We start from the raw sequence: 144179 nt of genomic DNA on the forward strand, positions 1-144179 counted from the left end.
TAAATGAATCAATTCCAGGTTTAAAAATACAAACAAACATTGCGAGAACAAATGCTGACATTGTGTCCATGTGTGTAATCAGCTCAATCAGCTCAATCAGCTTATGTGTTTTGTGCGGCGTGCATTACTTAGATAAAACTGTCATTCCACAACTTAGATATAATCCATAAGCTTTAATAGTCCCATTATCGGGTTCGCTGCAGCAGATATGTCCATAATCAGGATGTGAAATGACTCTAAACCACATCCGACATCTTGCATAAGAAGACTGATGGAGGAAAGAAAGGACGGATGCAGGATGAAGATAAATCCTACTGACTCCATGTCACTCACACTCACTTTTTCCTTTCCGGCGCCTTTGCTGATGCCCACTCAGCACACACCCACACGATATTTTCCACTGCAGCCTTTGGATATGTAGTAATCACAGACCTACAACCGCGCACACACACAATCGCACACATACGTTTGATGTGCCAGCACATGAAAGAAGTCCCACATCAATGGCAGGACTGTGGTAGCAAGTGTGCCATGGAGATAAAAACATGACAACATGTGGCAGCTGGCCACCACTCTTCATGTTACGTCAACTATATGATTCACCGACGTCATGCATGCTATATGCACAAGTAGTCATGTGACATTAGCCGCATTTGTATGGAAATTCATATAAAGCATTGATAATAAATCAATGTGACAGATTGAAAAATGTCCCAAAGGAAGATGATCTGTGACATGATGGCTGGGGTTTGTCTCTGAAATGCAGAAATGTTTATGACATTCCAGTCGGAGTATGGACTTCAGGAGAAATTATTGTTCCGGAAACATCATCATGATGAAACTGATGGATAATGTAGAATAAACATTGCTGTTTGTTTCAATAAGTGAAGTAACAAATGAGAGAAAAACCCGAGGTGTTTTGTTGTTATTTGGTTTTATTATGAGGAATCAATCACAAAGAGGCAAATCCCAGCGGGTCCATTTCCAGTGTTTCTCTTCCAAATATCACCTTTTATCCTCATTAGACCTGTGTTTGTCTACAGAAAAGAAGCCATCATATACAGTATATTTCTTTAATGCCTATCATAATGCAATTACTTTTGACACAAATATTCGATAGAAAGATTCCTCTCAGGTAGAAGGTTGCAGGCGCTGTCTGACCTTATCTGTGCAATATATTACCCTGGTATTCACGCTTTACTTTGAAATAATATAAATGATAGAAGAGCAAAGGGAATCGAGGGAACAAAATGTGCTTCAGAATGCTATCATTTGTGTTAAAGTAAACCTAAGAATGTAAAAAAAAAACTTTGGTGTCAACTCCATTAGAGTTTCGCTGACTTGCAAACTCAGAAAATCTTATCTCAGATGTTAGCCTACATATGAAATGCCATTTATAATGTAAGGCTTTTACATTAAAGTTTGAGCTTCACCCCCGACCTTTCGCTGAGTAGGTTTAGAGCCAGTGACGTGCAGTCAGGGGAAAAACCAAAGAGAAAAACTCAAATGTTGACATTCGTCCACTCGTATATTTATTTCCCCCAAAATCAACAAGTTAGATTTTTTTTTTTTCTTAAAAAAATGCAACATTTTTGCTTTTCCTAATCAAACGAGAAACGCAGTGAGAACATGGTGCATTACCTCGTGATTATGCTATCTCAACTAGGAGTGTGACGATATCTCAATACGGCGTTATTTTTTCGCACGAACGATTATCGATATGCTCGCACTATCAATTTTTTATTTTTTCAAAACCTTTTCTGTTTTTTCACTAAAATGTGCAGGTAGGTCTTCACATAAATGTTGTCACTGTTTGTTGAAGGAACCAATATATTGTTTACTGGAATATTGCACTTTAATGGTGTCACTGGTAAGAAAGACCCTATTTTTTGTTTACAGAAATCACTATTGGAGATATTTATTCATTTACATTGGTATGTTGACACTTATTTACAGAAATATTGCACTAAAATAGTGTCACTGTTCATAGGACACTTTTTCTATTCATTGTCTTTCAGAGATATAAAATAAAAATTTCATTTTTTCACGTAATCTTTTTTTTCTTCTTATGTCGTAGATTATCGCAGATTGATTTCTGACCAATAAATCGATAATTGCAGTGTCGTTATATCGTGAGATAATCCCTATCGTGAGCTTTGTATCGCGTATCGTATCGTGAGGTACCCAGAGGTTCCCACCCCTAATCTCAACCAAACTGCTGCATTTGGAAAAATTAGATTGTGATGCCCTATGTTTAAACGTTATATGCCTTTTATAATTTAATTTTAGATCATCTAATATATATGATGTGTGACTTGAGGTTAGTATCAATGTTTGATCATAAATCCGTATAAAGCAGACTTCAACTATAAATAATATAAATAATTTGTTTATTATTTATTATAAATAATAATAAATAAATAATAATAAATAAAGATACTGTACTGTAATTGTGTAAATAAGCTACAAATATTTGTAAATCTCGTCCAAAAGTCTAATCACTGAAAGTCAGTACCTCACCAGCCATGAGAGCAGCACTTTATCAATTGTGCAGTGACCATACAAAGACATAAAGCACAAGCCCAGAACAAGGCACGAGTCTCAGGATGACTTATGATCTGCACCTTTCTATCAAACAGCAATAAACATCATGAATAATGCACTGTAAATCACCCAATACACTAGATAAACCCCATGGCTCTGACAAATCATCCAGCCAAACGGTCAAAAACTAATGGTGCCATTCAAATCATCAAAGCTAAAAAACTACTTTATATACAAATACAGTCCATATATGTACAGTATATTAAAGTTTTCTACAACATGGTAAATCTACTGTAGAATTCCATTGTAGTTTTCCAGCCTGATTCTATTAACTGTGAACTAAAGGGAGGATAAAATGGTGAATATTCAAGGTCGAGCCCATGTATTTAAATTAGTGCTGGGACTTTGTCAAGTCAATTGCGATTAATTAATAACAGAAAAATAACTCACAATACCAAACACAATTTTGTTGTTTAAGCTTACTTATTAGTCATACGCCAAAATCCATTGAAAGTGAAAATAGTTGGTTCTTGTGTCAAATGTTGTTAGGCGATTAATTGAGATTCATTTTAGAATTTTTTTTTTTTTTTTTTTTAAATCGAAGCTGCAGAAGCTCCAAATATTTTACCAATTTTCTGAATATTTGTGACCTTGTGTTTGTATACCTGTTGGTTATATGGGAGATGTGTAACAATTTATTTATTTCTAACAAACATTTTTTTTAAAAAATGCATGAAAACAAATAAACAAATCAACAAATCTCAACAGAAATCATTATGAAATAAAAAAAAATGTCAATTTAATTTGATTCGTTCTAGGAAGAAGCCTAGGCTTGTCAAGTCCTACCCCCATTCTTCACCAATAACTGCAAAATCCAACGAAATAAACTACATTAAATTAAATTTAGTGAAGAGTGGAGTAATGAGCTCTTTTTTTATTGCTTATGACTCAGAATGAGATTTTTAATAAATTGTATTGTTGATTTCAAATTCTGTTTTTAATGTTTTGTTAAAATGGCACTTGTCATCATGTAAAGCACATTAGATTGCGTTGGGTATAAAATGAGCTATATGCTTGTCTTACCTTGCCATTTCCTTTGCAGCGAGAGGAGGAGATTCAAACTAATGTTTGTTTAATCACAGTGAAGTGAGACAATCAGGAAATTAGGCACACCTGAGTGGAAACAGGCGAGAACAGAGGGACTACTTAATCTCGCTGCATTTACACACTGACAAGACACGGTGGGCTGACGCGACAGGAATTAAAGCTTCACAGACGGAGACAGGGAACACACACACACACGCGATCCCAGATCATGACTTTAAGGCAGAGCACCTTACACACACTCTTCTGCTGTAGCTGTTATTACGATTTCTCATCACACCGTGAAATAGCGAGGGACCCTCTCGGCCGACCGAGGGAATAACCTAAACATTCACTTTGAAGTTGTCACAAGTCAATAGTGTTTATCCCCCAAGGATTTCTTCTGGATGGTGAACGCTCCTGCTCAGGTCTAGGTTGGCCATATTTCCCAAACACCAAAAAGGACGACAATTTTAGGGACTCAAAAATAATAGCAAACTCAACACAAATCTAAGAGAAAAGAGAGTGGAAAGGCACATTGTACAGTGAACACAAAGTATTCTGACCTTTTTAGATTTTTCACTCTGGTATATTGCATTAAATTGCTAGATTCACTTCCATCCATCCATCCATCCATCCATCCATCCAATGTTCTCCCGCTTAGCCGTTTCCGGGTCGCGGGGGCAGCATCCTCAGTAGGGAGGCCAAGACTTCCCTCTCCCCGGCCACTTCCTCCAGCTCTTCCGGGGGGACCCCGAGACGTTCCCAGGCCAGCCGCGAGACATAGTCTCTCCAGCGTGTCCTGGGTCTTCCCCGGGGCCTCCTTCCGGAGGGACGTGCCCTGAACGCCTCACTAGGGAAACTCATTTCGGCCGCTTGTACCCGTGATCTTGTTCTTTCGGTCATGACCCAAAGTTCATGACCATAGGTGAGGTTTGGAACGTAGACCGACCTGTAAATCGAGAGCTTTGCTTTTTGGCTCAGCTCCCTTTTCACAATGACGGACTGGTGCAGACTCTGCATCACTGCAGACGCCGCACCAATCCGCCTGTCGATCTCTCGCTCCATCCTTCCCTCACTAGATTCACTTAAGTTGTTCTTTTAACTCATTAAGTGCCATTCACGTATATGAACGTTATTTGGTTTAGTAATGTGGAGTGACCTGAATTATGTTTTTCGGCTGGAGTTGCTAGGAGACAGTATGACGAAAGTCTCCCGTGAATATCTAACTTGCACCATGATGTAGTGACCAACTGGTGACATGTCGGTGGCAGCAGCGCACCTTTGGATGAGAGATCACCCGTGATGGGCAGAGCTCGGAGGGCGAGGGAAAGAGTTTACGAGACAGAAAATGGTGCCGCGAGAGTTGATGCTGAATTTCTCAGCAGCTGACACTCGACCAGAGCATGTGTGGAACTAAGTGGACTACTGATGGTGAGAGAAAACGATCAAAAAACGGGGCAAGCGGTGACACTCGGCATGTCTGAGAGGAGGAGGAAGTTGCGTGTGGGGAACATGACGGGGGGAGAGACTTGGAAGACAGCCAAAATACAGTAAGAAATCCATACAACTCTGACTAAGATAGGAAAATAATAATAATGTTGTCATCAAAAGCCTGGTCTCAGTGTTGTTTTTGTAGTTTTATAGAAGGAAACTAATGCTGAGGTGTCCCTAAAGCAAAAAAAAAATTGCTTCAAAGTCACTAATAGATTTGTTCAGAAAAAGACGTTTTTTCTCAGCTTTTTGTCACAAACTGGCAATTTGTGTGAAACTTACCTCCATTCAACTGCTGATTACAGAAAAACGAAACAAGCTGGACACAAAATTATTTTTTCTGATGAATCAGAATCAGAAATGTTTTAATGGCCAAGTACAGTTTTTAGGACAGTACAAGGAATTTGTCTTGGTAGTCGGTGCGCGAAACAAAAAAACAAAGAAAACAAAGAACAAAGAAACAAGCCAGTAAAAAAAAAAACAAAGAAACAACCCAGCAACAATAATAATAATGATAAATATAAAGGATGAAAGATAAATAAAGTAGAGAGTCTAATCTTTCAGAATCTGGTGTCAGATTGTCATAGTACAAAATATTCTGTGGGTCTTGGGAAAAATCAGTGAAAATCATCTAAAACGCCTGGCAATATGGGGTTGGTTGCTCTGAAAATAGCTGGCAGTGAATGAGTTAAAGGTGTGTACGCAATGACCCTCGGAGCCTGATTTTTGATTTGGGGCCCCAAAAGAAAAACAAAAATGAAAGTCAATTTCTCATTTATTTGCGAGTCAAATATTACGGCGGTTGGCGGTTCAGAATCATTGGCACATACCAATATACTGTATAAATGGGGCCCATTACCCCGTACGGGCCCATTACCTCCTCAGTTAGTTCTTGTTAGATCGGAATGCAGTTTGGTATGAATACTCTAGAATGAATATGATGAGACGCTCTGAGCCCTTTTTTTTTAAATGGGGCCCGGTGTAAGTGATAGATATCAGTCCTAACAGGATTTTAACTTTAAATTCCCTAGATTTTGTGACCAATTTTTAATTAATAAGGGAAATATGTCAAAATTTGAGAAGAATTGAAGGATTTTGTCAGAATAGACTTTTTTTTTTTAACTGTTTAACCTTATAATGACTGCAATCGTGTAATATAAGCACTGGGAAAACATGCTAACCTCTGCAAATATTGAGTTTCATTTACACAATGATTTATGTTTTCTCTGTCACCTTTACTTTCTCCTGCAGGCTGAATTGGATGCTCTGAAGGGCTGAATTTGGTCCCCGGGCCAGGAGTTTGACACGTGTCCTAAAGAAAGACAAGAAAAAGATGATATTCGTGAAAAAACATCCTTCAGTTGTGTATTTTATTTACTGCTGCAGGGAAAAAAAAAAAAAAAAAAACATCAACAGTAGAGGTGGATAACATCATCCATCACCGCGGGGGCCACAAAAACGTGATCGTCTGATCCCGAGGGCCACATTATCAACATTTATGTTAGCATTTAGATTAAGAATAACCAATCTGAGCATTAATACAGAAAACAAAAAAAAGGATGTTATTCTTTGTTCCTATTCTTTGGTGTGATCCTTTGTGTTTTGAGACATTTTGTGTGTTTTTGAATTAATTTTGTCTATTTTCTTGCCGTTATGTCAAATATTCATTGTCATTATGTGTTTTTGTAATGTTTTTTGTTATTGTTGTCATTTTCTGTATTTTTTTGTAGTTTTTTGTATTTTTCTGTCATTTTGTGTAATTTCATTGGCATTTGAAGTCCTTTTGCATGTGTTGCTGTTTTTGTTGTAAATTTCTGTGTTTAAGAAGTGGTTGTGTCATTTTGTGTGTTTCTGAATTCATTTTGTCTATTTTCTTGTTGATATAAAACATTTTTCGTTGCATTTTTCTGTTTATGATTAATTTTGCGTACTTTTTGGTCATTTTGTGTAATTCTGTTGGCATTTTGTGTGTCTTTGAAGTCCTTTTGTATACTGTATGTTGCTGTTGTTGTAGTCTGTGTGTGTTTAAGTGGTTGTGTGTTTTATGAATCATTTCTCCGCATCGTTTTTAATGTTTTTCTGTTTCGTTGACATTTTGTGCATTTCGCGTATTATGTTGGGCTTCGTGTAACTTCCAACTTCATGAATTACAATTTTGTTTTGGGGGCCAAATAAAATTAGGTCAAGGGCCGCATGTGGCCCACGGGCCGCCAGTTGCCTATGTCCTATCGACAGCCTTGGAACAAAAGCGGGAAAACTCTCTTGTGTTACAATCCCATGTATGACAGCGGTTTTTCAAGTCAAATGATCTCCTACAACAAAATCCTGTGCCTTTTTTTTTTTTTTTTTTTAGGAATAAAAAGCCCCACAGCCTCCTTCGTCTGCAGAGCCAAAAAACTAAGCATTCATCATCACACACACACATTCCAAAACAAGACTCCTCTGCTCTCTACCAAAGCTACAGACGGCTGTACCGACCACAAAGGAACGTGTCTCCAGGCTAAACAGCAGCTGACTGCCACTCTCCTCTATGCACATTATGCAAAGAGAAAGACAAAATGGGCAGAAAAAAAAGAATCATACGGAAGAAATTGTGAAAAAAATTACGATAAGTAAGTAAGATGGTGTATGTGTGTGTGTGTGTGTGTGTGTGTGTGATGCGAGGAAGCGTGTGTGTGTTTGTGTGTTACGTAAACCCCAGGTGGGGCTTGTTGTCCTGGATAGAAGTAATACCAGAGGGGGTGCAGCTCCAGCTTGGTCTCCAAACTTGTCTTTTCATCTCCTCCTCGTCTCTTCCGTCTCTTTTTCCTTCCAAACACACAGCAGAACAGAAACAAAAGAATAGACAGGACAAGGTTATTGAAATGAGGGAGGACGTAGAGATACAAAGAGATGCTGTAGATAGAAACAGGAAGATGGAAATTAAGTACTTCAGATAATAATCTACTTAACGCAGCCTTTATGTCGTAAATGGCTTGTGAGTTCCTATGAAAAGAAAATCACTTAAGCATCAGTTTGATTAGGGTTGATTAACCGCCCAGATATATTAAAGTGATATAGGATGCACTTTTTTTTCCTATTCTGTGAAAATTAAAAATAGATTACATTTTCCGATGATTTAATTGCAGTCTGTTAATGCACTCAACAACAATGGCCACTGGACCTGATTCACAGGTTTTAAAAATACAGAGTAGAATAGGAAATGGACAGCGGGACAGACTATTTAACACAAAGGGATTATAAGATCATTTTCATAAATCCATATTTAGAAATGTGTGTTTAGGTGCACTTTAAATCTGTGTCAACAGTTTCTAAAATACTAACATGTTGTACTTTCCAGCCAATGTGATGTCATTATTACAGAAATGAATCCCCACAAATGTGAAAAAAGCTTTTGAAGCAGTGGCTTTGTTTGGCGACAGCGTCAGAGACAGAAGAGGTAAATACAGAGCTAAGTGAAGAAATGATTTGGATTTGTCTTTATTTTTTTGTCAGCGGAACAAAACTGAGCTTTAAAACCTTAGAGATTATTCAATTCAACTTTATTTGTATAGCGCAATTTACAACAAAGTCATCTCAATGCGCTTATCAAAATATAAAATTCATAATAAGAAAGAAAAAACCCAACAAGATCCACATGAACAAGCATTTAGCGACAGTGGGAAGAAACAACTTCCTTTCAACAGGAATGAATCTCCAGCAGAACCAGGTTCAGAGGTGGCAGCCATCTGCGTCGACTGGTTGGGGTTAGTGGACAGAAGGACCAACAGAACAGGATAGAGAGATAGAACATTAGCCGTGAACCACAGATCAGGAACTGCCATCATCAGCTTCACGACACCTGAAACAGAGCAGAGAGAGAAGGGAGAGGAGAAGGCACTGACTGCAGAAAAACATGATACATTATTATCAAGTCAGCCTGTGTTGGCCTTGGGCCTCACTCCCAGTGGACTAGTCAACACTTATTATGAAGGTGACGAATCTCTTCCAGTTTATTGGTAAGCTAACAGCTACTCCAAGGTCTGTAAATGCGACCGTTCATAGACGAGCCCATGTCCGCTGTAGCGGTTTGGTTATGCTATGATTCAGTCCTGTTTATGCGGACTGTAAATCAGAACAAGCTACATCAGAATTTTAATCTCTTCCCATTTATTGAACCAGTAAATGCAACCGTTTACATGTGAGGCCATACTTATTGTATATTTTACAACAGAAGTTCTCAACATCTGGGTTAGGACCCTAAATCGGGTCACAGACACCCTTTCGGCAGGTTAAAAACAAAAAGCCAAAAAACTGAAACCTATATTTTTCTTATTGTGACTTCTCTCTTCCCACCTCTGAAATCTGGAAATTCATTTTTTTTTTTTTTATTTTATGTTTCTATTCTGTATTATCTCAGCTAAAAAAAAGAAATGCTTCAAATTTCTAATTTATTGTTATTAGGGGTTTAACGATTCGTTTTTACAAAGATTCATTTCGAATTGCGATTCATTGTTGCCGATTCAATTCATGGATGATATTAATTAATTTTAGATTGATTCGATCCAAAACAATTCAGTGACAAACATCAATACAGTAACTTTTTAGCCAGTGTGACTGGGAAATAAATCCCTGGTTACTGGACAATGCAGGTGACATGCAGGTCTATACATTTATTATGAACATAAACAAAACAAGTAAACAACATTTAATGGCAAATGGCAAAAAGGTGGATTGCTTAATTTCACATTCGCTGGCATTTTAGACCGATGTGTGTCATCCGAAAGGCCAACTTGCTGAGCACAGATCAATGTAGTTGGATAGTAGGAATATAAATCGATTCATCAATCTAACGGATTAATCGTTACACCCTTAATTGTTGTTCATGTATAATCGTTTTCCTCAGTTTGCCCCATGTGTACAGGCGATTATTTCACTGTTCTTCACAACTCTTAACTAAGTTTGTATCACACACGTTAGCATCTGAGCACACACACACACACACACACACACCTCACATGCAGGAGGGAGGTGTTTGTGTTCTAAGCCTGGACGTCACATTCATGCAGAAACAGCAGGACAAACTGTACAGTTGCTTTCTGGCTCCAGAATGAGGAAGTGTTTCACTCTAACACACCAACCTGCTGTGGACGGCGCCGCGGCTTTTAGCTTACAACTGACTTCACGCTGTGAGCAACAACAGGAAAACAAATCGAGCACAGATTTGAGGCAACGCTGCCTCCTAGCGGTACAGATAAGCATTTATATTTAGAAAAGATGACGTCAGGCCTGGTTGAATACATATATGGTTCCCGTTTAAATGTAAAAGTTATTATTTTAGATTTGAAACGTGGTTATAATAAATAAATAGATAAATAAATAAATAAATAAATAAATAAATAAATAAATAAATAAATAACCGATAAAGTAAATATTAAATAAAATAAAAAGGAAGCAAGCATTATTTTTATTTTTATTTTTTTTTGTTACTGTTGTTTGAGGAATATTTTATCCTATTTTTTAATTGAAAAGACAAAGAACATGACAGGACAGGATAGTAATTAAGCAGGCAAGTTGTACAGTTTTACAATATTATAGACATGGAAAACAAAACAAAAGAAGAAGAAGAATAATATTAAATAGATAAATAATAGTAAATATGTATTCATTAAAATGCACTTTCACTATCAATATCAATGCTGTTATTTAGCCTTTGGAGTTACCAAAAAAGCTAGCAATCATTCATTATTTAATTCCTCTTTGAGAAATAATTGTTATATACTAATTATTTAAATAATCATTTACATAAGAAAACTGCCATCTTTATTAAGTGGATCCTTTTTTCTATAACTCTTTGTTTATAACTATAGGAAAGAAGTTTCATGTCATTTTTTGCATTCCTTCCTGTTGTTTCCATATTTTGGCTTATCTTCTAAATTTGTCTCCACAAAATGATTTTTCAGTCCAGTAAAAGCTTGTCAAAAATATTTGTGGGGCTCACGGTTTGCTTTTTTGAAAGGTTATAGTTTATAGAAAACCCGGGGGGAAAATAAGTTTTCATAAGTAATGTCATACAGTTGCATACTCTTCACTGTCTCCCTGCAGCAACACACCTACATGTGATGTCATCATGCAGCTCTGCAAAAAAAGGTGTTTTGGAACAGAAAGAATTAAAATAAGAAAAATAGAAAATAAACTGCACAGTTGAGGCCCTTCTGTATTAAGTTTGGACACCCATCATTTAAGTTAAAAGTTTGGATGCTCAGAGCAGCTAATTAGTGCACGCAAGAGTGCTTCCAAAGTCAGATTAAAGATGGATAAATGATTTTCTAATGTCTATTTGCTCTGCAAAGTAAATAGATTGCAGCTTTACCAGCCCTTATAAACAGCTTCACTTCAGCAGTGCAGCAGAGTCATTGTCCAAAGAAAGAAAGATGTTACCTCAGTGCTTTAATGGAAGCTTGTCAGAGGCAGATCGTTTGTACTCACAACCTCCAGAAGGCGTAATTATCAGAGCAGCCAAAGCCATTCTCGTTGGAAACAAACGAGTCTAATTTGGTCATTAGAAAAAGGAACCATTACTCAACTCAATGTCCTGGTTAATTTTGCATTTGTATTACAACTTTAGAAAGGTTGTGGATGTGATCATGACCTTGACCTGTTCTCAGTGGATGGATGGATGGATGGATGGATGGATGGATGGATGGATGGATGGATGGATGGATGGATGGATGGATGGGTGGATGGATGAATGGATGGATGGATGGATGGATGGGTGGGTGGGTGGGTGGGTGGATGGATAGGTGGCTGGATGGATGGATAGATAGAAGGATGGATGGATGGATGGATGGATGGATGGATGGATGGATGGATGGATGGATAGGTGGATGGATGGATGGATGGATGGATGGATGGATGGATGGATGGATGGATAGGTGGATAGGTGGCTGGATGGATGGATAGATAGAAGGATGGATAGGTGGATAGGTGGATGGATGGATGGATGGATGGATGGATGGATGGATGGATGGATGGATGGATGGATGGATGGATGATGGATGATGGATAAATGGATGGATGGATGGATGGATGGATGGATGGATGGATGGATGGATGGATGGATGATGGATGAATGGATTGGTGGATAAATGGATGGATGGATGGATGGATGGATAGGTGGATGGATGAATGAATGGATGGATGGGTGGATAAATGGATGGATGGATGGATGATGGATGAATGGATGAATGGGTGGATAAATGGATGGATGGATAAATGGATGGATGGATGGATGGATGGATATTGTGCATTGTGTATGCTACAGCAGCTGGAAATGACTTGTCCTTTGCTCATTTGTGTAACATACGTGTCAAACTCATGGCCCAGGCGCCAAATCCGGCCCTTTGGAGCATCCAGTTCGGCCCACAGGAGAAAGTAAAAATGACAAAGAAAACATGAATCATTGTGTAAATGAAACTCAACAATATTTGCAGAGGCTCACAGTTTTCCCAGTTCTTATATCACACAATACGTAATTTTTAATGTAAACAGTTGAAAAAACTCAAAATTCTTCAAAAATCCTTCAGTTTTCCTCAAAGTGTGACATAATATTCCCCTAATTAAATAGAAACTTGTTGAAAAAATCTAAGCTATTTTGTAACACGTAGAAGTGCGGACTAGGGCACAATAATGTTTAAATTTGAATACAGCAGCTGGAAATGACTTGTCCTTGTAACACACGTGACTTGTCCTGTAACACACGTGACTTGTCCTGTAACACACGTGTCAAACTCTGAAAACATGAACCATTGTGTAAAGGAAACTCGACAGTATTTGCAGGTGCTCACAGTTTTCCTGGTGCTTATATTGTATGATTGCAGTTATTTTTGATGTTAAACAGTTGAAAAAGCTAAAAATTCTTAAAAAGTCCTTCAATTTTCCTTAAATTATGACATAATATTACCTGTTGGGACTGACATTTATTCCTTAATGCTTGGATATGGTCAGTTTATGACATATTTTGTCATTTATGTACATGTAAAAGTGCAAACTATAGGGCACTTATAAAATCTGTGGCCCATTTGAGTTCCGTATTTGGCCCCTGAACTAGAATGAGTTTGATTAATGTGTAACATGACTCCCAAACCAAACCTCCATGAATAAAGGGTCAATATTTGTCAGTCCTGTAGACAGTCATTAGGAACATGCTAAAGCAATCAATAGGAGAGGAAGTGCCCTTCAGACAAGCTGTGACTTTAAAACATTTATTTACATTCCACAGAAAACCTCACAGAGTCTGCGTACATGCACGTTCACACTTTATTATTCTCATCCCTCTCCCTTTTTTTTTTTGAAAACAAACCAATTTCTAGTGTTTCCCTTTCCGCTGGTGGCGGCTGCCAGGTGGGCCACCGCATCTGTAAGACGTAAATTACATTTTTGCCCTTTGTGGACCCATCTGCTTTGTGTAGAAATAACATTTTCATATTCGTTTCTTCTGGTTGGCATTTTACAGGTCTGAGGTAACGCAGCAATCAGCGCAGGATTAGAAATAAGTCTAGTGCCTGAGGTTGATTCAGGAAAACAGTGGGAAAAGCATAACATAAATATGGAAATGAGATTTATCATCACTACAGTCCACTCGACCTGCTGACCGAAATTGAAGCTGCTTTGTGACATGATCAGCTGGTAATCGGGACAGGCAATATTGACTTATTTGATACCTTTCACAGAAGACACTGAGGCTTAGAAAGCAAAGAAACCAAATTATAAGGCCAGGCCTTGATGGAAATGTGCAAGATGGGAGGAAAAAAAGCTGGTTTAAAGGGAAATTGTCAGATTCATAAATATTTTTCAAATCACAAAGAGTATTGTGTGCTCTCACATTGATTATTGTGCTGCTATTGATGCAGCATCTTGTGTGATAATTGGGTTAAACAAATGAAGAGGCTTTGTCACAACTGGCAGACAGATGGCTCAGCTCCCTTTTTATAGCTGCACAAACAGTAAGTGCCACATGCAAAAAAAAAAAAACCCACCATATTCCAACAAATGTACAGAATGACGGAAAAACGACACCAAAGATACACAAGATGACAACAGAAATACGCAAAATGAATCCAAAAACAGACCGTATGACAAGAAAAATGCACAAAATGATTGTAAAATGAACAAAACAGCAACAAAATGTAAAAGAAAGACTTCAGAAACATAATATGACAGTAAAAAGCTACAAAATTACTCACAAAACACACTAAATGACAACAAAAATTCACAAAATGTCAGAAAATCATACAAAACAACAACAAACACACAGAAAATTAAACAAAATGACGGTAAAAATGCACAAAATAACAGAAAATTATACAAAACAACGATGGAATTATGCTAAATTACTGCATAAACCACACACAAGATGACAAGAAAAGAATCACAAAAATAAATGTAAAAACACAAAACAACAAGATCTCAAAATGAGTTCAAAATGTACAAAATAAACAGACTTCAGTCTTTGTTCTTCAATGTATTAATCTTCACATTGGTGATTATTCTAAATGCTGCCAATGTGATCAAATGTGCCCATTTCTGGGATATACAGTAAATGTAATCATCATCTAATAACTGCAACTGCGGTTTACTGTTCAATTATTAATCCATCCAAACTGGGCACAGCTACTCAGTAACTGCCAACACTCGTACATAAAGTTATGCACCTGATCAAATCTACAGTAGTGTCTCCAAGGTGTTTGATAACTCATGAATCACAATATGAAATATCAAGCGAGGCACTAACAGATATAAGCTAAAGTTCTCGTGTTTCTCATTTAGAATTGGGTTTAAAATCCTTCGTCTGTTGTACGTTGCACTTTTACTCGCTCTTGTAATCTTCCTCAATGTACCTCATTGTACTTTACGATCCCACTGCCTTTGAAAAGCCACTTTAAATGCGAACCCATTGATTTCTTGATGCTTTTCATACATAGTGATAAACTGGCTGAATGCTAAATGTCTACACACTTTGTTCAGGAGCTTTCCAGTGCAGTGGACACATGATACGTCTGAGTCTTCATCCTCCTCTTCATCTCTCTCATCATCTGACAAAGAGCCAAGGGGTAACAGCAACACACTGCGGTCCAGTCCTCACACACGTGTCCCTGTGAATGAAACACACACACACACACACAGACACACACGCACACACACACACACACACACACACACTGAACACTGAGTTGCAAAAGCAAATAAAGTTACATGTGCTTCCAGGAATTCCATAATAGAAAGTAGGGAATGTACCGTTACAACTTTTTCACTTCCGATACAATATTGATATTGCAGCCTTGCATATTGGCCGATACCAATGTCGATCCGATACGATAACAGCACGAATCATACATACTTATATTACTTATTTTGTAGTGTGGAATGTTATAAAAGGCTTGATTATTTATTTTTTTTAAAACAGACCCATTTACCATAAACCAATGGATTACATATAATTAATCTTTTAGAATAAGAATATTCTATATTTGAAAAAAGATGTAAAAATAAAATAAAATAGAAGATATTGGAAAAAATAAATCCAAAAAAAACAATATATATTATATCGGAGATTTTAGATGCAGTCCAATAAAATCCAATATTTGTTTTCTGGCTGATATCGGACCGATATCCGGTATCAATATCGGATCGGGACACCCTAATAGAAAGAATCAGAGACAATGTTGTCAGTGTTTTTGCTCATTTTAAGCTGGCTGATAAATAACTGCTTTAAACTCTGAACCCTTTTTTATTGCTTTAACAATCATTTACTTTGTAAATGTAATTTAGAGAGAGAGAGAGTGTGAAAAATTAACAAATATAGTGTATTCAGAAGCCACAAAATCAGTGTTTTACAACCTTGGGATGGGAACCCTATGTGGGGTCGCCTGGAGTTTTAAATGGGGTCACCTGAAATTTCTAAAAAATGTAAATAGATTCGTGAATTGTTTTAATTGTTATTCTTTTTTTTTTTTTAATTAAGTAAAACAACACACAATGTTAAACAACTGTATTTCTATACTTTCACTTTCTGAAATATAAATCTAGTTCAACTAAAATATATATATATATATATATCTGAGCTCAAGCATGATCAAAAACTAATTCTAGAAAAAAAATCACTAATTTACAAAATGAGATTCCTTAAAATGTGTGCTATCACTCATTCACTCCATCATTATGCTATAGTTGTTTTTTTCTAAGCAAAATGTTGTAGAGTTTTAAATGACATATTAATAAAGAGCAGGTGAAGAAGATTGTCAGTAAAAGGTGTATAACCTCTATCCAGACCTCTTATTTTGAAAAACTCAAAGCCAAACTTTGCATCATATTTGTTAATTACTCATTAAATGTAATGTAGTCCCCTGACTTTCTTTCCCTGTTTTTAATGTATTGATCATGTGACAAGAAGTCGCTATCGGCTAAAGCATTAGGGGGATAATTAATCATCTGGAAGCAAAGAGAAAGAGTACAAATTATGATCAATTATTGATCACCACACATTTTCACCCGTATCTTGTAGCGCTCCCTCATCCCAACTCGTGTTGCCAGAGTGGATCCTGGCAGCAGGGGCGTGCACACACATTCTCCGTTCTGGTGAGCTAAACTCAGGTCTAAAAAACACGGCATCACTGCCCCAAGAATACCTGCAAGCACAAATACATTGTTGTTGGATTTAAAAGTAAACAAATATTGGACATTTTGGGGTTATAACACAAAGAAAACTCAGTAAGAAAACAATTCAAAGTAAAATGTGTTGAAAAGTGAATTGAAATGTAAGATATAGATGGATTTAGAGTAATAATCTTCATCAAAGGATTGTGTCACTAAATGCTTGTTCATGTAGATCTTGTTGGGTTCTAGGGTGGCTTGCCCAAGGACACAATGACAATGACTTGGATAGAGTGGGATTTGAACAGCCGACCCTTTGGTCTCTACCACGGTCACCCCAAAAATGCTTAAGTAGACAACACAGCCAGCTCAGGAGTAGCCTATATACACCAAAAAGCCATTTTTTAAATTGATGTATTCAAGCCTGATGAATGATGATTCATGCAAAAAGGAGAAAGAAAAAAAAAAAACACATTTCTGGCTCGTAAAAGGCCTCTTAATTCTTTCTAAACCACTACATCAGCATGGAAAACTGTGCAGTGCAATGAAAAGTTGCTCTCAGTCCACTGAAGGTGTCAATACAGACTCTATAAGATAAATTACACTCCCTGTGCTTTGATTTAGCACAAAAATATACATTTCAGGGTGAAGTTAGTTTCTTTCTGTGAAACCTAAAGATTAAGATGAGACTTTGAGACTTGAGCTATTCAATATTCAGAATGTTGTGATGAATATGGCTGAATCTCATCTTGTCACTTGTTTTTAATGACTTTTTAATATCTGTTTGAATGGGAGGCGATGGTTGGCATTGCTTCTTTTAATCAGATTGTGCACTTTCTCCTAAAATCCAAAGCATGCATCCAAGTTTAGAGTCTACGCTCCATTTTAGACCAGGGGTCACTAAACTTCATACTGTAGGTACTGTGTAGTCTGAAGTGTTACCAGTTAGAAAAACACTTCTTAAAAACTACGTTTTCATAGTTTCACTTTAATTAGCGGGTCCGATAATAAGGAAGTTAAGCTAGCAGTAACTTCAAAAAAGTAGCAAATGTTGAGGTTTCAACATGAAACACTTCATTTCTCCTTATTTAAGCAATTGTTTCATTTTCACATCATTTTAAAGAAAATCCACCTTGCATTTTTTTAAAAACATGTCATATATATATATATATATACTGTATGTTACATATAACATACCACTGACCATACACCAGATCTGCAATACTTGAAAACATTTGTCACAATGTTTCAGTGAAAATTAACATTTAAATATGGTTAATTTAATACTAAAACTTTATCGGCAGTGTTTAACTATTTATCTTTGTTAGTTTGAATCCTGGAAAGTAAATCAGATTTTAGATGGAGCTCATAGGAGACTAGAGCTCTTGACTGAGGGCCCCTCACATGGTCATCGTGGACTACCTGGGGCCCGCGGGCACCATGTTGGTGACCCTTGTTTTAGACATTTGTCAACATTTGTGTCAAACATCCAACTCATTATGGTCCAGTGGCCACATCTGGTCCTTTATTCTCACGTTGGTTGTGTCATAAAAAAAAAAAAGTTTTTAAATCAGTAACTACACCAACACAGGGGTGGACTGGCCATCTGGCATACCAGGCATCATCCCAGTGGGCCGTCAACCCAAAGTGGGTCAGTCCGGTCTGCTACAATTTTTTTTTTTTTTTTTTTTTCTTACGAACAAGTGGAGGCAGACATGGTAACAGGTGGACAGAAATGGTCCAAAAGTTGCAAAAATGTGGCAAGAAAAGAGTGTAAAGTGACTAAAATGGGGCAAAAGCAGTCATGAGTGTCTAAAAAATGGGCCAATAAAGAAGAACCAGGTGGTATGTAATGTCAAAGGTTGGCTTTAATGGGCAAAATGTGGCAAACGATAGTGAAAAAGGGCAAAAATGTGAAACAAAAAGAGGCAAAATGTACATTTTGGCATTTATTGGGTAAAAATTAGCTTATTTGGATGAAAAGTGGCCAAAAAAAATTAAAGAAAGGACAAAAATTAAAGTGAATTAAAGTGTCAAAAAGAACTGTAAAAAATGGACAAAAAATAAGGAAAAATTGGTATTTATTGGCAAAAGGTATAGTTAAAGTCTGAAAAAAAATTAATAAAAATGGGACAAAGGAAGTTGCAAAATTAAAGGAAAACAAAATAGGTAAAAAGGGGTTAAGGTTTCCCCCTTTTAAGGTTTTATGGGGGAATAATAATACAAATTAAGACAGAACGGTTTCTACGTGGTGTCGCTAACAATGTAGTGGACTGGTCTGGACACAAAATGCCAGGGTTGAAGTTTTGTCCCAGTCCACCCCTGCACCAACAGTAAACATTTTCTCATCCGTGATCATATTACTGAGGTGCAATGCATTTAGATATGTTAAATATGTGAAATTGATTTATGTACATGGTGTTTTAATTCCATATCAGTTTTCCCAACAGTCTTTAATCTGTGGGTCATGGATGCTCTGATGATTGGATGATTCTCTATTAGTCAGGTGTGTTGGATGGATGGATGGATGGATGGATGGATGGATGGATGGATGGATGGATGGATGATTTTCTGTGTTTTATGTGTGAGTTGCCATTGCTAATGGTCTCAGTTGTTGCCGTTACATGTGTTCTGGTCTTGGCAGACATCACCCAGTCCAGAGCTCCAGTCTCCTCCTGTTTGTGTGATGGTGGTGATGGTTGTTGTGGTGATTCCGAGGCCAGGCTGAGTGAGGATCAGGTTTGGAAGTGGAAGCGCTTTGCCAGAACTCCAGCTAACGTCACACTGCGCGGTCGAGTTTCCAACATTAACCTCAGGATTCCGTCTTGGTCTGAAATCAAAATCCATGACAAACATAACATTACAAATTTGTATTTTGACCAAAAAAATGCAGTATATTTCACTTAGAAGATAATAAACAATTAAAACGTACAAGAAAGAACACGTAAGATGGGACACCAAACACTTACTGGTGTGTGACTGTCGCCTTTTCCATGACAGGGAGAAACAAGCATCCAGAGGGGGTGAGGTGAGGATGACGAGCGAGTTATGAGCCACAGCAAGGAGTCAGCAGGAATGAGGAGGAGGTGGGGGGGCGTAGTGACACTTTCCCAGTGAGAGGGTGTGTGCTGGAGCAGATAACCCAGCAGTCAGATGGCCCAGCCAAAAGCTGCGTGGCAGAGATAAGTGTGGGGCTCGTCTTCTGCCTGAGAGCTGGTGCTGCTGTGCAGGATGCAGAAAAGGCCAGATACACATCGACATGACTCACTGGGATAGTAGAATATGAATGCATGTATTTGCCTTTCAAAATAAAGGCACAGAAACTACTTTTCACCCAGATGTAATCAAATATAGAGAAAATATGTAGGATGTAGATGGAATTTGACATTTCTGGGCTCATCATACTAAATATTGGTCCGACACTGAAGAAGAAATATAGGGGAATGGTCAAGAAAAAAAACTTTTTTTACAAAGGTATGGATTTCCTTTTGACTTCAAGTTTGACTTTTAGAGCAATAACTTTAATGCATGTCATGTAAAATGGAATTCGAGTGGATTAATGTTTCAGAAGGTCTTTGAAGTGTCAAATTATTCTGTAAAATCCTGATTTAAAGAGATAATTAGCAGCCAGTGGAAGATTGACTCAGACAGACCAATCAGCTACAACATTATGACTAACTACCCTTTGCTCCTATTACAAAACTAACTTACCTTTATTTTTCCAGGTTTACAACCTGGCATGTCATGACTGCAGACATACATGCAGCATCAAAAAGCTGGGAGTTCATATTTAATCAACACCCTGTTTAAGAAGCTGGTTTCATTTTTTAACCAGCTTAACAGAACTAAGGGTGGAAGACAAAATCGATTCGACGATATATCGCAATATTTCACAGCGTGATTATCTTAACGATCCAAAAAAATGTTGAAATTGATTTTTTTAATCATGTTTTTTAACAAAAAAAACCAAAACATATGCATATCACTATTTGTCAGTGAACCACGTCAGACCATGTTAAACTACGTCACTCACTGCTCAATGCATTTTGGCTGGTTGCATTTATTTTCATAAAACATACTGGGCACTTTTATAGATTTACTTTTTTTTAAAGAATTTAGGAACAGAATCAGAAACTTTTGTAGAAAAAAAAAGTTAAACTTCATTTCAAAAATTTAATTTGACAGTTTGATAAATATACCACTTGTTTTTTATATTGGTCCTTGAATTACAGTTGTTTACCATTTACTTGTTCTCACAATTTTTAAAAAATGAAATTGCATTTTGTACCGTTTAGATGAAATTTGTAATTATTGATTGTCCGATGTATGTCGTATTGTTTAGTATCGGGACATATTGTATAGTGACATGCAAATCGTGAATGGTATTGTATTGTCAGATTCTTGGCAATACACACCCCTAATAAGAGCTACTGTCAGTCAGGTCTACAAGGGTTGATTTTTAGCATGAAACAGCATCTGCTCACAATAACCCCTCCCCCCCCATTCCTATGCAATTCCAATGTTGTTTTTTCTACTCAGCAGATTAACTAATATCCTCGTTTCCCAAAATAACACAGGTGGGCTTAAACAAAAATGATTCAGGGCTAGTGAGAGGCAAATCAGATAAGGAATTAACTCAGTAGTCAAATCCTAAGTGTGTAGGAGTTTGGACCAAATCCACTACTAAATACTGCAGCACACCTTTAAAAGTCTAATGAGTCTAATTTATGATTCTAAAGACAGAGAAAAACAACACGTCGGTTCATTATTTCATATATTTTATTTTCCAACCAAGGACAAAGCTGATAAATGAACCCCGGACGTTTAATTGTAACAACTATTTGAGCTTTTACAAACTTTATGATGCTGTAAAAAAAAAAAAAAAAAAAATTAAATGTTTTCTGTGAAAAGTCAAATATCCACCTGCAGAGATTTATAGAAACATTTCATGTTCTGACAGGTTTCTTTAACGCCAGGTCAAACACTGAAACTGTCATGCTTTTTTATTTTTTTTAGGTGTAACACATGAAAAAAAAACCTGACATCTATATATCGATGTTTTGTCACTTTGAATTAAAAGGACAGATTAATTTAATCCTCCTCAATGTGTTTGCCTGTGTGCGTATGTCAGTGAAAGTTGTTTTAATGAACGAGATACACCAAAGTGTCCCCGATGTTGACAGCTGGGCCGCTGTCGGCCACAGTGACTTTCTTCTGCTCCAGGTTGACGTTGAACACATCTTTGTTGGAGATGGACAGTTTGCCTTGTTCCTCCCTTCCCAGGACAGGCACTCGGCGTGGTCCCAGGATGGGGTCTTCATACCTCATTAGCTTCACTCTGGACAGATCTGATGGAGTGGAGGAAGACAATGTCATTGGTAAGTCAGGAGACGTACAAAGAGTAAAGTGGGGGCGGGGCAGAAGCAGAGAAGAGTGATGAGTCGAACAAAAAGCAGGACAGAATAATCAAACTTTATTAGCAGTGAATAGCAGAGGATTTAAACAATAAGGACAGATATTTTTGGGTTGATAAAATATGCTTTTGCATGCTAAAACCCCTCATTTAAAATTCCTGGCAATGACTCAAAAAATTTGAAGTGTGTATCCAATTATTTCGCCAACCTTTAATGAGTCTGTTGACCTTGGCGAGCCTGCGGACGATGCTGTCCACGCTGTCCCCCTGTCGGACTTCCACCTTTGTAGAAAACAGCCCGTTGCACGGCTGAGGGTTGATAAAAAGGATGGAGACTCCAGGCTGAGGGAAGCACAGACACAAAACACACTTTGTATTAACGCTTTAAACAAGCAAACGCACAGTCACCACAAACTGAACAACTCACTGACATTAGATGTTTGCATTCAGTAAAAAAAAATCAAAACAACTTACCTCTGATCTGAAAACACAGAAAGGTTTCCCCGGACAACAGTCCTCCTTCACTTTGTCGTCAGCCTCAGATGCAAACAAGACTTCGATCTGCTCCAACTGTCAGGACACATGGAAAAATGAGCTGACCTGATCAATAAATCAAAGATCATATGATCGAAACAAAGACATTTTTCGCACTTATAAACCCTTTCCACCAATTTTCGCATATATTGACTCACCATATTTCATGCTCATTTTAGCCATTTTAACCACATTCACAATTTGTCATGCCCATTTTTTTTTGCCAGTTTAAACTATTTCCTACCTTCTAATTAGTTTAATTGTTCCCTCCCAACATTTATTCCACTTTGAACCCCTTTTACCTTCTGTCCATTTTTAGCCACTCTAATTTGCAACTTTTACCAATTTCTGATGTTTTCTAAATTTTTTCCCACCTTTTCCACCCTTTTTGGTCCCTTTCAAACCTTTGAAACAAGGACTTACATCTTTAAGACAACTATATACTACGGCATAAATAATTTACACACTTCAGAGAATATTATTCAGATAAATAAATAAATAAATGTGGTTATCACAGAATCATAGAACAATGGACCACAATTTTGCCGACTTTATGAATGGGCCCAAAAAGCTCTCCCCTTTATTCCCCCTTATAGACATTACTGTTATTGAACGTTTATGTTTGTGTTCAACCACCTTCAGGTACAGTGGGGGTCCCTGGTCTCTAACACCTTTATTTTGGGGGTCGCAGACTGAAAAGGCTGAAAAGTGTTTTTACTCCCTTCTTAACAGGATTTTTGATCTTTGAGGCCTACACTGTGTCTTCATCGTTAGGTATTCTGTAATCTGCAGACCCAAACGCTGAATAAATATCTTTCTAGCCCTTCCAAATGGACTCATCTCTCTCATGAACCTGTGTGCAAGTATAGCTCGTGGACTTGACATTGATTCACTTTTGTTGCAAGAAAGAAAAAACCTGAAAGGATTTCCTGACTAACAGCCCAGCCTTGTACACATTCCTTCTTTGCAGAAAAAAAGAGCACAGCACGAGAACCACGTTGCTTTTGAGCAAAGCCAAATGCTGAAGTTTTGCCTTCCGTGGAAAGTCCCAAAACATCTCGAAACTGTTCGTCGCTCGTCGGTGACGGATGAAGAAAACACTGACAGCTTTGTTCCACAGCAGTGAAAGCTGCGTTTTGCTAGCACAAACATCTCATGATTGAATCCTACCTCCAGGGAATTGGTCAGGTAAACCAGGTTCTCCATGAGAACCGCCCGTTCATCAAACTCCAACTCCAGGTCCAGGACTCGGGATCCATTCATCTCCAGATTTTCCTGACAGATTAAAAGAAGAAGCTTATCTACTATCTTTGATAGAATAACAGGATGTCACTGCATTCATTGTTCTTTTAGGTTTAAACACAATATTATTGGAGCTAAATATATATTGCTCATCATGAGCATGATTCAGTTTCTGCAACACAACAAAAAAATTGCTGGATTGCTGCAACACAACAAAAAAAAAAGCAACTTGAAAAACTTGAGTATATGGCCTAAAAAAGTAGCTGCATTCATTTAATCTGGTATTATTTCAGCATATATGGAGAAATCCAGACCTGGAGCAAAAAAAAACCTCTTCAAGTGCAACAAACAAGGCGGACCAGGCTAGCATGAAAACGTTGTATTTTCTGAATCAATAAACACTTTGAATCCACTGGAATTCCAGTGTAAAGTTAATGTAACACTTGTTCAAAGTGTTCCATCACAAAGACTAATTTGACACAAAAGGCAATAAAATATATATATATATATATATATATATATATATATATGTTGCAATGGCAGTTTTTCAGCTGAAATAAACACTGCACTCAATAAGCCGATCACAAGCAGTTCAGTCTGCAAACACAAAGACAACAGTGTGTCCAGGAGACATGGAGGAGGATGTGGATGGACGTCGACTAATACTGCAGGCGAGCTTCCTACAGGTTTACCTTGATCATGGCTACAAAAGGCATGACTTTCTTCATGTATTTTTTCAGTTCCGGTTGGGCTCCCAGCTCGTTCGCTATCGCTTTGTTGTCAGGAAGAATCCCGTTGTTGCTCTGGAAACACAGCACGCATGAAACACACAGCACAAAGGAGAAATAAAGTAGGAACTAAACTAAATAAAAATAAAGGGCTGGGTTTAGACAGAGTTTACCTTGTAGTGCTTGCCGAGTAGGGATAAGGCGCTGTGCTGCCATGGAGGGTAGCTCTTTGCCACGTAGATGGTGCAGTGGGAAGGCTTAGCCACGGGCTTCGAATCTCCTTTCTGTTTAAACCATGTAGTGTGTTGAAAATATTACCATCATTCAGTTATTGTCCCTTTTGTTCTTTCCCCATCCCTGGATCAGGAAGTATTGAACATTTTCAATCAGCTCAATACCCATTTTGTTTTTTCCAGAGTCCTAAGGAAACCTACCGCATGCCAAACTTAAATAATAAACCAACTTTGCCAGTGTAAAAGTCAAAGAAAGTGTACTTAAAATTCTGAGTCATAATTTTCCTTAGTTTTCAAAGTTTTATTGCCAGGAAACAAAAACCTCAAACATGATGCTTAAAGGTTCAAACTGAAATGATGATCACTAGCTAAACCCAAACTCAACTTTTGGCTGTTAATGCACCATATTTTCAGATTTCTAAGTGAAGTTTTTACTATTCTATTCTTTTGCATAGTTTGTGCTCCCAATCAAAGAAGTTATCAAGTTGTTAGATGCCTGAAGGTGAAAAGGCTCAGAGATCATTCTATTTCAGATTGTTTATTGAGCTGGACTTGGAGGCAAGCGTTGGATTTTTTTGAAGAAATCATTTCAAATTAATGACCCACTTCAAATCAAAAGCAGGAACTCAAGAACAACTGTGAGGTTGGATTGTTTTTACCTTGTTTTTTGGGGGAAGCATGTACGCCTTTAGCCTCAGACGGAGGTCATGGGCGGTCTCCATCAGGTACTGGGAGGATCGAATCAAAATCTCATCAACTGGCCCGGCCTCTGGCCACGACGCCTTCATCAGGGAGCTCGTCTAAGGAAGTCAAGCAAAGGAGAACAAAAAGCCATGAGGAGTTAGTGAAAGAAAGGCAATGTTGTAAAACTATTTATTTGTTTTTTTTTCAGTTTTTGAGGAAAGACTGAATGCAGAGGCTCTGCAATCTAAACCACAGACCAGGGTTGGGGTCAAATCTAATTGTAATCGCGTAATTTATAAATAATTGCAGTTCTTATGCAACTATAATTATAATTATAATTGAATAAATCTGTTGTGGTTTTAATCATAGAGTTTGTAACTTTGTAATTGGCATGAAAATTCTATAAAACGTCAGTGACAAGGCATAAAAATGGAAACATTGAGGGTTTTTTCCCTAAGATAAGGCTATCAAAGACCCTAAAAACTAGTTCAAATATGATAAGCACACATAAACTGGTCAAAAATGTTACAGTTTTATGGCTGAGACATAAGTAGTTACCATTCATTAAAATACATTTCATATCAACTTTACCCACTACCAGGCGGTCGGTTCTCTTTCGATTGTTTTCATATTTGGAAATAAAAATCTAGGGGTACACGGACAGAAAAAAAAGCTCGGAAGCACAGACCAAGAATATTTATTCCAATATTTTCATTGATTAGGAAGCCTTAATAAGGTAACCAAGAGATGAGAAACAAAATAGATGATAGATAATATTTGTAGTGTATTTTACAGCTGATTTAAGACATGGGTTAAACTGACCCGTTATCATAAGAGATGCTAACAGAAAGCTAACACAAGAGGAAGGTTATGTTTTATGGGCTTATTCATTAAAGGCTCAGTAATTGTGATTAATTAATTGAAATTTAGTAATTGAAAACGTAATAGCAATTGACTAATTTTGACCACTATAAACATAATTGAGTTATAATTGAACATGAATTGTAATTGAAAAATTTAATTGAATCCAATCCTGTCACAGACCGAATGTGTGCGAGTCTCTATTTTCACTGAGCTTTTTAACCAGTACTGCTAAACATGTGCTTGCGGGGGGTGGGGGGTGGGGGGGCAATTGTGGGCCTTCAGTTGTTGCTAAGCAACATTTCAAAGACCCATTTCTCACTCAGCAGTGCGCTTTCATATTCATAAAGTTGGGTGTTAAAAATATTTCTGGCCCTCTGTGCTTTTGAAAAGACGCGATGCTGTGGCACTCGTTAGCTGTGGGACAGACGGAGAGTAAGAACAGGCTCCCCGTGGACATGCAAATCAAAACGTGTTTGCAGCTTCCTCACACGGTTCAAAGAGCGGTGGGAGCCGCTCTCTTGTAGGTCTGCATAAAGCTGGAAGGTTTGCCAGGTGCCATCAGGAACATGAAAGAACACAAGGAGTCAAACTGTTCCACTTACACACACGTGTCTGTTTTACATGAAATGCTTCTGGGGAGAGAGAAAGAAAAGAAAAAGAAAAAAGAAAAGAAACCGTACCTTTCCCAGCAGACCCCAGGTGTGTTCACAGAGGTGGGGGCAGATGGGGGCCAGCAACAGAGTTTGTCTCTCAATGAACTTAAACACAAGATCTCGGTGCATGCCTTCGATGGCGAGCTCTCGATACTTATCTTTAGCTGCCTGAATGCACACATCAAAGGGTGATCAGGAATGTATTTGGCTACACAATGAACAGAAGGATAAATTCAACGATAGATGAGGTAGGTAACCATTATTGAGCCATCTGCAAGGCTTGTAACATGAAATATAATAGGCACTGAACAGTAAATGTATCACTTTAAAAACTCAGTGTTTAGTATAAATATAAGGAATTACAGCGAGTCGTCTACCTGGAACTCAAAAAAGCCGCTCTTTAGAGCCTCTTTGTACATCATCCTCTCATAGTGCTGCTCTGTCTTCAGGATGGCTGCGTTCATCTCACTGTATAGACAAGAAAGGTTCAGCCAAATGAGAAACATCTAAGGAAGAAAAATTCAATTCTAAAGCCTTTGATTTACTTTGTCTATTTGTGTATTTTTAATATTGATGAAAATAGTCATTACTAAGTAATAAGTCACCAGGGAGCAATTGATCTTTATCTTTATTGATCACCGTGGTGAAATTTTGTCTCTGCTTGTCCCAGAGATAGAAGTGGGTTCAGCAAACAGAAACATCCAAGGAAAAAAAATGACATTAAATTCTAAATCCTCTCTTTTTCTTTATTTGTGCTTTTTAATCTTAATTAAAACATAATTATTACTGCTGTTATTGCTCAGTAATAAGCCACCAGAGAGCAATGGAGATTGTTTCTCCCGAACAGCTTCATTTACTGCCAAGTAATGAGTGATAATATGTTAAAGCTGCTATCCACAGTTTCTGAGAAACGTCTCGATGTCCCGCCTTGAACCGCTCCACTTCCTCCACCTGCCTCTGCCAATCTACCAGAAGCCACGCCTCTACTTTTCTGCACGCGCATTGTGGAACATAAGGTTGCATCGGGTTGCATTGATATAGATCTATGGGTCACTGTTATTCTTTTGGCGATGGACATTTCTGGGGTAAGCGCGAAAATCATATTTACCTGTTTGCTGTTGTAACGCGCGGCCTTGTTTCCGTGCAGTTTACGCACACGCATTCACTTTGACAGTATCAATGGGAAGCTGAAGCCTATTGGCTGGGTGATCACGGCACTTTTTTACATTTGTATGGGGTCAATAGGACAAAGGTGTGACATACATTAATGTATATGAATGACCACCAGCAGTAAGTAGGCCATAGTAAAAGAGTAGTAAGGTATTTTTTTGCTTTTCAAAAGAATCATACATAAACAGAGATTTCTCAGAAACTCCAGATATCAGCTTTAAAGCATCTTTATTTATCACCGTGGAGAAATTTTGTCTGTGCAGTGGGCTGACACTGGGGATCAACTTTATGGGTTAAGGGTCTTTCTGCCATAGTGTTGGTGGCCATGCTTACTCACTGCTAGATTCAAACACAAAACCTGCCAATGTCTTATTGTGTTGAGGAATAGGGGGAAAAAATATGTTCAACACATTCATTCCTTTAGGTAATTTTCCTGCCGACAATCAGGGACTAGCAGGCATAAAGTTAAAAGGCAGATACAATCTTTTTAAAGTTCATATACATCATGTGGTAGGAGCCTGAATGTAGTAAATCTAGAGACCCTATTTGACATTTTTCCAAGCTGTCAGAATAAAACTCGGCCCCAACGAGCAGCCTTCATTCATCCACCAAACCTGGAAAAGACGCGATCGTTGAACGTGTCGGCAGGTCCAGTTCGCAGGTTGTTCTGGTTGGCAATCATCTCCTTCACCCACTCCACCCAGGTGTAGAGGCGCAGGATGCCAGCGTCAGCCATGGTCTCAACAAAGTTGGCATCTTCCACCGTGTCCCCAGCGTCAGCGAGCGCCAGGCGCATACCTGAGCCAGTAGAGAAGGAGCTGCTTACAGAGCGAGAGCGAAAAAACCTGCAGAATGAAGCCTTCCATGGTCTGTTTCATTTGGATTTTAACTATGCATCATCCTTTTCATCTGCACATTGCTTACAAAATCTGCTCCAAATCTTCAACTTCTACCCAGCAGAGATAACTGAGTCATCATTTTATCTATCGGCTGTCTTTCACAGCTGGCTTACAGAACACATTCTTCTACTAATCAGCAAAAAACACAAAATTTGAGTCATCCAGAAGTTGAAAGTTTAACAAGATGCTGATCTTTCAAACAAAGCCTAACGAATCACTTTTCACACCAGCATTAACAGTTTTGAAGTGATTTCCAGAAACACAATATTTAATCCTGATCCTACAAATGCACAAAAATCACATCTTCACCATTTACACCTTTACTGCTTCTCATTGTGTTTTTGGGAAGAATTTCCTCCAAATATAAACAATCAATCATTGTTCAAAACAACCTCTGGCTAGAGGAATTCGAACAAACAAATGCAAATATTGCTGGAATAATAGTGATCCAAAGGGCACTGTTAAAAAAGAGGCAATATTAACCAGTCCCTCCAGGATTTCACGGGCATTTTTTGTGATTGTTGCAGGCTGAAATGCCTGATTTCACGGGCCATTTTTCCAAAAATTGCGGTAAAAAGTTGCAATTTTTTTCAGCCCTAAAACATACTCACAATTAAGTTAATTATTTCTACCAATTATAAATACATATTGACCAGACAAAAGGTGTAACAGCTTTTAATCAATATGATCATCAGAAGTCAGTAAACAATACTGAACTTAAGGAATCTTAAAGTGCATAACATGAACCAATATGTCAATAAGACATATTTCTTTAGGCGTAACAAAAAAATAAAAATACAAAGCATTAACGAACATACTCTATGTACTGATATTGTGTGATTTCTGTTTGTTCTCTTTGTGCACTGGCTTGCATTCTGTTGACATGGTTTGCAGAAGCAAAATTCTTGTCCATAGACGACTTCCGCTTTTGCTCGATGATAACATTGCATTTTGAACAAAAAATGTCTACCTACACTCTTATGAAGCAACGTCGGGTACTGTTTTGCAGGGTCCTTAGCCAATATTTTTGTAAGCAAATGCAAGGTATTTCTGTCGCACATGACTCCATTGAAAGCTTTCTCCCGGCACCGGATGAAAACAGGATGTGACATAGAAATTTTCTTCTTCATAGGTTCCTTGTAAGCAGCGCAAAGCATAAATATAATATGCGTAGACGTATCGCTCTAGTGGGCGGCAGCAGTCGATGCAGCATCTAAGTATACATGTCTAAGTCCATAGTACATCCTCTGCTACTTCCGTAGCAACTACAAGCGCTAAAATGCCAAAAATAACGATAAGCGGCTGCATATTTATGTTTTTGTCAGCGAAGTTGTGGGAAAGTTTGCTTGATTTTGCGTTAATAGTTGCAACATCGTGAAATCCTGGAGGCACTGCTTAACCACCAAGTATCCCTTAAAGAGAACCCTGTCTTTATCTTGAAATAATAGATGCTCCCAGTACATTCAAATGCAATGACCAGTTCAATGAAGGAACACATTCCAATGTGCTGTGTGCACGCTTTGTGCAACTCTGACTCATCATCAACACACAGCAGAAATATCAAAAAGTAGATTGTTAAACAATCAAGGAGCGTCGATCAGAGACATAGCGAGGGAGACCAATCAAGAGGAAAGTGTCTGTACCATCCGCTGAGAACTTGTCTATGGCTTGGGAGAGCGTGAGGAAGTTTCCTGTTGATTTGGACATCTGGGGAATCAGAACAACAGATGCTAGCAGTCAGAATCTGTCTGAAAGTTTAGTAGCAAACTAAGTACGATGTGACTGTAGAGTTGGACCATCTGTTTGATTGTTTACCAACTTCAAACAAAATGCAAACTGACAAACTTAGGAAGGTATGAGTCTTAAAAAATATGTAAGCTATAAAATCTGCCAGTCACTCAAACAAGCATCTGATGGAAAGGAAAGCAACACTGCACCCCTCGACTAGTAAACTACTAACATGTCTTACAGGTCAGAATCTTTTATCAAAGTCACATCTATAATAATAGTCCATCCTCTAGCTTTGCTTATTCTATGCATGGTTAAGATCTATCTGATGATCAGGTTCAGAAACAGCATGTACAATCTATTCATTTCTCGCCACAACTTGAACTCACCTTCTCAGAGTTGAGGAGTAGATGTCCATTAGCTCGCACTGCTTGTGGCCACTTCCCACTGTGGATGTGGAAAAATGTTCTCAGTGGGATTTTCTTTTCAATTAGAACTACCACTGCAGCCAACACCTGCATGATAGTTCTCAAGCTGCTCTTCAGTGTTTGTGCGTAAACTATTATTGAAAATGTAATATAAAAAAACTCACCTGTCTTTGGGCCACATGGCCACGTGGTTGTACAGGTAGTAAGACAAGTGGTTCGGCACCAGATCTTTGCCAGAAACTCGTACGTCCACAGGGTACCAGTACTCAAACTCCCTCCGCAGCCTCTGCAGATGCTCTCTGGGGATGTCTGTCTTGGGGAACGGGGACATCTTGAAGAAGATAAAGTCCCAAACCTCCCTGGTCATCTGCTCGGGCCTGAGGGAGAAGTAAGCAAAGAATGATGGAAAGGTTGGAGACATGTGGGCTGATTGTGATTACAAAATCACCTGTATATATGTAGGTAATTTTTAAATGGCTCACACTTTCATAAGTAATAATTAGCACTTTAATGTGAGGAAGTGATCGTTCTTCTTTAAAGCAGTGGTTCCCAACCTTTTCAGCCCATGAACCCCAAACTAAAGGGACCAGAGACCTGGGACCCCCACTGTAGCTGAAGGTGGTTGAACATAGAAATGAAAACATTAAAGAACAGTCATGTGGAGACAGGGCCGTCTATAAGGGGGAATAAAGGGGGAGAGCTTTTTGGGGCACACCCATAAAGTCAACAATATTATCGTCAATTGATCTATGAATCTGTGATAACCACATTTATTTATCTGAATAATATCCACTGTTATCCAAGAAGTTTATTTTTATTTGCACCATAGTATATAGTCATCTTAAAAATGTAAATCCTTGTTTCATTCAGAAATAAAATGGTTAAAAGTGACTAGAAAATGGTGAAAAAGGTGGTGAAATGGGGTTTTAAAAACCACAGAAATTGGTTAAAAGTTGCAAATTACAATGAGTAAAAATGGACAAAAAAAATGGTAAAAAGAGTTGAAAGTGTTAACATTGAAACAATGAGTTTAAACTGGCTAACAATGAACTTGACCAATCATGAATGTGGTTAAATTGGCAAAAAATAAGCACAAAATATGGTGAAAAAAGGTTAAAAGTGACAATAGCGGGTCAACATATGCAACATTAGGTGGGAAAAGTGTCGGAAAGGGTTTATAAGTGCCGAAGATGTCTTTAAAGTGGAAAAAATTTGCAGAAAAGGGATTTAAATTTGATAGAGAAGTGGCAGAAATGGGAGTGATGTAGCAAAAATGCATAAAAACGAGCAAAAATATGGCAAGAAAATTTAGAGAAAATAGGTTAAAATATGGCAAGTTTGGTGTAGTGGCAGAAAAACTGTAAAAATAAGCAAAAATGGGCTCAAATTGTTGCTAACACCAAGGTTGAGAACCAGTGCTTTAATATAGTTAGTATAGTTAACTTGTATATTAAGCAGAGGAATGTCACAGTACTGTAGCTATGACAGATTTATCGATCGTTATGCCTGTGCGTGTGTTGCATTTGTACTTGATTGCCAGTGGAGAGGCTCCCTGTCCGTTGAGCACCCCTCCCTGCAGGAGGTGGGCCACAGTGTAGTAAGCCATGTAGATGGTAGAGTCCGATAGCGACTCAATCAGCCACTGCTCGTCCCAAGGCAGCCGCGTTCCTATGGTAACCGAGGGGACACGCCGGCACAAAGACGCGCGCACCAGGAAAGAGAAACAAATGATCAACAAAGACATCTGCTGCTGCCCTGCTGTAACTGGAAGCATCTAGATGAATTTTCCATCTCATGGAGACGGCTACGAACTAACGCCAGGACAAACAATGTGCAGACGGGAGGTTGAACTGTGAAATCACTTGTAAACAAAGCAAGATGTAACTCTTCAGTGTTTTATACATAAATAATGAACTTTTTTGTAAAACACACCAACAGCTTACAATTTCCTAACACTTTTCTTGCCGTTTTAATTTTAATTTTTTTATGTTTTTATCAACAAGCAGTGAAGAAAGTCCAGACTTAACACAAATAATTACTTTGGCTTCTGTCTCTCAGTCCTTTGAAACAGGTTCTTAACTGGTGGGTTGGGACCCTAAGGGTGGGTCAAGGACATTGTTTCAGTAGAGTACAAGATTTTGCAAAGTCAACATTTATCTAAATAAGATTCTATGCTTTTATTTTGAAGAAAATGTATTTTATGCGTCCATTCTTACCAAATCTTCTTACTTCTAACGATAGGAGTCAGGTAGTAAAGCTTTTTATTAATATGTTTTGAACTTCTGGATCAAATTTAATAAAAAAGAAAAAAAAGAGAGATTATGTTTACTGTAATAGAAAATAAATAACAGAATCACTTTATGGGAGAGTTTGATGAGTTTTAAGTTCAAAATCAAAAATTCTGAATTACCACTACTCATCTGGGCCAAAACCAAATGTTTCAATATGTATCAACTATTAATGAAAAGTGATTAATGAACTAAAACGTAGTATAAAATATATTTGTTAGAACTAATGAGTCTAGTTAATGCTCGGCATGTAAATGAATTTAACTTTCAAAGCATGCATCTTATCATAAGTTGTGAAACAAGTGTTTTCTGTAGAAATGTTAACCCAACTTCTATCTAAGTGCAATGCAAAAATCTAATTATTAGAATTCAATTCATCCCCGAAAAAAGGTTAAATTTTCTTCTTTAAAAAAAAAAAAAAAAAAAAATCCATGCAGGTATTTTAAAAGGGACGTCTAATGCTGTTTTAGTTTTATAGCAGGATTTAACTGTAAATGATCAGACTGATCCTTTGTCTCCATCTATTGACTGAAATCCTTAGCTTTTCATTTCATTTGCTATAAATTGTGTTTCTGTAGCGTTATTTGGGCTATCCTTGCTGCTTTGTTGGACACGCCATGATTTCTAATGACATTTTTTGTTTGTTTGTTATTTGTTCTTAATTGGATTTATCTGGTTAAAGGGTTAACAAACAACTCTCATCATCAAAAACAGAATTGAATCCAGGTTTATTATTTATTCATAACATTAGTCTGGAAAGTCATTATGGATCCACACCAAGGACAAATCTTACCGAGCCCGTAGGTACGAGAGCAGGCGTGCTCCTGAAGCCATGCCAACGTAGCTTCAAAGTTTCTTCTGGTCTCATCACAAAATCTGTTAAAAAATAACTTTAACATTGTAGACATTCAAACACACCATACACAGGATATTTAAAAATGGTAATTTGATGAAAAGGAGATCAACAACTTACGTCTCCAAAGACTTGAGGGCCTCGTTGGCCTGTTGCTTCCACTCAGCCTCCCCGTAGTCCAAATACCTGTGAGAGAAATACACACAGACTGTCAAGGAAGCCACTGAAGTAAACACTAAATAGGATTTCACTATCTGAGGTTTTAACGACACACGTGTACGGTGTACATTTTAGGACATCCTCAGGTCTCAGAGTGAGGTATCAGGTATCAGGAAAACCTCTGTTATTTGTCAGACCAAACAAACTCATGACTCAGCAAAACCTCTGTCAGATGCAACGGCCTCAGGCTTCAAAATAAAAGTCATCCGACTCGACAGTCTCACGCCGAAAAACACGACATGACGTTTTATTTTGAAGGAACCAAAAGTACACATGACTATATTAAGTTAAGATAAATCAACAAAATGTTTCATTATTAAATACATAGTTCATTTAAATTATATATCTTAGATTTTTTTCAACTTTCATATCTGAAGCGGGACATATTGATGAAGTCATGTTGCTTTCCAGTTTCTTCAAAATACAATTTTATGCCATGTTTTACAGCATGAGGCGTTTTTATTTGAGGCCGTTTAGTCTGATGACTCTTATTTTGAAGCCTGGGTCATCCTAGGCCGTTTGGTTTGACAAAAGACAGAGTTTTTTCCTGATACCTCACTCTGAGACCTGAGGATGTCCTAAAATGTACACCGTACACGTGTTCAAAATCCGTTTTCACACTCACCACTGGTCACACAGAGCCACCACACACTCATCAGCTGAACGTGACATGACCTGCTTTTCTGGCTCCATGTAGATCATGGCCTCCCCCTGTGTTCAAATAACACAACAAACAATAGAAATGTGCATCAATCAACCTTAGAGGTCAGAGTTATTATTATAATAACACAAATAAAGAGATTTTTATTTTGATATTGGGATATAAATAATCTCACCTTCTCCACCATCATTTTCTGGATTGGCTTCTTCACATCCTGGACCTTCTGTCCTTTGTAACCATCAACCAGCATAATCTGAAACAGGGATTTATTCACACACAAATTTATTTTAAACTAAAACATTACTAAACCGGAAATCAATTTGCAGCTTCTTGAGTGAACTTTCAAGCATAAAATGTCATTACAGCATGGACAGGAAACAAACATAAACCCAGACCTAATTTGTATGCCGTGCATATTTGGCCTGCTTTACTGTTTTTCAGTTATGGATGGAGCAAACTCTCTGCAGGCAGCACGAGGCCAGTAGCCAGTTCATGAATAATTTAGTTTGACTTTAAGGAGCAAATTACTTGATTTGCATCTGTGAGAAAAAATATTGCCCAAGTTGATTCCACAAGAGGCCTATGCAGAGGAGGTGGTAATTTGCTGACCTATGTAATAGAGTTTTACTCATTATGCACTGAGGGAACTCACCCCTTCATAAAAGCCCTTCAGGTAAACCTTCTCTTTGGCTTCGGTCAGTTTTTCCTTGTCGTTTTGGCTCTGGATCTTCAGCTCATCACACACCAGTGGGGCGGAGAGGTTTCCATAGCCAGGGATCTCAATAATAGGGACCTGGCATGCATGCCCACACACACACACAAACAAACAGAAACACAACAATTAATCTTTCAACACACTGAAGTAACGGCACGCTGAGCAAACTGCTTACCGGCTCAAATGGCAACACCATCTTATCCTCAATTCCAAATTTCTCCCGCAGCGCCTAAAGAAAACAGAAAAATCCTGAGTGGTTGGTTAGAAACATACGAGTTGTTTAGAGCACTTGGTACAGATGGAAGTTTTTGTCTTCTTAATCAGCACAACATTTTGAAACAGATTTGGCTTCTTTTATAAGTTGTTTATCTGTTAAAAACTGAAAGTGTTACCAATTTATCACATCCTTGAACTTAAACTTTAGATGACAGTTACTAATTTGTGTCAGAAATGTCTTTGGAGTCATTCATATTAACTTTTTAGATCCAAACACACGTAATATCTCTTTGTGGGTGTTGTCATTGTGGAGATTTCAGCCAACCAGTGTTGTCAAATTAGGGATACACTTCAGAGGCTTCAACCCAGCCCTCAAACTTAGTTCTGCACAGACTTTTATTAGTAAAAATAACAAGGAAAGCATTTAAAAACTCAGTAAAATGTTTTCATTTTTCATTCTGTATGTTTTTTAATAAATGCTGGCATATTGGTTTTTTAAAAATATAATTGAAGTTTGAAATCAAACATTCATGAAAAAACTACCTGCAGATCTGAAACCAACCCACTTACATTAAAAATTTGTGTGTTAAACCCAAGGCTTGTTTCCTGGCCCACAAAACAATCCTAGGGTTGATTTAGCTTGAACTTATAATTTCAGGGAAAATAGGACCAATAGATTGTTGTTACTTATAACCATTTACACATGAAATTGTTCAAATTTAAAATTCCACATTTATTACTTAACAAATGCGTGAATTTCACTTGTTTGGCCAACTTGAAATCGACCTGGTTCGACCTGGTCAACTAAAACAAGTCTGACATCCCTGGTCAATGTAGTGCATTTATGTGACATCCAGTTCCTGGGACGTAGTAAATTGTCTGTTAGGTCACCTGCTTTTTCTTGAGGTCTCTGAGCGCGGCAATATCATCTGGAGCATCAGATGGTACACTGGTTACTATTCCAGTACCTGAGGGAAACACACAAGAAAAATCATGACATAAAACAATCCTTGACAGCCTCACAAATGTTCTGAAAACTGAAATCCATCAGAAATCCTCACACCACTTAATTCATACAGGGAAGAGACGCAAATCAAAAACATTTAGTGACCCAGAAACTCTGATTCAACATGCACAAGAAGACAAAGAGCAGGCTTCGCTGAGCAAAGGCCCAAAAGGATGATAATGATTTAAAGTCAGTTTAAAGCAAATTCAATTCAACCACTTATAACTTCACTGTGAAGCTAGGCTTCACAAACTGTGTTTCAAATCTCTGTGTTCAGGATTTAATAGGAGGGTCAGAAATCATAGCCGTGTTACATAAAGGAGCCCTCATTAGCATAAACCTGACCCTGCTGCCGAAGCACACCAAACTTCTGCAGCCTCCAGCGGGCGCAACTCGGCCCCTAGCCAAAAACAAACCACATATTCAGACTCGGAAGAATAAAACGCATCTGCTGGTGCCACAGGTTCCATGAAATAAGCACTTTTTTTGCACCGCGATTGTGTGTTTCGCCTCTAGCGGGCGCAGTTCTGACTCTACCCGGGAGAGATGCACATTTGCAAAAACCAATGGGAGAAGCACTATCGAGGCTGGAGCCGCCAGCACATTGCGCTCTCCCATAGACACAGTACAAAGAGGCGGTGACCTTCCCGCACATGGACGTGGTTCCAGCGCCTCTAACTGACACGCCCCCAGTTTTTCAGAGCAGAGAGAATTGCTTGTTTTTCCATGATTGCTATTTTTTTCATCTTTCAAATTTGGCTCAGTGGTCAATGACACGTGGTTCTGTGGTGTGAAACTCATAACACAAATGTATTTCTGCTTTACACAAACTTTAAAGTAAAGGAAAAACGAGCTGCAATTAGAATGATTTGATGTATTTGCAATTTTTCTACACCAGGGATAAAATCTCTCCCTCCATCATTTGATGTCAGCAGTGCAACACTTTAGTTTAATACATTAACACAGTACATTCATTTCAAGCAAGATATGAAGCATGAAGTGTCTCTTTAGAGAAACATGAACATTTCAAGCAGGTTGGACTATAATACGTTTAAATAAACAAAACAATAAGCAAAGGAAGCTCAGCGTCTGATTGCTTTGTGGAGAATCTGTACCTTTGTCTTCTTTAATGGTGAGCATGGGAAGGGCATAGATGACTTTATAGGAGGTCAGAGGAGCACTGAGGGCACAGCCGAGGATATCCTAATAGGACACAAAAACCATTCAAAGTTTAACTTCATTTTAGTCCAAAGACAACGAGACCCCAATTAATTAAGAAAGACAATCTAGTTATGTTCCAGGTGACTCGTACCTGTCCCAGTACTTCCATGACCACTGGCACCACTCCGTTCTCCTTTGTGAAGCCCTGGAACGACATGTTTCTGGCAGAGCGGCTGGTGCAGATGAACACATCCCCATTGGTCGTCTCAAAGGCGACGTACTTCATATCTGGCCTCACCCAGCAATTGGTCTGTCCAAACATAGTCTCTGGTCGCAGAGTTGCAGCCACCAGGAAGATGGTTTTACCTTTCATGCCACTGCGGAGAGGGCAGAAAGCATCAGGCCTGTTCTTCTGTATCCAACTGAGACTTGAAGCTATTTATTAGGAGGAAGGGCTGGGCAATACATAACAAAATTCATATTTTGATCTTATTTTTCTCAAAAGGACGATATACGATATAAATCTCGATAATATTAATTCAAACAAAGTCTTACCAGAAAGACAATTCAGGGTTAAATTTGTCTCGTCTATTCACAGCTTCACAATAAGTGCCACTTTAGTCTTTTTCTATAACAAGGGACAGCACGTGTGAGTGAGTTCCGTAGTGTGGCTTGTTTAGGGTAAGGTTTTGATTAGGACGCACTCAGAAATCCATCTCACTGTGCTTTCCATCCAGTTCTAAAAAAGTAGCGATAGCAGTGACTCCTAAAACTAGTATTTTAATACAAAATACGTTAAATATATACATGTATATATATCAATATAGGCGATATTGTAGATTTCTAAATCGCCAAAACAGAAAACTCAATATATCTTGAATCTCGATATATTGCCCAACCCTATTAGGTATTTGAACCAAAGGGCATTTGTATTTTTATTATTTCACCACATTGAGTTTGAGGGTAGAGCGTGACTTACCTGCTGTAAAAAACCTTGGACTTGAATCTTGCTGTATAGGGCTCAACTATCTTCATCTTAATGAGTGTGTACTCCTGAGGACCAACTCCCTTAAGAACAAAAAAACAAATGATTCAAATCTGAAGTTATTGTATAAATGTTGTTGGTGGAAAAACCAGAAGAAAGGATTATAATCTGCAACAATGATAATGGTTATATCTACCTCTCCTGTTTGCCTGTCATGGTCCATGCATGGCTGGCCATCTCTGGGGGAGTAGATGGTGTACCTAAAGGAGAAGCCAACAGAGTGAGTGAAAGGACAAGTGGATAAGAACGACTTTAGTTGATATTATATAAATTAGCTTTAAGTTTTCTCTAATTTAGTCACCAAATGTATATACATTTATTTCACCTTTTGCCAAACTTGATCTTTTTTCTTTCTTTCAAGGTAACAAACTGCCATCTCACAAAGGAATCATAGAAGGGGTTGACGTCTGTGGTGAGGAATGAACGCCTCCAGTCCACCTGGGAAATAATTAACAATCATCATCAGCACGTTCCAATATACTGAAGAACAGTCACCCTACAATAGATCAGCATTTACTAAATGTGAACCAGTAATGTGAGGTTTGAAATAAAGTTGCTCCAATCCAAGCGTTTTCGGCTAATTACAGATTACTGAATACATGATCAATTAAAAAAATAGGCTTTACAGTTTGTCATCGGGAACATTTTTTGTGTTAAAATGTTCTAGACATTATATACCAAATTCTCCACATTTAACGTATTCTTTCAATCAATCAGTCAGAGCATCCCGAATATTGACAGAATCTACTCAAGGTTTGATTAACTATGTGACTAATAGGCCTGTCACGATACTAGAATTTCAAGCTTGATACCTCGAGGGGGAAAAAAAAAAGAAAACATTTAGAAGCATAATTTCCTTTAATAAAGTTGAGAATACAAACTATGAACAGTATACAAAGTATTTTTAAATAAAGTGAAATGTAGTGCATCATTTAACACTTGTAAACAACAAAAAAAAAAATTTAGCAGCGCCTCTAAACAATTAAAACTTAAATAACGTTTTATAAAGACATAGTGCAAAACAATTACTATTTAACATTTTTTCAGAACAATGAGCCAAATTTAAAAACAACTGTTCTGATCATAATAACGGTATTAAAATAGGATTAAAAAAAATGAGCATGCTTAAGTATTCGGCTACAGCCCTGTTTTTTTTGTGCTTCTGGTGACTTGGCTGCATAATTTCTTTGTTGGTGAAAAAGGGCTGATAGGGTAGGCTGAGTCTCAGGTCTAGTAGCTGCTGGTCGACTTTCTCAGCTTCTGGGACTTTAAGAGAAACATAACAATTGAATGAAACAGTCTGTTCATGTTACAGACAGGCAGGACTATTAACGCTTGCAGCCGAGCTCCCACATTAACGTTGGTCGTTTTATTATTAGCCATAGCCACTAGCTTAATACGAGAGGGCTAACGTGGCTATCGGCTAATTGTTAAACGTCTAACGTAAACGCGTGTCGCCGGCTGGGTTAATGTTCATGATAACTGTATAATACTTCAATGTTGCTGAAACGAGAGCTTTACTGACCTTTTGAAATTCCTCATAGAGACCGTGTGTTGGTCTTTCAGATGCTTTACAGTGCAACTGGACTTTGAAGAACTGCTTGCATACAGGCCTGTCGAAATCCGTTGCCTTCCCTTCGGCGTTTGCTTGATATACAAAATACTTCCACACGCAATTTTTTCCGTTCTCATTTTTGACTAAACCTGGTTGCGAAGCCCCCCCAGCAGCAGCACTAGCCATGATGCAGCCATGCCGACATCAGCTAACTCAGTGTTATGATGAGGTAGTGTGTTTGAAAATGTTTTAAATAAAATATCGATACTTTTACCAGTTTTTGGTATCGATACTTTATTCAGTATCAAGTTTTTTGACAAGACTAGTGACTGAAAAGACAGTTTTGGGTGCAATAGATGTCACTTCAGTCACCTTGACTCCCATATTTTGGAGATCTTTGACAGCCAGGGGAGGGAAGTACTCTAGCCAGTGATCAGCATCAGAAAACTTGGAGATCTCTTTGTCCTTCAAGCCCAAAGATCTCATGATGTCCCACTGGTAAGTGGCAGAACCCGATTTTGCCACAGCCTTGCTCTAGGACAAACAGAAGATTTAAAAAATTGCATGAGTGAAATCAGCGTTAAAATAGAAAGTCCAATAAATTGTATCACATTAAATCAAATTGTGTAATCATGCTGTCATTCACATGCTGACCTTTTTGCCCTTTGCTTTGTCCTTGATTATTATTTCATCAGATTCTTTGGGCTTCTCCTTCTCCTCTTCTACTTCATCAGGAAATTGAGGTGGGTTCCCATACAGCTCCATCTCCCTCTTTAACTTGTCTGCACATGCCTGATGGACATAGTTAATCATTATTTGAACGAATAACAAAACATTAATTCTGAACAGAAGGACTGTTTAAATATTTTTGAAGAAATGTGTAAAAAGAAAGTCTACGCTGGGCTATTTTACTTTCAGCTACGCCACTGTAACACTTACTTTGATTGGCATTCCGGTGCAATGCAGCCCAAATGGAAAAAGGCATTTCTTTCCTTTTAAAGCCTGATAGCCAACTGCAAACTACAAGAACAAACAAGAAAAAAAAGTCTGTTTAAATGAACACTAAGTCTCAGCTACAAACAGTCTATAACAGCATCTGATTATCCTTCCATCAAAATCTTCTTTTACTTCTTTTATGTCTCAAAACTTACCTCACACTTTGACAAGCTGAATGTGTGGCCGAGGTGCAGCCTGCCATTCATGTAAGGGTAGGGGAAGGTGACAAAGTACTTGTTTTTGCTAGGAGGTAAAAAAAAAAAACATTGATATAAATGATATCTGTTCAAGGTACTTTGCCCAAGATGGCTGTAAAACTTAAAAAATAAAAAAACAGAAAACAAAGCTTTGAACAACTTGTCTTATTGCATGCCAATTCTAATCATCATTATTATACTACATGCCTACGTCTATTAGAATGTACATGCAGCATAACATGTAGCTTGACTAGAATTACCTGCTTATTTTGAAAAGCAATATTGAAACCTCAAACTCTTTGTATTCCTCGATAGGAGTGTGACGATACGGCAATATATCGCGATATTTTTTTTCGCACAATCTATTATCAATAGGCTCACGCTAAGTATCAATTTTTTTTTTTGGGGGGGGGGGGGGGGGGGGGGTTAAGTTTTATTTTATTATTTTCAAAACCTTTTCTGCTTTTTCACTAAAATGTGCAGGTAGGTCTTCACAGAAATGTTGTCACTGTTGAAGGAACCAATATATTGTTTACTAGAATAATGCACTATAATGGTGTCACTGGTAAGAAAGACCCTATTTGCTGCTTACAGAAAGCACTATTGGAGATACTTATTCATTTACATTGGTATGTTGACACTTATTTACATAACTGTTGCACTAAAATAGTGTCACTGTTCATAGGACACTTTTTCAATTTATTGTCTTTCAGAGATATAATATAAAAATTGTATTTTTTCACTTAATCTTTTTTATGTTATGTCATAGATTATTGTAGATTGATTTCTGACTAATAAATCGATGATCGCACAGTATCGTCATATTGTGAGATTACCGTTATCATGAGCTTTGTATCGCGTATCGTGAGGTACCCAGAGGTTCCCACCCCTATTCCTCAACCAGTAGTGGAAGAGAACACTATCATATGGTGAATTAAAAGACGTACATAGATTTCTAGCATAATTCTCAAAATCCTCGTTGACTGTTGGCAGCAATCGATACACAGCTTTATTCTTCTTTAGTGCGATACAATGAGCATTACTACTCACTTTGAGCTTTCGCCCAGTGTCTTTGGTGCATCGTGCTCAAACGTCTTCTCCTTCTGCCATTTCTCCTGGATTTCCAACTCAATCTTTCTCAGATAGTCCAACTTTGCTGTTCCTTTGCGCTCCTGATGATAAAACAGAAATATAAATGTGATAGTTTATGCGAGTAGACAAAATGTACATGCTTTGGTTAAGTGTAAATTATTTATCAAATCAGGTTAAAGCTGATTCTGATTCTGATTCTGATTCTGATTCTAATTCCAAATATGACCCAGTGAAACGTCATGCAGGCTACTGGATGTACAGATCGTGTTAGCCGGTGGTCTGGTGAAACTGGTGATCCTGTTACCTGGTGACAGACTTCCGACTGCGTCATGTTTCAGACGGTAAAAGTAGGCAAAAGCTAAGATGCAGGTTTTGAAGATTATATCATTTTATTTTTTGCACGTTTTCTGTATTATTGTCCTCTTGCCAATAACGGAACATGTCTTGTACACTAGTACGGAAGAGAACGAGGCAGAACTAGGCAAAGACACGAAGAAGTCAGAATTACTAATATATACACAAAAGGTGACATGTTGATCAAAAGTGATTGTTAAACAGTCACAAAATGCACAAGAAAAAAAAAACACACAATGCAACAATTTATGTGACGAATTTAATAACCTTTTCAAACATTTTGAACAGCTGACCAAGCAGTCACCAGATAAAATGGACGCTAGTTAAACTGTAACACCAACTGAGCTAAGAAGCTATCAAAGTGTTTCCCATAAAGAAAAATAATATTTCAAACTCGTTTTTATCCCGTCTAACGTTTGGTTTATTGGTTTATGATACGTACCGTCATTTTGTCCCTCAAAACTTGGAATTATTTGGCCGGTTATTTATTGAATAAAGCAGTTGAAAGAATTTCCAGTCCGACAAGAGCAACCCACGCCACCGGTCTCTGCCTGGCTGATGACATGCCACATACAAACCGTGTTGCCAGATAGAGTTACAGATTTTCCGCTATAATAATTCAGTTTAATATGTTGCAGAACATAACCGATAAAAAAAATTTAAAAAAAAAAAACACACACACACATTTCTCTCGATGCTGACAGAATACTAGCAAACAACAGGACCAAGCTAGAGTAGTATTAACGTTTGTGATTTTATTTAATTCTGCTTTGAACAAACTTCGTAACAAAGCTCTAGTTAGAAAGTTACAATTTGTATTTGCAGTCTGTTAACTCGCAATAAGATTTTTTAATTAATAAAAGGAAAACAAAAACATTTTTTCAATGTGTCCGCTGCTTAAATGCATTAAACAGGAAACGGTGATATAAATCCCGAACCATCTCAACCTTTCTTTAATAATTAATTACAGAAACTTTATTTATTTTTTTTAAATTTTTTTTTAATTGTTAAATGTTTGGGTTTTTTAAGCAAAAGTACATAATATTTACATATAACAAGGCACTTGAATGTCATATATACAAAGATCGAAATAACAATAGTTAGAGTAGAATACTAAAGTCAAAATCACAAGTTCAATCTCTACAGAGAAAAACAAAACATCACACAAATGAAGAAAAATATTAAATAAAATTACATACATATATATTTTTCTTAAGAAACAACTAATCTGTAAATGTGTACAGCTTCATGAGAACATATGTATGATGATAATAATAATAATAATAATAATAATAATAATAATAATAATAATAATAATAATAATAATAATAATAATAATAATATTTTTCTTTATAATTAAAATAAATTGATATGGATGCATTTAGAATCAATCTGAGAATCACGCGACTTTATATCGCGATCGATATCGCCAAAATCGTTTTTTTTTCCAACACCTCTGAAAGGTACAGTAGAATACAGATTTAAAAGGGACTATGGTTTTTCTATCAGTGTAAATTCTTCAATCATGTTTAACAAATTATTTGCTTTATTATTATTATTATTATTATTATTATTATTATTTTTTTTTTTACATTTTAAGGGATTTGAAATATTGTAAAAAAAAAATTGTGAAAGGCATTAAAATGAGGTTTGATTTTTGAGTATTTTGCTTTGTGTATAAAAAAAGTGTCCAAGTATAATGATATTATTTATAAGGAAGTCATGGTGTGAGTTTTTTATTATAGGACCAAAGATAATAAACCTTTTATGAAAAATCATTTATTTGAGGGACTTTAATGGAGAGCCAGTTATGAATATTAGACCATAGAGCTTGTAAAATTGTACAGTGGAAGAAGACCACTTGTTTCAAAACCAAATCTTTGCCTTGGCAGAGCACTAGATTCGTAGGTTCCATTCAATATCTTAAAATGGATTTCTTTCAATTTACGGGGAATGGGAAATTTTAAATAATGAGTTAATTCATTAGAGATACTTTTTTGCCCGCGAAATTGAAGGAGGATCCGCGCAACCTGGCAACGCTTCATACGGAAGAATAAACCAAACCGTGAAGCATTCTGGGAGATATTGTTAATAGTTAAAGTAATGTATCTTCAATATATATATATATTCGCCTTGTTTAACGTTCATATTATTTTAATTGATGAAAGGACATCAAAATATTAAATAAGCCTTTTCACACTCGTTCACACTTCCGCATTAGGTCAAAGGTCAAGAGGGATAAACTCGCCTTGGCTGACGGTATAGGAAGCGAGTCTGACAGAGATTTAGATTATTTTCCCGTTAGAGAGTTAATTCCTTGAAAGATTTTTTTGCGTAAACACAGTATCAGTCTCCGAGGCAGAAAGACCGAGTTAGCTGCTAAAGCTAATGCTGCACACGAGCTGGAAATTCTGTTTTTTTCTGACTTTTAAAATGTTTCAGCTGATGTCCATCTTGTGCACTTCCTTCACATTTGGAAATTGAATTAAAATTATTGGTTAATAAAAAACAACCAAGGACCTGGTTAGTGAATGGTGAACCTCGTAAATGTACCTTTTCAAATTGAGAACTCATACTGTCCTTTTCACACTCGGAAATCTCACTTGTCCCATCAACAATAATAATAATACTATATTTTATTCATAAGCGCTTTTCAAAAACTCTAAAACACGTTACAGTTGTTAAAATAATTACACAAGTAAAAAAAAACAAAAAAAAAACAATATAATAAATACAGAAAATACATAATCAAAAGTTGAAAGCTTGGGAGATGGAGTGTGGAAGCAGAGGAGGTCTGTCGCTTTAATATTGTTTCTCTCATTGGTTTTACAGAAGTGCTCGAATATGTGCATCATTCCCGGGTAGAGTCCGAATTCGCCCACTGGAGACCCAGATAGTCTGTGTTTCCATTCACTAGGGTGGAAGCGAGGGGACGATCGCTTCTCATCGGTTTTTAGAAGTGCTCGGATCGGCCGAAATTGGCATCACCAGAAAACCCTGGTCACCTCCTCTAGTCCGAATATTAATAATATGAACACTATTAAAACACTAACGATCTCTGGAATAACAATTAAAACGCTGTTAGGTTGGAAATATCAACAGAGGGGACGAGCTTGTTTACGTTTTTATCCCTCTCGACCTATGACCCCCCCGCAGGTCGCGCATGCGCAGTTCCAGAGTGTGAAAAGGCTTATACGGCTCTCGTTTACATTACGACATTTTCGCTCGTGTTGCCGTGCCGTCAAGCTTTTCGTTGGAACTGCGCGTGAAGAGAGACCAGGAGGCCTTTCTGCTTCTTAATGCACAGACTATGAAAGTAGCCTCATCAACGCACACCTTCTTTTTTTAGGCAGCTCTGTGGACTCTTTCACCATGATTATAGAGAATGTGGACGCCTTGAAGACGTGGCTCGCAAAACTCCTGGAGCCCATGTAAGTGTTGAAATGACATTTAGCCCGCATGCTACGTGTAGCGGTGCTATCCGGCTAACCAGTCAACTAGCCAGGCATCAATGGAACAACAGTGGCTGAAGCCTACTGGCGAGTTCTTGAACGAGTCGTTAAAAGTCGTCGCTGCTAGCTTGTCTTACTACGCCGTTAAAAAGATGGATTAGCTTCCAGTCTGTGTAGCCATAGAAATAAAAAATGTTGGCTTATGTTTGGCTTGTGCTGTTATTTTTAGGAAGTCATGCACGTTGTGGGCGCCTTAAGTCTTTGCCTGACAACAATCTGCAAGATTTTACTTATTTTTCTAGCTATGCTTAAACTGCCATACAGAGTTTGCATATGTGCAAATAGTATAACACAGTAATAAAGCATTATCGTTGTATTAACTACAAGGTAATAGGGGTGTGCCATCTAAGGAACGATTCGATTAGGCAACGATTATTAGAATATTAACGATTATCACCGTTTATTTTTTTCCTCACTTTGTGGCTATTTCATACTTTAAAACAAGGTATATATGTCTGTGTCAGTATCCATGAATTAAAGTAATCAAACTGATGTCACCATTATTTATATTTATGTCAAATTGTTATTAACGTAATAATCGTTGATTAATCGAATCGTGATGTTCCTTAGATGGCACATCCCTTCTTTATATCATTGTAATATTGAATTTTTCTGCCCCCCCCAAAAAAAAACTGCTTAAAAAACATTTAGATTATGTTTATCTCATCATATGAAACCTTTCTATTGATATAGAAAGTGTCTCTTACCTATAAAGCACTTTTAAAGATGCATCCAACAGTAAAAAAAAATGTTTTAATCAAATATTTTTGATGGACAATTTGTGCACTTTGTTTTTGTGAATTGGTGTCATTTTCTACATATTTACCGTAGTAAAGTTCAGAGATTACACAGTAAACAAAGATTTTACAAAATATTTTGTCCGTTTAAGGACGCAAAATATTAATAAATAATGGTAAAGCGATTTTTGGCTCTATTTATTAAGTATTTTATTTATTTATTTGCATACTGTAGATCAAGCTAGGCCATTTGTGACCCCTAAACCCAATTTATGTTTTTATGGTATTTATCCACCTAGATGTATTTATTACCTTTAACCACCACCAATCATTATTTCGTCATCTACTGACTTTGACATTGTGACCTCTTAACTGTTAATGTATCACTGAATCCTCAATAGCTTCCCCGGCTAGCAACATTTCAAAGTACTTTGGGAAAATAAAATGCAAAATAATCCCATAAAAAGACAAATCCTTGTAAGGCATCAGACTGAGGACAAAAGCAGAGATTAAAAAGTGCATGAGTTTAGTTTCAGACTGCTACAGCTACAATATTTGGTGCTTAAAGATTACATAGGAAAAGGCACAGCTTGTTGAATTTCGCCTTTGTCATGTGTATATGTTTTTTTCTTTATTTGCTTTGTTATTTTTATTCCCAAGAGTATCTAAACATTAGACGACTCTCTTTTACTCTGCAGATGTGATGCTGATCCCTCTGCGTTGGCCAACTATGTGGTGGCTCTTGTGAAGAAAGACAAGCCTGAAAAAGAGCTTAAAGCCCTTTGTGCCGATCAGCTTGATGTGTTCCTACAAAAAGGTACAATCTTTACCCATGGATCTTTGTTCATGGTCAAGGTGCAGTGTGATTGTGCTCAGAAGAAATGACTGCTTTTGCTAAATTAAACGCGCTGGAAATGAAAAAAAACCATAATGTGTAGTCCCTTTGTACAGTCCAATGTCTCATCATGTGAGAACAAGCATGAGTCCTCTGGGATGATGCTGAAAACTTTTATCTTGGACAGACTATCACAATCTATGGAAATAACTTCACAAGATGTGTGGTAGGGCTGCCAACTTTGGTCATTTAGTTGACTAATTGGTCGATGCCGTCGACCAATGACTTTTTAAATATGAAGGGACTTTGACTTTCAATTTTAGCATTAAAAGTTGTTCATTATTTGCAAAATAATGAAAGGACACTTTTTTTAATTTATTGTCTTTCAGAGATGCAAAATAAAAAAAATATTTTTTCACTTATTCTTTTTTTTTATGTCATAGATTATCGTAGATTGCTTTCTGATCAATATATCTACAATCGCAGTATTATATATATTTTATAAGTAGATGGGCTTTTTTTCCTGTTAACTCTCGCCGCTGTCAATTAAGTATGTGACACAACGCCGCATGTGCGCAGTCCACATGCATAGCAGACGGCAGCATCAACCTGACTCTCATCCGCGCACTCATCCTGCTGTGCAAAGAGGATCCAGTTTCGACGAAATTAAGGATTACATTCAAGACCGAAGCAAATGTAACTCTACAGGGCCACTGGTGTGTGGAAACTAAATCAGGGCAGATACCCCAGACTCCTTCTGGCTGCGAAGCGACTCCTGTGCGTCCCTACCATCCATGCCCTTCTCCAAAGTGGCCTTAATGCTCATTTACAATTTTTTTGTTCATCTGCTCACTCGGAGTGTGACAATATCTCGATACGGCGATATATCGCGATATTTTTCTGCACGATTGATTATCGATATGCTACCGCTAAGTATCGTTTTTTATTTATTTTTTTCCAAAACCTTTTCTGCTTTTTCACTAAAATGTGCAGGTACGTCATCACAGAAATGTTGTCACTGTTTGTTGAAGGAACCAATATATTGTTTACTGGAATATTGCACTATAATGGTGTCACTGGAAAGAAAGACCCTATTTTTTTTGGAGATATTTATTTTATTTATTTATTTACATTGGTATGTTGACACTTATGTACAGAAATGTTGCACTAAAATAGTGTCACTGTTCATAGGACACTTTTTTTTAATTTATTGTCTTTCAGAGATGTAAAATAAAAAAATATTTTTTCACTTAATCTTTTTTTCTTGTTATGTCATAGATTATCGTAGATTGATTTCTGATCAATATATCTATAATCGCAGTATCGTCATGTTATGAGATAATCGTTATTGTGAGCTTTGTATCGCGTATCGTATCGTGAGGTACCCAGAGGTTCCCACCCCTACTGTTCACATTACCATTTAAAATGTGACCTGTATCAGACTCCAGTGTGAATGGTTTGTGGCTCCAATCTGACCCGCGTGCGCGTTGTCACATTTGTCTCAGAGTTTTTGTGCAGTGGATCTGGAGAATGAATGAGCGGGTGGAGAGGAGGACAAGGGAAAAGAGAGGCCAATATTTTGTTTTGGTTTTTGGTGGTTAAACAGACCGTTTATGATATGAACCTTATTCAACCTTTGGCCCAAACTCGAAACTGAGACCGACGGGTCCGACAGACATTAGGTATTTACAACCGTGCCCGACCCGAAACCTACAATTAAAACCTATTTTTTTCCCCATATAAATGACATATTTACGTTTGTTTTAGTGGTAAACCTGCTTTTATTGACACTTAACAGACAACTGTTTGTCATCATTAGATCAGCGCACGGGGACACAAATGGACGTCTAACACACACAGGTGCACAGCACACGCTAGAGATGGCTCTGTTTACATAATCCACATATGAAATATAAAGATAATCCTTGTTCTTGTGAAGAAAAAGGATTTATTCAACAGTGGATGCTTCAAGCGTGTCTTAATTCTGTCCCTCTGCTCTGATCAGAGGACAGTACGCTGCAGCATGACACCTCTTTTTTTTTTTCTTTTTTTTTTTTGGTTGACGAATCGCTACCTGTGCCAAAGTCTTGGTCGACCAACCATTTCCTTTGTTGACTACAGCCATAATGTGTGGGCAGACATCTAAGATCATCTCTAAATCCTGTTGGTTCCTACTTTGCCCACTGGAGGGAGTTTGTGTTGCTAAACATGCTAACCGTGTGTGTTTTTTTTTTTTTTTAATGTGGCGCTTGTGGTATTTTTCGCACAGTGACTCATCATTTGAAGTTACAGAACTTTTCTTTTCTCTCAGACTAAACACAAACTGGGGTTTTAAATGAAGAACACATTTGCTAATATGATTGTTTCATCTGCAGAGACCATGGGATTTGTGGATAAGCTTTTTGAATGTCTCACGACTAAGAACTACCTTGGAAATCCTGTTGCCAAGGAAACCCCTAAAGAGGAGATGAAGCCACCTGCAGCCAAATCTGATGGTGTCGAGGTAAAAGGAGTTGGTGTGATATTTGGTGGCTTCGGTATAACTCAAACAAAAGTTTGATAAATATTTTATTTGAGAATAATAAATTATGTTGTTAGGTGTGGTTTTTTTTTTTTAAATTTGTTTTCCTAACACAATTTGATGTTGTAATTTGACTGTGACCTCTCCCTAAAGGCTGGAACACTAGAGGAGGAAAGGGACAACAGGAGGAGGAGGAGTCCTTTGAGGAACCGTTCTGATTTCAATGAATCCAGGTATTTCTGCGGCTACGAGCACCGTTTTTCTCCCCACAAAAGATGCTGCGCCATGTGAGCGGCGCAAAACTGCAGCTTTTGCAGCATCTTTGACAGAAACCTTGGGTTTTGCATGATGTTTTGTGAAGCTCGCACCATTTGGTTACATTTGCATGAGTTGTTTCCAGCCTCATAAGCTCTAGATTTAGCCTGATGATGATGATGAAGGCCCCAGGTGTCCAGTATGTGCTTGTCCCTCAGCTGTGACGCATGTAGTAACAGTAGACGGTATGAAAAAAGGACTGAGATATAAAAGTATATATATATATATGAGATATAAAATTAAGCTCCTCAAGTGAGGGGCTCAAATTGGGTTTCTCTACTTTAAGTATTTAAACATGTTGCTGTATGTATACCCTACAACAATTTATGTGATTGGTTTTAATATTTAAAAAAAAATTGAACAGTTCTCCAAGCAGACCCAGCAGTCACTAGATAAAATGAACTGAGCTAAAAGCGTTTCCTATAGAGAAAAATTATATTTCAAACCTGTTTTATCCCATCTAACGTTTGATTTATTGGTTTGATACGTACTGTCATCCTGTCCCTTAAAAACTGCAACTATATAGGGTTAAATTTGCTGAGCAAAATGCCACACAGGCACATGTATTAACAAGCAATTGCACAAAATGTGTTTTAAAACAAAATAACTTAAAAAAAAAAAAATATATATAGGCGATATGTAACTGTCAATATCGCCAAAATAGACAACTCGATATATCGCCCAACACTACATGTATGCAAGCGTGAATACTCAAGCTCTCATGAAGTTGTTTGAAGGGTAGAGAAATCCAAGTTTAATCATCAGTGCTTCACAAGTTTTTCCATTAAAACTTGATAAATTTGTTCTTTTTTTTTTAATATTATGATCAGAAATAAATGTAAACTTGACACCTCGATCCACAAACATCACAGGGGCCGCGATGACAGGAGACGGGACGAGCGCAAGCGTCGGGAATTCGATCGGCACGGGAAACCCGGCAGCGACTCTCACCGCGAGCGCCACGACCGGCGCAGGTGCAGCCCACGTGGGAGGAGCTACAGCCGCAGCCGCAGCAGGAGTGGCAGCCGAGGCAAGAGCAGAGACAGGGAGCACAGAGGAGGCAGAGGTGAGGGTTTGTACACACACACACACAGACACACACATCCTTTCCTCACAACCAGTAACAACATAACTGTGAAGAACACCCAGGGGTGTCACTGTGCTTTGTCAACACTGCAGTAGTGAAGGCTTCATTAGTAAAGTACAGTTGCTGGTGGACACATCCTTGGTTTAAGGTGCTTTAGATTATTGAGAGTAGTTGTTGCGTTATTGGAAAAGTTGCCTGGAATAGAGGAACAATGTGGACAGCTTTGCCTTCACATCAATGGGGATTCAGCAGTGTGTCGTGGAGTTGGCCTTATTACTATCAAGGTGAATATTGAATTGGTTGATTAGCTTGAGCTCGGTGAAATGTTGGCGCTTGGTCATTTTTGCACACAATTTTCAGGTTTGGATTAGAATTTGTCAATTAATTTATAATCCTTTAAAAAAATCATCAAAATGTCCTTAATTGAGAGGGAGTTTTTTAATCATGTTGTTGATTTAATGTTTTCACTGCTGATTTTAATGTTCTTATAGATTTTTAAGCTGCTTTTTGATCATATAAAGCACATAGAATTGTCTTGTGTATGAAATGCATTATACAAATACATTTGCCCTGCCTTAAATTTTGATTTACTAATAATTATTCTGTATTTAAATTTACTCGACAGATTTCAAGTCCAAGTTTGAAATGGAAATCAAAGACAACGACAGCTACAACTCGTCCATCCCCGCAGGCCCTCAGCAGCACTCGTCCCCTCTCCTGCCTCTGCCCACCCCTCCTCCACACCCCTTTTCTTCCTCCTCATCATCATCCGCTGGACACCCAGGATTGGGAGGTGCTCCAATCCCGACAGCGGCCCACCTTCCAGACAGCACCACCGATAGCTGGTCTGGATACTATGGCACGCAGAGGCCAGAGGGAATCAACAAACCGTTCCCCAACAAGAGCGGCCCACTCAAACAGCGCTGCAGGGATTATGATGGTGAGCACAGACCACTGGTTTTTTTAGATCACTGCTTTAATTATCGGTTTGAGCTCCGTCTGTCTGTGTGTCTGAGTTAAAGGGGACAGCTTTTCTCAGTAACCGTTTGAAATAGGAATACCAAATTCAGTGTGTGGCTTCAGGGTATCAATACCTTGATGGAGTTCGTAAATGAGAAGTGCACAATTTCAGAGTTATTGCCCATGTTCCATTTTTTTTACTCTGTTTGAGGCATCTTCAAAGGGGACAGCTTTATTTACAAACCGTTCAAGATAGTTAGTAATTTTATATTCTGATGTGATAATAATATTTTCTTATGTGTACATCTAAGTTCTTAGATTTAGGACATTTAGGAAAAGGTTGAGTTATAATGAGAATCAATCTGGTGGGGGATGTTGATGACTGTCTTCTTGTTTTTCCTAGTTTGGTGTGCGGTTTGTATAAAACTGAAGGCTGAACTCAATGTAAAACCTTTAAAAATAAGGTAGATCAAATGATTGAACAGGGTGAGGGTCGAGTAATTTGTTTCCCTAGCATTGCTGTAAACTAGCCATTCTTCACTCCACAGAGCCTTCAGTCAGTGCATCATTTAGTCTTTCACTAATGACCAATGAGTGTTTAGCACACTCCCTCTCTGTCCTAAGGGGGAAGCACCAGCAGAGAAAAGCAGCACAATAGCATCTGAACTAAAGCTCCATCCCTGATGTAACCTTCAGTGGCAGGGCTTAAACCCCAGGGAGCCACTTTGTTAATGAGACTACAGGGTAAATATATGACGTGGAAACTATCCCTGACTTGAACTCAGGCATTTGTTTGTCGTGGTGTTTTTGGTCTTTTCATTAAAACATTGTTTGGCTTTTGTAAATAACTTTTCAGATGTAGGTTTGACACACTCGCTATTTCCTGAACTTTTAGAAGTGATGATGAATGTTATGGCTTCTTATATATTTGAGTGTGCATTTTCTGGAGCAGAGATGCGGAGGCTTTAAATAAAGAATATCATACATATAGTTACATATGTAAACAACGGGTTTTGTGTTATGATGGGTATTCCTGTAAGTTTTTGGTTGACGTCATCGATGCATCAGGGAGTCATTGTTGCCTCATTAGACAGGTGCAGGTTTTTTGGGCTCAACGAATGTAACCAGTAAACCAGTACCGCACATTCATTTCATCTCACAAACCCATTTGAACATTGTTGAAATTCTACCAGCAATTGGAATGGCAGCAGTCAAATGTGTTTATAAAGTAATCTGTAAAAAAACATAAAATGTCACCTTTATTGTAACTGAAAGCATAATATGTTAAGGTTTCATTTATTCAGACAAATCTTTTTTTCAGGAAATTTACTTTGATCTCCTGAAATGTTTCGACTGCCAACTGTCAGTCTTCCTGAAAAAAATTGTCAGAATAATTGCAAACTTAACATTTTATCTAAAGAAAAAAAGAAAACAAAATGAACTTGCTGACATTATGTAATTGAAACCACTATTTTAAATTGCTAATGCTAACACGCTAACTTGTACTGAGTGTAAAATAAAATCTTCTCTTTCAATCCCACAGAAAAAGGCTTCTGTGTCCGTGGTGACCTTTGTCTTTTCGACCATGGTAGCGACCCTCTCATTGTGGACGATGTGAATTTGCCCAACATTATCCCTTTTCCGCCACCACCCGTCATGCCCCCCGCTGGCATGCCCATGCCCCCAATGAAGCCGCCCCCTTCTCTCAGGATGCCTTCAATGCCACCCTTCAACCAGCCTCCCCCACCAGGCGTTTTCCCCATGACAAGTAAGTATCGCTGCCACTTTATTCTACAATCTGCAAACTCTACAACACTCGTGTAAAACAGGGCTCGGGGTCCTAATTCACCCTATTAGGGATCCGATCCAATCTGGCCTGCCAAATGATTTAGTAGGTCCAGATAAGAAACTGAAGACTTGCACCTTTAGTTGATTGGAATATGATATTTATTAGTTAAAAAAAAAAGATTGTTAATTGGATTTTATTTTATGTAGCCCACTTGATGCCATTGATGCCTAATATTGTCCCTGGACTATGAGTTTGACACATCTTCTTAAAAAGGTTGCACAAATCTATAATGATTTAGGAGAGAGGCAAGAAGAATATCAGTAAAAATTGGTGAAATATTATTAAGTTTTTGACTCTATTATACACTGTCAAGTAACTAATCTATTTTTATTTGATTTTTAGCATTCAGTAGTTAAAAAGTATGCAACTAAATAATTGTGTTTTACTTTATGAACAAAATGCTTCCAGTGGCTGGATTGGCTGCAATGATGAGTTTGATGTGTTTTATAGAACGGTTGAAGTGGTGAATAACTCGCTTAGTCTAGTGCAGCTGCATGAATAATCACAAATAACTGCAGGAAGTCATGTCCTTTACAATTACAAAGGTTAGAATCCATTTTAGATGTTTTTTTCTGAGATATTTATAAAAGCATGTCATTTCATAGAGTTGTTTAAATGCTTGTATATCAGTGTGAGTGCAGCTGCTCAAACGCCCCTTCCCCCTCTCAGGTCTAACCCTCCGTCCGGTGAAACCAGCGTTGATTCCGTGGTGATTTCAAAATAAAATAAAAATAACCGTTTTGAAACGTAATCACCAAATAAGGAACAGTCAAAAGAGAAGTCCAGAGGAGCTCAAAACTTGTGAAAGAGCCTTAAACTATCTTCCTCTCTCTCACTCGTGTGTCTGCTTGGCTGTGTGTGCACGTCTGGTGCGTGCTCACGTAGCTACTCAAGCTCTTCGGCGATTGGCTCTGGCCACACACGTGACTATAGTGACTGTGCTTCGCTCGCGGTAGACAATTTTATGAAATTATTTATTAACTGTAGCATTACAGGATAAACAAAGCTTTGAACCAAGCTCCAGCCATGTTGCAAGTATGAGCTGTCTGTCCCTGAACACTGGAGATATTTGAGGCACAGTCAGACAGACATAGATTCCTTGCTTTTATAGAAAGATATATATATACATACATATATATTAATTGATGGAAAAACTCACAGGCCATTTATCTTCGAGCACAAACCTACTCGTCTAATTGTTAATTCCCATTTCTCCCACTATCCCAACTCATTCTCTTGGCACTGGTTAACGATTGGGGGGGGGAGATTAAAATATTGTTAGCTTTCCATTTGCTGGAAAGTAGCTGGAATTGGCACATTTTCTATTGCGTTACTGTAGTCTTCATACTTTGATGGTTGATTTAAAGCAGCACTTTGTAAATATGATCAAAGACTTGCTGCTTGTTTGTTCCTACCGTTGAGACATCAGCTTGGGCTTTGTGTCTCCCTCAGGACCCCCACTCATAGCAACAAGTGGGATCGATACCCCCAACCATCAACCTGCAATCACTTCTTCTCCTCCGGTCGGACCTCCTAGCATGGGGCTACCACCTACTCTTCCTCCTCTTCCTGTTCCTCCTCCTCCTCCCTCCACGTCTTCATCTGTGTCTCTTCGTCCCCAATATATCCAGTCTGAGTGTAAGCAGAGAGGCTTTTTTTTTATTAAGACTGAGACCTGGATGATTCTTTGACATTTTACCCCTAGTTTTTGTTTGTAGTCACTAACATTTTTTTCTGTGTGCTCAGAAATTGAAACATTGTTTAAACTTTGTAGTTTTGCTTGTTTTTCTTCACTTTCACTGTTAGGTTTTTTTTCTTGTGCATGCACTGGGTTGTTACCTGGTGCTGCAGTAACAATTGTGGCCCACAAGGTTGCACTATTTTATTTTAAAAAAATCATTGGTGTCCCATCAACTCTTGAGAGCTGTATGGTTGTTCAAAACTGCTTATGAGTTTAAATTTAAATACAAGTTTTATATGGTTTTTTGTTTTGTTTTTCTTCTTTTTTTCTTTTTATTTGCTTGAAAAAAAAAAAAATTGCATTCTTGTTTTTTTTTTTTTTCTTTTTTTTTTTTTCAGTCCTATTCTTTGATGGGATGGATGACTTAATTATTGTTTATGCAATCCTAAGGATTTTTCTCTTAACTTTTTTCAAAACTCATTAAACTGTAAATCATATTAATACCCGTTACAGGTTATCTCCAGTGGAAACTTTGATCATTTTCATCACTATTAAAGGCTTGTTTTTTTTCCGGCACAGATAACTATGATCCAGAGGGTTATAACCCTGAGTCTCCCGGCCTAACTGCAGTGGGTCGCAACCCCTATCGCCAGTTCATCCCTCGAGTTCAGACCCAACGACCCAACCTCATTGGCCTCACCTCCACTGATGGACAAGGCCCCAGAGGTAGAAATCCTATAACTTCAGAAAGAGAGTTTTTGGTAGCTAAAGAGGTTGTTTTCTATTTTTCTCTAGCTGCTAACATTGTGATCCAGACGGAGCCTGCTGCTACACTAAACACACCTGGAGGTAACGTGTGCCGCTTCATCTCAGAGCATGACGGCAGGAAGAGGCCGATGGGACTAAATGCAGGCGATGGACCAGCAGCTAAAAGACCATGGCAGGAAAAGTGAGCATGCACGCACGCACATTTGTCATTTCAATGATATGTGGAGGCATGTCTTGCAGTAATGTTCTTCCTGTTGTAGGCCTGGTTTCAACAATCAGCATAAGGGCAGCTTTCCAAAGAGGAATCACTACGTCAACACAAAGTTGGAGGTGCGCAAAATCCCCCGAGAACTGAACAACATCACGAAGCTCAATGAGCATTTCAGCAAGTTTGGAACCATCGTCAATATCCAGGTAAAAGTTTCCTCTGCTGTCATGCATGATCAAGAGCTGCAGACTTAACATTTTTAATAAATTAATTTTTTTTATTATTATTACAATTAAATGAATGCATTTATTTATTGCATAAATGTGACCATTACCAGCTCTCCCTAAGGAAGGGTAAGAAAAACTTTATTAAAGGGAGAATATAAAAATAAAGTCTAGTGTTGCACCTTCGTGAGGGAGTCGGAGTAGGACAATGGAAGGGGCGGTGAACAGTATTTTTTTTAAGGTGATTTAGGTCTGGAGCTTCATTTGAATGTTTGCTCTTAACCCAGGTTGTATATGGTGGAGATCCAGAGGCGGCTTTGATCCAGTACACAAAGAACGAGGAGGCCTGGCGAGCCATATCCAGCATCATGGCTGTAATGGACAACCGCTTCATCCGTGTGTACTGGCACCGTGAGCCTCCCGCCAACAGCACCAGCCTCCAGGAGCAAAGCACAGGGAGTCAGGTGGCTGGGTCTACGCCCAGTCAGTTCCCACAGCACAGCAACCTGCACAAGGTCAGTATCTGAACACTTCAGTAGTTCTGTGCTCTGGTTTCTGTTCTGTCTTATTAAATATTAGCTTTTTTGCATGCAGAGTATCAAGCAGCACAATCCTGCAGCTTATGTGCTGAACAAGACTGTGCCAAAGCACCACCTGCCTGGAGCTGCTGGGACTCTCGCCCCAACCAAGCTCGACAACGTCAATCCAAATGCAGACTCTGTCAATGTAGGTCAAAAAAAAAACCTCAACTGACCCTTTCTGTTGTTGGGTTGGGGTCAATTACATTTTTCAATTACGTCTTCAATTATCCATGTTCAATTACAACTCAATTATGATTAAAGCGACCAGAATTTTTTTCCAATTACAATTACAATTATTATTTTTCCACTGAAAGTCAATTACAATTACGTTCTCAAAAAGCTTGCATTCAATAAATCACAATTAGTGATCCTTGAATATATAACCCCATAAAACTTAACCTCCTCTTGTGTTAGCATCTCTTATGATAATGGTTTGGTTTTGACCCATGTGTTAAATTAGCTGTAAAATACACAAAAAATATTATCCATCATCTAATTTGTTTCTCATCTCTTGGTTTTCTTGTTAGGCTTCCTAATCAATTAAAATATTAATATTAATATTTTTGGTGTGGGCGTCTGAGCCTTTTTTCTGTCAGTATAGCCCTTGATTTAATTTTTGTTAATGGTAAAATGAACCTCAAGAGAAGTGGCAGGTAGTGGGAAAAGTTGGTCTGAAACACATTTTCACGACTGGAAGATTTGGAGTTGATTAAATTGTAATTGACATGGAAATTCTAAACTGTCAATTACAAAGTAAATTATCTGAACTCAATTGCAATTCAATGATGATTACAACAGCAAGGCATTTTATTAATTACAATTACAGCATAATTGTAATTATAAATTATGCGATTTCAATTACCATTGACTCCAACCCTGTTGTTTGCATTATTGTTTTAAAGATTTAACATTTTCATCTCATTTTTACCCTGCAGACGCCCCCCGTTCTGACAAACGCCCAAAAAGGCTCCTACTCCTCCACAGCTTTGAAATCATCCTCAAAGAGTCTTGGTAAAACAGGAAAAGCACTGGAAGCACAGGAGGCTTTTAAAAAGAAGCAGGTATGTTTTTATCATGCTTGTTTTCTCATTGACAGGAACATTTTATGTAAAAAATGGTAAAACAAGCTCTTTTTTTTCTGTTAGGAGGCACTGAAACTTCAGCAGGACATGAGGAAGAAGAAGCAGGAGATGTTAAAGACTCAGATTGAGTGTCAGAAAGTAAGAGCGGCTCAGCTTTGATAGGATTTTTTTTTGACACTTTGAATTGTCTGACTCCTTGTCGTCCTGCTTTCAGACATTGATAAACCGTCTGGAGAAGAATCGAGGTATGAAGCCTGAGGAGAGGGCCAACATCATGGCTACACTGAAGGAGCTGACGGAGAAGATCACACGCCTGCAGAATGAAATGAACCCATCGTCCCAACTCACGGTCAGCAAGAATAACCACAGCCAGCCCAAAACAAAGACTGATGTACGTCTATAATCATTAACATTACAGTCTGCATAAGATTTGATTTAGTTTCTGATCGAAGGGGATTTTTTTTTATTATTTTTTTTTTATTTATTTATTTGTCATTTCATTTTCTCCTCCAACCCACCAGGCCCAGAAGGAACTGCTTGATGCTGAGTTGGACTTTCATAAGAAACTAACCTCTGGAGAGGACACCACAGACCTGAAGAGGAAACTGGGGCTGCTACAAGTTGAGGTACTACAAGTATACATCACACCCATGACTAAGCACAGAGACACCATAAACATGTTTTGGAGCTGAATTTAAAGTTCTGATGCCAAACAGTAAAAAAAAAAAGGATGGTGGAAAATATAGATTTTTATTTATTTATTTTTTTAAACTGATTAGTTTAGGATTTTACAGATTCTCAACTTTCTCAACAAGTATTCTACAATGTTGGGGTTAGAAAGTATTGTTTTGCCTTTTTTTTTCTTAAAGCATTAAATCTTAACTATAATATGTTAACGTTTAATTTATTCAGACAATGTACTTTGATTTCCTGACATGTTTCAACTGTCAGTCTTCTTCAGAGGCATCCACTGAAGACTGGCAGTTGACAGTCAAAACATATCAGGAAATCAAAGTCAAAAAAGTTATCTGAATAAAAGAAACCTTAACATAATATTCAAAACAAAACAAAATGGTTATGCAGAAATCTAAACGATGTTTTTTTTAAATAGTGGCACAAATATCTATTAGGACATTAATAGATGAGGACATATAAGGGAATCATATATAGATTATTAGCCTAACAGTCATATTTCTTTTACCACCTATTCCATTTTTCTATCCGTTCGGATCCGATATGAGCAAAATGAGGCCAAACGTACTGAGGATGTTTTTAGTAGTTTTATTTTTATTTATATATTCGTAACTTCCATTGTTTACAGGCTCTAAAATAGCGAAGTTTCTATTCTGCCGTTAAACAAACGAAGAGTTGGCATAATGGTTTGGTCATGGGTTTATTTTTTTAATGTGCATTATGTAAAACATATTTCCCCTCCCTTGTCATATTCAGGCCTGCTTTTTCAAATAAATAATTTAGACTACTTAAGCCTATGCTGGTATTTAAGGATGCGGCCGCTTTTAACATTGTTTTGTTTGTTCCCTTAAAGATATTTGAGTTGGGATCACAACCTCACACTACTCAAACATGTTGCCTATTTCATGTTTTTGTGTTTTTTTTTTTTCGGATTTCAGGCCCTTGAGTTTTCAAAGGCTCAAACTACTCTTGCTGGTATTTAAAAATGCATAGATACCTGTGTTCTAACACCAGCCCCATCCATCCAAACCCTCCCTCTGCACTTTTAACTGCTGCCACTTTAGCAAACCCAGAGGACGAGGCGCTAACGAAGTGGAGGGTCATTAAAGTTTGAGCTGCTGCTTCTTTAAAGGAAAATCAGTCGTTGACCAATAAAGGCAGGACTGATGTGAGAGGGAAGAGTTGCTCATTTACAAATGGAAGAGTGACAACTGATGGTCAAAGGTTAGATCGTAGTGCTGGAGATTATTTGAGAATTTAAGAAAAGCTTAGGATTGTTTTTTTTTTTTCAACCTGAGGGGTCGTGACCCCATGTGCAGTTGCCAGGAAATAAAATGGGGTCACCTGAAATGTCTAGTTACAATAAAATAAAATTTAAAAAAGGACTGATTAAAATTATATTTTTACATTTAAATTGTTTTTTTTTTTTTTTTTTTAAAAATGTACTTTTTAAAATAAAAACAAAAATTAAAATGAAAAATATAAAACTTTGAAATTTAAAAAAACTACTTAAATGTTTAAAAATTGAACTCTTCTACAATAAAAAAAACCAATACATTATATCACAAATGTATATACAGTGCATTAAGAGGCTGAAAACTCAGAGCTTAAATAATGTTTTTTGTTTTTTTTTAATTAAAACAATCTCATACAACTGTGTTCTATACTTTCACTTTCTCAAATATAAATCTAGTTCAAATAAAACGCAGTATAAAAATATCTGAGCTCGCGCTTATCATCTGTGCACTAATCCTGGCTACTCTGTATTTGTAACTCAAACCTTTTTGGCGTTTGTTTTTCGTGCTATGATTGTAACAGATTTAACTATAAAATGAGGCAGTATCCACTAAGCCCTTCCCCTGCATGTCTGTCCTCTAGGCCACACGCTTGGGTCTGATCAGGCCTCCCACTGGTCGAGGGCGGGGTCGCGGAAAGATGGCAGGAGAGCACGGCCCAATGTACGCGGGCCGCGGCAGGAGCCGAACTCGTGACGCATCTCGCGGTGGGATCGTGAATCGCATGGTGGTCGACCACAGACCCAGAGCCCTGGCCATTAGCGGGGTTACTCAGGAGGAAAAGGAGGAACTGATGCCGCACTTTGTGGTAAGAACATGAGATTTCCTGCAATTCTACACATCAAAACACAGCTTTGATATGAAAAAAATCTGAATGGTTTTAAACTGTGCTCCTTTAAAAATTGTGGTTTATGTAATTTAACCCTTCCGTCATTCGTAGAAATTCGGTGAGATCGAGGACCTTCGAGACCAAGATACTAATAGTGTTGTCATGACTTTTAAGACTCGAATTGAAGCAGAAAATGTAAGTATTCCTTCATTTTTAAGAAGTAAAATGAATCAATGAGAAACAATGCATCGCCGTCATTTATTACAATCCTTTTCCCTGTTTTATTTCACTTTTATTCAGGCTGCAAACCACGGCGCTAAGTTCAAAGGTCGCGTTCTGCAGATATCCTGGTACAAGCCTAAGACGCCCTCAGTTACAACAGAACCAGAGGAGGAAGAGGCTAAAGATGAAGACAACATGGTACCACACACGCACAAACACTGCTTTCCAGACTGTTTTTTTTTTTGTTAAAGAAAAAAAAAAGAGGGCGACTAACATTTTAAAGATTTAGTTATATCCACAGATTTTACTTGCTTATTTCTTTTCTGGCGCTTGTTAATTTTTTACCACTACCCCCAGTGGAAACCCAGTGCGAGCCTCTCAGTACTAAGAGCTTCTTTGCCCCATGAGTGAAGCTGCATTACTGTCAGGTGAAATCCCTGCTGCATGCTGTAGTTTTTTTTTGTTTTGTTTTTCTGTTTAAAGCTGTAATCTTCCCCCAATGGAGAGTAAGTTGTGACCTCAAAACAAATCCCATCACTTTGTTAATGTTTGTGGAACTCTCCAAAAAATGATCAGTGAAGTTAGAAGATTTTTAAAATGCATATAAAGACACATCGTAATAATCTTTATCTTACTGCTGTAACTGACTTTGGAAAAAACTGCATCTAAATCTATTGATCATTGATTTGTTTGAACAGAAGGATGCTCGCGCCTACTTGCCAGGTGAAGAGGAGGAAGAGGAGGAGGAGGAGGAGGATGAAGATGAAGACGACGAATATGAGAGTCGGTCTTGGAGGCGATGAGGTCGGGACTCGTGTACCCAACCAAGACAAAGGAGACTCCACCCCCTCGTTGTCTGTTTTCTTTGCAGTATTTTTCTGGACGAAGTCATTTTTAGATTCTAATCAAAAGTTTGTTGTGTTCCTCAGACGACTTATTTAAAACCCTCTCACTTTTGCTGAGAAAGAAAAACCATAGGTTGTTCTTATAGATAGAGAAACATGTATGCTTCTGTGTGCTTCACCAGATGATTCATATCAGTAATGCACAACATTTGTGTCTACTGTGAATAGGTATTTTTATACAAACTTGTATTTAAGCTCTTTTTTTTCTTCTTCTTCTTCTTCTCACACCAGTTTGTCTTTTTTTTTTTTTCATTTGGAAAAACTGAGAACTTTTTCTGAGGCTACCAGAAAGATCTATTTATTTTTCCACATGGTAAATACGCTGGGATTGTCATCTCCCCCCCCCCCCCCCAATTCTGCAATTACAATTATTCAATTTAGAAAAAAAAAGACTTCCTTTCATGACATAATTGTCAGTGCAGGTACAGAAGTAAAAAAAAAAGTGCAATAGAACAAACCTCTGCAATGTTTACAACTCGCTGTGTCACGTCACAATATACTGAAGTAGTGATTATTTACTTTCTGCCCACTTTAGTTTACTTCTTCACTCATTGTCCAGTATCACTCTGTACACACACACACACACACCTTTTCCACGAGTGTGGAACATTTTCACTTTTTCTACTCCGTCGTCACCCAAAGGGGCCGACAGGATAAAGATCAGATCATCCCATTTCAAAAATGTGAGGTCCAGGTGTTTGAATGTAATACTGAACAGTTGATGTTAATATATATAAGTATATGGATAAATATATTGTTATGACAAAATTACTTTGCCTTACACCGTAAGAAAAATTGCTGGATTTTTTCAGGATTACTTTTTGTAAATTTTTATAAGTGCTTGAAAAATGGAATTACTGTTGTTACATTCTTGGTTAATGTCTTTTTTTTTTTTTTTTTTTTTGGTTTTTTTTCTTAAATGAAAAAAAAAAAAAAAAAAGTACAATATACGGTTTTCATAGAATACCAACTCTAAAGTTGCACGTTTTGTTCAGAGCCAAGCACCTCTCGATATTCATTTTTGCATCTTTGCAGTGTCTGACCAAAATCTCACTGTAACAGAATAACCACATTGTGTATATCCAATTTTTTTTTTCTTCTTAATACTGTTTTGTTTTTTGTTTCTTTATCCTCGGGCTGGGAGGATGTGAATTTGTAAAAAGAAAAAAAAAGTGACATAATTAAGAAATTACATTTTCCCACCATTATTCCCAGCTGAGAAGGCACTTGCATGAGTAACACCTGGAAGATTAACCACATTAATTTTGTCCCTTCTTATGTACGCTACTGTCACACGCGTGTAAAAATTGTAAAATGTTTATTGGATAATAGTTTTGGATTTGTTACTGTTTATATTTGCAGGATGTGGATGTATTTTCTTCATGTGTTTTCCTTTGTAAAGAAATTGATTTCTAATTTACAAGCATGTTTGCTTTTGCCAATAAAAAAAATGGAGGAATGGGGTGCTTGTAACAAGATTAAAAAAAAAAAAAAAAAGAAGATTATATCAATTGAATAAGAGGGGGAAAAAAATCAATTTGGAAAAAAAAAAAAAAAAAACATGATCAGCATTGATAAACAAGGGGAGGGGGGGAAATGCAAGCAAAAGCATTCCAGAAAAAATTTAACCTTAAACTCTTGTGTGGTGTGTTTTTTTGCTTCATCTACTTCTTTTATTCATATAATTATTTTACATGAAATTTCAAATATTCAGTATTTCAAACACGTTTATGAGGAAGTTAACGGCATCTTTTTGATTACTTAAATTGAGGTGTTCTTACTCTAGTTGGCAGCAATGAATTCAAAGAAAGAAAAAGACACTCTTAGTTGTGGAAATTTGAAAGTGTACAAATAAAGCCTTATAAATAATTAAATATATATATTTTATCATAGTAATGATTTTAATAATTTGGAAATACATTTATGTTGGTACCAAAAATAGTAATCTACATATTTAGCAAAGTACAGTACACCCATTATAGGCTGTTAAATTTGTATGTTTAGGGTCAAACAATAACTCACAGGGCTTTGATAGGCTGCTAATCATTCATACAATAAATCAGGGATTTTCAAACTTTTTTGGCTCACGTAACCCCATTCTCTAACTTTTGAACACATTTTGCTCAGAATTCTGTGAAAAAACAACTATAGAGCATAATGATGGAATGAATGAGTGATAACACACATTTTTGGTGTCATTTTGTTGTTTTTTGTCTGTTTATATTATTCGGTATATTGTTCTCTTATTTTGTGTGTTATTTAAATTATTCTCTCAGTGTGTGTGTGTTTGGTGTGGTTGTTTCTAATGTCAATTTGTACATTTCTCTGTCACTTTTGTGTATTTTTGTCTCAGTAAGTGTGTCTTTATTGTTGTTTTGTGTGTTGCTAGGAATTTTTAGTATGATCGTTTTTAACTAGAGCTGGGCGATTTTGCCCCCGAAAAAAATTCTCTGATTTTTTTACAGGAGCTTCAATTTTCTGATTAAGAAATCAGATGACTACATATTTTATAACATCACAATTAAAAATAATAATAAACTCTTCTGGCTCGCATCGCGCTACGGTAACCCACAAGGACAGAATGTGAAAAAGTCCAAAAAAACTGGTGGGAAAAAATAAATATATATATATATATTTTTTTTAACTCAAATTTGCAAAATAAAAATCTTTTTTTTTTTATCTACAAATTCGATTAAATTGATTTTTTGCCCTGCCCTTCTTTTTTTTTTTTTTAAATGTTTTTATATATATCTTTAATGCCTTCATTTGTAAATTTCTACTCTCTCTTTCTCTCTCAAGTACCGGCCCTGTAGTGCGCCGCGTACCCCCATTTGAGAAACCCCGCAATAGATTGTCTCCATATAGAGGAGTGATCTGATTGAATATGTTTAGTGTCCATCTCCGAAACACAATAGTTCACCAGAAAACAAGACAAAGTTCAACATTACCCTATAGTCTAGAATCATCCTCATCTCCTTGTATTAATCAATGTTTAATATTACAGGTGGTGATTAGTCCGGAAGTGCTCACGAGGCGTTTACGTTCTGTGGTCCGTACAAACACGTGCAGAGTAACAACCAATCACACGGTGAGCGGCCATGATGACAATACCGCGACAAGCGTGAATATTTTTCACTAAACAGAGCTGACAGAGGAAAATGGCGTGTAGTAAGGTACATACTTGCGGTTTTAAAGCATCTTCTTTTTGTGATTCCAACGACATATCCAGGTCTTTTAGCGCCAGGCTGAACGCAGCTCCGAACGGCTTCTCCGCGGCGGGCGCCATGTTTGTTTTGACACTGTTTGGTGTTTATTTGCTCTGATTGGCTCGGTCTTTTTCGAGCCGAGGAAATGAGCAGAAACTGCGGTTTTTATATCTATTTTTAATTAATAAATTTTTGTTTGTTTGTTTGATTGAACACAAATTAGCTATTACAATAAAGGGCACCATATGTCATATGAAATTATTGATACCAAAATGCACATCTGTACAGATAATAGATCAGAGAAATACGATGACACACAATAACTAAGGATAAAAGGAAAGAGAACTATGAAAACGACCCAACTAAGAAAAGAAGAAGAAAAAAAAACGCACGCTTGTAGACTACGTCACTTTTTTCACTTGCAATCTTTACGACAGAGCTCCTGGGACGTAATATTTGAACGCAAACCGTCCATATGACATATGCTAAATATTTTACAAAGTGTCTAGAGATACGTTAAACACAGTCATAGCCCGCAGGGCGTTTCAGGACCTTTTCTACATAAGCATAAAATTCCTGTATTTTCACCGTTTCAGGATGGCCAAGTGGTCTAAGGCTCCGCACTCAAGAATTAGTGCGGAGCCTTAAATCCACTTTTGACATACACATTTTTTCATAATAACATATTTATCATGGAAAATTTCACCTTTAAAAATACATATCCGACAAAAATAATTATTTTAGGGTGTTTCCTGGGTTACGGTTAGGGCTAAAATAGAAGGGTTAGCGGGGTAGCTAAAAATAAGCTATGAGCTAAAATGCAACTGACAGAACTTTAGGTCACATGGTGCACCTATCACACCACCTAAACTATGCTTAGAGTGGCAGTCTATGGATATGTTTAACGTATCCATAGCCACGGCCAACATTTTAATAGTACACATGTAAATGTGACTGTTTTTGTTGTGTTTTTAATTGTTAATTAAAAATATATATATATATACAAAAAGGAAAAATCAGCGCGAGTCAATACAAAAACTTATCGAAACACAATGCAAAACACTGACAATCAAAAACCAAAGAGAAAGCAAAATAAAAAAAACAAATAAATCGGAATTCACTCTATACATACATTTCTAATTATTCTTAAATAGCAGGGTTTCAACATTTTAAATCGTACACAAAGTGCTGTAAAATAAGGTGATATTACCATACGGCTTATCGCCAGGATGACAATTCCCTGAACAAGTCCTGCAAACAGAAGTCCTTGATGGAGCATGAGCACTATTGCTATAATTATTTACTATTTCTCATCTAACTACCATTCATTTCAGTATAATATTGCCACCGTTGAGAAATTCATGCCCCCATTGTGCCACCCAATAGCTTTTTTTTTTTTAAGATCCGCCCCTGATGGCTCGAAGCACAGGTAAATCTAAAAATAAATAAATAGATTTGAATATTATTGAAAAGGTTCAATATTTTTTTTGTCACTCGTTTGAGACTCACAACACTGAGTGAAATATTTCAAGCCTTTTTTTCCTGAAGTTTTGAAGATTGAGGCTTGCAGATAATAAAAACCCAAAACGGACACAAGATCCACTGCTTAACGTTTAACAGACATTACTAGGGATGGGACGATATACAATACTGGGCCCACGATACGAGACGATATTCATGGGAATGGAAAAAGACAAAAGAAATGCAGTTTGAAAATCATCCAAACTTTAAACATTACCTTTCGGTTTCTTAAATCTGCACTGTTGTCTTTCATTTTCATAATCATTATCCAAAGACTGAGGCATGCAGATTACAAATGTTTGCCCACTCTCTGTGTGTCTTTACCCTGTAGTAGTGTATCCTCCCTAACCCTTGCTTTGTAGACAAAACACACAAAGAAAGACTTTGAAATTGCCATGCTGAGGTCCAAACTGTATAATAAGTAATATAACTAACGTTATAAAGACATTTTCCAACGTGCTCCTCCATTTTTATCTGTGGCCTCATCCCATCCTAGTGGGACTGTTGCCTTTTTGGAATCCCACCATCAGACAACAGAGGCATAATGAAGCACAGTGAATAATGCATGGCACTCACTACTTTAGGAAGTCAAGTGAAAACACTTAGACTCTGTTTAGCCTATAATTAAAAGACTTTCAGCTTCTCTGAAGAAAAGGTTTTAGGGTGTTTCCAACTGGTCCCATTGAGACAGTGACTGAGGGTGAACCAGTGAAGGTCTCAGGCCACTGAAGACATAGATCGCGGGAAACAATGGAAAAACAAAAGTGATTTTTAAAAGACATTAGGTATGTCGACACTGCTTAACACTATGTTGAACATCTCACTGTGTCTGTATTTTTTTCTCTCTCAAAACAATGTCATGTTTAAAAGTTAAGGATGTGACAAAAGTCTTTTATTTTAAAATCAATGTAACCCTCTTTCCAGAGTTTTTTCTCCTATAACTGCAGCTCTGAGACTTGGACTAAAACATCTATATATTCTTTAATCTGCATAATGAAGAAGATCACACAGGCTTGGTAATGGATGCCTGCCACTGGACCATTAAATTATTCACAGTCTGGGAAACCCGAGAGTTGACCGGCAGGATCGGATGGACTCACTGTGTCATTGGCCCACCTTTGCCTATACCTGGGAGCTCTTTGGTTCCAGCCCACCACCTTAAGGCTTACTTTAGTTTGAACCTGCAGTTTTTAGGCCTACCCTTCTAATAAGTGTTTGGGTGGGGACACGAGCCAAAAAGAAATCTGCAGACTTTAGATCCAGAGTGAATCTGCACAGAAATGTATCCAGACTAAATAAGTACAGTTTCCCCCAAAAAACCCTGGAGAACATGCAAACACCTTACAATAATATCCAGAAGTGACAACTAGACCAAAAACCAAAAATGATTAACATATTTATTCATGTTGACTGCAAAAATGTGCATCGATGCGTTGTTTAACATTGTAAATTCATGATTAAATCAGGAAGCAGGCCGCTTTCCTCTTCTTTTTTTCTGCATACCATACATGAACTTCTGGGCTCAAGTGTCGCGTCACCATTTACATTGTGAAGAAGAATTGCACAACAGAAGAAGAACCAACCTAAAGTCTCAAAAGTTTGGGACCATTTCACTGAAGACTTATACTACACACATGAGGTAGAACTAACATCTGTAACATGAAACTATAACAGTAATATGTTAGAGTCAAAGCAGAAGAAAACTGTTTTATAAAATAAAATCTCAATAACATTTCAACATGGCTTCAAAACTGTTTTGAACCCCGCAAACTCTGCGTATGATTGTGAGATCCACCATCACCCTAAATTGAACTTTAAAAATTATCCAATGGATTTAGAAAAAAAATGCTTTAGCTATAATAAAGATTTTCCACAGGACCGCATTAATTGTTTGAATGTCAGCAAATAAACCATAGGGTAGGGTTTGTAGAAAACTGAATCGTCTTGAGACCACCTGTGCATTTTGAAACATCAAATTGCATAACAGAGAACGCTTTAAAAGAAAATTAAATAAACATTCTCTTCTTTAGGAACATGCCTGAAAACGTGCGCGACCAGCTTTAGCGTTTTTTTAGGAAACCTCCTTCATTACGCACGGTGCTGCAACCTGTAAACTGAGCAGGGGAGCCGGGGAGAGGGAGGGGGAAGGGTGGGGGTGAGGATGGATGGAGGTGGGGTGGGGGGACGCGCAGGACGCCGAACAGCTCAGTCTGCTGAAGGAGCGCTGGAGGAGCACGCTCCGGTGGAGGCCGTCCTACTCGGGTGGCTCGCTCTGTGAGGATGATGATGATGACCATGAATGGGAAGCAGCAGCACTTCTCCATGCACCCGGGCCTGCACGAGCACAAGTTCCCCGGCCTGCACGCGGGCTCGGAGGGGGTGCGCAGAGTGTGCGTGTCTGCCCCGCAGGTACGTAACGTTCCTGGGTGGGAGAGGGAGAAGAGATTGGGAGGGGGGTTAATCACTAGGAATGTCCTGGGAATGTGTGTAGTTGATTTGACAGGACTTTGTTCCATCCCTCCCTCCCTATCTCTCTCTCCCTGTGTCCCCCCCCCCCGCTCATGCTTTCATATGAATTTTTATGACCTGCGCTTTGAGGAGGGTTCACTGCTTGCCTTTGGAAAATGTTTTTAGATCCTGAGAGCAGTCTGACACTATTCCCCACTGACTCCACTATGCGCACTCTTGCTTGCAGTTGCAGGGCAATATATTCGGAGGCTTTGATGAGAGCCTGTTGGCTCGGGCAGAGGCTCTGGCAGCTGCTGACACCATTGTCTCTCACGGCAAGAGTCACCCGTTCAAACCAGACGTGACTTACCATACCATGAGCAGTGTCCCCTGCACCTCAGCCTCCTCTTCCTCATCCACGGCGGTGCCCATCATCTCCCACCATCAACACCAGCAGCACCACCTGGGTCAGAGCCTGGAGGCCGGGGACCTCCTGGAACACCTCTCCAGCAGCCTGCAGGCAGTGACTGCAGGGATGGGAGCTCCAGAGCCTCCAGCTGCACCACCACACCACCATCATCATCATCACCACCACCACCAGCACCCTCACCACCACCTGCAGACCATGGGGCAGCTGCACCAGGCGATGCAGGCCACCATGGCGCACCCGCACTCCCTGTCCGTGCACGGAGGCATGGCGTGCGTCAACGACGTGGAGTCCGATCCCAGGGAGCTGGAGGCGTTCGCAGAGCGATTCAAACAGAGGAGGATCAAACTGGGGGTGACCCAGGCAGATGTCGGCTCAGCCCTGGCCAACCTGAAAATCCCCGGCGTGGGATCGTTGAGCCAGAGCACCATCTGCAGGTTCGAATCCCTCACCTTGTCCCACAACAACATGATCGCACTGAAGCCTGTTCTTCAAGCCTGGTTGGAGGAAGCGGAAGCTGCGCATCGGGAAAAAAGCAACAAACCGGACCTTTTCAACGGGGCCGAGCGGAAAAGAAAGCGCACATCCATCGCAGCGCCTGAAAAGCGCTCCTTGGAGGCTTACTTTGCCATCCAACCTCGGCCATCATCCGAGAAAATAGCGGCGATCGCGGAGAAACTGGACTTGAAAAAGAACGTGGTTCGAGTCTGGTTCTGTAACCAACGGCAAAAACAGAAACGGATGAAGTACTCCGCTGTGCACTGAGCGTCACACATATAAATAAAAGAGCCTAATACATTTTTGATCGAGTGATTAATAATAGCCTATAACTAACAAACAGGGAATCATCGTCTGCTCGATCCAAACGGACTTCCAAACGGTTTCACTCACTTTTAATGCACTTATTCTAATGGACTCAAATGTGTAAACGAGGCTTTTTTGTTTTTGTTTGTTTGTTGTTATATTTTTTTGCACATACACTAACTATGGAATTTCACCCAGACTTTTGGTCACATTCAGGGATTTTAATTCATTTTTAACCACTCCAGTGAATTCATTTAAAAGCTGCTAATGAGGTGTTTTCACATATGTCTACACTGAAGGATTTTGTGTGAACTTTTTTTGTCGTGCACCTCTGTGAACTATACCTCAAACTATATATTTTCACCCTTTTTATTAAGACTTTTGAGGACAATATGCTCACTTTTTTTTTTTTAATCTGCGATGACGCACAAAACCCAGTAGTTTATTCACAAATAATCCATGGACACTAAATCTATTCATCCTGTTGATTTTAAAAATGGAAATGACACCTAATTATATATGAGGCACAACTGTGTGGCTTTGGCTGCTGCTATGTTATTTATTTATTTTTTAAGTATTTTAATCCTCACCTTTGATTTCACTTTTAAAAAATGTGTGAGTTTTAAACCTATTAAATTATTGCATATTTTCTACGATTTATTTGAGGTGATTTTATTCTTCAATTTAGAGGCCCACGTGTTTTACTTTTACGCATCAAAAATCGTTGTAAAGTGTTTGTTTTGAAAAGATCTCACATGTTTCTTTTATTTATAATCCCCCTAACCTCGGCAGGGATTAAATATGTATCGTCGTATATGATACAAGGAGCAGATAAAACATAATGTTCACACTGTGGGGTGAAGGAAAAGGCGTCCCGGTCCCTCCTGCACCAAACAGAACCTTTCTCTGTAATTAGTGCTGTTTTGAAGTGCACTTTTAATTATGGATGCCTTCATGTCGCCCGGCTTTTGAAATTATTAAGTAATTCAGATGCAATATTAATCATATATTGGTATAAAACGACGAGGTAATGTGAAGGATCTTGGAGGAGAAGTGACTGGGATGTGGTGCGGATTCTATGGGGAGACTATATGGATTTAAATAAGTGTCAGCGCGGGAAACAGAAAGTAAAACTGCTTTTAAAAAGTTTATATTTTATTGTCATCATTATTTTAGTAAAAAAAAAAAAAAATCACAATCAGTATGCAAAAATGTGTAAAAGCTCCAATATTCAAAATATGCTAATTATTGTATAATTCACTTTATTGTTCACAATTTAACACAATAATTATGTTAGATAATAACATTATTATTATTATTATTATTATTATTATTATTATTATTATTATTATTAATAATAATAATAATAATTATTATTATTCTTTTTATTTTATTTTATTTTTTAAACGTTTTATCTTATTTATTATATATTTGGTTATTTTCTCGTTCATCCTTGGGCTTTCTTCTAATAAAAGCTTACTGCGTACAAATGTATTTGCATTGCAAATGCATTATTTAAATAACAGTTATTAGTTGCTTTAATAAGCACTAATTTACAATTATTTTTCAAGTTTAATTTATCGCTTTTAATGTATTTCTATATGTGTAAAAATGCTCGTAATTGTTGGCACAGTTTGTTGCTGATGTTGTAATCATGTCAAAAGGCCAGAGCGTAACTTCTACTTCCTGTTCAACTCAAACGCGCATTTTTAAAAATCTAAATAGAATTTCTGAAGCAACAATTCTAAGAACTCTAAATATAACAATCCTAAAAAAAAAAAAAAAACCTGGGAATTCACTATCATCCATGACTCCTTGTGATACCAGCTACTGTGCGCTCAGTTCTGAAATAATATTTGTAAAAATAAACATAATCAAGAAATGAAAGACTTCCGCCGGAAACCCCGCAGGCAGCGCGTGTAGTTTCCTCTAGTTTCGGTTTTATTCAGCACGTGGGGGATCGATACTCGGAGCCTTTCTAGCTATTATTAATATTCTCTTTGATGTAAAGTAGGTTATTAACTGCTGTTTATAATTCATAATTATGCTGCTGCTTTTTAGCCACAATTTCTAAACTGCCATTATTTATTATAATATGAATTTATTATATATAATTTTTTATAAATTTGATTTTATTAAATGTATCATTTATATGTATATCATAATTTCCTTTATTTTGTTCTCCTGTCAGTAGCAAATAATAAGAGACTCAGATAGACACAAAGGTTTTATAATGATAGAATAAATAAACCGTGTGATGTCAGATTACATGTCACAGGAGGTAAACTGAGCTCAATGTTCGTCAGCATGGCGACTGATGATATGTCTGAATTATTCACCGTGAAGCTGAAACTCTGAAGGTATAGCACAACTCCTGATGGTTCTAAACGAGGTGAATGATAGGGTCATTTATGCGTTGATCGGTTCACTTGACACTCATTTAAAGCCATGTTCGCGTGCAAAGATTGGGATTAAAACGAGGAAAATTGGAATCTGTTGTAATAATAACCATGAGCCAAACAATAATTAGAGAGCAGGAACAGACAAGAGAGTTTCATGCAAAAGAGAAAGTGTGTTTATGTGTGTTTTCATGCAGGGGATGAGCCTTTATGACAGAATGAGGATGAAAGCTGTGTGTTTAACTGTTGAAGAAGACACACACACACACACACACTGAGGGAATGTGAGGGGAGGGAGTGTATATAGAGACAACCCAAACTCAATAATTCATCCCATGCCAGTAGCTACAGATGAGAGAGGGAGGGAGACAACCCTGTGCTCTCTCTTATTGTCACCTCCTATCATCATCATCATCATCATCAGTGCAGTGCAGGGCCAGGCTCATATACTTCTTTACACACAGACAGTTGCCTGTTTGCAGACAACACACACACCCTCACATGCAAATGCTGTGAGATTGTGTTACTTTCTTGAAACCTGAGGCACGGTTGAAAAAAAAAGAAAAGAAAGGTAGAGCAAGAGATGCCAAGACTGCTACTCCTGTTGCATCATCCATGCATTTTGGTGGTGTATTAACTCACCATTTACTTCATCAACGCCTCACCAATAACACACCAACAACTTACCAATAAATCACCAATTACTCGCCAACAACGCACCGATAATTCACAAATAAACCACCAATAATTACATATAACACACCAATAAATCACCAATAACTTAGATATAACTCACCAATAGAAATAACTTATATATAACTCATCAATAAATCACCAATAATTACAAATAACGCGCAAATAAATCACCAATAACTTACATATAACACCTGCAAAAACCTCAGATTTGAACAGACCTCAACATTATTTATTTTATTTACCTCTGTTAATCTATTTCATTAAGAACGGTTGCACACTTTGCAGTGATATATTTATATATTTATAATGCATCCTTCTCTGACCTGGTTCTTATCTTTTTTATTCTTGTACTCTCGCTGCTTATCCAGCTGTTTTTGTTTTTGATGTTATGTTGAATGACAATAAAGGAATCTGTCTATATATATCTATAACTCACCAATAAATCACCATTATTTCACCAATAAATGAGCCCAAAATCAAAATCAACTCATTAATAAGTCATCATTAACTTACGAAACAACTCACCAATAACACACTATTAGTTCACCATTAACTCACCTTTATCACTAAACACCTCAGCGGTTCATTGCAGGGTCAACGATGATGTTTCTGCCGTTTAAACAAGTCTGGATCAGGCTCACAGACAGAGTCTAAGACACAGACAGAGTCTAAGACACACAGACAGAGTCTATGACACACAGACAGAGTCTAAGACACAGACAGAGTCTAAGACACACAGACAGAGTCTATGACACAGACAGAGTCTAAGACACAGACAGAGTCTAAGACACACAGACAGAATCTAAGACACACAGACAGAGTCTAAGACACAGACAGAGTCTAAGACACACAGACAGAGTCTATGACACAGACAGAGTCTAAGACACAGACAGAGTCTAAGACACAGACAGAGTCTAAGACACACAGACAGAATCTAAGACACACAGACAGAGTCTAAGACACAGACAGAGTCTAAGACACACAGACAGAGTCTAAGACACAGACAGAGTCTAAGACACACAGACAGAGTCTATGACACACAGACAGAGTCTAAGACACACAGACAGAGTCTAAGACACACAGACAGAGTCTAAGACAGACAGAGTCTAAGACACAGACAGAGTCTATGACACACAGACAGAGTCTAAGACACACAGACAGAGTCTAAGACACACAGACAGAGTCTAAGACACAGACAGAGTCTAAGACACACAGACAGAGTCTAAGACACAGACAGAGTCTAAGACACAGACAGAGTCTAAGACACACAGACAGAGTCTAAGACACAGACAGAGTCTAAGACAGAGACAGTCTATGACACACATACAGAGTCTAAGACAGACAGAGTCTAAGACACAGACAGAGTCTAAGACAGACAGACAACTTATTCCTATTATATATTATATTTAGTATAACAGAAGTGATGTTTTATGACTTATTCACTGGTGCTTGTCCTGAAATGCAGCGTGTTTTTTTTTCCGTCCACAATCCAAAAACATGTAAAAAAAAAAAAAAAGTCTTGAATGACTGACTTATGAATTGAAAAAGGGAAATTGAAGCATTTAAACATTTGTGTCCATTTTAAATATACTTAATTTCCTGTATATGAACTATAAATGGCACTTAACTCTTCCACTGAGATCAATACTAAGTATTGCTCCTTCGGTCTGAAGTTTTCCTGAGGTGTTTAAGGTCAGACTGTCTCAAACAATGTGAATTATGCAGACATGATGGAACTGACTCAAAGTAGAGAAAAGGAAGGAGAATGCGTTTGCATAGCTTCTTTAATTCATGACCAACCTCTGTATCTATCTAAAAGTTCCTCTAAAAGTCGGTGCTTTAACTTAAAAAAAAAAAAAAAAACAATAAAACAAATTAGCAAGTACATTATAACGATTCTTAGAAAATCCCATTTATAGACCTACTTATTTCTGAAGGAATGAGAAACAGTATTATACTTCACATTCATTATTCAGGTCCTCTCCATTATCAAAGTGCCCAGAGAAATAAGACTTATCCAGCTGGAAATAACTCACTGTGGCGTGATTTTATTTTTTTCTTACAGAGCACTTAGCTGGTCAGGTGCATCTGCGCATACAGTCAGATTAGAGTATATCAACGTCTAACCTGCAGCAAGCATTCTGCAGAACATACTAATCCTCTAATGGGAGCCCTGTGATGGATTAGCATCCTACCCAGGGGGTAGATAGGCTCCAGCATCCCCAGAGACCCTGTAGGATAAGCAAGTATAGATGACGAGAAACTATTGGGTTGTCATGTAGCGACAAAGGAAGAGGAAGACGAAGGGTGGAGGGAAGGAATATATAAGGAAAGCATATAATATTACAAATGACATCGTCTATATTTGGGGTAAAGCTAAATTAAGTTTAGCATATTGTAGCTACAACACGTAAAAAACAACAACAAAGGTTGAAAGCCCTTTGTGTGGCAGATAGTGGTAGTTATCTACTTCTATCACAGCGGGGGCCACAAAAATGTTACTGTCGGGGGCCACATTATCAACATTCATGTCAGCATTTAGAAAAATGACCAATCTGAGCATTATTACAGGAAAGTTTTTGTTTTTGTTGTGGTGTGTTATGTTTTTGGAGTCATTTTGAGTACTTTTTTTTAATCATTATATTGTGTGTTTTTATCTTATTTTTGTGTGTATCTGTAATCTTCTTGTGCGTTTTGGTAAAGATTTTGTGTATTTTGGTGTGTTTTGTTTTGTTTTTGGCATCATTTATATTGTCATTTTGTGTCCCTTTGTGCAGTCTTTGTAATTTTGTACATTTTTTGGAATCATTTTGTGTATTTTTGTGGTCATTTTGTGTTTTTTGGATTTACTTTTGTGTTTTTATGGAGTAATTTGGGGTTTTTTTGTTGTAATTTTGTATATTTTTTGGAGTCATTTTGTGTGTGTTTGGAGTAATTTGTTTGTTTTTGTTGTTGTTGTAAATTGGTATATTTTTCTCTCACTTTGTATGCTTTGGTTATTTTGTTGTTTGTTTGTTTGGAGTCGTATTGTGCATTTACTTTGGAGGCCACACAAAATTAGCCCATGTCTTCTTTACAGGCTTGGAATACATTTCTCTCCATCCCCATTAATAACCATACAGTATAAGCACACCCCCATATTTCATTTTTTTCCCCAAAAAACCACAATCCGTATCTAATTTGGATGAAACTCAATGTAGTATCGGTTGAACCAAAATGGCATAATGAGTCAAATTTCATAGATATCAGTCAATTACGACTCAAGATATGCATTTTTTTTTTTTTTTAAATTCCGCCAATGATGAGAGATGGTAATCAGCATAGAATGTGTATTATGTTAAATGTTTATTTTCACTGAAACATTGTGACAAATGTTTTTAAGTGTTGCAAATCTGGCGTATGGTCAGTGGTATGTTATATATAATATAATATGAGATATATATTTTTAAAAAGCATGGTAGATTTTGTTACATTTTACAAATGTTACATGTTATTAGATTATTTTGTTCAGTTTGTTAAATTGTTAAAGGCACACTGTGTAACTTTTGGCCACTAGAGGCGCTGGATCTGTAACTTTCACGCCAAACGCCCCGAGTGGCCACAAGCGCCGCAGCACTGTCGCATCATCAACAAACAGTCAGTCGGTGGGGCCAGCCTCCCTTGTCTTTTGATTGTGTGTGCAGACGATGTTGACCTCCAACTTCGGGATAAGGATTGGCTCTAAGGGATGGGTCGGTCGGGCTGGGGTGCGAAGCGGGGCTTGGCTCGCGCCGAGGCGTCTTTTTAGCCTCCTCAGAAGCAGTTTTAAACTTTTTGCTTGCCTCGGCCATGACCAGGAGTCACGTGACTGCCATAAAGTGAAACGTTCTCCAGCCATTCTCCAGGTCACATGACCTGGTCAAAGACGGTCCGTCTCTCCAAACTTACATAGTCGGTATTTCAAGAGTGAAGCCCCGCTCGGAGCATTGATACTGTCAAGTGCTGTATATTGGCCTGAGGAACCATTTAAAATAACTCATATGGGTCAAATCTTTAGGTCAAAAAGTCTGCGTAGTGCCTTTAAATTAAATTAAATCGTCTAATTAAAGTGAAACAGTGAACGTTTAGTATCTAAGAAGTGCTTTTCAAACTGGTTGCCCTTTAGACTATACAGTACCTATGAAGTAGCTCACAGTTTCAGAAAGGTTGGTGACCCCTGTTGTAGATTATATGAATTATGGGGGTAATTTAACTTATATGTTGTTTTTGTTTATATTTCTCTTTGTTTGTCATATACCTCAGTTAAACTTATTCAACCCTCCTATTATCCTCAAATAATATGAACACATTTTGCTCTTGGGGTTAATGTGACCCTAGGGATATTTACGGTACCTCCAGAAAATGATTTTCAGAAAATGATTGACCAAGTTTTGTTTTGCCCCTTTGTTTAGTTGTGAGTAGTAGGTCACACACACACACACACACACACACACACACACACACACACACACACACACACACACACACACACACTCAATGGTGGCTACATTGTCTAAAGAAGGGGAAAAAGTGGTGAAATGTGTTTTTCTCAGAGAGGGAAGCAGCTCACCACAAAACATGTCTAGGGTTTCCTGAATTATCTGTGAGCGCTGCAGAAAGAAAGAAAGAATGAAAGAAAGCTTTCTGGGTAAGTTCTTTGTGGGTTGAATGTTTACCACCATCATAAATATTAGAGTGATCATTTAAAGTTCTAAACATTTCTGCATTGCGAGCTCTGCAGTTATTGGAGGTCCCTCTGGTCCAGTTCATGATGAAATACCCAAATGATGCCTTCCTGCAAATATTGTATTTAACATTTGCATATATATCGATAATCAGCATAGAATGTGTATTATGATGCAGATCCCCTACAAAATGTAATGTTGTCTTCTATGGCCTAAGGTCTATCTGTGGAGACCCAGAGCTATTGAAGTCTGTTAAACAAGAAGGAAAAGGAAATAAACAATTCATTAGAAACAGAAAAGATTTGATACAATACAGAATAGGGGTGGGAACCTCTGGGTACCTCACGATACGATACGCGATACAAAGCTCACGATAACGATTATCTCATGATATGACGATACTGCGATTATAGATACAGTATATTGGTCAGAAATCAATCTACGATAATATATGACATAAGAAAAAAAAGATTAAGTGAAAAAAGACAATTTTTATTTTATATCTCTGAAAGACAATGAATTGAAAAAGTGTCCTATGAACAGTGACACTATTTTAGTGCAACATTTCTGTAAATAAGTGTCAACATACCAATGTAAATGAATAAGTATCTCCAATAGTGCTTTCTGTAAACAAAAAATAGGGTCTTTTTTTTACCAGTGACATCATTATAGTGCAATATTCCAGTAAACAATATATTGGTTCATTCAACAAACAGTGACAACATTTCTGTGAAGATGTACCTGCACATGTTAGTGAAAAAGCACAGAAATACAGTAAATCTTAAAAAAAAAAACAATTTAAATCGATACTTAGCGAGAAGACATCTATAATCGATCGTGCGAAAATATCGTGATAAATTGCCGTATAGAGATATTGTCACACTTCCAAACACACACATTTCTAAATATGGATTTATAAAAATGATCTTATAATCCCTTTGTGTTAAATAGTCTGTCCCACTGTCCATTTCCTATTCTACTCTGTATTTTTAAAACCCATGAATCAGATCCAGTGGCCATTGTTGTTGAGTGCATTAAAAGACTGCAATAAAATTGTCGTAAAATTTAATCTATTTTTAATTTTTACAGAATAGGAAAAAAAGTGCATCCCATATCACTTTAATATATCAGGGCGGTTAATCAACCCTAATCAAACTGATGCTTGAGTGATTTTCTTTTCATAGGAACTCACACATAATTTAATACTATTACTATTAATTTAGTAAAATACTGGTTCCTTTAACAAACAGTGACAATATTTCTGTGAAGACCTACCTGCGCATTTTAGTGAAAAAGCAGAAAAAGGTTTTGAAAATAATAAAATAAATCTTAAAAAAATATAAAAATAAATAAATAAAATTTTTTATTTCTTCAATCGATACTTAGTGCAAGCATATCGATATTCGATCGTGTGAAAAAAAAAACATCGCAATATATCGCCGTATCAAGATTTTGTCACACTCCTAATACAGAATAGTTGGTAAACAGACATGAAACCATAAATATTGTCACTTTCGTCATTTGGGTTTTGTTCTTTATTCAATTTGATTCTTGTCAAGGTGAGTGCCTCCCTGCTGATTCTGAGAGTGGGACATGCACTAAACCTCTGTGACAGCCCGAGCACCCAAAGGAGCCAGTGTGAAAACATCTGGAAGCACACGGTTTCTCTACACCATTGTGTGCAAAGTCCAACTGCACCAAGGACCTTTAAAACAACTCGTCAGTCTGCATCAGTCTGACAGTTTGTCTGTGTTGGGTTCAAACGCCAAGTTACAGCATTAGATGAAGTGTATCATCAAACTAAAGATAGAAATGTAGATGTAGGAGGAATTCAATGTCAAACACAAAAGAAATGAGACTGTGTCCTCACCAAGACTGTGTGTTGATGAAAGGCATCATGGGAAAACCATCGTGGCAGTGCCACCGCTCGACACATTTTCCAACTCTTTCTGTGCGCCTTTGAAGGCAGACATGAAACCAAGCCAGGCCACAGTGGGGCCCCTGGAGGAGGTCCCCGAGCAGATGCAGCCAACCTTACTCCCCCCACCAACCAGTCCCAGCGGCCCCAGGCCCTGAAGACAGCCCTGAGGGCAAAAATCCACCAGCAGCACAACGGAGACGCAACAGAAGCAGCCCTTCGTCCATGAGCGTCAAAGTCTCTGTTGTGCGACTGATCAAGAAGGAAAACGTGATGGAGAGACATCAGTCCGTACGCTTTTAACGCAAACAAATAATCAAACGCTAGCTCGTCCTTAATGAGGATTTCTGTTTACATGCACGTGCATGGCGGCTGAAAACACATTTTGTTGTGGTGTATAAAAAAAACATCATATTTATGTGATCTCTTAGCTCGTGTAGAACAACAAAGCTGAAGCGAAACAGTTGAATAACAGGTCAGGAATGTGTTGCCTTGGGGCGAATCCAGCCATTAGCATTTTATATGAAGAGTTTCATCTTGTAGCCTCATTAATTGACAGTAGGCAAACACACCAGGAGCTAATCTCTAGTATTTCCTTTTATTTTGGGATTCTTTTCTAATTTAGAACATCTGATTCAGTGGGTACTGTATAAATGCTGTGTCAGGTCTTTTTCCGTTACAACAGTATGGTTCCCAAACAGGGGTACAGGAGCACATTGCAGGGGGTACTCAGATAAGATTTAATTTTTTATTTCATATTTTAAAATGATCAAGAAATATTTGTAGTTTTTTTTTTTTTTTTTTTTAGGCTATTATTTGAACAAATTCACCACAAACGAAAAATGTAACTATTGCTTAATAAAATACTATAATTTGTTGTACAGTAAATAAAAATAAAATAAATAAATAAAAATGTATGTTGTATAGATGCCATTTTGTCACACTTCTGACAATAATTAGCTATTTGCTTACCATTGAAATAATCACATAAATGTTGCATGGTATTAAAAATAATAACAATAATCCACTTTAAATTACATTCATTGTTTTGAATTTGTAAATTAAGCCTTAAGGAAGCAATGTTAGGGGTTTAGGAGAGTTTTCTACAAATGAAAAAGCATAATATTAAATTATGGAGAGGGTTTATGATATAAAGAAGGGGGTACACATGATTTGACCAAAATGCAATGGGGGTACACGGGGTGAGAAAGATTGGGAACCACTGCATTACAAAATAGGAAATATTTGGAGCTGTATTTTTTTTTTTTTTTTATTCTAAAATATCAATATAAAATTTAAAAAAAAGAAAAAGAAAAAGTTAAATACTTTTGATCAAATGTGTAATAATAAGAAGGCAGCATATTTACATTGAATTTAAGCTTAGGGTTCCCCCAAAATAATGATTAAACAAAACAAACCCCTAAGTTTAAATGAATGGATCTCCTCTGTCTGAACAAATACACAGGAGGAGGAAGTAGTGAAGAATATTATAACAGTGCTAAAAAAAAAGCCCTGATGGAAAGGTGAGTAATTCTCTTCAATGAGTAATGAGGAGGTAATGGTTCAGTAGCACACACACACACACACACACACACACACACACACACGCACACGCACACGCACACGCACACGCACACAAACACACACACACACACACACACACACACACACACACACCACACACACACACACACAACACACACACACACACACACACACACACACACACACACACACACACACACACACACTTCTGCATTGCTCTAGCTCTGCAGTTATTGGAGGTTTGGACTCATGTCATGATGGCATTTATGCATCAGACTTTGATATTGTTGACCAGGGGTCACCAACACGGTGTCCGCGGGCACCAGGTAGCCCGCATGGATCACGTGAGGTGCCCTCAGGAGCTCTGGTCACTAATGATCTCCATCTAAAATCTGATTTATTTTCCAGGATTCAAACCAAAAAGATAAATACATACATAACAGATGTAGTTAGTTAGTAGATTTAAATGCTGCTGCACGTGATAACGTTTTAAATTAAGTATCTTTAAATGCTTATTTTCACTGAAACATTGTGACAAATGTTTTTAAGTGTTGCAAATCTGGCTTATGGTCAGTGGTATGTTATATATAATATAATATGAGATATATATTTTTTTTAAAAAGTATGGTAGATTTTGTTACATTTTACAAATGTTACATGTTATTAGATTATTTTGTTCAGTTTGTTACAGTTTTTCTCGATTGCTAAAGCACAATTTCTAGATCTCTGAGCACAATGACCAGTTGCCTAAACACTTTAATAAATCTGGCCTCTAGTTGGCTTAACTATAAACACATTTCACCTCAATCTCCAATTTCACAAAACTCTGAACACATTTGCATTTGCCAAAACACATGTTGCAGAACTCTAAACACATTTGCACTGCTCTAAACACATTCACACTTATGCTAAACACTTTCACACTTGCTAAAACACACTTTTGCTCACACAATGCAAATGGTAGACTCAGACATCAAAAGTTGAACACAATGAAAGCACGGTGTCATTGCTTAAACACTGTGACTCAAAATTGAAGACACATGTGACACCATCCATATTGGCCGCTTGAGAATGCACAACGACTCAAAATTGAAGACACCTGCCAATGATGTGACAACACCTATATAGGCCAGTTTAGAATGCACAGTTTGCTGAAGGTGCCAAACGGCAACAGAATGTACAGAGGCGGGAGTTCGTGTCAGAGGAGGGCGAGGAGCAGGCCAAGGAGGGCGAGGAGGGAGAGGAGGAGTGCAAGGAGGAAGAGCAAGACAACCACGTACAATCATCACAGATGAAATGCGAGCTACTGTCATTGACCATGTCATTGTCCATGGAATGTCACTGAGAGAACGCTGGACTAAGAGTCCAACCCAACCTCAGCAGGTTCTCAGTGTCCACCATAATTCGGGCATTCAGACAACACAACAGGTATGTACTGTAGTTACTTTGTCTAAATGTTTGTAGCCCACAATCTAAATTGGTTTCACCACATTACGTTTGCTTTGGGAGACTGGACATTTCCATTGATGTTTGTATTGTAGATTGTAAGTCTTTTTTGAAGAGTGAAAGCATATTTGTTTCTATAGGGTTGAAAGATTGCCACATCATGGTGGAAGGGGCTCCCCTATTTACAGCACAGCAAGAGATCCTCATTGTGGACATGGTCCGGGAAACACAACATCATCAGACTCAGGGAAATAAAGAGAGAGTCATAGCTGACAACATAAATTTTGGAGGTATTGACAGAGTCAGTTTGGCCACCATAGACAGAGTCCTCCGTCGCCAGAAGCTACGCATGAAGCAAGCTTATAGAGTTCCCTTTGAGCGTAACTCGGACAGAATCAAAGAGCTACGTTTCCAGTATGTGCAAGTAAGTATACATACGGGTATACAATGTTGATTGTTCACAGTACAGTGAGCTTGTACACCCACTGTACTGTCACAGTAGCCCACAGTGTACTGTAGTACTCCTTCTGTGACACTACCCATACTCTATTCCTTTCCACAGAGAATCTTGGGGTTGGACGCCATGATGAGACAACATGAATACATCTTCCTGGATGAGGCTGGCTTCAACCTCACCAAGAGACGGAGGAGAGGCCGTAACCATAATTGGCCAAAGAGCAATTGTGGACGTTCCTGGCCAACGTGGGGGGAATATCACCCTATGTGCAGCCATGACCTCAGAAGGGCTTCTCCACAGGCAGGGCTCTCCTTGGGTCCTTCAACACCCAGCGTCTCCTCACATTCCTGGGAGACCTACGGGACATCCTGATTGACCGTGAGCAGCAGAATCTGGTTCCAGCACAGCCTCCTCCCATCTATGTCATCATCTGGGACAACGTCAGTTTTCACCGCACCAACCAGATAAGAGAGTGGTTCAATATACACCAACAATTCCTCAATGTATGTCTGCCACCCTACTCACCTTTCCTCAACCCCATAGAGGAGTTCTTCTCATCTGGCGGTGGAAGGTGTATGACCGGCAACCATATAGTAGAGAGAACCTCCTCAGGGCCATGGACCTGGCCTGTGATGATGTGGGGGATTACTCAGGCTGGGTCCGGCATGCCAGAGCTTTCTTCCCCCGCTGCCTGGCGAGGGAAAACATAGCCTGCGATGTGGACGAGGTCCTGTGCCTGACCCACCCGACGACGTGATGCGCAGGCCCGTGCACAGTCCCCCGCACAGCCCCCCCCACAGGCCCCCCGCACAGGCCCCCCCCACAGGCCCCTGCACAGGCCCCCCCACAGACCCCATTAGAACCTCTTTACTGTAAGAATTTGTGACATGATCCCCATGTATGCTTTTGTTCTCTTTTGAAATTTGTTTTGGAAAAAAGTATGTTTGTACAGGTTTGTCAATAAATGAGGTTCCCCTAAAACTAATCTGTGACTTACTATTGATTACTATACAGATGTGATACTATACAAATGATGGGGGGTACTGAGAACATCACCACCCTGAACATTGTGTTTCAATTTTTATTGAAGTGTGTGATAGATATCCAATAGTGTTTACATTTTTTGCAAGCTGTGAGGACCATTTTTTGTCAAAGTTTGGTTTTGGCCATAGAGCAACAGTTTTGTGGTGAAGTTTGGGTTTTGGAGTGAGAGTTTCGTTTTGTAAGAGACTGCGAGTTTTTGTGGAGCTAGCTTGAGAAAAGTGTTTTGTGTTTAGAGTTTAGAGAAAATGGAGGGCAGTTTCCTGAAATGTGTCCTGACATTCGAGAAAAACTGTAAATTGTTAAAGGCACACTGTTGTAACTTGTTGGCCTCTAGAGGCGCTGGATCTGTAACTCGGGGCCAAACGCCCCGAGTGGCCACAAGCGCCGCAGCACTGTCGCAAAAATCAAACAAACAGTCAGTCGGTGGGGCCAGCCTCCCTTGTCTTTTGATTGTGTGTGCAGACGATGTTGACCCTGCAACTTCGGGGATAAGGATTGGCTCTAAGGGACTGGGTCGGTCGGGCTGGGGAGCGAAGCGGGGCTCTGGCTCGCGCCGAGGCGTCTTTTTAGCCTCCTCAGAAGCAAGTTTTTAACTTTTTGCTTGCCCTCGGCCCATGACCAGGAGTCACGTGACTGCCATAAAGTGGAAACGTTCTCCAGGCATGCTCCAGGTCACATGACCTCGTCAAAGACGGCCGTCTCTCCAAACTTACATAGTCGGTATTCAAGAGTGAAGCCCCGCTCGGAAGCATTGTAGCTGTCAAGTGCTGTATATTGGCCTGGGGAGGGGGGGACCATTTAAAATAACTCATATGGGTCAAATCTTTAGGTCAAAAAGTCTGCGTAGTGCCTTTAAATTAAATTAAATCGTCTAATTAAAGTGAAACAGTGAACGTTAGTATCTAAGAAGTGCTTTTCAAACTGGTTGCCCTTTAGACTATACAGTACCTATGAAGTAGGCTCACAGTTTCAGAAAGGTTGGGACCCCTGTTGTAGATTATATGAATTATGGGGGTAATTTAACTTATATGTTGTTTTTGTTTATATTTCTCTTTGTTTGTCATATACCTCAGTTAAACTTATTCAACCCTCCTATTATCCTCAAATAATACGAACACATTTTGCTCTTGGGGTTAATGTGACCCTAGGGATATTTACGGTACCTCCAGAAAATGATTTTCAGAAAATGATTGACCAAGTTTTGTTTTGCCCCTTTGTTTAGTTGTGAGTAGTAGGTCACACATGCACACACAGATACACTCACACACACACACACACTCAATGGTGGCTACATTGTCTAAAAGCAGGGGAAAAAGTGGTGAAATGTGTTTTTCTTAGAGAGGGAAGCAGCTCACCACAAAACATGTCTAGGGTTTCCTGAATTATCTGTGAGCGCTGCAGAAAGAAAAAGAATGAAAGAAATTTTCTGGGTAAGTTCTTTGTGGGCTGAATGTTTACCACCATCATAAATATTAGTGATCATTTAAAGTTCTAAACATTTCTGCATTGCGAGCTCTGCAGTTATTGGAGGTCCCTCTGGTCCAGTTCATGATGAAATACCCAAATGATGCCTTCCTGCAAATATTGTATTTAATATTTGCATATATATCAGCAGCCAAGCTAGTATAATATTGATTTTTTTTTTTTAGGATGTGTGTGAACTTATTAGGATAGAAATGCTTGATCGATCACATGTGGGGGTGTGGCCTACAACTATGATGATACCGAATTAAGAGTGCACATCACTGGAGGCATGTGGGTCTACTTTCATGATAGACACATATATATTCTCCCACTTAAAAAGGAAATTATCAGGTATACCTCAATTACGAGAGACAAAATGAGAAGAAAAAAAAAAAAAATCCAGAAAATCACATTGTAGCATTTTTTATGAATTGATTTGCAAATTACAGTGAAAAAGTTCATCTCAATACTTTGTAATGTACCCTTTGTTGGCAACGACAGAGGTCAGAGGACAGACCACACAACGTACACACAAACGAATTATTTGAGAAGGCAAAATACCTAAAACTGCAATAAATAATACACTACAACACACAAATACACGCATTTAGGGCTTCATTTAAAAACTACCACATCAAATACAAAAACGTTTCACATACAATCAAAAATTCCTACGACTTCAGACATAATAATGTGTTTAAACTAGACAGGGTCAAATCGAACGTTGGGAAACATAGTACTTGACGTAGAGACACAACAATCCGTAAATCTGACAAGATTTAAGGAGAAGACACGGAGGATATTCCGACACGCATACAGGTCCCAAGTCAACTCTTCATCCAACAACACAGAGTTGGAGGAACGTAAACAACGACTGGAAAAGAAAGCCCGAGGAGATACGGATGAAAAGGACAGTGAGGAGTAGAAACAACAGGAACAATGACTGCATGAAGAACACATCACACAAAAAAGGTAAAAAAAAAAAAACATAAATGAAAAGATGAAATTGTGGTATGAAGATAAGAATGTTTGACCAGGAAAAGACACGAGCTTTGATGTAAAATTATCTGTGTTCAAACCAGGGGACGGATCTAGATAAGCAAACTGCTTTTTTTCTGTTGCCCTTTTCCGGCATGCAAAAAGACAAAAAAAAAACAAATATAAAAAAAAAAAAAAAACGATGATGTGATTTTGCTCTGAATGTCAAAGTGAATTTTTGTGATTGCAACCATGTCGGAAATGAACTGAATAAATAAAATAAATAAATAAATGGTATGAGCAGTATAGGCGGAGGCAGAACACCAGACTAAGTTTTGAATATTCAATTCAGATTCTAAATATTTATGGTCCTGTTACTGGAGGATTTAAAGTCTAATAAGTTTAGTTTAAATTCCTCTCCATCCATTGCTTTGTTTTCCCATTCCTACACTGCATTAAATATAAATAAAAAACCAGGTAGTCATGCAGACATGTTTCTGTCTCACTACAGTCAGACATCCATAAGTAAAGAAGTCCTAGAATTTAAAGATGTTGGATATTCTTATATGAAAATGGCTTTATAAATAGAATATTGATTGATGTTAGCTTTTTTTTGCCGTTATCTGATATTCCGATAAATAATGACCAACAATTAATTTCCAAGATTAACCGATTCCGATATAAACACAGACCTCCTGCTCCAACCTAATTTTAGGTCACATTATATAAATCTCCATGGAATTAACAAGGTTTTTTTTTTCCATCTATGTGACATACATTCAGAATAAACTTGACCTGTTGAAATTATTTCTATTTGCCAAATGTCAGAATATTGAGAGAAGGATGATTTTTTTTTTTAAAGCATTTTTTAAAAAATTACTTTTTTTTTCACATTATTGTTGTGGGATTGTGTAAGAAATGGTTTGCCACAAAGGATACATGGTTCAGAAATCTTTATTGTCAGATATTCAAACAAAGGGAGGACAGATCCTGTATTATAAGTCTTGGTGACAACAAACGGGTTAAAGTGATTAAACTTGTGACATAAAAAGGTACAAAAAGTTCCTCTTCACACAACAGATACATTCTTAGTCAAATTTCATCAGCTATGAATGTAATTTACTCTGGAATCACAAAAGTGTTAAGATGTAGCTTTGTGTAGATTAAAATTCCTTCTCTGAATACACTCAGTGAGTAACTTCAGGATGTTCTGCAATGGTTTGGTGACGTCTGAGGTTTTCACCGTCTTTAGGATGGAAGTACAGTTTACCTGAAAAACAAAACATCCGATAGGTTCAACGCCGTCATTGTGGAGGTTTCATAGCAGTAATAGTCAGAGCTGAAAGTAACGGATCGAGTTGTTTTTATGGGTACTTGTACTTTTTTGACTATATTTCTAAATCAGTCATTTTACCTGTACTTAAGCACATTTTAAAAGAAGTAATTGTTACATTTCTACACCCAAATGTTAACGAGTAAATTATTATTTATTTTTGTTTTGACCAGACAACAATGAAATGCATCACATCATAGCCGACCAACCAGATTTTACGTAACGCATGGCGTCAAAACAGCATTTACTGCCGGTTGTTTTCTCAGTTTTAGAGTTCATAAATGTAGGTATACTTAGTGCCTGATCATATTCTTTAAATTGGTGTTATTTTATCTTAAAAAAAAAAAAAGAGAAATTATAATTGTACATTTTGACAAACCTTTTATTTTATACAGACACCTTTGTGAAAAATAAATTAAGTTCCAATTGTGCAAAATTTCATCTCTTCTTCCTTTTTAAAATTATACATGAGATATTTACTGTATGCAAGGGAACCTGCAAGATTTATTACAAAAAAGTATGGTACAAATACTTTGTTACTGTACTTAAGTAGTATTTTTTTTAATTTGTATTAGTACTTTACTTGAGTATTTTTTTTTGCTGACTTTTACCCCTTACTTAAAAAAAAAAAAAAAAAAAAATACTTTCTCCTCCTTACATTTTAAAAATGAACTCGTAACCTTTAAGACCTTAGAAGATGACGCGAAGCTGGAGGAGAAGCAAGAAACATTTTATTTACACTTTTTTTTTTTTTTTTTTTATCTATAATGAGCGCTAAATTCTCCAGGTGTTCATTAAGGGTAACAGATTTTAATGTATTTCCATGTATCAGTTTTCTCCAAGTTCTTAAAAATGTTAAATCAAAGCTGCTCTGGGTTTGATTGAGCATTTGCCCTTTATTTCTTTTTTTTCTCTTGACACATTTTATTAATAATAAGTGCTAAATTCTCCAGGTGTTCATAAAGGGTAACAGATTTTAATGTATTTCCATGTACCAGTTTTCTACAAGTTCTTAAAAAAATACAGTAGATGATATAGAATTTGCTGGTTTAAAAACCCTGTCAATTATTGAAGGTACATTTGTTTTACTTTTCTTTTTTTTTACAGTACATTTAGTAGCATGAGTAACTTCAATACTTTTACCAGTCATTTTTTTATTCAAGTATATATATATATATTTATATGTTAAATCAAAGCTACTCTGGGTTGATTGAGCATTATATTGAGCATTTAGTATATATATATTTTACTTGAGTACTGAAGACTAGCACTTTCACCACCTCTGGTAACTATAACTCTTACTTTATGTACTATTTAATTGAGCTACTTTCGACTACTTTTCAATTCAATGTATGACGTACTTGAGTACAATTTGTATCAAGTAACAGTACTTCTACTTGGGTAGGATATATTACAGTACTCTACACCTGTGGTAACAGTTTGGACTTCATGTTTTGCGTGATATAATCCTCACCTTTGTCCCGTGGATGAATTTCTCCAGGTTCATCACAATCTTCTGCACTGCCTTGATTTTCTCAAATGTCTTGAACTGCTTCAGGATCTGATGCACTCTGCACAAGAAGTCAACCTGTACACACAACATACACCACAGATGTCATTAGTTAGTTACACTGGTGAGCCAGAAACAGTCCAAAAAAAAATATAAGCAGCAGTTCTCACCTTGCATCCAGCGTCGTAGAGATTCTGCACGTCACTCACAAAGTAATTCTGATACAAAGAACAAACAAAAAAAAAACCTTTAAATCACAACGGATTAAAAAGAAAACTCTTATCCAATGTCACAAATGTACCAGTAAAGATGAGCCTTTTCTTACCTTGTCGAGAGTTACATTAACACTTTTAACCAAGTCAATGACATGGTTAAGGTTAGTGTCAAATTGTCGATTTACATTTGGCTGTATAGTAGTTTGATTGGCCAGCAGAGCCAGAGCAGAAACCAGCAGAGGCAGATGCATCTTTCTGTTATTGACCCAATGTTTTCCAATTTAGAAAAATGTGCTTTCAACCAGTGTTCGAGGAGGAATTTATACTCGTTTGGGCCATGCCTTCGCTCAATTCCCACATTAACCAAAACTAACCACAAATAATCAAAGAAGCCTGTGAGGAAGTGAACATTGGTTTTCAAAGTCTTAAGATGGCCTACTTTTGAAAATAACCTTTAAAAAAATCCCCTTTAAACCAAAGACGTCAAACTCATTTAGTTCACAAGTAGATTTTAGGCTGAAAGTCACCAACACCACCCAACGGATATCAGTCCCTGCACCATCTTCACTTGAAATTTTAATTTAGAAAAATGTTGTCGAATACTTTACGAAAATGGCCGAAATTTGGAAAAAAGTTTAAAAATGACTGCCATCATGTGTATAAGCATGTTTCATTTAGTTTGTGTATTTGGAGCAGCTGATATATCTACAACTGTATTATTCGGTCGTTTTCTCGCTCTCCTTTTTCTTTTTCTCCTGCGGGCTGAATTAGATGCTCCCAAGGGCCAGATTTGGCCCCCGGGCCTTAGGTTTGATGCATTTTAAATAAATGAATCAGGTACTTCTTATTAAAAAAACAGTCATTTTGGTTTTTTAAATATGATTTAATGTCAGAAAAACATCCTGTCAAAGGGAAATTGCAGAAAATCAGATGAACGAGAGAATTTCAACACAAATGAACATAACATTGTAACGTGTTTCTTCTTCAAAGGATAATAACAATTACATTTTGTGTTTCTATGAAACCCTTGCCATGCCTTTTCTGTTTATCTGCTAACTGAAAATGTAGTTATCATTAACAAAACCCATGAAATGATGCAGATGGTACATTCTACACATCAGAAGTTGTTATATATTTGCTTCTCTTTGGCAATAGCAACAAACTTTTTTCTCTCACTTTTTCACGCATCCCAAACTTCCCTCGTTACTGAGAGCTGCTAACGCTGCCCTGACACGGTGTGCTTGGTCTGCTCAGTGCAGATAGGAAGAGAGGGAGGAGATGCTGCACTTGGTGATTTCAGAGTTCTGATCTTGGTTCTTGCGGATCCGGTAGAAGTGCTCGATGTAACTGGAGCGTCCCAGCAGCTCCACAAAGTCCTCGTCGTGGGTGATGATCAAGAGCTGAAAGTTACGCTGTCGAGTGCGACTCTTAATGATCCTGTGGAGAAAAACAATGGAGTCATTATGTAGGACGTGCTGTGATTGATGAAGTATTCGAATGATGTCACAAATAAAGCTTCATGGTGTGAGATTCTCGTCTGTAGATGACTTAAACCAAAAGACCAAACATTTCACAGAAAGTTTAACTGACTCGACTAAGGCGAGAGCCAGAGACTCGATGTTCTCCCGGTCCAGGTTGGTGGTGGGTTCATCCAGGGCTAAGATCCCACAGTTCAGACAGAACGTCTCTGCGAGGGCGAGGCGGATGATCAGGGATGCCAACACCTGAGGACACGCATGTGTGCACAGGTCAAATGTCGTTAAAATGTATCCCAATCTCTAATGGTTGGAAGCTAAAAACAGATGATTAGTTATATTCATTGATGGTCTTCCAATGGAATATTATAACCACTAAAACCACTTTTATTGATATTAAAAGCTTTCCTTCAGTACAGAAACACATTTTTACACAACTCGGCATGCAGTTAGTGGTTGTTTTATTTTAACCAAAGTAAGAACGTCATTAGTGCAGCGCTCAGTAACATACAGAGCTATGAATGAATGGAATTCATTATTAAACTACATTAGACAACATCATCTTTTGTCATTTAAAAACTCTTTAAAAATATATTATTTATTGAGAAACTTTAGTGCTAAAACACTATTTTTAACATTTCCGTCTGCTGTCATTGATTTTGTATAAGTTGTACCAGTAGTTGTTGACAGGGTTGGTGTCAATTATAATTGTTATCGTGCTATTAATACTAATAATTACAATTATGGTGTAATTTTAATTCTAATTCAAAAAATATGTTACTGATATAATCGTAATTAAATTGTAATTGAGTTCAGTTAATTTACTTTGTAATTGTAAGGTCAAATATGATTTAATGCAAAACTGAGGAAACGTGTTATACATATTATGTAAGTTAACAATTATTAAAACATGTTTCATATCAAGCTTGACCATTTAAAAAAATTGCATATCTAGGGTTATACTGACACAAAAAAGGGTCAGACGCCCACACCCAAAATATTAAAACCTATATTTTTATTAATTAGGAAGCCTAACAAGAAAACCAATATATAGGAAATAAATTAGATGACAGATATTTGCTTTTAGTGTGTTATGCAGTTGATGTAGGACCCGTTAGCATAAGAGATGCTAACAAAAAGCTAACACAAGAGGAAGGTTAACTTTTATTAGGTTGTTTATTTCAGGCTCAGTAATTGTGATTAATCGCAATTGAACTTAGGTAATTGAGTAATTGTAATTGACTTTCTGAGGATATGAAATGATTGTAATTTAATTGTAATTGAAAAAAATGCTGGGCGCTGAAATCGTAATTGAACTGCAATTGAAACATTGGTAATGTAATGTAATTGACCCCAACCCTGGTTGTTGATGTGTCTGATTTTTTGGTGTAATGTGATTATTATTATCATTGCATAAAATGTATTGTCATTGTGTAATCTGTGGAGAATATCTTATAGCGTATGCTAAGCTAACGGGGATCCTAATAAACAAACAGCTACATGTGAACACAGTTGGTTCTTACACACACCCAACATGTGACATAGGTGAGTTTTACATGGAACAGGTGCAACTATAGAAAGGTCTCATCTGGCACCTTCTGACCAGCACTGCAGCGTCCTCTCATGTCCAGCGCCGTGTCTCCTTTGACCATCACCACTCTGTAGTTGTACACTCTACGTCGCGCTCCAGCCGAGGTCGACTCGGACACATCCGATCGAATCTCCACGTATTCAATGTCTGCAGAGGTAGCAATAAAACCCTAACGGTGACGCTACATTCACACACATGGGGGGAATAAACATGTCGGATGCAGACCTTGACCCCTGTAGGTGTTGCGCCACAGGTCTCTGATAATTTTGTTGATCTCGTCCATCTTCATACTGTGAAATTTCATGATGGTTCTGGAAAATGTAAATAAAACAACAAAAAACGTAAGATGAAACACAGCAGTAGTGGGTTAATAACTCCTCAGTTTCTACATGAACCTGAGAACACTCAGATTCATCATTTCTGTGTGAAACATAGGGCTGGGCAATATATCGTGATACAAGATATATCGAGTTTTCTATTTCAGCGATATAGAAAATGACAATATTGCCTATATCGAGATACATCTATATTTTTTTTAACTTGTTCTTATTTACATACAATTACACAGGACAAATTACATCATACAAGTAATCTAATATTCATAGAGTACAAAACATTTTTTTTTCCATATTTCTGAGATATACTGTATACTTTCTAGCTTGTTTTGTATAAAAGTACTTGTTTTATGAGTCGCTGCTTTCGTTACTTCTCAGTACAGCATGAAAAGCAGTTAGATGGATTCTGAGTGCAGACCGTCCCCTAAACAAGCCACACTAGAGAACTCACTCACACGTGCTGTCCCTTACATTAATAAAAGCCAAAAGTGAAAAATGGGGTGCAGCTGTTTGTTAATAAATATGACTGTGTATATTTTTTTAACAGCAGAAAGACAATTCTGGGTTAAATTAGCGAAGACATTATTTAGTTAAAAATATCGAGATTAATATCGTGCATCGCCATTTTCAGACAAAATATTAAGATATGAGTTTTGATTCGTATCGCCCATCCCTAGTGAAGGATTTAAACTCTAAACAGGATAAACAGGATGTATGGATTGAGCTTGTTTGCATTATTTATAAATATATTCGGAATTCTAACAATCGTTCACCTTACTTACATGTCAGGAATTAAATTTAAATCACATAATGACAAAAATCAAACATTAAATAATGAGCATTATTCTAATGCAGTATAACAAACAGAGACCACGAACATCATGATAAGTCAAAAAACACAAATGAAATGCTACAACAAGAAGGGTACTTTTTAAAAATCACAATAATCAACTGATAAATAAAGAAGGAAATTATGCATACGCATTGAAAAAACATTATCGTAGTCAAAAATCAAACTGTCAACAAGGATGTTATGACGTTCTCTTGGTGAACAGAAATCTGTGTATCATCAAACAAACTCAAATTGAAAATGTCGAATTGTGGTTAGAAAACTCTAAAATGAGATCAGCAAACCACATCACAGAGAAAAGGATCAGTTTCATCTCTGACTGGAGTCTTTTTGTCCAACTTGGTAACTTCACTTGTTGCCAATGCTATGAAAAAGTTATTTAAATAGTGGCTTATTGATCACATGATGCCCTATATTAACCCATAGGTGAGGAAAGCAAAGTGCAAAGCAAAAGCTGAGAAAGATATTGAACTTTAAGAACAACAAAATTAACTAAATATATACACGTGTGCGTTTGTGTATTGTCAAATATCTGCAAATTCAAGGCAAGGCAAGTTTACTTGTATAGTGCATTTCATACACATTTCAATGTGCTTTACATGATTAACAAGTGCAACAGAAAACAGTTTAACAATAAATAAAAACAATAAAATCAGTAGTTGAAAATAGGGATGTCCCAATACAACTTTTTCATTTCTGATATGATACCGATATTGCAACCTTGCATATAGGCCAATAACGATACTGATCCGACATCAGCATGAATCATACATACTTTTTAATAGGGATGTAACGATTAATCGTAAGGCAGTTAAAAATCGATTCATAGGTATCACAATTCACATCGATACTGTGAAAATTGAATCGCAGTACTTTTTTTAACTCAACATCCAGCGACAACGCAACCAACGTATTATCATCATTTAGTTTAGTCAGATTTCCTACCACCCTCTACGTAGTGGGTGTAGGAAACTCCTGTGAACAACTATGGGTAGTTGCAGTCACAACACCTCACACGACTTGACACGTTTAACAAACCTCCGAATGCTCTAAAAGTAATTTGAAAGAAAATAACCCAGAATTTGACATGATGTTTGGATAGAGCTCGGTTCTAAGTGTTGGCGGCGGGCGGAATCTGCTAATACTTTCTTTCTGGCCGCCTTCTACTCTTAAACATTCACAAATGATTCCTTACCCCTTTAGCATATTCGTTTTCAGGCTAAGATCGGACCGATATCCGATATGGATATCGGATCGGGACAATACTAGCGATGTTTTTCTATGTTCTACTGTACAGTAATAGGAATCAGTCAAACTCATGATGTCTAATTAAAAAATATATTCTTAAACCTTTTTTTTTCCTAAACTAACTTTTAAACTAACTTTTATGCATTTTTGATATTTTGATCCACCTCACATACCACATGTCTAATAGTAATAATAATAATAATAAATAATAATGAAAATAATAGTAATTTGACCTCAGGTGGGTTCATGACATTCAAACAGAACTAAGGAGCACAATGGCTTAAAATTAAACAAGAGAAACCCAAAATTGTGAAATTGCTGAATACAATTTTCCCGATTGCCAAACTAAAGCTGCTCATTGTAAACACAAACAGAAACCTCAACTTGAACTAGGGCTGGATGACATGCCTGAAATATGTATCACGATATAAATGTTTCATATCAGTCGATATTGATAATTATTGATTCGGTTTTTTATTTTATTTTATTTTAAACATAATCTTTAACATTTAAAAAGAGGTCAACAAATCTATAGAAATAAACTGAAGAACCTCAATTTAAAAAATAAACTGTAAATGCACAAATGTAGACGTTAAATAAATGCCTAATCAAAGAAAAACATTTTATAAATAATCGGTGCACACCTGATATTGAACAAACATCTCTGACGAACAGCAGGGTATGTATTAAGGAATATTATGGGGTCAATTTTGGCATTTATTTCCTCATTTATAATAAAATTATTTTCTAAAAAAAAAAAAAAAAAGCACATAAAAAGGTAAAATAACTCCTATAGTGTTTAATATAAATCACTGTTTATTTTATGTCTGATAATGAGTTACATAAAGTTATGGTTGATAAATATCTCTGATTTCCTATAATTAAACCAGATCAGATTATTTAATCATTAATTACTGAGAGCAGTACCAACAGGATATTTTGGTGTAATAATCACAATAGTTACATTACTGTCTAATGGAACCAGCTTTGTCTGTGAACACGTGAAATATAATTTAAATAAATTATTGTTAGCTTTTATCCTTCCACACAAGTGTTAAATCTTACCATAAGTACATCTGTGGCCATTTGTAGTTTGATGTACTTTTTACTTGGTCTTTCCAGTGGTTAGCATTAGCTGTGTGGATCTGGCAGAGGAACTTGGACTGGTTCCCTTTGTGGGTGTCTGGTCTTTAACCAAGTAGTGGTCCATGATGTACCAGTGTACGGGAGCTTGAGGTAGGCTGTGACGTGCACTGTGTGTGACTGTGTGAGAGAGTGGGCGGCGGGGGGGAGGGGGAGCGGCAGCTCACACTGACCGTCGCGTTTGCTCGGGTCATCATTTCAGGTGGTGAAACATGAAAACTACTAATAAACACAGCTACATTGGAGCAGCTCAAGCCGTTCCTATGCCAACATCCCCCAGAATACCTTGCGGTTCTAGGTCATGGTTGTTTCCGGGTTTTTTTCTCACGGAGTTCAGTGAAATTATCGAACATTCTATCACACATATTTTAGCCCAGGCTTAACCTGAATATCTGAAAACTGCGACGGTTTGTTATAACTGCTGATCAAAGCTTAGACAACAAAGCCATCACCAACCCACACAGTTCAGCAACTCATTCTCAGCTTTCCTCTTAGATTTAATCATGACTTTGATTAAAATCCACAGAGATTGCCATTATACCAAACACGCACCCATACTATGACTCAACGCTTCTACTCTTTCAGACTCACTCCGCTTGTAAATCCAGGAACCGTGCACTACTAATAACACAGTGAAGAAAAAAGGCAGTAAAGGATCGACACCAATCACATACATGATCGACATATTGGAAACATTAACTCAACATCCAGCGACAATGCAACCAACGCATTATTATCATTTAGTTTAGTCAGAAGCTTTGCCACTATACCCACTACGTAGAGGGTGGTAGGAAATCCTGTGAACAACTATGGGTAATTGCGATCACAACACCTCACACGACGTGGCAGCGATTTCTGAGGAAATGACACGTTTAACAAACTCCTGACTGCTCTAAAAGTAATTTGAAAGAAAATAACCCAGAATTTTTCATGATGTTTGGATAGAGCGCTCAATTAAAATTCATTACTGGTACTCTTCAAATCAGTGGTCGGCAACCTTTATCAAACAGCCATTTGGACCCGTTTCCAACAGAAAAGAAAGCATTCGGAGCCACGAACCCTTTTGACATTTAAAATGAAGATAAAACTGCACACAAAGTTGTTGTTTTTTTTACCTTTATGCTGTATATAAACAACTATAGTGTATTGCATTATATAATCAGTTAACTGCTACAGATAACACAAACTCCAGAAAAAGACTCTGTGTTGAAGGTCATCTTTAACTAAAATACTAAATGTTCAATTGAGTCCTTCTTGTATTTAAGAATAAAAAGCTGGACTTCAGTTTATGGTCACTTAGCAAAAACCTATGGGTTCGAACCCCACGAGGGAACTTTTCATGCAAATCTTATGACACCTACTCTAGCTTAAGTATAAAAAAAGTAATCAAAGCTCCTTCATGGCGTATGGCCAGGGTCATTTTTTCCCCACAAAGCCACAGGGAGCCACAGCAGAGAACGAAAGAGTCACACATGGCTCTGGAGCCATGGGTTTCTGACCTTTACTTTAAATGAGCTGTTGAATTCTGTTGTTCTTACTACTTCTTTAAAATAACAATAAAGTACTTTTTCTTGTTTTAAGTACAGAGCCAAATATGTCTCTTTTAGTTCTTAAGTTGTAATCACTGCAAATGGTCAATGACTTTAAAGAATGTTCTTGTTCATAAACATGACAACACACATATAGTAGCAATTATTACCTTTGGTTTTCATCCTTGCCTTAGCTTTTAATGTTTTGATGATATGATGTAGTATTCTGTCATGTTTAAAAATGTTACTGTACTTTGTGAATATTACACCAAAGCTTTATTTGAAGAAAATGGTGAATCGAATATCTGTTCGATCTTTTCCTAAAATCTTTCAGCCCTAGATTAAAAAAAAAACAAAAAAAGCTCATTCTAAGTACATGGCATTTCGCTTTGCTCATGTTGTGTACATTTACCTTCATTAAAACAATTTTACTGCAATCTAATGAGCGATGGCCCACCCTGAGCCCAAACTAGGGCTGGGCGATATGGCCTTTTATAAATACCGCAATATTTTTAGGCCATGTCACGATACACGATTATATCTCGATATTTTGCATTACCCTTGAATTAACACTTTGATGCACAAATCACACCAGTATGATGATTCTATATGTCTACATTAAAACATTCTTGATCATACTGCATTAATATATGCCAATTTTAAACTTTCATGCAAAAAAGGGGATATCACAACTAAGTCAAAGTTGACATAACTGCATTTATTAAACAGTGAGTGGCTCAAACATAAAATTGTCAACAGAAAGTGCACGTTCTGTGCAAAATTGTCACAGAGACATTTCAAAACAAGACATTAGTGCAGGATGCAACTCACATGGCATTTCAAAACACAAAATTAAAGTGCACTTTTTGTACATAATGCCACTACAATATTTTAAAACAAATAGTGCCCTTTTGCATGTTGTCATTAAGATGACATTTCAAAACAACACTAAATTTAAGTGCACCTTTTGTGCATAATGCCACTAAGATATTTATAAAAAAAAAAAAAAAAAAAAAAAAAAAAAAAAAAAGTCCGCGAGTTTAACGGTATGGTCATTTTCAACACCGCAGACTACAAGCTGCGATATATCGAGTATATTCGATATATCGCCCAGCCTAGCCCAAACCAACAATAATAACGTGAACTCACTGATCCAGAGCCTTGTAGTAGAGATCCAGGTCTTTGATGACGAGCTCAGTGGTCCTCATCGTGATCATCTTGTTTCTGTAGCGCTCGTCTGCTTTGTCGTATTGATCCTCTCGCAGCTGTTTTCTGCAAAAAAATAAATAGAAACATTTACTTGTTTTGTTTAAAATGACAAATTTCAGTTAGATTTTAGTCAAGTTGGACATATTAGTTTGAACATTATTATTATTATCAGTATTGAGGATGTGTACAAAGAAAGATTGGTTTATCACCTGCACTCCAGGATCTCCTCCTTAAAGCCATTCTGTCGACCAAGTGCATTGTCGCGTTTCTTTTTTAAATCTTCTAACTTGCGTTCAGTTTCTCGTCGTTCCCTGTAAAAAAGAAAAAAAAAAAGAAGCAAGCAGAAAACATTGTCATAGATACACAATGTTTTAAGACAAAATTGGAATATAGGGCTGGGCAATTTTGCCTAAAAAAAAAAAAAATCTCCGAATTTTTAAACAAAAATTTGAGTTTCGATTTAATTTTATTTTTTTATATGCACTTAAAAATGACTGCAGACATCAGATATATTGTTGCTGTGATTGTCCTCAAGAGTTAAAATGCATAAAACAATCCCAAAATAAAAGTGTCATTCAACAATTTTCAAGCTTTAACCCCAGGTGCAACAGCAACTTCATAGAAAAAAAAACAAAAAGCCCTTAATATTTTTGATTAAGAAATCAGATACTACATATTTTATAACATATAATATTACAATTAAAAAAAATAATAAACTCTTCCCTTAGCATCTCAGCATAGTGCGAATAAAACATTAAACATGCCTGTGGCACACATAGCCTACTCAAAGGGTAAGCACATGTAAACAAAGAGGGGGCTGGCTCACATCGGAACGTGAAAAAGTCCGAAAAAACTGTGGTGGGGAATTTTTTATTTTTTATTTAGAAAAAAAAAAATAAAATAATAATAATAATAATAATAATTTTTAAACTCGAATTTGCAAAATAAAAATAATTTTTATCTACAAATTTGATTAAATCAATTTTTTTGCCCGGTCCTATTGGAATATAAATCGACCAGCAGTCAGGAGCCTCCATGCATTGCCACAAATGACACATTAGCCAATGTAAGACTAACCATGGTTACAGATTATTATATTTTTTTCCTCAACAAGATTCAGAGACAAATTTCACTGTAAGGCTAAATTGTACATATTACGTCGGTGGTTGCCAAATTTTTTGGGTTGTGACCCCATTATAATACTACACATTTTTGGCATCTCCAGACGCTTTTTTTTTTTCTAAAATGTTTTTTGTTGCCAGGATTAGTGCACAAAATGACAAGATGTGCCAGCTCAGATACATTTATACTGCATCTTATTTGAACTTGATTAACAGTATATTTGAGAAATAACACAGTTGTTTAAGATTGTTTTGTGTGTGGTGGTATAGTTTTAAAAAGTGTAATACTTAAAACATTTTGAAAAATACATTTTTAAATCAGTATTTTTTATTACTATAAATCATTTAAATTCAAGGTGACCCCACAGTTAAAAATCACTGCAATACGTTATGTTTTTTAAGTTTGCAGCAGTAGGGGGTACATGGCTTCAGGTTAAATGTCTGAAGGGGTACTGGACTGTGAAAAGACTGAGAACCATTGTTCTAAAACAATGGTCACCAACCAACGTTTTAAACAAATGTGTTTTCATGAGAGCTTTGGGTATTTTATTTTGAAAAATTACCACTGCCACACTTGACCCTGTGCAGAAATAAAGACATGCAGGTGTGCATAAAGTAGGTCACTGTTCGAAGACATTGTTTTATGAACCTGGGACTTTACAGAGTTGCCAGATTGGGCCGTTCTACCTCTTATTCACTCATTTCTCAGTTCAAAAAATGTCCTGATAGTAGGTAAACACTAGTAGCAGTGGGACTATCTTCAATTTTTGCTCTGATGGGATCAAACTGGGCTTGCAAACACTTTATTAGATTGTGGTTCTCTTACTGGCGTAGCTGCATGACTTGCATGTTGCCCATGTCCTTTAATAGAGCTTCACGTCTGGCTGTGACTTCTTTTAACTCTTCAACGCGTTTCCTTAATGTCAGGTTGTCCTGTAACCAGCGTTCCTGAACCTTTAAGAGAAAATCTAAAAGTTAGAATATTTCACCAATGTTTCAGTTTGAAGGTAATTTTCCTCAAAACAAGGGCAAAATGTGAATATTTGAGGAGATGGAAAAAAAAACGGTTTTTCACTCTTTCTGACTCAGCTTGAAACAAAATAACACACTAAGAAAAAATAAATCTCTCTTTATAGCCATTATGTTTTTCACCTTTTGAGTGTCGATGTCCTGACGGATGTTTCACATTTCCTTATTAATCCTCTCTTTGTTCTTCTCGGCCTCATGAAGCTGCGTGTTAGTTTCCTGAAGTTCGGATTCTTTTTGCTGCAAAAATTTAAACCGTGATAATAAAACTTCCCACAAAAATGTATTATCTATTTAATATAAATCAATGAAAATGATAAAAACCAGCTTCATCTTTATTCAAATGTCAGACGCTATAATCTTGGTATCAATTAAAATATATATTTCACCAATATGTGCACATCATACCTTCTTATATGCCTCTTTGCCATCATCAACATATTTTTTTATGTCTCTTTCCAAGTTGGCGATCACCTTTACTCTTTCTTTAATGGAGCTGATCTGTTGGTTTCATTTCAATAGCAACAACAAAAAAAAAAAAATTAGCATTCACAAAAACAATGCCCTGTAAGGTCTAAAGACAAAGTGAAGGGTAAAGAGCTAACCAGTTCATGATTTTTGATTTCAGGCAATTAGATGTTGAATTACAATACAAAGTTGAATCAAGCTTTTTACCTTCTCCTGTCCCTCTTCCTGCTTTTGCTTTTTGCGCTCGAGTATTTCCTGTTTCTCCTGCTGCAGTTTCTCCAGAGTTGCAGACAACGGGGACAGCTGCTCCCTTGCCTCCTGGTTGACAACAGAGCAGGAGAGATGCTGACTAAATGTGTATTTACTGCACAGAAATAACAGAAGAATAGCCTGCTACGTATGAACAAAATCATTCATCAACATATGTTCTTATAATCTGCAATTTGTGCTTTGGTTATGCAGCAGTTTAATGCAGGAGTCGGAATTAACACTATGTCCATCACAACTAATGAGTACATCTTAACAAAAAGGCCATATATCTTAGAGAGAACATGCAAACTCTTAAAAAAAAAAAAAAAATATATATATATATATATATATATATATATATATATATATATACTGTATATTAAAAGGCAGATATTTTGGTTGTGTTCCCAATGGCACACTCTGTGTACTATACTCTACAATCTCAATGAGTATATACTGTTTACTATATACTATTAGCATGATTATGATGATGACCGTTCCCACTGAAGTGTACTTCCAAGTTTCCCAAGATGCATTGCACCCTATGACGACAAAAACCAGAAGCACACTAAGGCTAAATATCTCCGTTGATTCTCCACCTTTTAAAGTTCTGAAATCATTTTAAGCGAGTAAGTGACCAAGTAGAATATCAACATGTGATGATTTGATCCATAAAACGTGCGGAAAAGCATTTCATGTCGACATTTGGAAGATTTTCGGAGACCCGTCATTGTTCTACTGATAAAACAAGAGCCCCATTTACAAAAGCGTTAAACTACTAGACGACAAGAAGAGATGCTATTATTTATTTATTTTTTTTTTTTGATGCTATTATTTTATAACGATATTATACCGGGTATTTCTCGCGTACTCAATCTTTACATACTATCTAATGTGAACACACTACATACTAATTTTGATGTCAGACTTAGTATGAGTAGTACATTAGTATGCCATTTCGAACACAGCCTTCAATTTGAACCTACTAGCTAGGAGTTGTGGCACCAACTGTTGCTAAAACATCAGACTAAGGCTGCGTCCGAATAGTCACGTTTTGAGCCCGGGACGGTAAACAATACCCTGATGTCTCGGGTTAGGGTCTGTATCTCTGTGGTGAACTCCACACACTGCTCCTCCAGCTGCTGCTGTTTCTGCATGTCACTGCTCAGCTGCAGTTTGTCAGCTCTCGTCTCATTCACGGCACTTTTCAGCATCTGAATCTGATCCTGTTGGTCCTGGATGAGCTTGCGTTTCAGTTCCATCTTGCTGGACACTATAAGAAAAAAAAAAACATACAGGAGCATTAGTGTTGTGAATGAGGCTCATTTGAATATTAAATAAACTAAAAAACTGACATTCTACTGAATGTTAATCTTACTCGTGTCAAGCTTGTGTTGAGTTTCTTGTTTCTCCTGACTGACTTGCTGGATTGTTCTGGTTAAGTCCACTCCGTGGAGCTTTGCTGCCTGCTGAGCTATTTTCCTCTCCACGTCCTTCAGGTCCATCTACGAAGAAGGAAATTAAGCATTTAAAGCAGTATTTTTCAACCTTGGGGTCACCTAAAATGTCTAGTAATTGGTTAAAAAAGAAAAAAAGAAAAATAAATATTTGTATATATTTATATGTATATAAAAATGAATTAAGATTCTATTTCTAAGATTTTGAATCATAGTTTTTCAAATACATGTTACACACAATAAAAACTGCATCCTATACTTAAAATTTCTCAAATATAAATCTAGTTTAAATAAAATGCAGTATAAAAATATCTGTGGTGGCAAACTTGTAACTTTGTGCACTAATCCAGGCTACTCTGTATTTGTAACAGACTTTAATATAAAATGATCAAAAACTAAATCTAGAAAAAAAAAGAAAAAAGTCTCTGGGTTGCCAGACATTTGTGATATCAAAATGGGGTCACGACCAGAAAAAGTTTGGGAACCTCTGATTTAAAGCAAAAAATGTTTGCTTTGAAACATAGTGAAAATGTTCAGTCATGAGTTTAGTTCAGGAAGAAGCAACAAAATAAGAGTGAATGTAGTAATGAAGTTAATTGTTGAGGCAACAAATGTTAAACATCACCCTTTCAAATTAAAATCACATACACAAAATGGAAGTACGGGGGATAAAAAAGGAACAGGCAGTGACTTATGAGACACACAGAGGGTCGTACCTGGTATCTGTCCATGAGGGATATGTCCTGCAGACAGGCCTTGGCCGTGTCCTCCTCAGACGTTAGCGATGCTAACAGAGTTTCCTGCTCCTCCACGTCACCCTTAAGCCTCTCAATATCTCGGTTCACATTCTGCAGACGGTTTCTTAATTCAGGCAGCTCCTTCTCCTGCAGCTGCACAATGGACTGCCTGAGTGACACAGAAGGAAAAAAAGAGCACAAACACGCCATTGTTATTATGTACGGTAGTTTACATTAAAGACAAATTCTATAATTTGACAACCAACAAATGATGCGGAAAGTAGTTTACACACAAGTCTTTTCAGAACAATACTGACTACATTTTCTGTTAGTGGTTATTCTTTAAACAATGAACGATTGTCTACATGAATACGACTAAACATGAAACGCTGAAAAATGTAACAAAATAATTACTCCTCAAAAAAGAAACATTTTATTCTTATTCTGCTTTTTATAAAGGACTAAGGCTATTATTTTATTTTTCTTTAGATTCTTTACAATTAGATGTTCTGTTTTGAACTATAGCGCTTTGAGGTTTCCTTATTTCTATACTTATTATTATCGCTAAAATGTACTGTAGTAGTAATAATATTATTATTGGATGTCAGGTTGAAGTATTAAACTATTAACTTTTACTTAGACTATAAGATTTCCATTAAAAGATCTCACAAAACATCTATCAGGAAAAAACAGCAGTTGCAGGATGATTTTAGGCCATTTTGAAATATCTCAATTTAAAGTAGAGATCTAGCGCCATCTCGTGGATCAGGCTAATCATAGCAATGCAAAACTCCGTTCAAAAACATGAAGGAACAACCACTGAAAAACAAACAAACCCCATAAACAACCAACAAATGTTTGAAAAAACTGAATGAGAGAAATGTAGTCTTAACTAATATTAATCCATAAGAAAGTTAAGTTAATGAAACATTCTAATGTGTGTCGTGACAACTTTTTCTGTCATCTGAAAAGAAGAGTTTACCTCTCTGTCCCCTTCTTTTACCTCACGGGTTTGAGCCCATCATCTCATCTTTCTTCTTTCTCTCCTTCCTCTTCATGTCCTGCTCTGTGTTCTTCAGCTTGTCTGGCACCAAACGGAGCTTAGACTGCATGTCGCTGATGACTTCCTGCAGGTCGGACTCTGAGGGGAACGTTCGCTGACACACTGGGCAGCACGGCTCCCTGTCTTCAGTCAGCTGACTGATGAACTGTGTGTACACGGCAGTGGCTCCAGCCAGCATGGCTAACCCATCATACAAAGGGAAAGAGTTTACTCATTATTCAGCTCCTATAAAAACAGGAGCTAATCAAGCTATCTAGTCTATTTCTACTCCCAATGTGTTTTCATGTACCTCTCTGTTTGGATACCTTCTCCAGATCTTCTTGCAGTTTGCTCAGGTCTTGCTCGAGGTCTTGACTGCCACAAATGTTGAAGAACTTCTCTTCATCGGCAGAAAGCTGCTGCTCTTTCTTACGCAGCTCAGCAGCAATGTGGCTTTTATTCTGCTCACTTGATGCCAAGTCTTTGCTGAGATTAATATTATATATATATATCAGCACAGAGGAAAGTTGTTCTTGTTTTGTTTGTCTTGAATTACAATACAATAATATTAATATATAAAAATAATAATATCCTACATACTTAAATTTAGCAAGTCTGTCTCTGGTGGTCTTCATTTCCTTAGACTTTGCATAAATCCAATCTTCCAGTTCCCTTTTGTTGGGAAAGTGTCCCAGTAGAGAAACCAAATCTTCGTTGTGACGGGACTTAATTTTACGCACCTGATCCTCCTTCTCCATCTACAGAACAAAAAGAAAAAACAAAACAAGTCATATAAAAGAGAAATAGAGAGCAGGATAAGAAAAATTATGAAAAAAATCAAAACCACTCAATGTAGAAAGTAACAAACTTGATCAAAACTGCCTGATGAATTCTTTCAGTGAAGTGTTCAAATGCAGGAAATATGAAAATGAAGAAATGACGAGGAGGGGAAATATTAACCATTTCTCTCAATCAACTGATGCTTTCCCACCTTGTCTTTTCTCAGCATGTCCATCTGGGTGCGTGCACTCGTGTGTGTGTTGAGCGTTTCCATCTCTTGATCAAGCTGTCGCTGTTTGCGGTCAAGCTCTGTCTTTTCTCTCTGGAGCTCCACCACCTCTGCCTTCAGTTCATCCACGTTGGAGCTCTGAACAGCATTCTGCAGCTCACGCTCCTGAAGAGGAAAACCAACATGCAAGTGCCAAATGTAGGCAAGGCAAGGCAAATTTGTTTGTATAGTGCATTTCATACACAAGGCAACTCAATGTGCTTTACATGATAAAACATTTGTTTAAAATCAATAAGAACATTTAAAATCATCAGTAAAATCAATTAAATTCATCAACAAACACATTACATCAACAACATGACCAAAAATCTCTCTCTCAATCATACGCAGTAGAGAAAAAAAGTGCCTTTAACTTTGATTTAAAAATGTTCACATTAGATGCTGACTTCAGCTGTAGAGATTAAACCCTTTTTTCTGTTTCATGATTTTAAAAAGATGTTTTTATTCTTGCATTAAAAACAAGAACACAATATTTTCTGAAAAATGTGAACTTGTCAAACCCAGCAGGTGAAGGGAATCTTACCGCTTTATTCAACTCATTTTCCAGCTCTTGGAGTCGAGTAGAGGAACCCTCCAGCTTCTGCAGATCTGCCCTGATATTCCTCAGCTCCTGTTGCTTCTTGTTCTGCAGGTCTCTCTTTAGCTCCACGGTTCTCTCCAGGCCCGTCTTCTTATCCCTCATTTCATCAATGGACTGCTGCTTCAGGACCTCCTTTTGCTGCAGGTCAGCCTGTGCAAACACACGAAGAGTAGAAGAAAAGTTGTTTGGATTTGGGTTTTTTATTCAGATCAAAAAAAGTATAATGAAAAAGTAACCACACACTAAAGTTGGGCCTTTTTATATTAGTGTGTCATATCAGAGTCTTCCTTACCAGAACTTGACTAAGAGTCTCTTTTTCCTGCTCAAGTCTCTGTGTGACTTGATGGTGAAAACTCTCAAGCTGAAGGTTGCTAAAAGGCATCCTGTCGTATCCCTCCATCTCCAGGTAAGAGGACAAAGAGCGAACCTGTGCCCCCCCCACAAATCATTTACATTAGACACATTTATCAATTCTGCAATTTTTCTTCTTACACATGTTTTCTTCTCTTACCTGAGCGTCACGGTTCCTGATGTTCTGAGAGTGGCGATCAGCTTCCAGCTGGAGACGACCTTGGATTCGAATTTTAAAAACAGTAAGTTTTAAGAAAGAAGCATTGATTATTGTTAAAAGTGCACTAAAAATATATAATCTATAAAGTGCACTGTTATATTGGCTGCATTCCAATATTTAAGCCATTTTCCCAAACAATCCATACAAAAGCCGCATCGTCACATAGGCCACACTCTATTGGCTGATGAGGGTGCCCTTCAGATGACTCGTGGCAATCAGAACGGGCAGGTAGGCGGGCTGCTGTACTCACGTTAGGTTTAACAGAGATTTCTGTGTTTCAACAAATAAGTTCCCTTCTCTGCATGAAGTCTCCTCATCACTGCCTCACATCTACATATCAGTCAATTTACAGTTTTTTATGGTCACTTTTTAACCGGAACCGGATTGACAACACCGCTCCCTTCGTTCTTCCTCCCGTCCGGACCTCCTTTTTTTTTTTTTTACCTTGTCTGTACATGCTGTCAAAGGTCAACGCTACAAGAAGTGCAATGTTTTACAGCAATGAGGTGAGGTGGAAGGGGGAAGGGAGCAGGGAGGAGAGATTCAAGGTAGAAAATGGAAGGGTGGGGATGAGTTGATTATTTTAAAATGAGAGTGAGATATGAAGTTGAAGTAAACAAGCCAGTCTGGTGACAAGCGTGAAGCTTAGGTATAATGATGGTGGCCGCGGACAGAGAGTCTCTGAGTCAGAATACGAACGTGATCAGCGCTTCTTTCTCTCTCTCTCTCTGACATTTCTCTGTGCCTTTACCATTTTGAGTGTGTGTGACTGATCAGAATGATTCAGTGGAAGCATGAACAATTTAATGTAAACAGTTTAATTGGTCCACCTGCACTAATTTGACGAAGCTCAATTTTTTGGCGGCAAGGAAAAAATCTTCAAACTAGTCGCGTCATTGTTTAAGCCAAAGGGTTCAAAGCGTGCGAAAAATGTAGCAGCTTGTAGTCCGGAAATTACAGTAATCACACAAAAGTTGTGACGAATAAAACTATATTTCAAAATTAGAATCCAAATCTTTCTTGCTGTTACTGTTTCTGGGTGTATTAAACGTGTGCGTGCCTTTGAAAATGAACAGTGCGCACCTTGTTCCACCAGTAGTTCGGCCTTGACTCTGTTGAGCCTCTGACACTCTCGCCCTGCTCTTTCCAGCTCCTTCTGGCAGTCAACGAGCCGCCGCTCCTTCTCCTTCACCGTTCTCTGGTGGTTCTGATAAACGTCCTGAAGTTGCTCGTCTGAGCCCTGAAACACCTGCAGCACAAAACGGTTTCAATAAGTCTCAGAGTGGCACCATTAGGAGAGCTTCACAGACTAATTAATCAACAGCAAATTGATATGAATTACAATATTCAAATTCACAAATGGCATTCATGAAAAAGAAAAAAAACATTTAGCATGAATATTAATGATAGTTAAAAGGTAGAGACCAGGGTTTAAATCACTGTCTTCCTGGGCAAAGTTTAGGTATGAGTTTCTTTCTTTACACACTGGTACATTCTTTCTTTCTTCCCCCCATAACAAAGTTTAGTTCAGTTTTCACACATATACAGTATATATATATATATTTATATTTACATTTAGGGACACGTCTCTTTATTGCCTTCTGCACTTTCTATATATGTCTGTAAAAAAATAAAAAAGCATTACAAAAACACAACTTTTTTAGGCCTGTTAGAACCCAATATGTAACAAGACCCAAATTGTCATTAAAAAAAAGTAATAAAACACGAAATGTAATAACTGGTCAATAATGTAACAACACACGCTGAGCTTAAAATGTAAATACTTTTTGACATCGTTATTCCCATTTTGGGGAAGGCAAAACTTTTTTCCCCTAATAGTGTAATGGAGTAAAGAGGCTTATTGCTTCAATGTAGAGAGTAGTATCATGCACAAATGTGTTTGTGTAAATATGTGTATAATACAAGGCAAAAATGTGTTAAATTTTGGGCTCAGCATTGTGTTACATTATTGACCAGTTGTGACAATTTGTGCTTTACACATTTTTTTTAATTACATTTCAGATTTTATAAATTTTTTTCTACATAAGAATTTGGGTATTGTTACATTTCAGGTTGTTGTTACATATTGGTGGTACAAAGAAGCAGTCGTCTGAAAAACCATGAGGCAAACTTCATGTTTCAGCAGCCAATAAAAACTAAGCATGTAATTTAAACTAGCACTAATAAACAGGCCTATCAGCACAAACTCTCACAAATTCCCTTCTTCATTGGCTTCGTCTGTGTTTCTTTGTCAAATGTTTCTCCTTTATGACAGCTGATGCCAAAAAAAGTCTAAATGAAAACAAAGCAAGTGTGTTGTAGCCAATTCAACCCAGAGATGAGAAAACAAGTACAAAGACGAGCTGTTTGATTTATTTTTGCTCTGTAATCTCATCATCTTTACTCATCGCACACTAATCCGTCAGCTTTAGCTATTCTTCAGACTGTCTGTCAGCATGGGGACGTTTTAGTGATGTGTGCACTTCTGCTTGTACAAATCCTGATGGAAGAGCCACTGTTTCTTCCAATCATAATAACTCATATTTTAATCAGCCTTTCCATGATTAGAGAAGCTTGTTCATCCATATTTTATTCCCATCCACCACGATGAAGGTCACAAAACACAACAGATGAAGAAAAGCCATGAAAGACAAAGGCTTTCCACTTTGAGCCACTCCAGCTAATATAGTACACATTGAGTGGCCTCTAGACTGAGTTTCTCTCCGTTACCTGCTCCATTGTTTCCTCCAACTCCTTGTTGTCTTCTTCCATCTGTTTCTTCCTGCTGTTGACAGCTTGAATTTCATTATCCAGCTTGATCACTTTCCCAAGTTGATCGTCAATATCAATCATTCTAGTCTGAAAAGAATAAGGGAATAAAATCATGTTACAACCATGCCAATATCTTGCACCTTCAAGACTTAAGTTCTTGAAAGTAAACGGAATAATTATTATTGTGTCCTTTAGACCAGTGGTTCTCAACCTTTTCAGCTCGTAACCGCCAAAATAAAGGTGCCAGAGATCAGGGACCCTTAATGTATCTGAAGAGTTGAACACAGACATGAACATTCTAGAACATTCATGTAGAGACAGGGCCATCCATAAGGGGAAATAAAGGGGAGAACTTTTTGCATAAAGTCATCAAAATGATGGTCCATTGTTCTATGAATCTGTGATAACCACATTTATTTATTTATCTGAATAATATCCTGTTATACAGGAAAGTTATTATTATTTGTGCCATAATAAACAGTCATCTTAACGATGTAAAACCTAGTTTTCATCAAAAATAAAATTGGTTGAAAGTGACCAAAATGGTGGTGAAATAGGATTTTTTTAAAAAAAACAGAAATTTGGTTAAAAGTTGCAAATTAGAGTGGCCAAAAACAAACAGAAAAAGTGGTAAAAAAAGTGTTTAAAGTATCAATATTGGCGTAGGAACAATTAGATTAAACTGGCAAATAATGGGCATGAAAAATCATGAATGTGATTAAATTGGGGGGAAAAAGCATGAAATAAGGTGAAGTGGTTAAAAGTGACAATAATGGGTCAACATATGCAACATTAGGTGGGAAAAGTGCTGAAAATGTGTTGAAAGTGGGAGAAATTGGAGAATTTCAGCAAAAAATTAATTAAAAGGAGCAAAAATATGGCACGAGAAAGTGATGAAAATGGGTTCAAATATGGCAAGTTTGGTGTCATTGCAAAAATGGGCTCAAATCGTTAAAAAAATATTCCTAGTTTCTTAATGGCATCTGGCGACCCCCTCTCAGTGTCTTGCGACCCCAAATGAGGTCCAGAACCCAAGGTTGAGAACCCCTGCTTTAAACAATTAAAATAAAAACAGTTCAAGAGTTTAAGAAAATGAAGGAAAACTTTTCTTATTTCCCATTTCAGCGTAACACAAAGTCCATAGACCAACCTCGAGCGGATCGATCTGATTCTCAATCTGCTGGATGCTGTCTTTGGAGGCCATCAGCTGAGCCTCTTTAGTGGAAACCATTTCTTTGATCTGCTGAGCTTTCTCCTTGTTTTGCTTCAGGTAATGAAGCTCCATCTGACACTCTTTGACCGTCTGACTCTGTTTGAGACGCTGTTGACGCATTGTCTCCAGGGCTTTGATATACCTGGGTAAAAGACCAAATACAGAATAAAAGTCATCTCCTGTAAACGCAACTAACCGTTTCTGATGCTGAACGTGTTGGCTTTTTACTTGGTTGCAGCAAAGATGGAGTCAAACTTCTCTTTAAGTGCTTTGCCTTCACTCAGTGGCCAGTTTGACTCTTCTTGATGACAGAAGATGACGTGATTCAACACTGGTTTGGATACGCCTAAGGCAGATATCATCTCACGGTCTAGCTCACCACACTTAGAGGGCAGGTGCACCTTCTGACCGTCCCTGGATCACAAAACAATAGCAGCACCTCAGGATGAATATAACAGCAAAGAGCTTTTCTAACAATACTAAAATATATAGGACAGTTGAGGTACAACATTACTTTATTCTGGTGATGACTTGGTCCAAGCTTTTGAACTGATTGTTCTTGGCCTTTTGAGTGCAAGACATAGAGCGTTGGATGGTGACTTTCTCTCCATTGACGTCAGTGAATAACAGTCGAATCTGCGCTCGTACATCGGTCTCATGAGCATCCTGCAACGGAAAGAGAAAGAAACGTCAGCAATCTGCATCTGTTGAATGGCTCATTTATTTGATTAGAAGTAATTTATTAGAACAACGAACAGAATTATTTACAGGGTTCCCACACTTTCTTCACAAAGATTTTTAAAACTTTTCCAAAATATTTTATCAAACTTCATGACTTAGTTCTGAACCGCTAACATCTACTCAAGACCGTTAGAGCGCCAAAATGAGCGGTCTGACAATGTGGACAGGGAATGCAAGTTGTGTCGATCACTTATCTATCATAGCATCATACAATGGTGCAATTGCCTTTGACACCCATTTTGCAATATCTTTTAAGTGACAATGCATCAGTTATTGAAAGTAACATTATAGGCCTATACTACAAAGATAGATAATTATATCCTGGATATATCCTGTCCTACGAATCTTGATTACAACTTGCTAAGTTAAGCAAGTTAATTCCAGCCAGGCTACGTGCATGCTCTTGTGACAGAGGTATAGATTACAGTGTCAGACCAATCACAATCACGGAGAAACTGGACAGCAATCTATGTCAAAATTGAGGAATAATTCTTTAAAAATATAAAGAACTAAAAATCCTAAATCATAAGCGACATGTTCACAATGATCCTCCTTTTATTGGACAGGTCGTTTTCTAAGAGATCTGATTGGTCAGGAGGTGGGACTTTAATACTGACTCAGATCTGATCTAGAACAAACCATGGTCCCGACCAGTTAAGTGTTGAACCAAAGTTACAATGGTGATTTAGCTCCGTAAGACGTTAGCCAGCTTCGTAGTACAGTAGGGATGTAACGATTCACTCAACTCCAGATACGATTCGATTCACGATACTGGGTTCATGATACGATTCTCTCACGATTTATTTTACAAAATGGGACTGTAGACAAATGATGACTAAAAAATATTCCTTATTTTTTTGGGTAAAAAAAAAGAAAATACTGTACTATTTTCCTTTTATTTTTCATTGTCAAAAGAATCCCTTGATAAACTATTCAAAACAATGCAATTTAACTAAAAATAAATGTTGACTGAAATAAATAAAAGAATAATACAAATAAAGAAGAATCCTATTAATTTTAATTCTGGTTCTACATTAAACAATGCAAAACTACATAATAGTTCTTTTTCCTTTTAAAAGTGCAACTGAAAATGTATTTTGTGCCTTAACAATTGGACTTAAAAAAAAAAAAAAAAAAATCATTTATGAACATGTTTAAGAGTAGAAGGCAGCCAGAAAGAAAGTAGTAGCAGATTCCGCCCGCTGCCTCCGCTTCTGGACAAGAGAAGGATATATATATATATATATATATATATATATATATATATATATATATATATATATATATATATATATTTATATATATTAAGTACTGCGATTCAATTTTCAGAGAATCGATATGAACCGTAATACCTATGAATCAATTTTTAACTGCCTTACAATTAATCGTTACATCCCTATAGTCCACCACACGGTGATCGAAATCCCGGAAGTTAGCGCGATAAGACGAAATCTATTTTCGTAGTATAGGCCCTAAACAACAACTAAGTGCTACCATGTTTAATTATAAGATTACAATTTAAATTAGCAACACAAGGTGTTAGGGTTAAGGGACTTGCTTAGTAATAACCAAGGTTGGATTTTAAACATTAAAATGAAATAGGCTATATTTCCAAAACTTTTCCAAAACAAAAGAAAATAAATCAGAAATAGAAAGACTTATCAACTTTTCCAGAATTTTAACCCTTCCGTCTTTGCTTTGAATTTTAAAATGAAAATAATAAACAAAAAATATTATTAAAGCAAAGTCATGAATATTTGTGAATCTGCCACATATTTATGTCACATTTATGCAATAATACTAACAGTTCAAACCAACCTTAGGATCATGCACAAAAGCACCTCCTTTCGATCCAGGCGGGAGTTCTCCTGATGTGGAATATTTCAGACATTCAATAATAGTCTGAAACAGGAAAACAAAGGTTTTTAAGTACATACCCAACTTCATCCCTCTACAAATTTGAACAATGGAAATCATTCTTCAGTCATTATTCTCACCGTTTTTCCTGCTCCGTTGGGTCCAACCAGTACAGTTAGAGGAGAAAAGAAGGCGATGACTTGTCTGTCTTTGTCCTCTACCCCAAAGCTCCTGACACCCAGGATGCTCATTTTATCTATTTTTGACATTTTGGTTTTCTGAAACTGATGAGAGAACACAGATTTATATCAGTGGCAGAATGTGTTACGACTTGTGTGTGCAGAGATTTTAATGTGGAAAAAGAAGGAATGCAATAATGCCCATGAGCAATCATTCAACAACAAGTAGTCCAGTCAGACGATTTTTAACTTAAAGCTAGGCAAAAGAGATGAGAGGCAGATTTGACGATGTCCTACAAGATTTAATAAAATAAACTGTACAACCATCTCACTGTTTGAATCCATCTACTTGAAATTTATGTTTTTTTGTGAGTCAAACTTCTGTGGGGGAAATAAGGCAGATTATTGGAGATCACCAACTTCTTGTTCCCTCATATTATTTTATTTATTGATCCTTTTTCCTTGAGACTTTATTTATAATTTTTTCATTTCATAAGTTTGAACACATATACCCACCTTTCCCTAACCCTCCACCCAACAGCACAGATAAAATATGAAAACGTATCAACAGCCCCCGGGACTATGGGTACGTTTTCCGGACCATTTCTACATAAGCGTAATGTGCCTGTCTTTTCACCGTGTCAGGATGGCAAAGTGGTCTAAGGCATCTGACTCAAGAATTCTAACTCCCACTGCTGTAGGTTCGAATCCCACTTTTGTCATATATATTCATATATACTTATTTAACACGGCAAATTCTACCTTTAAAAACACATATACAGAAAAGAAAACATGTTTTAGGGTATTTCCTGGGTTAGAAATAGGTTTATGGTTAGGGCTAAAATAAAAGGGTTAGTGGGGTAGTTAAAAATAAATATGAGCTAAAATAAAACTGACGGAACTTTAAGTCACGTGGCGCATCTATCACGTCACCTAAACTGGCCAATGAGGGGCGCTCCATAGGAATAGACTGGCCTAAAATAAAAATAAAATACAAGACAGTGAATATACATTATGGACAACTCAAATAAAACCTGACAAATAAATGAGAAAAACAACAACAAAATAACAGATAATTAAATAAAAATAAATAAATAAATGTCACTCCTTTGATCGTGTAGACAACATTAGCTTCAGTGTAGACTGGTTTTGAACATATCTTAGCCTCTCCAGCTGCAGCACAGAGAGCATTTCATTTATCTAGCTGTTAATTTATTGATCTTTTGTATTCTGTAACTATGTTATAACCAACTAGTAAACTGTAGAAGTAACTTAAACTGAACGTAAAGGCTTGATATATATTTTTTGACATACAAATAGCTATTGTATTACCTGGAATGACAGAGGACTCTACTTCAGACTTTTTGTAGTTTTCCCTTTCCACATTTTAACTTTAGCCTGGTTTATCTAATGGCATTGAGAGAACCAGTGTTCGTAAACATGGTGTTGACAACATTATACCAGTGACTAAGTTTCAAACAGTAAGTGAAGTGTTAACTAATACACGTGCCGTTGTGTTTACATGCCCTGTGTATAAACCTCTCTACCTCTAAGCTAGCTAGCGACGTAGCGTAGAGCATTGCATGTTTTAGTGGTTAGCATCAACAACAAGCTGTCCGACATGAATAACATTCGTGAGGTAACATAACACTGTTTTTTCTGTCATTTTGTCGTGTATTTCGTGCATAAATCCGCTGCTCACCTCACAGAGACGAGGACGTACTGCTGCAGTCAGACCCACACGTTTCCCGCGGGTGCAAAGACTAGTATCCTACTTCCGGGAATGTGGACCTAGAAATATAAAGTATAGAAAAGTTACAACTACTTTACTTACAAATTTTCCTTAATTTTGTATCAAGTTTTATTCATACACGCTCCAAAAACTTATTTACTTATTTCTCTTTCATGTATTCAATGCAGTAGTTTTTAAATAATAAAACACCATTGACAAATAATGAAACCGCTTCTAGTAACATATGTCTATGCAGAAAAGTCTCGTTCTCTCTCTCTCTCTCTCTCTCTCTCTCCTCTCTCTCTCCTCTCTCTCTCTCTCTCTCTCTCTCTCTCTCTCTCTCTCCTTCTCTCTCTCTGCTAAATTCTTTAAAAATATAACATAGGGTGTGAAATACACAATTGATGTAATAGATTACAAGGGTTCTCAACTTTGAGGTCAGGACCCCATATATGGTCGCCAGATGCCTTCAAAAAACCAAGACTATTTTAACAACTTGAGCACATTTTTTTGGGCTTATTTTCATTAGTTTTCTTGCCATATTTTTCCTCCTTTTAATGCATTTGTGCTGCATTACTCACATTTCTTCAACTTCTCCATCAAATTCTAATGCCTTTTCTGCAAAATGTTTCTACTTTCAAGGCATTTTCCGCCCTTATAAACCCTTTCCACAACTTTTCCCATCTAATGTCGCATGTGTTGACCCATCACTATCACTTTTAACCTTTTCACCTTATTTCATGCTTATTTTTTTTGGCCAATTTAACTATATTCACGATTTGTCAAGCCCCCTTTTAGCCAGTTTAAACAAATTGTTCCGACTTTTTTAATGCAATTTTTAAGCCAATATTGACACTTTGAACCATTTTGACCACTTTTTCTGTTTGTTTTTGTTGACTCTAATTTGCATCTTTTTAGAAAGCTTTTAGTTATAGATTCTTTGACAATGTAGTTAAACAAATTATGTATATATTTTCTGTATTTTTCACCTCAAGCAAAATCGACCTAAATTGTTTTGAGTTTTAAAAAGCTACTTATATAAACGGTATTATTATTGAACAACTTGTCTGCCAGTCAAAAGCTAATAAATAAATAAATTGTGCATCAAATTACAATTTTACTTATTTTTGATCATTGTTTTGATTCCAACGGCCCAGGTCTGTTTTATTAAACCTCTTCATCATCAACACAGCAATAGCTGCTGTCTGTCAATGTTGACACGATAAATAAGAAGCAATTTATGCATTTTTCCTCACTTCAGTGGTGTGTGTGTGTGTGTGTGTGTGTGTGTTTCAGTCCTCCATGAGCGAGCACCTGCAGGGCTGGTGTTTCCAACCTGCATCTCTCTGATGTAATTTCTTTTCCCACCCCTAAATGGCTGCAGCACACATGCACGGTGTTAACACACACACACACGTACACATAAATGCAGACACTGATTCAGCCTGTCTGTGTCATCAGCCCACTGACTCATTGTGCCTCAGTCTGTTCAGCTTCATGGCCCTGTTTCTATTTTCATCGTGTCCTGACATGAAAATGCCACGACCTTGTGTTTGGTGTGGATCAACTGGAGCTATATATGTGTGTTATGAAGTGTATGTGTTAGTGTGTGAAAAAAAAAAAAAAAAACGTAAACAAACCAAACATGCCCATTGCCCATGGTCATCCTTTCTGAGTGGCCAATGGATTTGTTTTCCCTTCATTTTTTGATAATCACATGAAGATGCAAGGACTCAGGGGGTCTCCTCATCTCATCACTAGATATAATGGAAGAACCAGCAAGAAATTATGAAGAGAAAAGATAGAGATTGCATTAAGACCAATGAGAAAAGGCTGGAATGGACATATCTTAAATTGAATGATATATAAAACAGCATCGTACACATTATTCATCCTTTCCCCTCCCCAATTTTTTCTTAAAAAAACAAGTTATATGGTTGAAGCTACCACTAAAATAACCTATTTGGAGGTTGTTTTCCAAAAATGACATGGCCGATCTGTTATTAAATGCACATTAAAGTCAACAGTAAATAAATTATTATGCTTATTTAATAAAACAAATGAAAGAGAAAGAAAGCATGGTGGATGAATTTAGTGTCACCAGTGTTTTTTTTGGCTTCACTGGCTATAATTGGTAGAATAAGCCCTTTTAAAGTTCACATAATTTACTCAAATCTTCTTTGAAACATTAATCCATTATTTGTCCTTAGCTACCAAAAGATCAGCGGTGTAAAGAGAACTGATGTATCCTACTCAAGTAGAAGTACTGTTACTTGATTGAACTTGTGCTCATGTACAAGTAAAAAGTAGCTCAATTAAATAATACTCAAAGTAAAAGTTACTTGTTACTTTTACCACTTTATTTGAAATTTTATACATAAGGCTGACCTTACCCTGTCATTATTATGACATGACATCTGTTATTAGCATGAGTAAGATGTCATGAAGGCTGTCAATAGGGGTCGTTGTGTCCCTAACCCTTAACCCTAACCTTACCCCACTATATTCCTCCACCTAACCCAAAAAATGCCAACATAGCTCCAAAGGTATGTTATAATTTAGCAAACAACACTTAACGACAGCCTCCATGTCACCTTATTCACGCTAATAACAGATAATGACGACGTAATGTCAGCCTTATGTATAACACTTCAAGTAAAATTTACCATTACATATGGCCATGGTTTCCTTGCATACAGTAAACATCTCATGTATAAACTTAAAAAGGAAGACACCAAATCTTGCACAACTGGAACTTCATTTATTTTCCAAGCATCAGTATAAAACAAAAGGTTTTTCAAAATGTACAATTATTTTTTTTAAAATAAAATAACACCAATTAATTCAATTCTCAGGCTCTAAGTACAGCTACATTTATAAACTCTAAAACTGAAAAAAATAACCAGAATTTGATGCTGTTTTGGCATGGTTGGTTGGCTATGATGTGATGCATTTGATTACTGCCTGGTCAATTCATTTTTTGTAGTTTCACAATGTCCGTTTACTATTTAAAAAAAAAAAAAAAAAAATCACTGATTTAGAAATAAACTCAAAAATGTACAAGTGTCCATAAAAGCAACTCAATGACACAAATGTGAGTACTTGTAATCCATTACTTTCACCTCTGCACAAGATCCTTTTGTATTAAATCCTATTAAAGCACAAGGCACCATAATTGGGTTGCTGATTTATTTCGTGACTGATAATCTGATGCAAATATAAGCACAGAGAAACAGTTTTGGTGGATTTCTGACCAAAATCTGATCAATACAGGGCAGCATCTCTGACATCTGTGCAACTTTTTTGAATCATAACAGGCTAGTTACCAACAAAACAGACAACCATGTGTTAGTAATATATGGGATTTATAGTCATTAACACAATCATTGTCACTTATTTGTATGTAAATCCACTGATTTTACCTTCCTGATGCTTCAGGGCTACATGCATAACTGGAACGACTTCGAACATTCTTATCATCTTTTTTACTTGCCATGCTGTTTGTGCATATCTGGCTTATCCACCCACACACAGACAAGCATTGTCAAAAGGAGTTTGAGTTTTGATGGAGGAGGCTGTTTACTAAAAAAAAAAAAAAGAATCTGGTTTACCCTTCCTTAGGGAGGGCTGGTGCCGGTCATAAATAAGAACAAATAAATACATTTACTTCTTTCTTTTTCTTTTGTGCAAGAAGAAAACGTGCATTGATGTTGCAACAAGATTGTACTTCTTTTAGTGTCAACCAGGTTCTAGCCAAGTCACAGATGTCTATCCTGGAACAGATAACAAAGTGAGAAAGCTCCAACTTTTGGTTAGTGAAAAAATTTATGACAAACACGACAAACTTACGACTAAAACCGTTTCACTAGAACCACCTATACATAAGGTTATTGTTTTGATAGAAGCAGACTAATGGTTACAGTTGTTTTTTATGTTCAGACTATGTGTTGGTTTGAGTTCAATTAATAGAAACCCACATTAATAGTGGTGAGATTTGGTGGAAGTGTAACTGCCACACTTTCATTTCCTTTTATTTTTTATGTATTTTTTTCTTATGTTATTATGGTTGAAAGCCACCAGAGGGCGCTGTCGTTTTCAGAGCAGAGCTTAATTATTTTTAGAAGAAGCGATCTCACAAGAGAAAGAAAGAGGAAGCATGGCTGCGTCTGAATAGTCCCTCCTATCTCCTTTTCTATCCATCGTTTCTTCACCCCCGGAAGTGTTTAAATGGTGGCCATGTTAAAGATCCGAGTTCTTTTTAAGAGCAGGAAAATAGGCTCAATGCCCCCTTTTTTTTAACCTCCTTTAGCCTAGGAAACACTGATGCATCCTTTACCAAAGGAGACGAGATAATGCTGACCCACAATTCCCTCGCGGCAACAACATTTAAAGGGAAACGCACACCTGAGCCCTCACGGAAATTCACGATGAGTAACAGAGATCATGTAAGTTATCAGTGCAATAATATGCCTTCAATTAAATTCAACTTTATTTAAATAGCGCAAATTACAACAAAGTCATCTAAAAGCTCTTAAAAAATATATATATATATAGAGTCCATAGTAAGAAAGAAAGAACCCAACAAGATCCACATGAACAAGCATTTAGTGACAGTGGGAAGAACAGGTTCAGAGGTGGCAGCCATCAGCTTCTACTGGTTGGGTTAGTGAACATTAGGACAAACAGAATAGGATAGAAGGATAGTCCATCCAAGTGTCCCAGACTAGTTGAGCCGCGAACCTTGAACAACTTTAAATTTATAATCTAAAGCCCATATATTATGATATGTAAGACATATTACAAGATTATAACTGACATAAAACAGACACTCTGTGGTTCAAGAAAAAGGAATCAGGGACATTTTTAGCTTCTATTATTGAACATAATTTATATTGGTGAGTGGAAGATGAGTGTGAGCAACTATTCTCAATGTGACGTTCTTTTAGTTTCACTTTTGTTCCTCGTAGCTGGGTAGCCTCTTTTCCTATGATTTAAAATAAAATCTTGTGATATAACCTAAAAAGGTTATATCAGCAGAAAGTTTTATAAATGTGCTTTTAGTCAATTTATGGAAATTTGTAGTTTTGTCACCATGGCAGACGTCACTAATCTTCGCGGCCGTCAGATTATTACGTCACCTAGTTGAAGTGCATCTGATTGTCAAAACAAATGTGATTTACATAAAGCTTCAAACATACTCCCCGCGCACAACGGACTCTGGGCGGACTGTCCGCTTTCCTCAGAGCTTACATACTTGGACCCACCGCCGAATAGTAGTTTCCATTAAAATCCTACATGTCCCATGATTCTTAGTGCTTCTCTGTCGTCCTTGTAGTCCTGGGACATGTTTTAAAGGTGTCGCTACTCTCGTAGCTCGTCTGCCAGTCTCTCCTCTAAGCTCGTGTTCATCTCTCCTCCTGTGTTTCAGCAGGAGGTGACATGCAGGTCGATGTTACATTTAATGCGGGTTGATACAATGCCAAGCAGTGGTTTGTGTGACACCAACTACGCAGAAAGTCCGTGCAGTAATAAAATCTGAGCTTTGCATTTAATATGCCCCGCGGACTCCGCTTTGCGAGTGTACACTCGAGGATGTTTGAGCCTTAACTCCTCTCCTAACACCTTTCCTTAACCCCTTGACTTCATCCACGGGGTTATGGAAAAGTGGATAGAAAAGGAGATAGGAGGGAAATATTCGGATGCAGCCCATGATTCAAGCATGGACAAATAAGAAGAATACAGAAGAAACCTGAAGCTAATTCCTCTCTCAGTACTCAGCCAACGAGGCATTTTGTCTGTTTTATTTTGTAAAAGTTTTTTTTTTTTTTTTTTTTTTGCCAATTTCTGTTTAAGCTAACTGTTGTCTGTGTTTTATAGTTTTCACAGTGTGTTTATTAAGATGAAGTCAATAAATTCATTAATAGAGAAAGCCACTTGTTTCTGTTGGTACCTGGAGGAATTATATACAGTATATCCTATATTTTTGTTACAAGTAAAGAAGGTGTGTGGGTTGGCAATGGAAAAGAGTAGCTATTTCAGAAACTTCCATCCTGAAGCCAGTGAGAAATGTTGCTTTTAGTGCCCTATATAGCTGCCCTATAAAAAAAAAGCTTATTCTGAAGAACAAATTGCATTTATGTTTTTGCATGTTTAGACAAATTCCTTTTGATGGCTCCACACCTGCCTGACTGGTGCGGTGTTGATGGAAACCAATGCTGACAGAACATCTGTTACAAAGGCTAGCTCCCAAAATCGGGGTAAGAGCATGGTTTCAAATGAACCAAGATTAACTTTCATTTAAAATGACTGTGATCCTGAGATACAGGTATCTATTCCAGTAAGTTAAAGGAAACGTAGATTGGGTGACCCCCATAAGAATTTTCAAGGCAATATAAATATGTTTTTGGAAAGAATTCACAGCACCCAGAGATGATCAGTAAAGGAATATTGTCACATTTAACCTGCAAACTCTTCACCCTGCTTTGCTGACGGGTAATTCTCTAATGGATTTTCCTGCATGAAATCGCTTCAATGTCTTCCCAGACTTGTCCCCTGCTACGTCTATTCTCTATCCTACTCATCTGGGGCTGGGTTTCTATTACAGATTTTGGCAAAATAGAAGCGATATTCCTCAATGTCGACAAAGTATAATCGCGCTTTGAATGTGTTTCCATTTAAAGATTGTTTTGGGCGGGAGCCTCGCTGCTCCTGTATAATATCATCCCGCGACACTCCGATGCAGGAAGATGGCTGCTCCAAACCTCCTTATGCAACTATGTATTCTTTTGTTGTTTGCTGTCTAATGTGGCAGTTATAATGTTATATATATATATACGTATAATGCTAAGAAATGTCCCAGTATCCTTCTGTTTACACGTACTGCATCATCTGTTCTCAGATGTAGAACGACCAGGTACGCCACATTCTGTGACATATATTTGAAAACGTATTTCCATAGCGCTTTTGGTGACACATTTCAATATCAAAACATCTGAAATTCCTCCTCATGAGAGTTTCAAAAGTTTTTAGCAATATTTGAGTGTTTTTTCAAAATTCAGGCGTTTCCGTGACCAATTTAGATTTTGCGCATTTCCAAGGGTAATGGATCACAGCACAATCTCATTCGAGTCTTCTCTGTAAACAGTGCAGCTAACTGTCAGCTGTGGCTGCTCCATTGCGCAATAAGAACGTGCATCTGTTGACATGTTCAAAACAGCTCCAACACACATTCTTGTGTTGCACACAGTAATAGATAAAAACCTATTAAGGAAAATGTGGCGAAAAGCACTACAAAAAAGAGTAAATAAAAAAGAAATTCAAAGAAATCAGGTAGAATCTAATGTAATCTGCACTAGAATCAATAACTTGACATCAAACATGGCTGCTCATCATGGGCTGAGTTTTAAGGTATAAAATTGTGCAAAAAAAAATCTAGAAATGTGTCTTTTAAATAAATGTGTATGTAGTTTGAATATTGGTAACCCTGCTGAAAAAACCATTAGGTTTTTAATTATCTAATGGGAATTGGACACCATTAGGTACCATTAGAAGAAACCATCAGGAATCATTAGAAAAAACCATTAGGAACCATTAAAAGAAACCAGTAGGAACCATTAGACTCCTGTAGGAATCTTTAGTATGGACCAGTTAAAGTCCTTTATATTTGTGTAGGAGATAATAGAACCCCATTAGAAAAACAAACTTAACCATTAGGAAAACATAGGTAGTCAATAGAAAGCATCATTAACTATTAGAAACCAATAGAATATACCTAATGGTTGCCTAATGGTTTCTCTGATTTTTTTCAACAGGCAATATTTTAAAAAAATGTATGTCGTACACATGACTAGTAGAGGGACCAGTTATTATAATGCAGTGGGGTTGGGAAGTAGATTTAGTGTTTTCATGACCGTCTGATTTCTTTCTTTTACACTGATAATTTTCGTCTCAATGGGCAGCTGTATCTATTAAATCTAATAATTGCCACACTTGATTTGGATGGGGTAATTAGGAACATTTGCTTTACAAAAACCACTGACTACTCAGGATGTCACCTGAATCAGATCGAATCATTATCCATCAAAGATGCAGCTGCTCTTGTCCCACTTATGTCTGCCTCGCTGCTCTGCACTTGTGTAATTGGGTCTGAATATTACCAGGAAATTAATCTCTCAGCTAGTGTTCAACAATACACATCAGTCTCATTTTGTGTTGGCCTGCGGCAACATCTGTCACATTTAGAACTTCTATGCAGACTCAGAGGAGTGTTCAGTCACACTGTGTATGCGACTATGATCTAGTTGAGATGCTTGGTTAGCTTACTAAAAGGAGTAGAAGTTTAGACTCAACAAACTGTAACATTAGGTTGAATAATCTGGAAACAAAATTTTTTTTTCCTCTTGTCTGCACATGCTGTCAAAGGTCAACACTACAAGAAGTGCAATCATTATGAGACAGCGATGCATGTTTTCTTATTGCAATAAAATACATTGATTTATTTTATTGCTTGATTGTGACCGTCACCAGCCCTCCCCAAGGAAGGGTAAGAAATCTTTTATTATAGGGAGGATATAAAAAGGGAGAGCAGTGTTACACCTAAGTGTAACACTGCTCTCTAAGTGTTTGTCTGGTCTTGTGAGCCTAACAAGAGCCTCTCTCTGTAACTCATCCAAAACCGGAATAATGGAATTAATTAGTTGGTCTCTCAGTGCTATCGATCAGATTTTTTCGACGAAAAGAACCGGGGGTGGTGAACCCGCATGTCCAAGCGGGACGTTTGCGGCTGGATACACCCTTGACCCTTGGAACAAGTGGCGAGTTGTGTGTCTGTCCATCCTTTCCGTGGAAGACGTGGAGGACATCTACATGATTGGAATAATGATAGTAGGCATGCTGCTGATCGGAGCTGGTGGCTTCCTAATCTATCGAAAAGTCCGTACTACGCTGGCGACTGTTTTGGAAAAGCTGCCAGTGATTTCTGAAGGATGTAGCAGGGCTCTGAACACTCAGACTCATGTGTTGATCGATATCAAAAGCAAGCAAGAGCTGCTTTTGGATCGTCTACGCGTTATGGATAACAACTGGGAGAAGTTGGAGGCCCGGCTTGGAAGTGGAAACTAGGCCATTCATTGGATTACAGCAGAGAGACCCAGGACAGAAGGCTATTGGAAATTAACATAGCCTGTATCAAATCACATTGCTTATCTCCCTTTCGGCTCCCCAGCCAGCCAAGGCTAAAGCCAAGGTTGTCTCAACTCTTATCACCAGGAAGTTTCTGCAGACGGTGGCTCTTACCCCCACTCCCTCCCCCCGCTCCTTCCCTACATTCCCACCTGGAACTGTTGATGCTGAACTTTTCCACACGTCATCTGGTTGTCAGTAACGCAGCAACAGGTCTTCAACTTCAAATGCCTCGTCGGCCATCTTTCCCCACCTCCCATCCACAGCTGCATGGAGGCGTGGTTGCAGCGCCCATTGGCAGCACGCCCATGTCCCCAAACGGCTGGAATCCTGCTGTTCTTCCCACCTGACCCCCTCCCCCAGCCAACCTCCCACCCAACCCTTCCCACATGCCTTGTCTCGAGTTGTTTGACTGTGTCATGCTTACATTTATGTTTGCAGAGGCGGTTTTTTTTTCCTGGTTTCACACTGTTTTCTCTGTTTAGGGAAATCAGTTTCAAACTGGCAGTTTTTTTTCCCCTCACCCCTCCTCTCCTCCTGTTGTTGATCCCTTTTTACCCTAAATATGTGGGCGCCGCAAAAGGCTGCCCCGTTGTGTTGATGTGTCTTCTTTCACTGCAACTACCAAGTCAAATTCCTCGTATTGTTCTAAACTGTACCTGGTCAATAAAGCTGATTCTGATTCTGAGAGGGAGGGGGAGGGGAAAGGGAGCAGGGAGGAGAGAGTCAAGGTAGGAAATAGAAAGGTTGGGGAAGAATAGATTGTTTTACAGTGAGGGTGAGATAAAATCTATTAATATTTTATGACCTTGAAGCAGGGGTGGACTGGGACAAAAATTCAGTCCTGGCACTTTCTATCCAGACCAGCCCACTACATTATCAGTCATCATTAAGTCAGTGATGCTCAACATGTGGCTCTTCATGTCTTAATTTTAAATATTATACCCCCAAAAATCCTTTTAACCCCTTTTTACCTATTCCTTTGGCCATTTTGCCACTTTCTTTGTCCCATTTTTGCTCCTTTTAAAAAGTTCTGACCCTTTTTTTAAACTTTAGCTACCCATTGCCAATAAATATCCCTTATTTCCTTTTTTTTGTCATTTTGCAGGGTTTTATTTGACACTTTTATCCAATTTTTGTCCTTTCTATAATTTTTTTGACCACTTTTCATCCAAATGAGCTAACTTTTGCCCAATAAATGTCACTTGTTTCCTTTTTCCCCTAAATTTTGCCTCCTTTTGTTCCAAAATTATGCCCCTCTGTCACTTTTGTTTGCCACATTTTCCCATTTAAGCTACCCTTTACTTTTACATACCACTTTGTTCCTCTTTATGTGGCCATTTTTGGCCACTCATGACTGCTTTTGGCCCATTTTAGTCAATTTTCACTCTTTTCTTGCCAGGTTCTGTACGTTTTGGACCATTTTTGGCCACCTGTTTCCATGTCTGCTTCCACTCGCTTGTCCAAAATAAATAAAAAAAAAACCTAGCTGATTGGACTGGTCCACTTCAGGTCAACAGCCCACCAGGAAGATACCCGGTATGCCAGTTGGCCAGTTCACCCCTGCTTCAAAGTAAGGGTAGATTAACTTCTGTTTTTGCTGTTATCATAACTGGTAAGAATGCTTTATTTCTACAGATATGTGGATGGTACTAAACCCTGAACAGTTTACATTTGCTGCAAATGTCACCAATGGGAAAATGAGTAAAATAAGCAAATGAATCAAAGACAAAAGCTTATATAGCTGAAATGTTCACTAACAGCTAGGGATGTAACGATTAATCGTAAGGCAGTTAAAAATCGATTCATAGGTATCACGGTTGATATCGATTTTTTGAAAATTGAATCGCAGTACTTTTTTTAACCAGCAGAGGGCGCTATCCACAAGTGTAGGCGGCGGGCGGAGTCTGCTAATGCTTTCTTTCTGGCCGCCTTCTACTCTTAAATATGTTAATAAATGATTCATTACCCCTTTAGCACCGAAAGAATATCTGTAATATTACTTGAATATCTGTAAAAGTCACGTTTTTCTATTAGCTCTGTCTGCTAGCATAGCTTCTCTTCTTCACTGCAAGATATCTGCATGCCAACCGACCACTGTGTTACAAGCGCCCTCTGCTGGTCCAAACAAATATGACGTAAATTAGTGTAATCACGGTTTTTTTTTTTTTAAAGTCCAATTGTTAAGGCACAAAATACATTTTCAGTTGCACTTTTAAAAGAAAAAGAACTATTATGCAGTTTTGCATTGTTTATTATAGAACCAGAATTTAAATTAATAGGCTTCATTTTCATTTCTATTATTCCTTTATTTATTTCATTCAAGATTTATTTTTAGTTAAATTACATTGTTTTGAATAGTTCATCAAGGGATTCTTTTGACAATGAAATATAAAAGGAAAATAATACAGTATTTTCTAGTTTTTTTCCCCAAAAAAAAAAAAAATTGTCTACAGTCCCATTTTGTAAAATAAATCGTGAGAGAATCGTATCGTGAACCCAGTATCGTGAATCGAATCGTATCGGGAGTTGAGTGAATCGTTACATCCCTACTAACAGCACAAACATATTGCTTGTTAACAGTTTGTAAAAGGTTTCTTTATTTACTGTGGCTTAAATCCAATTTGGATGCGTACACGATGGGTTAATCAAAAGCATCCATTAGATTTAGCCATTTTTTTGGTTCGTATAAAAAAATGTGAAGCTATTTTGATGTTCCTTCTGTCACCAAACCCAGAAATAGAAAGACTTGGACCTTGATGCAGGTAATAAAGCAGATAGGGTTTGTGAATGGGTAGATTGTATTCAGTCCAAGCAGGTACGTTGCAAGTAACAGTAGCAGAAGTTATAGCAAACCACCAGAAACAAATGAGGTTGCAACAGTGACAGAATAAAACCAATTATATTTGCTTACTGTATATTTGACACATGTAGAGGGGATTCAAAGAGGGCAGAAACCACTACACCGGGGATATAGTTAATTCATAGACAGGAAACATGATGGTCTAGGCAAGGGACAAGATGAAAACTTGTTTGCAATACAGCACCAATTGCCTTTCCAGGCTATTTAGATTTTGACCACATTATGTTTCTTGTACAATGGGGAAAAAACCATATTCTGCAACAGGAGCAACGTGCGCATTTTCCTGCCTCTCAGATTTTGGCTGTAAAACAAGTAGAAATACTGTCAAAATTCCCAGTGCTGGAATAAAAATTGTAATTCCTTTGGTTTTTATTGTTGGCAGATGGTCAAATGTGTCTGCAGAAGTGACCAGTCTGCACTTTATGCTGGCACACTCCACACGAGTCCACTGGAAAGCACAGCAAGCTTATGTTACCCTTTGAGTAAGAACCCCATTAAATCAATTGTTAGCATTATTTTCTCACCGTCCAAACCAATGGAAAAAGGCAGGTGATTCTAATGGATCTTATTTATTTGTCTAAACTTCTGTGACACTAGCATTTGACCAGTTTTGAAGCTATTTATTTAACTTGTTTATGCTTTACCAGGCACAGGTCCTTTGAGGGATATTTAAGCTAAACGTAATATTGGATTACTTCTCAAATCTTAAAAATAATCTTTAACAAACAGACGTTATTATATACTGAATATAAACTAAGGAACAACATCTAAATTTGCCTTGAATTACTGACTTGAAAATGTACGTGTAGTATTACGAGGAACCATCAATTAGAAAGAATGGCCATGTTTTAAACCAACTATTTAATTTAGACTTTTGTGGAAAGAACTTGGAATCTTTCTTTGTAATTTTTGTATTCATATTTTGTAACTGCACCCAAAACTTAATGGAATTTTAATTCTTAATAATGTGCCTTTGGGAAACATTGGTTACATTTATTTAGTAGGAAAACTCTGAAACCTCATTACTTTTATTCAACCATTACATAAAAACGAGAGGACTGTAGAGTAGGAGTTGAGGCTCAAATCCAGTCCTGGAGAAGCCTGTATCCTGCATGTTTAGGATGTCTCCCTGCTTCAACACACCTGAATCTAATGATGTCATCATGCAGCTCTACAGAAAGCCTGATAACAAGTTACAATCAGGTGTGGTGGTCCATGGGGAACAATTAAAACATGCTAAATAGGGGCTCTTACCCAGAATATGGTAAACCTTAAACTCATGGTTCATGACTGTTTTTATCATCCAAATGCTTTATTTCCATTTTCCAGCTTAATGATTAAATATAATTAACTTGTATGGAAAGCACAACCAGTTATATGTGGGAACATAAAGTCAATTCTCCTTTTTAAGCCTTGGTTTTACAATGTTTAAAGAAACTCAGATATGTCTGTTTTCAGATGTGGAGCAGAGATTTTAAAAGTGAGGGTGTTCTAAGGGTAGGGCAACCGTCGACCCTCAATTTAGTTTATTCAATTCATTTCATAAAACCATGATAAAGCTGTTATTGAGTGATTTTACAACTTTCTTAATCCCATTTTTGCCCCTTTTCCAAAAAATGTGACACATTTGTTTTTTCAGACTTTTTCCCTCGTTTTTGTTCATTTTTGCAAGTTGTTTTAGACACTTTTATTCAATTTTTGTCCATCCTTTTACCATTTTTTTTGGGCCACTTTTCATCCAAATAAGCTACTGTTGGACCAATAAATATTTTTTTTAGTATTGTTTGCCACATTTTGATAATTTAAGCTACCTTTTGCCGTTACACCTGTTTCCTCTTTTTTTTTTTGCCACTCTTGACTGCTTTTGGCCCATTTTAGTCACTTTTCACTCTTTTCTTGCCATGAACTGGTGGAGAGTATGAGCTCAATGAAGTCCATACTCAGTAACAGCAGTCACTCCCTACACGACAGCAGCCACAGTGACAGGAGGTCTTTTATCCCAGCTGCCATAAGATTGTACAATGGATCCTACTAATGCGCACTTTTATTACAATCTTTTTTAGGAACTTTTTAACTTATTTTTGTATTTATGAGTAAGTGTGTGGAATGTATGGCACACTGTATGTTACTGGGCACTTGTATTTCCCCTTCTGGAGATCAATAAAGTATCTATCTATCAATCTCTTTATGTTTTATGTTTTTTGTTGTTTTTTTTCCACCTGTTACTCATTTTTTGTCACTTTACTCATCGCTATTGACTCTTGTCACCATTGATCACCATTCAATCAATCCAACTGGACTAATACATGTTCAACAATGAATCCCTTTTTTTGTTTTAATGACAGTGCAGGTGTCTGTTATTGGTGTATATATAACTGTGAAAGGCTCATTGGTTAGAGATGCGATTCCATTGTCAAAGTTGTTGGATTAAAAAGTGGAGGAGTATTTCTTTGTGTTTGTTTTTTGTTTTTTTTTGTAGCAGAGATTAAAACCAATACGTTTTAGTTTTGGAGAAAACTGGCTTTGGTGTCTGTTGGATTGGGAGTAATGGAGAATTGTATGACAAAGCCCCCAATAAAAATGATTAATATGGCAAATCCCAAAAAGATGAGCTAAAAAAAGACATTTTTTTTTCAATATGTGAGCAAGCTTTTCAATATAAGAGCCAAGGAGTGATACCAGTAGCACCAACTTGCTCAGGGTGACTCATCACTGATGAGATTACAATGTCATGGATGTTTACAGATGGTGGCGAAGCAAAAAATATATCAAGATTGAAACAACCCAAGGGTCTAAATAAGAAAAATATCTTGTGGCTTATAACATTTAAGCCTCGACAAAAATAAACAATGACATCCTTCTATTTCCAAACTGCTGCACAATCTCTCTGCCTGAGCGGAGTCATTCTTATAATGTTAGAATAGATCTAAAACATCCCCATGAAAGATAGTGGGGTTAAACACCTTGATTATTCATCAGTATTTTTATTGACAAATTCACAGTTTCGAATAAAAAAAAGAGGGACGGACATGAAAGAAGGTTGTTGGTCTTGAATAGATGAATTGATGAATTGCATTTTATCAAAAAAAAAACAAAAAAAAACTTAAAAGAACTACTTTAAAAATGATAATATCCTTATTGTTGCATTACTAATGTACACCAGCAAATTAAAGTGACGAACCAAAAAATGATTTATAGCTTTTACTAATTTAGCCAAAAGGTAAATTACTGCACTACACTAGGACATTTTTATTGCATGTCCTAGAGCAGTTTTAGCTATTCATATCTGCACGAGTCATCACTTAGTTTTACCTGCTTTCACCTTTGTCTCCTATTTTGCTCCAAGGGAGTTCAAGCAAAGCTGTGATTATGAAACGTTTGACTCACAGAGACCAGTTAGAAGCCTTTTTTCTTCCCACGTTGCATTAAAAAGATGTCACACTATTACTTTCGGCTGGACGCTGTAAGTCAGTGGTGTATTACTCGGCGAGAGTCACCGTGGCGTTAATTATTATGGTTATATATGTGAATGTATTGAAAAAATATGGTGTGGGAAGTGAGATTAGAGATTGGCAGCACTTTTACACCATGTCGGTGGTCTGAGGTTTTTTAGACTCACCACAATAACAACCTGTGGACCAATAGACGTCACATTGACAGGTAACATTTATGGAAAGGGCAGAAATCAGTTTGAGTGTGGGAAAACAAAAGGCACAGAAGGTAAGATGGGGTCATTTGTGGATCAGATTTGTATTCCAACACATCTCTGATTTCTCATCACCCGACTCAAGCACTCTCCGATGCACCTCATTGATCCGTATCATGTCAGTAAAGGAAAGGACAGCACGAATGTCTTGCATCTGACAGTTTTCTTTGAGGTTCAATTTCTTGCTGGTTATTTATTTCAGCGAATGGTTGCATTCTGTCGACAAGATGGAAAAACAGTGTCATCTTAACAGTGACCACAAAATGAGCAGCATCATTTTTTGCTGATGTTTTATTATCGGTGGTGAAACGACTCTTTTTGTATTTAGAGGAAAAGTCAGCAGAGCTTAAAAAATTTTATTATTATTTTTTTTTACAAAGCTTTGAATGTTTTATTGTTTGTTTTAAAAAAAATATCCTGTTAATGAAACGTCTGGAAATTATGACTTACAAAAAAATGACCATATCATCAGCAAAACTGCATTTACTATCTATTATTATTATTTTCAAGAGAGGGCACATCATAGCATTCTCAATCGGGGCTATCAGAAGGTTCAATAGTATTATCAATATTGATAAATTTAGACAAAAACAGAGAACAAAATCCAGTAGATTTAATAAACTTTGTAATTCTCTATCATTGGTTTACTCTCATATGCCTGTGTTCAATTCTCTGAGGGTAGGAATTGCATTATTTCAATGGGTGTCTTCATAACATTACAAACTAGTAATACACAATATTATGGGCACGTTATCTTTATTGGCCAATATTGGTTTTAAGATTATGTGTCATTGTATCGGGTATTATTATTGGTATCGATGAAATTAGTTGTAAAATATTGGCATATTGGATATCCGTCAAATATCCAATTCCCTGCATATTTACAAACTTTATATATGGCACCTTTAAGGAGAATACAGTTAAATACACAAGCAGACTGTGTTTTTTTTCAGTGTGTTAGTGTCCAATGCAATGTTAAATACTACTACACTTCAGTGGTTGCATTAAATTAATGCTTATTTTCACTGAAACATTGTGACAAATGATTTTAAGTGTCAGACTGGGTTCATGCGTTGTGGTAAGATATGGTTTTTTTTTTTTTTTTTTACTTGATCTGCACATGTCAAAGGTCAACACTACATGTAGAGTAATCTTTTTCACGACAGCGATGCATGTTTTGTTATTGCAGTTAAATAAATACATTTATTTCATTGCATAGTTGTGATTAGAAAGGGTAAGAAAAACTTTCTTCTATGCGACAATATTCTAATGACAACTTTCCCACACCATGGGCATGAATGTGTGTGTGTGTGTGTGTGTGTGTGTGTGTGTGTGTGACCTACTACTCACAACTAAACAAAGGGGCAAAACAAAACTTGGTCAATCATTTTCTGAAAATCATTTTCTGGAGGTACCGTAAATATCCCTAGGGTCACATTAACCCCAAGAGCAAAATGTGTTAGTATTATTTGAGGATAATAGGAGGGTTGAATAAGTTTAACTGAGGTATATGACAAACAAAGAGAAATATAAACAAAAACAACATATAAGTTAAATTACCCCCATAATTTATATAATCTACAACAGGGGTCACCAACCTTTCTGAAACTGTGAGCTACTTCATATGTACTGTATAGTCTAAAGGGCAACCAGTTTGAAAAGCACTTCTTAGATACTAAACGTTCACGGTTTCACTTTAATTAGACGATTTAATTTAATTTAAAGGCACTACGCAGACTTTTTGACCTAAAGATTTGACCCATATGAGTTATTTTAAATGGTTCCTCAGGCCAATATACAGCACTTGACAGTATCAATGCTCCGAGCGGGGCTTCACTCTTGAAATACCGACTATATAAGTTTGGAGAGACGAACCGTCTTTGACCAGGTCATGTGACCTGGAGAATGCCTGGAGAACGTTTCACTTTATGGCAGTCACGTGACTCCTGGTCATGGCCGAGGCAAGCAAAAAGTTTAAAACTGCTTGTGAAGAGGCTAAAAAGACGTCGCGGCGCGAGCCAATCCCCGCTTCGCACCCCAGCCCGACCAACCCATCCCTTAGAGCCAATCCTTATCCCGAAGTTGGAGGTCAACATCGTCTGCACACACAATCAAAAGACAAGGGAGGCTGGCCCCACCGACTGACTGTTTGTTGATTTTTGCGACAGTGCTGCGGCGCTTGTGGCCACTCGGGGCGCTTGGCGTGAAAGTTACAGATCCAGCGCCTCTAGAGGCCAAAAGTTACACAGTGTGCCTTTAACAATTTAACAAACTGAACAAAATAATCTAATAACATGTAACATTTGTAAAATTTAACAAAATCTACCATGCTTTTTAAAAAAATATATCTCATATTATATTATATATAACATACCACTGACCATACGCCAGATTTGCAACACTTAAAAACATTTGTCACAATGTTTCAGTGAAAATAAACATTGAAGATACTTAATTTAATACTAAAACGTTATCACGTGCAGCAGCATTTAAATCTACTAACTAACTACATCTGTTATGTATGTATTTATCTTTTTGGTTTGAATCCTGGAAAATAAATCAGATTTTAGATGGAGATCATTGGTGACCAGAGCTCCTGAGGGCACCTCACGTGATCCATGCGGGCTACCTGGTGCCCGCGGGCACCGTGTTGGTGACCCCTGGTCAACAATATCAAAGTCTGATGCATAAATGCCATCATGACATGAGTCCAAAGCTTTCAATCACAGTCGCTTACTTTACATATGCTCCAGTGCCCGGCGACCCTGGAAAGCATAAGCAGTCAATGAAAGGAGAGGGATGCCAATGCAACTCTGACTGTGCGACTTTTCTTTGCACCCTCCTTCTGGCACCACTCACCGGCTATTATGGCATCTATATTGACTTTTAGATCAATGCTGCCTCAGTGTTATTCACGACTGCAATGTGTTAAGGCATCTGTGGCGGATGCCAAAGAAAAAAAAAAAAAAAAAGAGTCCTTGAGCTGTCCCTTGCTAATCGTGTCTAAGTCCCTGGTGTTTCCCATTGAATGTATAAATGTCTAAACTCTTGCTGCTGCTCCTTAATTAAAATCTGATGGCTACTTGGCTCGGTATTTGCAGACCAAAGGGAAGCCCTTTCCTCCTCACAGACAGACACACCAATGGAGAACACAGATAATAGGTCAGTCCCTACTAAATATAACCTATACTATAGAAAACATAACATTTGGTTTTCTACTAGGAAGTAAATCAAAATAATATATAAAATACTATCAACTTAATTTGAAACCACTGAGTTTATATTGGAAAAATTATTATGGACCCAAAGCAGCGACAAACATATTTTAATGTAGGCAGAGGTGAAAGTAACGGATTACAAGTACTCACGTTGTTGTAATTGAGTTGCTTACTTTACGTACGTTTTAAAAGAAGTAAAGTACTTTGTTACATTTCTGCACGACAATTACCGAGTAAATTATTATTTTTTCTTTTAAAATGATCAACGGACATTGTGAAACTACAAAAAAATGAAATGACCAGACAACAATCAAATGGCGACTGTAGGAGCCACTGTATGATTTATTGTTGTGCTACCTCCGTATAATATGTTTAGCGTCTACCTGACCCATACATGGGCGGGGCATGCAGGTTATTTAGGTTGCTATGGTGTGGTGCACAGGTGTGGTGAATCAGGGAGAAACAAACAGTTTTCGACGGTACTGCCAGGGCTCTTGTGAATGGGTTCTCTGTGTTCAGTTTTACATTTAAGTGGCACCTTTCTTGTATTCACAATCCCCTGTTTATTTACTGTATTAAAGAGCAAATAATACCTAAACTCCAACAGATTATTTTCATATTCTTTACCAATCAAGTATCTGTCAAAACAACAATTCCTGCAACACCAGAAGGGAACAAAGTGAAAGGACTTGAACGCATCAGCAACAGTACCCTAATGCAATATATTATATATATTAACATAATAAATTAGGTTCCAATTGTGCAAGATTTGGTCTTTTCCTTTTAAAGTTTATACATGAGATGTTTACTGTACGCAAGGGTGGCAAGATTTATTACCAAGAATAAACGTGTGTATGTGTGTGTGTGTTTGAGGGGGGAATAGTAAATAGTGACTTTTACTTGAGCTACGTTTTGAATACAATTTCAATCAAATAACAGTACTTCTACTTGAGTAGGATATATTACAGTATTCTTTACACCTAGGCTCTGAACGTAGGCCTATTTGTTCACACAAATAACGCTAGAAGTCATTAATAAAACCAAGTAACGAGCCTATTCTTTCCTATTCTGTTCTATTTTGTTTTGTGTGCTTTGTAGAGCAGACATAAATTACCCTGCATGGCAAGGTTGTGTGCGTGTGTAAGTGATTGAGCATGCATGGCTATGTTGTTTACCCAGATATGCATTTCCCTGCAACCGTTCCTGTGTGTGTGTCCGTGCGTGTGTTTGTGTGTGTGTGTGTGTGTGTGCTGTTTGTGTGACGCAGTCTCAATTTGAACTTTTGTCAGCTGCACGCATACCCTGGCCCTGTGCTACAGGGAAATGTGGGCGTTGTGTCTGCCAGGCCTCTTACACTTGGCTTGTCTACATGCATTACTTACACACACACAAACACGGGGCCACACATGCATACGCACTGCAGAGGGTTGGACCAAGACACACACACAAACACACATTCCAACTTGCATACATGCTGGGCCTGCACAGACATGCATGGTCATACATGCACAACATGCATGACCACAATCAAACAAAAGGTGGGCGTCCATAGAGGATCTCATATCGTTGAATAGTTCATATTGAAACAGGCCATGATGCAGCCTGTGGCAGGAGGATAATTTGGGCTTCTCTGAATCATATCAAGCTCTCTCTCTCTCTCTCTCTCTCTCTCTCTCTCTCTCTCTCTCTCTCTCTCTCGCTCTCTCTCTCTCTCTCTCTCTCTCTCTTAATTAAATTCAAAGCAGCTTTATTGGCATGAGAAACAAGTTTGCATTGCTAAAGCAAGTGTGACATAGAACAATGTACATACAAAAAGAATAGATATTAAAAAAAAAATAGCAACATTTGTGTTGTGCAAAATAATACAATAAATTAAAATAGAATAGAAATTGGGTTTCACTATAAATATGTAGAACAAAATGTACAGTTCTGTTATAAGTGTTATAAAAGGGGAAAAGGTTATGTACTGGGTTTTACATATATCCATATACACACCTTAGATTGTAAAAAGAACAGATGGGACAAGTTCCCCGGTGCGGTGAAGCTTTTTTATTAATTTATTTTTTTTAGAGCTTCCCCTGCTGACTGGCTGCAGTATAGGTCATAAACCCCGCCTCCTCAATGATAACAGATGGGATGTGGGTCAAACTGTACAGTTAAAATACTCACTTTTTTTCCAACCCTATACTCTGCTGTGATCATTAGTTATTATCAACCTACATTGTGTTCAAGTGCTCATTTTTTTCTGTGAAGTTTGTTTTAAATAAGTAAATAAGTTATTTGAGGTTGAAAAACAGGATTTTGCTTAGCTCTTTTTGTGAATAGCAGTAGCAGTTACGTCGTGAAGGAAAGCCGAGTCGCCATTTAACATTTTCTGGTGAGTTTTTTCGTCTTTTTTGAGCTGTCAAAATGAGTTGTTCTGCAGTAAACTGTCCTAAGCCGTTGGTAGAATTTCCAGTGGGAAATGGGCAGGGCGTGTTACCAGGGCTCCCCTCGCCGGACTCCACTGCGCAGGCTCTGCCTCCAAATGACGTCAAAATTGCAAGATGGAAGCGACCCTAAGCGTCGTATTTTGGCTTCAAGAACGTTGAGTGGTAACAACAGCTACAGTGCGCGCCCACTGATACACACACAAACATACATGCATGGGTAGACTGTCTATATATACATAAATGTGGTGATCCTTTTTTGGCCCAAGTGCCCCCTTCTCTTATTTCTAAATCCAAGTACTTCGTTCATCTAACGACAACATTTTGCTCAGAATACTGTGGAAAAAAACCAATATAGAGCATAATGATGGAATAAATGAATGATAACACATTTTAAATAATCCCATTGTAAATAAGTAAAATTGAACTGTATTTAGTGCCTCCTGAATGGATTTATTTCTATAGTTTTTAATCATTTCAAGTCACCTCCCACCTCGTGTGGTCTTATACTTTCAGTTCACGTTCTAATCAATATTATGATTATCATTTTTCACAAAAAATAGACACTATAAAACGAAACCCTATATTTTTAATGCTTTCATTTGTTAATTTTCCAATTTCTCTCTCTCAGGGACCCTAGGGGTACACGTACCACCATTTAAGAAACCCTCAAATATAGGGTTTATGGGTCTCTCTCTCTTAAAACAGTGGCATGTTCTGCACAATGTGCCTGTGTACATACATATCAGTCAATGTTTAAACATGACTCACACACACACACATCATGTCAGCTGTGCTTCCAGTAGATGGCGTCATTGCGTCTCTGGTATTTACGCGCCTGCTGCTTATAAGTTCATCCCAGGTCATAAAAAAAAAACTCGTTTTCCTCCGATTTTCACGTCTTTTTTTTGACAACTTATGTCACATTATGTCTTTGCCATCTGCGTGAATGGATACTATCACTACTGTCACTTTAATTAACACGCGAGACTTGATTTTGTTTCAAAATAAAAGGACAAATTAGGTCGTTTATGATATTTTTTTCAATTAAAACACAATTCTTAGTCTTTTTCGTGGTGACATTTTAAATTGCTGTACACCTGTGTCCCCTTTGTGCAGTGAAGTGTGCACAGCTTTAATGTCTTTGGGTAGAAGGAGCGGTTGGTTGCGCACAGCAGCAGCAAAGAGGAGCTGACCGGAGAGAGAGGAGCGCGCACGGGAACGTGCTCGGAGAGACCCACCGTCATTCCCCTCAGCGTCTGCCAGCCAGCCAGTCACACTGCAGATACCTCACGGTGTAACTAAAAGTTGCACCACAGGAGATGAAATCCAGAACTAAAAACACAAACAGGGGGACGTTATTACATTAAGGCTTGCGTGACACTTTTTTCCTTGGAGGAAAGCGCAGAGCGGGTGAGCTCCTTCTTTTGGTTTCAAGATAAAAGGATAAAAGTTGGATGCATGACGAAAGACATTTGTTTTTTTTTTTTTTTTTTTGTTTTTTTGTGGACTGTTGATATCAGTTAAAGCTGATTCTGGATTTAGTTTTTTTTCTTTTTCTTCTTCTTTTCTTTTTTTAAGCCTATAATGCCAAAGTGATTCCTGAAGAATGAAGTGCACAATGTCTTTCGAATGTGTGCGCAAATTAAAAGATAAATTATGATGATTATTATAGATATTAAAAAAAGAGCAGAAATCAAACTCCTACAGATGATTCAGGCTGCTTGGAAGAGTCACGTGAATATTTTTTGGACAGAAGAAGAGCCTCTTTGTTGGGTCAACACAAATTAGGTCACAAAAGTCAACGGGGAAAAAAACCCCACATCTTGATTTCTTCAACTGCAGCATCAGGTGATGTATTTTTTTTCGGAATACTTTTAGATTCAAATGTGATTTTTTTTTTTTACTTTTTTTGGTGGATTTTAAAGACTCTCGGAAGCTGTTGGATTTTTCTATCACAGCACAGGTGGAAATCCTGTTTGACTATTTCACGTGATTCAAAGAGTAACTTGCATCTTGTGCATTATCAATACCATAATCAGATGGACACGCCTCAAAGATCATTAAACAAATCAGACAAGCACAGTGGGGAAAACCATCAATAAGACTTATTGATGAGACAGTATATAATGAGTGGCAAAGCTGGGGAACAATATGCTGTGAAACTTTTACAGAGGAGAAAAGAACTGAGCTTTGCATGAATTGCAACAAAAGGAACAAAAACTGCCCTCCGATACATTTTGTTGCTTGTCTTTTTTTTTTTGATGGGAGCAACTGGACTTTCCCCCTTCCATAACCTATAATGTTTTCTGTTTTTGCTGCTGCTGCAGGATTCACCAAACAAGGATTTTTCAGAGGGCGCATCTCTGATGAAATTGTGCAATATTTATAGCAACCGATGTACAAGAATGGTATTTGTGTCAAGGAGCCTATGGGTGACCCAGTGTGTGGTAGAGCTGGTGCCGAGACAGTTTACATCTCGAACAGCTCCACTGTCCGTCTGAAACTCTTCCCACGGCTGCTGCAGACTGGTGATGTGATGGGGTGACTGCTGACGTCCCCCTCACCCACCCCCTCTCTTCAGTTATTAACCTTGGAATTTAAACAATGGATCAGAATTTCTCAACAGTTCGAGATGACAAGCAACTAACATCAGAAAGGGACTCATCCAAACGTGTCCTGACAGGATGTTTCCTCTCTTTGCTCATCTTCACCACACTGCTGGGCAACACTCTTGTGTGTGTCGCCGTCACCAAGTTCCGACACCTTAGGTCCAAGGTCACTAACTTTTTTGTCATCTCTCTGGCCATCTCTGACCTGCTGGTAGCTATTTTGGTAATGCCATGGAAGGCCGCCACAGAGATCATGGGCTTCTGGCCTTTTGGAGCATTCTGCAATGTCTGGGTAGCATTTGACATCATGTGCTCCACTGCCTCCATCTTGAATTTGTGTGTCATCAGTGTGGACCGATACTGGGCCATCTCAAGTCCGTTCCGCTATGAACGCAAGATGACCCCAACAGTTGCATGTTTGATGATCAGCGTGGCGTGGACCCTGTCTGTGCTCATCTCTTTTATTCCTGTTCAGCTCAACTGGCACAAAGCTCAGACAACAAGCTACGCAGACCTAAATGGAACATACCCCGATGAGCTGCCAGATGAAAACTGTGACTCTAGCCTTAACAGGACCTATGCCATCTCCTCCTCCCTCATCAGCTTCTACATCCCTGTGGCGATTATGCTCGTCATTTACACCCGGATCTACCGCATTGCCCAGAAACAGATTCGGAGAATATCCGCCCTGGAGCGAGCAGCAGAGAGTGCCAAAAACCGTCACAGCAGCATGGGAAATTCTTGTACAATGGAGAGCGAGAGTTCGTTTAAAATGTCATTCAAACGAGAAACCAAAGTATTAAAGACACTCTCCGTTATTATGGGTGTGTTTGTGTGCTGTTGGTTGCCCTTCTTTATTCTCAACTGCATGGTACCTTTCTGTGAGACAACCTTGCCAGATGGATCCACAGAGTTCCCCTGCATCAGCTCCACTACGTTTGACGTGTTTGTGTGGTTTGGCTGGGCAAACTCTTCACTCAACCCCATCATCTATGCCTTTAATGCTGACTTCCGTAAGGCCTTCTCCATCCTCCTGGGGTGCAACCGGCTCTGCCCAAGTAGCAACACTATTGAGATCGTCAGTATTAACAACAACATGGGTGCCCCGGCTGCAAATCCCAACTGCCAGTATGAGCCTAAGAGCCACATCCCTAAAGAAGGGAGCAACGCAACAAGCTATGTGATTCCCCACAGCATCCTGTGTCAGGAGGAGGAGTTACAGAAGAAAGATAGAAGTACAGGGGAGATTGGAGCGGGGGTGGTAAACGATGCCCTTGAGAATAACTCCCCCGCCATCTCTGGGAACTTCGACAGTGACACTGAAATAACACTGGACAAGATCAATCCCATAACACAGAACGGACAACATAAAGCTGTGTCATGTTGAGAGAAAGATGGATCGAAATACAGTGAAGTACGCGTTCGCGTACAAACAGGAACAGCTTATGCAAGGGGCCAGTAAAGGAGACGGACACTTCTGACCAGGAACCACTGAACAGGATGTAAGACTGTTGAAACAACTCTCCATGAAAAAACCGACAGAATGTTTTAAAGTATCAAAGCACTTTAACTTTGATTTATAATGCTCTGCAAAATACTTTTAGCATTTATTGATGATATTGATACATTTGATAATAAATGCTGACAAATGTGAATAGCAGAACAAAAGATATGTGCACCTGTATACATTTTATTGACGCTGGCAAAGATGTATACATCTGCATGTTAATACTGTACAGAACCGACACGATTAACAGTATTCAGAATGGAGGGAAACTGTAGAATTAGTGTAATATCTGGTAGGTAGGTCCTCTGTATGACTTTAATGAAGTATACACAGAGCACGATGGGTAAAGTGGTTGTTTATTGTAAT

The 144179-nt window shown here is 37.6% G+C and overlaps 6 protein-coding genes and 2 long non-coding RNA genes across 9 annotated transcripts in view; 3 read left to right on the forward strand and 5 right to left on the reverse strand.

Moving 5' to 3' along the window:
• Nucleotides 1-6396: 6396 nt before the first annotated feature.
• LOC114476215 (uncharacterized) lies at nt 6397-10294 on the reverse strand. Its single transcript, XR_003675546.1, has 3 exons — nt 10242-10294; nt 7855-7929; nt 6397-6433 (listed from the first exon to the last, which is right to left on the reverse strand). It is a non-coding gene; the product is annotated as an uncharacterized LOC114476215 (long non-coding RNA).
• A 4373-nt stretch (nt 10295-14667) lies between these two features.
• On the reverse strand, nt 14668-19894 carry plac8l1 (PLAC8 like 1). Its single transcript, XM_028466545.1, has 4 exons — nt 19722-19894; nt 19377-19582; nt 16651-16787; nt 14668-15254 (listed from the first exon to the last, which is right to left on the reverse strand). The coding sequence occupies exons 1-4, from the start codon at nt 19745-19747 to the stop codon at nt 15123-15125; spliced, it is 501 nt and encodes a 166-aa protein (XP_028322346.1). The 5' UTR covers nt 19748-19894; the 3' UTR covers nt 14668-15122.
• Nucleotides 19895-21513: 1619 nt separating this feature from the next.
• On the reverse strand, nt 21514-44256 carry lars1b (leucyl-tRNA synthetase 1b). Its single transcript, XM_028466544.1, has 32 exons — nt 44129-44256; nt 43291-43412; nt 42199-42286; nt 41987-42067; nt 41702-41839; nt 41420-41581; nt 39818-39930; nt 39629-39692; nt 39427-39515; nt 38599-38824; nt 38402-38489; nt 37172-37248; nt 36240-36293; nt 36002-36142; nt 35525-35602; nt 35314-35399; nt 34590-34655; nt 34410-34492; nt 32858-32996; nt 31493-31705; nt 31290-31347; nt 30816-30879; nt 28888-29071; nt 27481-27571; nt 27131-27271; nt 25562-25702; nt 24843-24953; nt 24634-24744; nt 23870-23974; nt 22640-22735; nt 22375-22507; nt 21514-22100 (listed from the first exon to the last, which is right to left on the reverse strand). The coding sequence occupies exons 1-32, from the start codon at nt 44132-44134 to the stop codon at nt 21895-21897; spliced, it is 3555 nt and encodes a 1184-aa protein (XP_028322345.1). The 5' UTR covers nt 44135-44256; the 3' UTR covers nt 21514-21894.
• A 2670-nt stretch (nt 44257-46926) lies between these two features.
• Nucleotides 46927-65523, forward strand: rbm27 (RNA binding motif protein 27). Of its 2 annotated transcripts, none has more exons than XM_028467415.1 (21): nt 46927-47117; nt 48634-48752; nt 51146-51273; nt 51445-51524; nt 52479-52672; nt 53319-53633; nt 55197-55421; nt 56955-57140; nt 57763-57909; nt 57979-58132; nt 58212-58365; nt 58671-58898; nt 58978-59109; nt 59900-60025; nt 60110-60184; nt 60261-60437; nt 60568-60672; nt 62618-62842; nt 62975-63058; nt 63164-63283; nt 63784-65523. In XM_028467415.1, exons 1-21 carry the CDS (start codon nt 47059-47061, stop codon nt 63886-63888), a joined length of 3138 nt encoding a protein of 1045 aa, XP_028323216.1. In that variant the 5' UTR covers nt 46927-47058; the 3' UTR covers nt 63889-65523. The 2 variants fall into 2 exon arrangements, with proteins under 2 accessions (XP_028323216.1, XP_028323217.1); XM_028467416.1 differs by having other exon boundaries at nt 60261-60395.
• A 5417-nt stretch (nt 65524-70940) lies between these two features.
• Nucleotides 70941-72390, forward strand: pou4f3 (POU class 4 homeobox 3). The gene is made up of 2 exons (XM_028466866.1): nt 70941-71126; nt 71413-72390. The coding sequence occupies exons 1-2, from the start codon at nt 70998-71000 to the stop codon at nt 72355-72357; spliced, it is 1074 nt and encodes a 357-aa protein (XP_028322667.1). The 5' UTR covers nt 70941-70997; the 3' UTR covers nt 72358-72390.
• A 17796-nt stretch (nt 72391-90186) lies between these two features.
• Nucleotides 90187-92108, reverse strand: LOC114475214 (uncharacterized). The gene is made up of 3 exons (XR_003675444.1): nt 92060-92108; nt 91854-91967; nt 90187-90316 (listed from the first exon to the last, which is right to left on the reverse strand). It is a non-coding gene; the product is annotated as an uncharacterized LOC114475214 (long non-coding RNA).
• Nucleotides 92109-92300: 192 nt separating this feature from the next.
• On the reverse strand, nt 92301-118351 carry rad50 (RAD50 homolog, double strand break repair protein). Its single transcript, XM_028467240.1, is given in 29 exon segments — nt 92301-93541; nt 93695-93828; nt 95175-95317; nt 95396-95481; nt 101425-101547; nt 101694-101795; nt 103432-103559; nt 103758-103871; nt 104040-104132; nt 104307-104417; nt 105428-105621; nt 105727-105853; nt 106522-106711; nt 107546-107561; nt 107564-107785; nt 107895-108070; nt 108185-108342; nt 108576-108758; nt 109177-109383; nt 109526-109660; nt 109745-109803; nt 110888-111053; nt 112535-112663; nt 113727-113931; nt 114018-114203; nt 114304-114455; nt 116349-116432; nt 116528-116671; nt 118269-118351. Coding segments are annotated over 28 exon segments (3939 nt in total). The 5' UTR covers nt 116657-116671; nt 118269-118351; the 3' UTR covers nt 92301-93354.
• A 23009-nt stretch (nt 118352-141360) lies between these two features.
• The window catches only part of drd1b (dopamine receptor D1b), a 5522-nt gene continuing 2703 nt past the window's right edge, over nt 141361-144179 (forward strand). The window contains exon 1 of the mRNA XM_028467446.1: nt 141361-144179. This exon is cut by the window's right edge and continues 2703 nt beyond it. Coding sequence (XP_028323247.1) covers nt 142302-143693 — 1392 coding nt within the window. The 5' untranslated portion in view covers nt 141361-142301 and the 3' untranslated portion in view covers nt 143694-144179.

The sequence above is a fragment of the Gouania willdenowi genome, chromosome 14 (genome assembly GCF_900634775.1).
Source record: "Gouania willdenowi chromosome 14, fGouWil2.1, whole genome shotgun sequence".
Lineage (NCBI taxonomy): Eukaryota > Metazoa > Chordata > Actinopteri > Blenniiformes > Gobiesocidae > Gouania > Gouania willdenowi.

Coding starts and splice junctions, on each gene's coding strand:
- pou4f3 (XM_028466866.1), top strand. CDS start 70,998: ATGATGATGATGACCATGAATGGGAAGCAGCAGCACTTCTCCATGCAC. Junction 71,127..71,412: donor TGTGCGTGTCTGCCCCGCAG/GTACGTAACGTT, acceptor TCTTGCTTGCAG/TTGCAGGGCAATATATTCGG.
- plac8l1 (XM_028466545.1), bottom strand. CDS start 19,747: ATGGAAAAGGCGACAGTCACACACCA. Junction 16,788..19,376: donor CTGCCAAGACCAGAACACAT/GTAACGGCAACA, acceptor TTGTGCTTGCAG/GTATTCTTGGGGCAGTGATG. Junction 15,255..16,650: donor GGGAGCGCTACAAGATACGG/GTGAAAATGTGT, acceptor TTTCATTCACAG/GGACACGTGTGTGAGGACTG.
- rbm27 (XM_028467415.1), top strand. CDS start 47,059: ATGATTATAGAGAATGTGGACGCCTTGAAGACGTGGCTCGCAAAACTC. Junction 52,673..53,318: donor GGAGCACAGAGGAGGCAGAG/GTGAGGGTTTGT, acceptor TTTACTCGACAG/ATTTCAAGTCCAAGTTTGAA. Junction 60,185..60,260: donor CTCAGATTGAGTGTCAGAAA/GTAAGAGCGGCT, acceptor TCCTGCTTTCAG/ACATTGATAAACCGTCTGGA.
- lars1b (XM_028466544.1), bottom strand. Junction 24,745..24,842: donor TACTCGGCAAGCACTACAAG/GTAAACTCTGTC, acceptor CTGTGTTTCCAG/AGCAACAACGGGATTCTTCC. Junction 22,508..22,639: donor TCTGTGTTTTCAGATCAGAG/GTAAGTTGTTTT, acceptor TGCTTCCCTCAG/CCTGGAGTCTCCATCCTTTT.